Source organism: Rutilus rutilus (assembly GCF_951802725.1).
Source record: "Rutilus rutilus genome assembly, chromosome: 6".
Lineage (NCBI taxonomy): Eukaryota > Metazoa > Chordata > Actinopteri > Cypriniformes > Leuciscidae > Rutilus > Rutilus rutilus.
The window spans coordinates 11,048,965-11,193,143 of record NC_140214.1 but is presented as its reverse complement, the minus strand read 5'-3'; the positions used below and the strand labels follow the sequence as shown (position 1 = coordinate 11,193,143).

The 144,179-nt window shown below is 37.4% G+C and overlaps 5 protein-coding genes across 5 annotated transcripts in view; 1 reads left to right on the top strand and 4 right to left on the bottom strand.

The window, feature by feature from the left end:
• The window catches only part of efr3a (EFR3 homolog A), a 46,926-nt gene extending 8,977 nt beyond the window's left edge, over window positions 1–37,949 (top strand). Inside the window, exons 2-23 of the mRNA XM_084410692.1 lie at window positions 8,041–8,117; window positions 9,833–9,960; window positions 10,527–10,677; window positions 11,739–11,860; window positions 12,451–12,600; window positions 14,235–14,339; window positions 21,097–21,175; window positions 21,310–21,445; window positions 24,297–24,464; window positions 24,556–24,670; window positions 25,445–25,496; window positions 26,402–26,574; window positions 27,687–27,762; window positions 27,847–28,008; window positions 28,134–28,265; window positions 28,345–28,412; window positions 29,140–29,267; window positions 33,842–33,927; window positions 34,025–34,073; window positions 34,167–34,270; window positions 35,176–35,225; window positions 35,345–37,949. Of these exons, the coding sequence (XP_084266818.1) occupies window positions 8,041–8,117; window positions 9,833–9,960; window positions 10,527–10,677; window positions 11,739–11,860; window positions 12,451–12,600; window positions 14,235–14,339; window positions 21,097–21,175; window positions 21,310–21,445; window positions 24,297–24,464; window positions 24,556–24,670; window positions 25,445–25,496; window positions 26,402–26,574; window positions 27,687–27,762; window positions 27,847–28,008; window positions 28,134–28,265; window positions 28,345–28,412; window positions 29,140–29,267; window positions 33,842–33,927; window positions 34,025–34,073; window positions 34,167–34,270; window positions 35,176–35,225; window positions 35,345–35,450 (2,417 nt within the window). The 3' untranslated portion in view covers window positions 35,451–37,949. The remainder of the gene's footprint in view (window positions 1–8,040; window positions 8,118–9,832; window positions 9,961–10,526; window positions 10,678–11,738; window positions 11,861–12,450; window positions 12,601–14,234; window positions 14,340–21,096; window positions 21,176–21,309; window positions 21,446–24,296; window positions 24,465–24,555; window positions 24,671–25,444; window positions 25,497–26,401; window positions 26,575–27,686; window positions 27,763–27,846; window positions 28,009–28,133; window positions 28,266–28,344; window positions 28,413–29,139; window positions 29,268–33,841; window positions 33,928–34,024; window positions 34,074–34,166; window positions 34,271–35,175; window positions 35,226–35,344) is intronic.
• A 1,341-nt stretch (window positions 37,950–39,290) lies between these two features.
• oc90 (otoconin 90) lies at window positions 39,291–55,387 on the bottom strand (the record flags this gene model as incomplete). Its single annotated transcript, XM_084410520.1, has 16 exons — window positions 39,291–39,688; window positions 39,800–39,906; window positions 40,072–40,243; window positions 41,290–41,388; window positions 41,710–42,259; window positions 42,365–42,939; window positions 43,036–43,122; window positions 44,836–44,955; window positions 45,089–45,205; window positions 51,397–51,447; window positions 52,882–52,947; window positions 53,108–53,230; window positions 53,407–53,513; window positions 53,951–54,146; window positions 54,302–54,364; window positions 55,348–55,387. 16 exons carry the CDS (start codon window positions 55,385–55,387, stop codon window positions 39,291–39,293), a joined length of 2,871 nt encoding a protein of 956 aa, XP_084266646.1.
• Window positions 55,388–56,057: 670 nt separating this feature from the next.
• On the bottom strand, window positions 56,058–70,830 carry hhla1 (HHLA1 neighbor of OC90). Its single transcript, XM_084410737.1, has 15 exons — window positions 70,712–70,830; window positions 68,303–68,386; window positions 68,156–68,215; window positions 67,712–67,792; window positions 66,985–67,068; window positions 66,779–66,862; window positions 66,606–66,689; window positions 66,183–66,239; window positions 65,664–65,744; window positions 65,540–65,569; window positions 65,323–65,400; window positions 63,767–64,120; window positions 60,200–60,395; window positions 59,542–59,624; window positions 56,058–56,351 (listed from the first exon to the last, which is right to left on the bottom strand). The coding sequence occupies exons 2-15, from the start codon at window positions 68,382–68,384 to the stop codon at window positions 56,308–56,310; spliced, it is 1,398 nt and encodes a 465-aa protein (XP_084266863.1). The 5' UTR covers window positions 68,385–68,386; window positions 70,712–70,830; the 3' UTR covers window positions 56,058–56,307.
• A 7,145-nt stretch (window positions 70,831–77,975) lies between these two features.
• kcnq3 (potassium voltage-gated channel, KQT-like subfamily, member 3) lies at window positions 77,976–116,771 on the bottom strand (the record flags this gene model as incomplete). The annotated part of the gene is made up of 15 exons (XM_084410695.1): window positions 77,976–78,973; window positions 79,050–79,134; window positions 79,347–79,442; window positions 79,621–79,752; window positions 80,410–80,515; window positions 80,913–81,148; window positions 84,316–84,342; window positions 87,329–87,423; window positions 87,546–87,641; window positions 89,419–89,529; window positions 91,812–91,985; window positions 92,300–92,472; window positions 92,959–93,085; window positions 93,182–93,272; window positions 116,467–116,771. 15 exons carry the CDS (start codon window positions 116,769–116,771, stop codon window positions 78,431–78,433), a joined length of 2,397 nt encoding a protein of 798 aa, XP_084266821.1. The 3' UTR covers window positions 77,976–78,430.
• Window positions 116,772–127,671: 10,900 nt separating this feature from the next.
• Window positions 127,672–139,282, bottom strand: dnaaf11 (dynein axonemal assembly factor 11). Its single transcript, XM_084410738.1, has 12 exons — window positions 139,197–139,282; window positions 138,848–139,015; window positions 138,680–138,757; window positions 138,239–138,411; window positions 137,083–137,264; window positions 136,593–136,772; window positions 136,340–136,414; window positions 135,076–135,138; window positions 134,861–134,930; window positions 134,460–134,555; window positions 133,287–133,369; window positions 127,672–128,849 (listed from the first exon to the last, which is right to left on the bottom strand). The coding sequence occupies exons 1-12, from the start codon at window positions 139,204–139,206 to the stop codon at window positions 128,657–128,659; spliced, it is 1,371 nt and encodes a 456-aa protein (XP_084266864.1). The 5' UTR covers window positions 139,207–139,282; the 3' UTR covers window positions 127,672–128,656.
• Between the last annotated feature and the right edge of the window lie 4,897 nt (window positions 139,283–144,179).

The window sequence follows — 144,179 nt, the reverse complement described above, 5'->3', positions numbered from 1 at the left end:
TTATTACGTGTGTATGCTACACACTGAAAATACTTGGTTAGGATTAGGGGTGAGGAATGCGTGCGTATTACACGCCATAAAGAGCGTATCATATGCACGCAAAAACTATTTTTGGCCTATAAATGGCACGAGAAATAACATTCGTGGTATAGATACGCATTTTCATGTGATCGGGGCGGGCTCGCTGTCGCAACTCACAACTAGCGTCTTCTCTCTCTCCTGGCAGTCGCCGCAAACAGTCCCGCCGGCGCTTTCCCACACAAAGACCATGTGACTGACAAGCGCCGCTGCGCCGCCTCCCCACACAAAGACCATGCAACTGACAAGAGAGTTCACTCCTCATATACGCTAAAGAACCGAGAGTGGTCATCCAGTCTCTTTGGTAGAGACTGAGAGAGAGAGACGAGGAAAACAAACAAGCATGCAAATGGAATTATCGCGGCCGGAAAAATTATCGAGCTCATTTTTTTTTATCGTGCGATTAATTGACTTATCGACTATCGCGACAGGCCTAGTCATCAGCACGTTCCGGCTTTGGAGACGCTCTGAAGAGAGGGTGGGATTTTATGCTTTCAAAGCTAACTTGCTATTGCTAGCCTCTCTGAAATTGTCTACTCTACCTTTAAATTTCACTGTTTCGGTCAAATAAATTCAGGGTTGTTAAACTATTTTCAGCCGAAACTTAAAATTCTCTCTTTTTTTCAGTGTTTGTGGTATTATTAAGAATAACATGGTCAAAAAGCAGATGTTTTATCCCATCTACAGTATTTAGATTCAATTACAGGAATAGTTCTTCCAAAAATGAAAATTCTGTCAATATTTTTCTACTCATCCTCTTCTACTACTAGCATTTCATTTAGCATAGTCCTGAATTTTATTTTAATTTTTTTGTGGTAGCTTACTTATAAACTCACACATGCGAAGTTGATTACTGCAGCTAATTAATAATTAACACAAAGTAATTCCTTGTTTGCATAGAATACACCGGTATGATCATCTAAGGCTCCAGATGATCATACCTGTGTATTCTATCAGTTTTTTCTATTTCAAACCACCATGGGAAGTCAAATTTGACTTGTGTATATTCACATCTCCACATTTTCTTCTATAGAAAATGCTTATTTCCTATTCTTAACAGATGCTGTTTTCATTTCATCGGGTTTTTATGATGATAAAAATAATGATTTATGTAATCTTTTTGGATATCAGAAAGCCAGGTTTTTCCTAATATCCTTCATCATCAGAACAGAACACATTTTACACATACCTTGGTCTATATGAAGGTCCAGACTTTAAAGCTCTTGATTCTACTTTGTACTTGCCCTTATAAAAATGTACCATAGTTCTTGTAATTGTGGCATTTGTTAAAGCATAAATAAAGGTTAGACCATTGATGGCTCCTCATTATTTGGCTTATAGGCCAATATATATCCTTTTTTTTTAATAAAAAAACAATCTACATCTTTCTATGATAAATAGTTGCCTAGAAACTACTGTAAAGGAACTACAACATGTTACTACAATAAAATGTGATAAATTATTGTAAGGGTGGTAATGAGTAGTTTAAAAAGCCTTCTACTTTATGTTGGTGGTTGTCTCTCTTTCTCATCAGTCTTTTTTTTTATTTTTGATCAGATTTATTTTTTGGATGAACAATACAGCAGACTGTTTACGTTCATAAGCTTCAGCCATTGAAAAAGGAAAAAAAACATTGGTCGAACACTAATTAGAACCATGAAAAACATGGGAAAAAGAGAAAACAGGGATAATTAGTTTGAAACAGCATATTTTCATACTGCTTAAGTAAATGTCACGCTTCATGTTGTTTACATAACCAATACACAGTATGGCACGCATGATTTTGTTTGTAGTAAACTAAACTGTCGCTGCCTGCAGAGTTCCCAGATGTCAGTCATATTTTTAAAAGCTATAAGTTTAGAGACAGTTGCGTTGTGTTATGGGAAATAGTAACTGGGCTAATGATCTCATAAGTGCACTTCAAATGTGCAGATTACGCATGTAAATGGTTGAATTTCTCTTAAATGAGAAACCGGTCGGATTGTAGCAAGAAATAAGAGGTTTTCCGTTTCTCTCGCTCTCCTCTCTTCCTTTTTTCTCTCCGTATTGACTAGCTCGTGCATATTTTGTTATCTACCCTTCACTCCATCGACCCATGCCGGTAAATTCAGTACAGTGTGTGTATCGGTGAGTTTGGGAGAGTGTATTTGTATAGACACTACCTGTACTCTGTCGGATGTCAAAGGATTATGGGATTTTACATCATAGTCTTCAGCTTGAAATTAGAACAGAAAGCCAGGGTATACACACTAAAGCAAACACACACACATCTGTGGTCATCAAAATCTCAAGTGGAACCTTCTAAGGTAGAACATTCCCTGTGTGTTTCAAAAGAACAGTACGATGACAATTGTAATCTTAGACAGACAAGGTTTTACATTGGCTGTGCCTGAAACCAAACACATCTGCCTAATCTGTGATGGTTTTTTATGAAGGTTCCTCGTTCGAAAATTGACTTCCAAAGATAGAATAAATTCAAGTGAGCTTTACTCAAGCAAATATTTACAACTGCAATGCTTATTTTATGTCACGTGCACACAAAGGTCTTAAAGTTCTGCCTTCATTATTATACATCATGGTCTCTCTTTTAAGATAGATGGTAATTCTGTTATGGCAGCTTTCTCTCGGGCTCTGCTCTCGCTCTTCAAACTCTTAAGCTATTTCAGGTCCTCATAAGGTTAAGAGGATTTTCTCTGCAGGCGCTGAATCAATCTCTTCATTTCCCCAGACGATCTTGTTTTGGCAGTAATGGGGATTCAACAGACACCGGTTGGAAGCAGGATTTGCACCCAGCCCTGGGGTGGCACGCACAGGGTGAGCGCCCCCTGGTGGCAGTGGCTGCTATGAAATGGACCTTTCTTTGTGCTAATGTAGATTGAGAAAACAAAAACTCAATTATTATTATGTTTTCAGAATGAACTTGGCATTAGTATTATTTATTTATATTGTCTCTTACTTTGTATTTGATAGTTTTAGCCTTTGCTTGCTAAATTTTTTGGGGGTTTGTTTAAAACTTAAAAATGTGAAATCAAAATTGACCCCCATTTGGAATTGCTGTCCAGTTGGTGGAATTGTCACTTGCCCTTATTAGGCCCTTATGTTCTGCTGATCATGTTCATGTGCCATTTATGCCTTTCCTACTTAAATATATGGTTCTCTATGATGTATTGAACATGGCTCATAATCTAGCCAACTGACATTATGTAGAAATTGTGAATGTCTTTTGATATTTCATTTGGAAAGGGGTTGAGTATTATAAACAAATCAATAATGTTGTTGATGATATTACTTAATTTTCCAGAGTTGTGTTTATTAATTTATAGCTGTCATAGAGGGACATTTATAGTCATAATTTAAATAGCGCATTTATAGTATATATAGCATAATTCCCTGTTATAATTGCTCATTAAAAACCTAATATTCAAAATTTAATTATTTGTTATACTATTTTTGGTAAAGCAATCTTAACGTTAAATAGTCTAAATATTACAATCTGTAAAAAAAAAAATAATAATAATTTTAATCAAGATTTGTAGTGTGGTGTATTGTGATCATTGAAAATATCATCTGGGTCAGCAGAAAAATCCTTAAAGGGATACTCCACTTTTTTCGGAAATATGCTCATTTTACATCTCCCCCAGAGTTAAACAGTTGAGTTTTACCGTTTTAGAATCCATTCAGCCGAACTCCGGGTCTGACGGTACCACTTTTAGCATAGCTTAGCACAGATCATTGATGAGTCCAGTAGCATTTCTTTCAAAATGACCAAAGAGTTTCAATATTTTTCCTATTTAAAACTTGACTCTTCTGTAGTTAAACCGTGTACTAAGATCGACGGAAAATGAAAAGTTGCGATTTTCTAAGCCTATATGACTAGGAACTACTCTCATTCCGGCGTAATAATCAAGGAACTGTGCGGCTGTACCATGAGTGCAGCAGGCGTAATGATATGACGCAGCGCCTGAAAATAGGTCTAATAGGTTAGACAAACTTAGTCCCGGTCACGTTGGAAGAAGTTACCGAGCTGGGGACTATTTTCAGGCGCTGCGTCATATCATTACGCCTGCTGCACCCATGGTACAGCCACACAGTTCCTTGATTATTACGCTGGAATGAGAGTAGTTCCTAGCCATATAGGCTTAGAAAATCGCAACTTTTCATTTTCCGTCGATCTTAGTACACGGTTTAACTACAGAAGAGTCAAGTTTTAAATAGGAAAAATATTGAAACTCTTTGGTCATTTTGAAAGAAATGCTACTGGACTCATCAGAATCAATGATCTATGCTAAGCTATGCTAAAAGTGGTACCGTCAGACCCGGAGTTCGGCTGAATGGATTCTAAAACGGTAAAACTCAACTGTTTAACTCTGGGGGAGTTGTAAAATGAGCATATTTCCGAAAAAAGTGGAGTATCCCTTTAAGCGAATCATATTGTGCACATTTTAGTGTATGTTATTCTAAACAAAAATGTTTTATAATTTTTCCTCAAAATATGATAACTTTCTTCACTTCCTTTGGTCTGATAATTAAAAAAAGTTCATTTGGGCAGGGAAATATAATTAACAGTAATGTACCCCATTAAATAATGAGTCACTAAATCAAATTCTTCTTCCAAAACGTGTTTTTGTCTTACCCTGATTCATGGTAAGCCTATTACAAGTGTTTATATTTTAGACCTGATGGGATAGTTTTCACAGGAAATTGCATACATATGTCACCCGCCAATGTGTGTCTCATCATATCCATAAATGAAGAAAAGTTGCTGTGGCTACTTTGTGTGTGGTGTGGCAGTGGCATAGGTTAGTTGCCACAGCTCGTAATAAAACGAGAATCAACATTGGCTTGGCTTTTTGGATATGTAGCACTGTGCTGCAATTTATTTTCTATTAAAGGGTTAGTTCACCCCAAAATGAAAATTGTGTCAGTAATTACTCACCCTCATGTTGTTCCAACCCAGTAAGACTTTCGTTCATCTTCGGAACACAAATTAAGATATTTTTGATGAAATCTGAAAGCTCCTTCATAGGCTACAAGGTAATTGCATGTGCCAGCCCAGAAAAGTTAGTAAAGACATCGTTAAAATAGTCAGACTGACTACAGTGGCTCAACCTTAAGTTTATCAAAAATAATATAACAAAAACAACGACTTTATTTAACAAACTCTCGTCTCATCCCTGCCACTCTCTTACGCTATTCACTTTGTTGGGCTATTCACAAAGTACAGCTCTTCCGTGTTTTACAGCAGAACGCTGGTTCACCATTGGCTGAGCACGATCACATGACTACATGCATGCGTTATGGTGCTTACGTGAATCGCGTAGCAGACTGGCAGATAGATTGTTGAATTAAGTCGGTATTTTTGTTTGTTTTTGCGCACAAAAAGTATTCTCATTAACATTAAGGTTGAACCACTGGAGTTACATGGACTATTTTAACGATGTCTTTACTGCCTTTCTGGGGCTTGACTGTGGTAATTACGTTGCAGTCTGTGGATGGTTCAGGCTCTCGGATTTAATACAAAAAATCTTAATTCGTAATCCGAAGATGAACGAAGCTCTTATGGGTTTGGAACGACATGAGGGTGAGTAAGTAATGACAGAATTTTCATTTTTGGGTGAACTAACCCTTTAATAGGTGTAGCTACCGTAACATCTTCAGCTAGTCCGCTTGAGATCTTTTCCATCTAAACTGTTTACATCTTTGCCAAAGCACAACCAAAGCAATGTTCTTCTGCAAAATGCATGCAGTTTTGTTTTTTGATCGCTAGAGGGCCAAAAGTTATAAGGGCTCAATCAGCTCCCTAGCTCCCTATAGGTAATGAGTCAGTATATATGAACTCAGGCACTGTAAGGACCCTGGCTCACCACACATTGGGACACTGATTACTCTATTTCCTGCGACATAACAACATCTTCGTTGTACAACATCACTACTGGTATTTATGAACAACAGCAGAACTGATATATTGCTGACATTCTTTTTTCAATGTTATTTAAAGTGATAAATACTCTGCTTGTTACATATACATGCAACATTTCAGCCATAAATACATAATAAATTTTAGTTAGATTGTTCATTTCCTGTCTAGCGTTGTATGTTTATGCTGAAATATAATTAAATAATGGTTTGTATTCATGAAAAAAAAAAACATTGCTAGTCATGTAGTGAGTTGGCTCAAGTGATTTATGTTTCGTACTTCAGAACTTCCGTTAAGGGAACATAGTGAGCACCGATGCTCACTGGTTTTCACAGTGCATTGTGGGACTTTTTAGGGAGCGAACGTTTCAGTGCACTTGTAAGATTTTGCGATTGAGACAGCCCTTAAAATGGCCGACTCCTTGATCAGTGTCCTGACTATGGAATTAGGGAGCTAAATGAGACGTATCCATAGATGCACCCCACTTTTTCCAATCAACTCCAGTCTCACCTTTCATTATTCACTGCTGAATATTCTTTTTTTTGTTTTCTTGTAAATGCATGACATCTTCTGTTTTTTTTTTTTGTTTTTTTTTTTTTTGATTATTTAAAATAAAATAATCCTGTTTGTAAAAGTGCACAGTAAATGTCAGCTCACAGACAGACTACAGTAGACGTAACTTCCTGTAATCTGTAATTGGCTAGCTCAGCTGTCAGTCCCAGTAGAGGGCGAGTCCTCGTGCAGGTATTCCGTTCAGGTGTGTGTGAGTCTCAGACCAGGGTTGTGGCAGGAGCCAGAAAGGTCACTGTTTGGACCAGGTTTGGGGAGTCTAAAGGAGTCATCAAAGGACAGAGGTCATGATGAGGAGGTACAGACAGGTGCCGGTCTCGGAAGCTGACGGAACATTCCGATTTAGACACACCTGGGAGAGGAGATCTATCCTCAGCAGACTTGGTATCTATGTGTGTGTTTGTTCGTGTGAGATCCTGATGATTAATACAAGGGTGTTGCACATGCTTTGGTAATAAGAATGTTGATGCATTTGTCACTTTGCAGTAGAGCTCGCAAGCCCGCTCTCTTTCGCTTTATCCCCCCCCCCCCCCTCGCAGCATCTCTCTCTTTTTCCGTCTTTTAGAAGTTGGATCAGGTGTTTGAGCTGGTAATGGCGGCTCCTTTTCCACATCTCACTTTACAATCCCTGCACACACACACACACATTTGCTCACACAAACTCGTTCTGTTGGCATATACACATGCATGCACATGCAATCCAGATTTATTATCCGTGTTGAACTGGATGAATGAGCAATTTCAGCTCTAGCTGGTGAAGGACTGTCAGAGCAGCTTGTGTGTGTTGAATATGAGAAGTGTGTTTGTGTGTGTGTGCACTAGTTGCTCTGCTGCTCTCAGATTTCTTCTTTGACTTTTTTTAATAATTCATTAGTGCTTCAAACTGTGTGGCACCACACACATACACACTGCAGTTTGCATTGTGCCTTTCACCAGTGCACATACACATTTCATCCTGACAGCTCATTTTAATATCATGCGTTTGTAGATTCCGAAGTTATTATTGGCTCGAGTGGGTGAAGTCTGAATGTATGGTGTAGGACTGCTTATGTTGTATATCTGTCCTAGCTCATTAGGGCCATTCTTACGTTCAAAAACTGCCAGACACAGCGCAGCGGAATGGAACCGAAAGCTAGTGTCACAAGGCACGATTTTAAAAGCTGAACTTCTTTACCTGGACAAACTATCTAAACGTGGTGCAATGCCAGGAGATGCATAAAAAATGAGCTAGATGCAATCATGCAGCACAACATAGACATCAGTCTAGCACATATTAAAATAGAAAAATATTTAGAAAACAGTGCAGATGGATGCAAGAACGCCACCTTGGATCTATTTCATTCCATGCACAAACTCACTAGAATCATTTTTGTTTCTGCACTTTGAACAGAAAACATACAAAGTTGATTTTAAAAAGTCAAGATGTGTTTCTATTGTATGTGTAACACTTACTCTTTTTTTTGTTTTTTTTTCAGGTGTGTGTGGATGTTGTGGTCCTTTGCGACCACGCTACAAGCGACTAGTGGACAATATATTCCCAGAGGACCCCAAGGTAACATAGCACTGGAATAGATGTAAATTCAATTCTGGGATATTGGAATAAATTGAATATACCAGGTTGCCAGCTTGTCTGCTAGGCCTCCATTTTAAGTGCATTACTGTACACACAGGCTATTTTTAGTTTGTTAGACATCCTGATTCTGAAACTCTTGAATTGATTATATTTTCTTAAAAACAATTTTTGTAAGATTTATAATATAAAAATTATAACATATTGCTTGCAATATACAAATGTGTCATATGTATGTTTCTTACAAAAACCCATCACTTTGCTTCAGTTGGCCTTGATTAACCCCATCGAGTGGTATGGATTACTTATTATGATGGGTGGATGCATTTTTTTGAGGTTTCAAAATCTCTGCCCCCATTCACTACCTTTATAAAGCTTGGAAGAGCCAGGATATTTTTAAATATATCTCTGATTGTGTTCGTCTGAAAGAAGAAAGTCATATGCACCTAGGATGGCTTGAGGGTGATTTAAATCATGAGATTATTTTCAATTTTGGGTGAACTATCCCTTTTAAAGCATATTAAAAACACCACATAGACATACTGTATATACAACATTTAAAATCTTGATTTTCACCACAGGAGGTCTTAAAGGAGACACAGTTATATCAGAGGTCATGCACTGCGCTTCAGATGCATTCAGGTTCAAGTGCTGTGATCAAAATATATTCTCATTGGCTCTTCCTGTCCTCAGAGACCCGGTAAAGTAAATGCCACGGCATAATAAGAAAGAAGCTGCTTGGACTATCAATCTAAATTTAAAGCGCAGTTGACTGGCAGCTGTTGCTTGTTATTCATATTGTTGGAGAGAAATGTAATGGCACTGTTATTATGAAAATGTATTAATGCTTTAATTTTGACCTTTGACCTTCTCGACAGTTTGATATACAACAGCATACACACTGGGAAGCTTTTTAACCTTGCTGTTATATTCATCATTTACATTCAGCTCTGTTGATTAGAATGACACTCACACACACACACACACACACACACACACACACACACACACACACACACACACACACACACACACACAGAGACACAATTGTTTTCTCTGAAGCTAAGCATGAGTAATTTTCTCATGAGAGGGTGTGACTGTTGCCACTGACACACACACAGACAGATTCCCCACAGTCATGTTATGTACCGTATGTTAAAATCGTGTTAAGTTAATTAGCACTTTGAGAGCTTCAGGAGTTTATTTTGGTTAAAAGTGAGTTTCTATTTCTGACGCCTTTTGTTAGACTGTAAACACTTTTTCGAAAAAATATTCACTTCATAAATTCTACATAGTCAGTTTACTTAGACATCGCTAGGCACCACCTATATAGGGTGCGTTTCCTAAAAGCATTGTTAGCTAACTATGGTCGCAAGTTCCATTGTTACCAACACAGTAGTTCAACGATTCGATGTTTCCCAAAACCATAGTTCAAACGTACATTCGCAAACAGCATCACAAACTAACTAACGTGGTTACGTGGTCATTTCATTTAAATATATATACTTTTCAATCTATATATTTTAGTGTGTCAACAATTAGCAATGTTTTTGAAGAGTGCAAAAAGTGGCGGTTTGACTTTGATTTTATTCGTAAAATTCCAGTCAAGGTTTGTGTGTGTGTGTGTGTGTGTGTGTGTGTGTGTGTGTGTTAATTTTTTTTAACAAATGTTCATTGTTCTTTGTGTTGTTCCTCAGGATGGACTGGTGAAATCTGATATGGAGAAGTTGACATTTTATGCGGTGTCGGCACCAGAGAAGCTGGACCGCATCGGAGCATACCTGGCTGAACGTCTTAGCAGAGATGTGGTACGACATCGCTATGGGTAAGACACACACAAATACACACACAGTTATTTCCCACACCGCTTTTGTTTAGTAATATATATATCATACCTTACTCTCACGCCCAGATGCATTCTCAGGTACCGAAATTTTGCACAGATTGATTTAATGCTTGGTAGTACCGACGTAATTCGGTCAGTGCCCTCAAAAGAACCGAGTTCGTTACCCAACCCTACCCAAAAGGCAGTCCTACATCTAAAATTATATATATTATATATATATATTTATTAAGAACTGTTCATTGAAAGGTTCTTTGGGGAACCCAAAAGAACTTTGGCGGCACTGCGAAAAAAAACCTTTTGAAACCTTTATTTTTAAGAGTGTATATGCTTTGAATATCACATCAAAGATGCTCAGACTATCATTCTTAAAATTGTATTGTTTATTTTATTTCTTACAATTGTATTATTTATACTATTTTTGTTCTTACACTTTTAATTTTTACTTATATTTAGAGCTTTGAAAGTGTTCATTTTGGACCCTGTTTCTTCTTTTCTCTCTCTCTCTTTCTCTTTCTATCTCTGTGTGTGTGTGTGTGCACGCACAGGTACGTTGTGATAGCGATGGAGGCGTTGGATCAGTTGTTGATGGCCTGTCATTCCCAGAGTATCAAGCCATTTGTGGAGAGCTTCTTACACATGGTAGCCAAACTGCTGGAATCCAGAGAACCAGATTTACAAGTGCTGGGCACCAACTCGGTAAGTTTGTGTGTGTGACTGAAGGAGCCTGAGTGATGCAGTCCCAGATCTCAGCAGGAGACTTGAGAGATTCAGTTGGAAGATGAGAAATGGCTTTGACTGTTATTCTGCCATTTGTTATGGTGCTTTTTTCTTTTTTCTCTCTCTTTCAGTCTCTTGCTTTCCCTCTCGCTCTCTCTGCTCATTCAATTTTCTGCTGAATTATTCCTCATCTGGGTTTCTCATATCTGCTCGCAGAGGATCTGAAGCATTTCATTGCAAAGATTCTACTGCATTGGATTGTTTGTGTGTTTTGAACATTGCATCATCTGTTGAAGCCTGAAACTACATTTCTCAGTAACATGAGGTATTATTTAATGTCCTCGCAAAAGCAGGTCATTCAGAAAGAATTCACGGTATTGACTGTATGAGTGCATTAACATATGACGACTCGCATTATTTTATATAGGAAATTGGGAAAACAGAAGCCAGTCAATACAGAGGTTGTTTTATACTGAGAGTCAAGGAATGGGTGGGAAATGTTCATTTATTGCGGCTTTAGTGAACTTCTGTGAAATAAAATGCTATTGCTCGGTTTAACAGACAAGGCTTAAGCTAGTCCCAGACCAAAATGCATGTTTGAGCTGTTTTAACTGAAAGCAACTTGCAATGACGTATCTTAAAATGTCAGTGCCATTGTTTTGTCTCAAGATGCACACCTGTAATGTTTTTTCTAAGGCACGTTTATAAAAGCTACTTAAATGTCCTAATTGGACTAAGGCCTAATCCTGGCTTAATGTAAGCCTTGTCTATGAAACCAGCACTACAAATGTCAAATATGGACCCCCGGTTTATTTCAAACAGACAATGATTCACACACATGCACATGAACACACGTTAGTTCATCTAACGAGATGTCACACTTGTCTGGCTGATAGCAGTAACTTCCTCCGCACATCAAGGAAAGGAAATATCGCCGTTTGGGGGTGTTTTTGATTCTGTCATTGTGTGAGACTGCAAAAGATTGGGCGTGGTTGTGTGTGTTTCTGACAAATTCTGAGTGTGTGTCTGATTCCTTTTAGTTTGTGAAGTTCGCGAACATCGAGGAGGATACGCCCTCTTACCATCGTAGATACGACTTTTTCGTCTCGCAGTTCAGTGCCATGTGTCATTCCACACATGAGGACCCCGAAACTCGCAGCAGGTGTGTGCATTTGTGTCTGTCTACGGTTGTTTTATGTTGGGCTGTCAATAAATGAAATAATTTAAAGAAAAGAAAAGAAAAAACTATAATTTGACTCTATAATAATAAATTATAATCAAATATAATATACATAATATGCTGAACTGTCGTCAAAGAAACCTTTAAACATTGAAAATAATAAGAATTGTTTCTTTAAGCAGCAAATCAGAATATTAAGAAGAATGATTTCTAAAGAATGAAAATTCAGCTTTGCCAAAAATAAGCATCTAGCAATCTTACCAACCACAAACTGGTAACGCTGTCAAATCACTAGCCAATTTGGCGTGTTACTTATTACTCGCTTTGCTGGGGAAGTTTGTGTAAGCCAAATCTGCACAGATTTAGCGCAAATATGTAACAGTTTTCAACCACAAGCCCAAAATAGCCCATAGGTGACTTCTGAAGATAGTATTGAGAAAAGGTCTAGCATAATTTGTTTCCAGATGCCAATTGCTTTTTGATCTTGCGTTAACTAATGCAGTCAGATTCAAAAGTTGACTTTGGCAGTCGTGATCTAATGAGTGCGTTATTAACTGTGTTTAATGCTGTAGGATCCGTGTAGCAGGCATTAAGGGTCTTCAGGGTGTCGTCAGAAAGACTGTGAATGATGAACTCCAGGCAATTATTTGGGAACCTCAACACATGGATAAACTCATCCCCTCCATGCTGTTCAACATGCAAGATAATGACGACTCCGAGAGGTAGGCGCACACACACACACACACATACACACGCGTTTGGTTTCCATGTTTTATGGCGACTTTCCATAGACATAATAATTTTTATACTCTACAAACTGTATATTCTATCCCCTATCACTACCCTTAAAGACAAACCTCACAGAAAACTTTCTGCATTTTTGCATTTTCAAAAAACATAATTTAATGTGATTTAAAAGCCGTTTTACTGGGGACCAAAAAATTTCCCCACAAGATTTCTGGTATACCTGAAACACACACACACACACACACACACACACACACACACACACACTCACACACTCGAGCAGGGGAAATCATTTAATTTTTAATACTCAATATTTTTCATAAACAAATTGCTTTTCAATTTGTGCTTGATGTTTTTTGCTCTGTACCACACACTGAATAACACCACCAAACACAGAGAGGCAGGGAGGAAGAGAGATTTTCTTGATAAGAGATCTTTGGAGGTCCACATGTAGAGGGCAATCAAGGATATCTGATTCCTTTAAAGATGTGTGTGTGTGTGTGTGTGTGTGTGTGTGTGTGTGTGTGTGTGTGTGTGTGTGTGTGTGTTTTTGTGAGAATAAATGTGAGTTTGTCTCAGATAATGGCTCCTTTGTGCACAGAATATTTAAGTTTAATTGCCTGTTTGTGTTTATGCGTACGGAGACATCAATCGTTCCCCTCTACCCTATAATCAGGAGCTGAAATCCGATCTAGTGTATCGATCGGTGATAAAGGTTGCAAACACAAAACAGGGCTGTGTTTGATTGACGTGTGTAAGCTGGGCTGGAATGACACCTGACCTGTTGATGTCACAGAGGACTCTTCTCATCTGAAAGCTTATCTCTCAGAATAAATTAAAACCGCCTTAGAAATGTTTCATTCAATTCATTATTTACTGCAATTACTTTCTAGATGCATACAATTGTAAAGAGTATGTTCAGAAATGTCATAATCTGCTATACTATTCATACTACTTTTGCAGTAGTATGCATACTTTCTGTGTGAATAGGATAACCAGACCTACTACATTAGTTTGTAGGGCTGCACAATTTGGCCTAAAATTTTGACATTGACTATAAAATAATAATAATGATAATAATACCTTATACTAATGTAATATTTCACTGCAAAATAAAGAAAAGGTATTTAAGGAAAATAATATGATAATTTTATTTTATGCTATTTTACAAACTACTGACAAAAATAGCAGGAAATATACAGTATATACTGTGAAGTAAACAGTATACTAGCCACTGTTTGCTGTCGCAGTGCTTTAATATACGGCACTCTGATTAGGTTGAATATGTGACTATTATTGACTCCAGAAAACACAGACACAACTAAATGTGTGTGTGTCTGCAGAGTTATGTGGTTATTTCAGCTTTTCAAGGTCGTCAGATTCTGTTAATTGCTTTCCATGGGCTGTCGGTGAGCTGAAGGGACAAAGAATGCATGTGTTTGTGTGTGTGTGAGAGAAAGAGGTGGCTGGGGTTTTTTTCCTCACAGGTCTTTAATGCATCATTTAATACACTTGTGTATTTGACATCAGAATGCAGAGCGTAAAACCACATGCTGTAAATGACCGAGTTTAGTACATGTGCTCTTATATGTATGCGTCTCTTTTTCAGGGCTGGAGAGGAAAATCCGGCATCATTGGCGGAGAGTTGCTTTCGAGAGTTGCTGGGTCGAGCTGCTTACGGCAACATGAACAATGCAGTGCGCCCTGTACTGGTGTAAGTACCAATCCAATGGTTACACTGTGCTGTAGGTACCATTATCTAGTGCTATTTTTTGAATAGTCTCTCTGGCAGCAGTGGTTCACTCACTATTCACTCATTACAGTAAAATGAATAACTCAAGCCTTGACTTTAAGTTGAGGCTGTGGTTTTATTACTGGGCTTGTTGCTATGGTAACATCACATGACTATACCATGACTATAAAATTTGCCCTAATTTTTTAAAATGCACACATCTAGACCAGGAGCTATTTTGACATTGCTAGTGCAGTTGAAAGATCATTTTTATAACTTTCTTTTTTGTTTCTATGGGAATCCAATGTATCATGGGATTCACTTTAATAGACTTTGATTTTGTTTAGATTTTAGCGCTGCACCAAAACATTTTTTTTTTACTTATTATTACTTACTAAAATGTGTCATGTCTCATGTAATTACTCGATCAGTGTTTCAACCATGGAAAGACTTCAATAAAACAGCTTGTCACATAAAAATATATTTACCTCATGAAAGCCATCAGTGTTCATATCTTGTTAGTAAGCTAAAAACAAACTTTTAATATATATATTTATATAAGCACAATATTACATATTCAGTATAGTTTTACTTACTGTTGTCATGATTTAATGTATTTTTGAATACATCTGTCATGAAAACATTGAAACCTGAATAAGTTTTTATTACAGCCATCATTTAATTGTCTATATTTCAATGACAAATTGGAGTAGAAACATAATTACGTCATTAAAAAGCTGAAATAAAAACTGCCTTATGTGCAATTTACATGTTTATATACAACTCTTTGAGTGTTGCATATTAAATAAATGTAATAAACTTTATTTTTTGTTTTGGTTTTCAGCTTAATGAAAACTAATTCCGGTTTTGGTGTTTCAGTCAAAAAAAAAAAAAACACCAATTTTCAGTCACTAGTAAATTTAGTTTAATGCTTATTTTTGTGCTTTGGAAACATATTTAGGATCACGTCATCTCCTCCACAGTGGTGTCACGCACTGACCACCAAAGCTTTTACATGTCCTAACAAGCATTTATTGAAGATCTGATAACTGAAAATGAAATTCCATTATCAATGCTTTGAATTCTTTTTCTAAAATCATGCATTGATGCATTAGTCACCCAATACATGAAAGCTTTTATGCTTCACATTAATTCCCAAAATATTGGTATTGTACCATTTTTAAATCTGTAATAGTCCCTTTAACACACACACAAGCTCACAGGCTAAAATATGTGTGGCCGTTTCAGCTTTTCAAGCATGTCAGTTTCCATTAATCGTTTTTCAGGGCTGACCGTGAGCAGTGATCGCAAGAGAAAATTGAAAGCGTACAGTACAATAACATTTTCAAAATGATCAGGTGTTTTATGAGCCAAGCGAACCCTAGTCTCAAATATGCAGCGCATACCCGTATGCAAAGGGTGCCAGAGCACTTTAAGACACACAGACACGCAGATGTTTTCAGACAAGCACGCGGCGCGGCGTTAGCCTGCGAGCTCAGGTGTCCAGACGCTGATGCTGCTGTCAGCTGCTCGTCTGCTTCCTCTCACCCTGTGGGCATGATGGCATTCATTCATTCCAGTCTCAACACAAACAACATGCAGAAAATGCAAGCAGCGCCCAGGTGCCTCTGTTTTGTGTTAAAGGAACTGTTGTGATCTGAATCCAGCTGTTCTAAGCTTGATTTAGGTGTTAAATGGGTTACAGATGCAAATATGTGTCTCTGTTTGCACACTGACTCTGCAGCCTAGGGACTTTCTTGTCAGATCAACACTTGATATTGCCCTTCATATGGGCTTTCCCTGATTTCACATCCTCAAAATTAGTGTAACATTTTAAGTATTTTATAATTTCATTGAGACTGTTGAATCAGCAGTGTGACACAGCATCAACAATGGCGTTATTATTTATTCAATAATAGCTTTAATGCAAAAAATGTAATTAGCGAAACAAAACAACTAAATTAATTATAAAAAAAAAAAAAAAAAAAAAAAAGCTATTCACAAGCTTGTGATTCGATTCTGGTTTCAAATCAATTCGTTTTGATCTCGATTCATACATTTTCTCAAGGAAAAGAAAATTACTAATGCTGTAAACTATAGTTGTTACATTACTATAATCAGTTGATGCATATAATATTGAAGGTTAAAATTAACTGATTTGTCTACAAACACTTACACACAAGGAAGTTTTATAATAATAACGTTATAATTACAGAATTATGTTTTTTTTTTCTCAGATTTTTTTCATTGTTTTTTATTATCTTTTAAAATATAAACATTTAAATGGTTGGCTGTCATAACTTTTTTTCATGGAAGATTTATTCAAACATACATCAGATACTGAAGAACAGTAATGTGTAATATAGTGCATATATTTAGCTAAATGAGTTTGTTTTTCTAACTGACCTTAATTTCAAGATTCAATAAAAAGTTAAAAGGATTAAGCTTGATTTTGTATTCAATTACTTTATTATTTAGCTTTATTATATTTATTATTACTGCATAATGATGTTACATATTTTAATACATTTTTGGATTTGTATAAATAGGCAAATATTAGCTATTGATTTTTTTTTTTTTTTTTTGCCATACAAAAATAATTAAGGAAATAACCATATTTTAATCTAGCAGAGTACTAAATTAAATGAGCTACATGGACGGATGATGTTAGATTAAAAACCACGAATCGTTTCCCAGTGTCGGTCATTCGATCTAGATTTCTGTACATCCCCTTATGGCAGTGAAAATTGTTCATCTCATTGCGAAATGGATTAAGCAAACTTTCATTTTATAAATGTAAATTAATTGCATGCATGATAAAATGTGCAACAATTATATCTGCTCATTTTAATTAAATTGGACAAGCAACAAAAACCGTCTGTATTACATAAGTAGACAGTACACAATGAATGCAGGATTGATTATTCTAATGCAGCTAGAATTAGTTTAGCAGTATTAAATATTGAAGTACAACACAGTACTACATATAATAAATGAATAGATCTCGTTATCAAAAGAAACCTGCAGCTGAAATTTCTGTTAAATTCATTACTCGTTTTGTATCATGCTTAACACCTCTTAACTATAGTAATGTCTGTAGCTTGTCCTCTTGTGGCTTATTACTTGAATATCTCAAATACTGTTATCATATTCGAGCTGGGTTTTTTCCCTCCATTAGCACTAATTTTCCCCTGTTTCATGCAGCGCACATCCAGGCAAGTCTAGAGGAACATTGAAGTCATTTCCAGGTCATTTTATAAGCCAGGGAATGGTCTAATGATAACTATTACATTATGACGCAGAGCTTGATGCAATAAAACCACATACAAAAAGGTTTTATAATGCACTGAAATGTGATTTAAGTATTGAGATAAACTGTTTATATTTGAACCGTATAAAGTAATATTTAAACTGTTTTCTATTTTAACATATTTTCAAATTGAATTTATTTTTCTGATGGAGAAATTAATTTACTCCAGTCTTCAGTGTCACATGATCCTTCAGAAATCATTTTAATATGCTGATTTGCTGCTCAAGAAACATTTATTATTATTATCAGTGTTGAAAACGGTTGTGCTGCGTAATATTTTAACATTAAGCGTGATACCCTACCATTAAAAAGTTTGGGGTAAGTACGATTTCTAAAAAATGAAAATATATAAATTTTCTTAAGTGACATTTAAAAAAATATGTTTCAAATAAATGGTGAATGTATCATGGTTTCCACAAAAATGTTAAGCAGCAAAAACTATTTTCAACATTGCTAATAATAAGAACCATTATTAATATTTATTTATTACATGGCTTGGTTGAATTCTAATGTAGAATGCGGTCTGTTATTTCTTGAGCGCTGCTAAGGATAACACACCGTTGGCATGAAAAACAGAGCGTTGCTATGGACGCAGGATTCTAACCGTAGAGACGGAACGGACTATTTTCTTTAGCGGAAAGCAATACAATAGTTTTTAAATCAATAAACTCCTTTTTAAATCAATATTTTGTGTCGTATTATTGATTTATTTCCTCCGCTTCGCGTCGGGGTCCTGATCAGCCTGTCGGGGTTGTATTCGCTATAACAACCGCCTCGCTCTACATTATCCCTTACTTGAACACCAGTAAAAATTGATAATACTAGACCAGCAAATCAGCATATTTGAATGATTTCTGATGTATCATGTGACACTGAAGACTGGAGTAAGGATGCTGAATATTCAGCTTTGCATCACAGGAATAAATTACATTTTAAAATATTTTAAAAAAGAAAACAGTTCTTTTAAATTAAAGTAATATTTCACAACAATATTACTGTTTTTACAGCATTTTTGATCAAATAAATGGTGAGCATAGCTTCTTTCAAAAACATAATAAAAATCTTAAAATAAAAAAATGATTCCAATATTTTGAACAGTAGTGTACATTCTAAATTGATGATGAAATGGAAAAAAAAGCCACATTCCATTTTTTTTTGTTAAAGACTAAGTGCACTACTATAGGTCTGTAAACGTGTATGTCTGACGGAGGCTGAAGGTGAAACTTTAGATTCAGATCTGAAGATGAGCTGCTTTGACTTTGGCGTCGTGTGTAAATGAGCAGCTCTCGGTTTGACTGCCCTGACCTGGTCTCCATCTGTAGCTTATTAGCACACAATTCAGACACATGCAGCCGTATGCAGTGTGTGTGCAGACGCTCTCAGGGCTCATTAATGAGACCGTTTTGGCTCATCTCAGTCATTGGCCAATTAGCGCTGAGTGAAATGTCTGTAAAAAGAGAATATCAAAGCGCCGAGGGGCTCTCGAGCACGTCTCTTTCTCTATCACACTCCCTCACCTTCTCCATCATCTATCGTTTCTCTCTCGTTCTCTAACTCTCTCTCTCTTCTTATACTGTTCGCTGTGTGCTCTGTATTTATTAGACTTGTGTGAGGTTTTGAGGGAACTTTGAGCTCCAGGGTAGATATCTGTACCTCTGATAACACGTACGGCTGTTGTTCGCGGAGACAGACAGCGAGAGCTTTTTTTCTTTTTTTTTTGGGTGGAAGGGGATTTCAGGCGTTCCAAAAATAGCTCTCATCGGATGGGGGGTGAGATCAGATTGACGTTACCATGGCGACAGCAGGAAGGGAGAGGATGGTGGCATAGAGGTTTTAGAGTTAGATCAGACTGCGGAAAAGAGGAGAGATAAAGGTGTGGGAACATGATTTGTGTTGTGGCTCAGGAATGCTCAAGTTTTCCGCATCACAGCTTCCGTTGAGTGGAACCACCGTGCTCGATATGACAGACACCAGTGACAGAACCGACTCCAAATACCTGGATTACACACAGTTGTCTGTGGACTTGCACTTGAGCCTTTAAAGTTAGCATGAAACAGAAGTTGTGATAGCCATTTCTTCTCTATTGTGACATATATCTTAGGGAAACAGCTTCTCGAACAAGAAAAAATGTAGAGCAGGACTTGATTTTATCCATCGGTAATTGATTGGATCGTTGTGGTTTGCTAACCCTATATGTTGGCTCTATCCAAAATCACATACTTCCCTACTATATAGGTCACGTGATAATGACAACATGACGAATGTAGTGCGTCCGGATTACATTTCATACTATATAGAACATACTTTTTTAGTGCTTACAAAGTAAGTACTAGTTCAAAATGCGATTTCGGACGCAGACGTCATCAAAGAAGAGAATGAATTAAAACAAAAATGATTTGCACAGATGAAACAATTATAATAAACACTGCAATATTCCATAAAATATAGGAATTGTCCATTTTGATTTCAGGGTGATGACTATTTTCTTCGGCAAAATAAAAGATATATATTTTGAAGAATGCTGGTGACCAAACAGTTTAGGTGACCATTGATTTCCAATGTATGAAAAAAAAATATTTTTCATATATTGTGTTCCACAGGTGAAATAAAATCATACAGGTTTAGAATGACATGATAGTGAATAAATAATAACAGAATTGGGTGAACTATCCCTTTACTTAGAGTTGGAGTTGATGTTTTTTTTTTCTATTTTGTATTAAGAATTAAACTCAGGCAAGCTTTACAGAACATGCCCATAAGAATGAAATTGAGATTTTTGTAAACGTTGTGAAAAAGTGCTAAAAGTTGTTTCGACATTATTCTTAAACGGGCTGGAATAAATTGGGACATTGCAGAGCTTTTTATCTACTGCTTTTCTTTTCAAGAAATTGTCCAATTACACAGTAGCATGATTAAAAAACGGCGGAGACTGAATCTAAATTCAGGGGTGACAATGTTTAATCTAATTGCAGTAGAGGAAAAAAAATCTGTATTTTTGGTCCCCTTTTGGGAGATTCATTAAAAGTTTTGAAAAAGGAGGCAAAAATACCACTTGTTTTTATCTCTGAGTACCTTGTGTCACTATTATAAAAGACAACATTTTAACATTTCTTTGGATAATTCCCATATTGTCAATTAAAAAAAACATCACACAGATCCTCCATAGACTTACTTTATGAAAGAGCAAGAGCATCCTTTGTGTATTGCAACGGGTGCTAATTTAGGACCATTTTTAGCAAAGGCTCAATTCTGATGATTTAAATGTGGCAAATGTAACAGAACTGAGCCCACTTCACCAGTATTGTTAGCTGAAAGCGTTAAACACAGGGAAAGGGGATGCATGTCAAAGATTTGAATGAATGACTATTAAGGTAAATATGCTGTCTTATAAGAGGACATACTGTAATTCACAACATTGTTTTCCTACAGGCATTTAGACAACCATCGTCTGTGGGACCCGAACGATTTTGCTGTTTCCTGTTTCAGGATAATCATGTACTCAATACAGGTAAAGTGAACATAATTCTCACTCCCATCTCTTTGTGTTAATCCTGTGTGGCCGTTGAAGCGTTTAATGATAATGGAGAGTAAATGAAATTCATTTCTACAGCATGTTTTATGAAGTGTTTGCGTGTGTTTCAGGCCCAGCATTCTCACCACGTGATCCAGCAAGTCTTGTCTCACCTTGACACCCACAGTAAGAACACCCCACGTGTGAGGGCAGGTATCGTTCAGGTGCTGCTGGAGACGGTTGCCATAGCAGCCAAGGGCTCCATCGGTAAGACTGAGTACTGACCATCTAAGGGGCTGTTTACACAACACTGTTTTCAACTAACGTAAAACTTTTTATGCGTGTTGGCTGTTCATTTACCTGACAATGGCGTTTTGGGGGCCTGTTCAGTCTATAAGAGTGCATAGTGTTTCTTTACAAAGTGACATCGCCAACTACTGGCCTGACAGCATAACACAACATTTTTAGTCGTTTTCGTGGATCCGTGTGAATGGGGATCATTTTGACTATGTCGTCTGTACACGGAAAACACAAAGGTTTTTAGTACATCGTGTAAACGTACCCTAAGATGAGCATTTTTTTATTGTTATTGCTCGTACTTTGTGTGTGTGGTTTACAAACCATTAACCATAAGAATTCAGCTTTCCATCTTGCGTCGTTTGTGTTACGGACATTGATAGTAACCCAAATTGTGTGGCTTTTTGAGGAGAGATGAATTAGTATGAGCGATAAGACTTAAAAATACACAAACTGAGGACTTGCATATCATGGAGATTTGCATGTTTTGACTTAGTAAGTAATCATCCTAGCATCTTGGATCTTGTTGTTTTATTCCAAAAATGTAAAAATCTACTTTTACACTTGTTATATTTACTCTAATATTCAAAGGTTTAGTGTTGGTTACATTTTTAAAAGAAGTCTCTTCCGCTCACCAAGAAGGATGTTTATAAAAGAAGGATCTTATGCTCACCAAGGCTATCTTTATTTGATCAAAAATACCCTAAAACAGTAATATTGTAAAATATTATGGTATAACTAAACTATATTTTTAAAATGCAAGTTATTCATGTGATGCAAAGCTGAGTCTTTTCACATGATCCTTTAGAAATGAGTCTAATATGCTGATTTGTTGCTTAAAGGACAAGTTCGGTATTTTACACTTAAAGCCCTGCTTACAGATCGTTTCTGATGAAATAGAACGGTTAAGATTAAAATTTGGACACATGCTGCTGGCCCGAGAATTTTCGGTTTCTTTCGCCCCCCCCCACCCCCCCCCCCCCCCCCCCCCCACCTCCACAATGGTATACCAGCACCATTGGTATACCTCCAAACTCGGTGAGTTTCACGTCTTTGTAAACGAAAGTTGAATGCGTTTTAGGAAGGATTGTTCCAGTGCACCTATGCAGCCATTGTGGAGGTGGGGGGGGAAAGCGAAAGAAACCGAAAATTCTCGGGCCAGCAGCATGTGTCCAAATTTTAATCTTAACCGTTCTATTTCATCAGAAACGATCTGTAAACAGGGCTTTAAGTGTAAAATACCGAACTTGTCCTTTAAGAAATATATTTTATTATTCTCAATGTTAAAAAAAAAACCATGATACAATTTTCTCAATGAAATTTCATAAAAACAGCATTTTATTTGAAATGGAAATCTTTTTCAGTATTAAAAATGTCTTTGCTGAATAAATAGTATTCATTAAAAAAACGTACCAACGCCAAACTTTTCAATGTAAAACTCTACCTGTCGTTGATGTACTCTGATTATTATCATTATTCAGATGATTATTTTGTGATTCTGTTTGTTCTTTTTCTTATGTGTTAGTCACTACAAACAGATGCCAAAAAATACCAAACGACCACTCACATTTCCTCTTTTCCTCTCTTAATCTCTCCTGGTGTTCATTCCTCATTGTCTTTTGTCTATTCCATCTCTCCTTCCTGAAATCTGTTTTCTCTCACAGGTCATATTGCTCCTAATCAACACAATGCTTACACGTTTCTCAGTCCCGTCTCTTCACCATCCAATATGTGGTTGGGTATGTTAACAAGCACAGCTCTCACCCAATCAAAACCTTCAGGCAGTCACTAAATTGGGCGCGTAAATGGTGAACTAGTGAACTGTTTAGGGTCCCGTCATGTGGTATTGATGGTGAATTGATTATTTAAAGGGATAGTTCAAACCTGTAAGACTTTTGTTCATCTTCAGAACACAAATGAAGATCTTTGAAATAAAATCTGAGAGCTTTCCATTGACAGCTACGCAACTACCACTTTGAAGCTTCAAAAAGTGGATTGTAAAACTAATCCATATGAACTGAGCGGTTTAGTCCAAATTTTCTGAAGAGACTCAATCACTTTAAATGATGAACAGATTGAATTTTATTCGCATATAAACATTGATCAGCGAACATAAACAGAAGCTGCTTGATGCACAAGAACATAAACAGAAGCTGCTTGATGCACAAGAACAAACCTCTTGCAGAAACTCAAACGCGCTGTGTAACAAGAATGAACCTCATTGGTTCTCACACGTCAAGCGATCATGCTTGATCTTCCGTTTACCACAACTGATGTGTGCGTTGATGAATGTTTATATGTGAATAAAAGCCTATATTCAATCTGTTCATCATATAAAGCTATAGAGTCTGTTCAGAAAATTTTGACTAAACCGCTCAATTCATTTAGATTAGTTTTATGATCTCTTGAAGCATCAAAGTTTCAGCTGCGTAGCTGTCAATGGATTTCATCAAAAAGATCTTCATTTGTGTTCCAAAGATGAACGAAAGTCTTTCAGGTTTGGAACGCCATGCAGGTGAGTAATTATTGACAGAATTTTTATTTTGGGGTTTTCCCTTTAAGGATGTGTATTTCATGAGTGGCTGAAGGTTTTATGGGTTTGCTGTGTAGAGTAACTGCAGCTCCCCCTAGCAGTGCTCTGTAGTTTCTGTGTCTAGTTTGAGTCACATGCCGTGATGTTTTTTTGTTTTTTTATATCATGTAGTGCTTAAGTTGGCACAGACATCTGTGACATTTTGAGTGTGACATCCTCTGTGCTTGCTTTGAAGCAAAATCAGCATAATTCTGCATAATTACTTTTGTGCTGTGTGTGTATTCTCAGGTCCAACGGTCCTGGAGGTGTTTAACACCCTGCTGAAGCATCTGCGTATGAGTGTGGATTTTGAGCTGGGCGACGGTTCCCGCAGGAACTCCGCGAGCAGCCTTTCCTCCACCCGCACCAAAGAGAGCGAGGAGCGGATCGTCCAGAACGCCATCATCCAAACAATCGGTGACCGCTTAATGTGCTCACTAAGACCTGACCTTTTGTGATGCCAAAACACTAAACAAATTCAATAAAATGGATTCATGTGTGTGTCTAGGTTTCTTTGGAGGAAATCTTCCTGATTATCAGAGAGCAGAAGTGATGATGTTCATTATGGGGAAAGTGCCTGTTTACGGCACGCCGTGCCACACGCTGGACACCGTCAAGATCGGGTAGGACAGTGTGATTCTACGTTTGTCATTATCGGCAGTTGTAGTGTTTGGAGAAAGTGTCTTAAATCCATGATAATTGCTGATTGCTAAACTGACACATGCACATTTGCCATTTGCAACATGCAAAGTTTGTCCTCAATGTTCAATGGTGCTGTGGTCCTGAAATTGATATTGAGTTTCACCGAATTTAAATGTTATTGATGTTGCTACCAACCACTGAAATGTCAACATGGACAAAAGAAATGTTTCTTAAGCACCAGATCAGCATATTAGAATGATTTCTGAAGGATCATATTACATTGAAGACTGTAATAAATTTCAGCTTTACGTTTTACATTTTTAAAGTATATTACATTTTAATGATATTTCACAGTATTATTGTTTTTACCATATTTTTGATCAAATAAATGCAGCCTTGGTGAGCATAAGAGAGTTCTTCCAAAAACATCTTACCGACCCCAAAATTATGAGTTGTAGAATATGAAATAGGCAATTGTGGAAGTTTTTCAACATACTACATAACCAAATTTTATTTTGATACCATCTAAGAAAATTATTTCAAACCAATACTCTTGTATGCATGTCTTTTTTTATTTTTTATGAAGAACATGCACAGATGCTAATTTCAACATTCCACTGGATATAGCTCTCTATCCGGGCACTGGACACCTTTTTTCCAGTGTACTGTGATTTGAGACAGACTAATCCCAGTCTAGTATGGGAGGTGAAGTATTCATGTTGAAGATTTTGAATTCTCTCCTCTTCCTTTCTCAGGCATCAGGGCACTAAGAGAATCCAGATGATGCTGTTAAGTTCTCTCATTATGGTAAATCTCTGATCTTTTGTGTGTGTGTGTGTGTGGTCCTTGTAAATCCTACATTATGGGGACAAAATGTCTCCACAAGGATAGTAATACCAGAAATCTTTGACATTGTGGGAACATGTTTTGGTCCCCATGAGCTTGTAAATCATATTAAATTATGTTTCGAAAATGCAGGAAGTTTTCTGTGAGGGTTGTTTAGGGTTCGAGGATAGATTATACAGTTTGTACAATATAAAAATCATGGAAATCATGGAGTCTATGAAAAAGTCCCCATAAAACATGGAATCTCAACATGTGTGTACTGTAAGGCGGTAACGATATAGGGAAACTAAAATTGCAGTTGCTTTACCGTTGCTCTGTGAAATCCAGTCATTTTAATAAGAATCCATGCTATTATTTTAGCTGAGGATGAAAGATTTCCCAGAATATGTGTTTCGCTAATGTAAGCAAATCCTCATGCTTGTATCAGGCATGACATCAGAATGAAGATATCAGACTTACATTCTGTCTCTGAGTTTATTAGTAAAAACTATCCACACTCTCCTTAAGGGAGTTTCTGAAGGTTCCTAGACAGCAGACTGCACAGATCATAACATCAGATTACAGCTGCCTCTGGTGCTTTGTGTCCTTTTTCTTCTTTTTTTGTAATGTCCAATTTTGTCTTTAGTCTGGTTTATGGCTGGCTTTAGACAGGGCAACTTTTCAGGCACCGTTGCCCGGCAACAGGCAGTAAAATGGGCCGCAGGTTGAGGCATACCATTGTTATTTTGGATGTCAACAGCTTTTGCTCTCCATCTCCCACTGCTGGCCATTTCCAGAAGTGTGACAATTTGTTACTAGTTACTGGTGTGTATAGGTTCTAGTTCTGGTGGTGCTGGTGATATCTGATGGATTCTTTGTTTGTGTAGGTTACGTCGGGGTTTAAGTGTAAAACGATCTGTGCTGGCCTGCCTGCAGCATTTCTGGAGCCGTTGTGCTCCATCTCTCTGATGGAAGACAGCGAACTCCGGCAACTCGTCTTGGAGATTCTGCACAACATCATCGATCGCCATGACAACAGAGCCAAGCTCAGGGGGATCAGGTATGGATGCTCAACTAACACCTTTAAGTGAATGTGTGAAATCTAGGAGTGTCAAAAGTTAATGTGCTAACGCCTGTGATTAAATTAAATAATTTAACACCTTAATAATTTAAAGGTGCAGTAAGCGATTTCTGAGAAGCACTTGATATTTGAAATCAGCCCAAACAAACACACTCCTCCCTTCATTGCTCCGCCCCCCAAAATGCACGAACACGCAATACTTGAGTGGATGTCTCTCTATCATAGCTGTGACGAAGCAAAATAATGCTTTAGTGACACTCAAAACTGTACTGTTACTATAGCTAACATTACAACAACAGCATATCTTGGTCCTGTGAAACAGCAAACCAGTTTTACTCACGTATGGAGCAGAAACGCTGGAAAGCTTTTCTAATTAAAGCGGGTCTTAAAGCTCTTGCCTGATAATAATAACCCTTCTTTTTCCAGTGATATTCCTCTGAGCTTTTCTCTTTTGTAATGTCTCTCAGCCTTCTCTCTTTCTACAGTCTATCTTCAAATCTCCCTCTTGCTCGCTCTCCCCTCCCCCATCACGACTGGACACGCCCCTTACTGCTGATTGGCTATAAGTGTGTTGTGGCGCTCAGTCCGATCCACTTTCAACAGTGTTTCTCAAAAATCACTTACTGCACCTAAAATGCTTTAAATGCATTTGTTCAATTTGACATAACCGTTTCATTCTTTCAAGTGTGATTTGTAAAGACTGATTGAAACTGAGCAGAACTGCAGTGTATCTTTACTTACACAATTCTTAGCAACCCTTTAGGAGTATTTTTCAATCTAAATGGGTTATTTTATTTTAGAATAGATATGTTTTTACAGTTTATTATTGAATTATTGTAGATGTAAATAGATTTCAGTTGCAATTCTTGTGTTTTGGTGCATTTTGCAAAATCTAGAACCTGTTTGCTTGAATTTTTTTTTTTTTTTTTTTTTTTTTTTTTAGTAAGTATGGAAAGTTTTTTACATTTAAGGTTTTCGTCTAATATATATTTTTTTATTTCAATTAACGAAAACAATTTTGAATAGTTTTGGTTTAACAATAACAACACTGGTGCCAGAAGTTTATTTTGTGTGTTTGTGTGTGTACGCAGGATTATTCCTAATGTAGCTGCTCTGAAGTTCAAAAGAGAAAAAATCTCCAAACAGGATGTGGTTTTCATGAAAAAGGTACAAGATACAAACGCACGCAGACATCACAACCACACACATGTAGAACCTCAGCCCTTAAACGGTTGCTCTCTCTCCCTCCAGCATGGGCAGCAGTTATACAGACACATCTATCTGGGCTGTAAGGAGGAAGATAACGTTCAGAAGAACTTTGAGCTGCTCTTCACAGCTCTGGCTCTGATCACTATTGAACTGGCCAATGAAGAGGTGGCGATTGACCTCATCCGCCTGTCCATCGCACTACAGGTATTCTCATCTACGATTACATTTATTGATTTAGCAGATGCTTGAATCCGAAGCGATTTACCATAAGCAATTAATCTGAGATTTCAGATTTGTCATGCTAATCTCTGTATTTTGATTGACTGAAGGACATGGCCCTGGTCAATGAGGAGAATATGCCCATGTTTATTCGCTGTGGCATCATGGCGTTGGTCGCCGCATACCTCAATTTCCTCAGTCAGATGATTGCAATTCCCCTTTTTTGCCAAAACGTCAGCAAGGTAAATGCATATGCACTTATGGCACACACACACATACACCCTACATACAAATTCCTGTAACTCCTTTTCTTCCTGTCAGGTGATTGAGATGAGAAATCTGGATGCTCCGTACCTTCTGCCTGAACACGTTTTTAGAGAGAAGTGTGTGTGAGTATTTCTGTGTGAATGTGTTTTTCCTAAGAACTATATCAGTAATCTATGGAAGCTTGTTTCCGCCACAGAATAATTATAATTTTTTTTTAAGATAATTGCGACTTTTTTTCTCACAATTGCGAGGTCAGACTTTTTTTTTCTCAGAATTGTGATAAACGCAAGTTATAACGTCCAATTCTGAGGGAAAAAAGACTTTTTCTCAGAACTGCGAGTTTACAGCTCACGATTATTATTTTATAACTCTCAATTCTGACTTTATAACATGTAATTGCGAGTTTATATCATGCAATATTTGCGAGAAGCAAACTCAAAATTGCGAGGGGAAAAAAAGTCAGTTACCTTTTTATTCCGTGGCGGAAACAAGCTGCCATAGTACTCAGCCTATATGAGAGCTTTTTTTTAAATGTTGTATCAGTTGATATTGGATCATTAATTATGAAGCTCAATTCCTCTATTTTTTCCATATAAAATACCTTTTCCGTCATCTAATACTCTTAAGTTTATCTTTAAAAATACTAATAATTTAAGAACACCGTTAAATGTAATCTTTAGCTGATCTCAAAATAAATATCCATTTTTCGTGCTGTTCATTATAATGTTGTGATTCCTAAATTCACATATAGCCTTTAAAATGATTGATTTTAGTTGTTAATAATACTGGCATAACTGATTCCAGACGTCTTTGCTTGTGTGTATCTGTATGTTTGTGTGTGTGGATCAGGTTCCCAGACTCTTTGGAGCGGGACGACATTACTTTGTATTTTCAAACAGCTGATCTGGCGGAAGCTCTGACTCTACCTGGATATAACGTAGAGAGACTGGCTATACCGTACATACCCCAAGTTACAGGTAAACGCATACTATTCTGTACTATACAAAATGGAGACGTAATCTGATTTAATATCTAATAATAAATCTTAAGTGAGCTCCTCTTTATTTATATTGTGCTTTATACAATACCGATTGTTTCAAAGCAGCTTTACAGTGATAAACAGGAATATAATGATCAATTCTGCTGTAAAGCAGCTCTAAAAGAGACAATCGTGTATTTATTCAGTTGAAGTCAGTTCAGAGTTGATTCAGCTCAGTTCAATAACTGTGTTCATCAGTTGTAATATTATTATTATTAAGAAGCAAAATTAAATGCTAATTAACCCTATATTAACAAATGTTTTCTTTCATAATCGTTTATCAAGTTCTGTTCGGTTTATTTCTAAAGCACATTTAAAAACAGCCACAGGCCGACCAAAGTGCTGTACAATAAATGAGCATCATCAAATTAGAATCACCATAAGAACCAGATAGATCTACACATTAAAAGCCAAGGGAAAAGATGAGTTTTTAAGACAGGATTTGTACTCCGATAGAGTGGAAGCCGTTATAATGTGATTTGGTAAGTTATTCCAAAGAGAGGGACCCGGCACTAATATAGTATTTCCCTCAAATCAAGTCGCTGTGGGTAAAATTGTCTCGTCCTGTTTTTTTTGTGTGTTTTTTACACCGGAAATGTCACATCATGAAAATAAGATAGTTGTGAATCCAATTTCATACTAGTTGCGTCCCAAATTACACACTATCCACTATGCACTTAATACTCTATGTACTTATGCACTATGCAGTTACCTAAAGCTGGAATACACTACGTGACTTTTGCACAGATTTGCAGTTTTTTGGCTCGATGCTGAAAGTCAGAGCCAGTCTGCAGATAGAAAATCTGCAGTGTATTATGGGCACAGACTCCTCTTTTAGCTTCAGAGTTTCGCTGCATCCGAATATGCCTACCTCCATACTATATAGTAGGTTTAAAACCGATTCAATTTTTGAGCCAAGTAGTACTAGTATGTCCGAATTCATAAAACAGTAGGCAAAAGGTACCTGGATGACCTACTACTTCTGTCGAGATTCTTAAATGCGCATTTGATGGACGTTTTACTATCCCATGAGGCCACGGTAGAGGATTTTTTAATGGACGTGAAGCAGCCCATCATATGTCACATGACAATGATATCATGGTGGATGTAGCACTTCCAAATTTCATTCATACTACACACATTTATACGTGTTTAAGTTATGATAAGTGTTAAGATAAGTTTCAAACCTACTATACAGTATGCAATTTCAGACCCAGCACATGATTCTGTCCAGTCTGAGAATAATAAAACAGGTTTGATATTTTGATCCGATTTTAGAACACATATTGTTTTCATTTGTCACGTGTCTCTTAGAGGAAGAGGTGCGTTTCTGCATGAGTTTGTTGTGTTTGGAACGACCTGAAAGTTTGGTAGTGTGTGATCCTCAGTTGGTTAGTGTATGAAGCCCAGTTTTTCTCTGTTACCATTTACAAAGTGAGCAAGTATATGGTGCCTAGTGTTTTAAAATCTGTTCAGAAGTTGTGTAGTGTTTTACAGCCAGGAATCTGGTGCTAAAATCAATCACCAAGTCCCTTGCAACAGCAATGCTCACAATTAAACCTCTGAAATAATAGTTTTACTGCTAATACTAACTCCTGAAGATCTTTCCTTTTCACATGTGAATTCACCTGCTTCTTCCACTTCTGCCTTTTCTCTGCCTGTGTGTGTTTGCACTGCAGTCCTGTACACGGTAGGAAAGATTCTGCACAGATGCAAACAGGCATCCAGAGGTACTATCATTGAGTTAGAGAGGTCATCTGTCAGTGTGTGGATAGTAAGAATATGTAGTTAGTTTCTCCCCAGTACAACCGTAAGTTTACCACAGCTGCAGATGTAGACCTCCCGTCCTCCGTAGCATCCGGAACAGATTTCCAGTAGCTCCTGAATGTGGTGTTGAATAACTCAACAGTGGGGTGAAGTATAAGTGCGATGTGTCATGTGATAAATCAGTCCTGTTTAACTGATTTGGTGTTTTGTATGCTGCTGTCGTCTGGACTGTGTTACTGGTAGGTTAAAGAGAGACACACACCAGTTCGAGCTCACAGTTTAGAAGCTTGGGTCTCGGGGAGAGTGCTGATGAAGCATCATTTGACATTTTATTGACCTTTTTGGACCTTACTTTCTTCCAATCGCAGTAGACCTGCTGCACTCGAGAAACCCTTTCAGTTGAGGGTTTATTTTACCCATAAATATATGGTCAAAGATTCCTATTTTTTCCACATTTTAAGTGCTGATTTGTGGGGAAAAATAGACTAAAAGTATGTGCTAATAAATATTTAGTATTAATATTACAATTAATAAATTATTAATTTAAATTAAATACATTGTATTTAATATTTGTATAATATATAATAAAAAATAAATTATATATATGTATATATATAGACATATACACAGTGGGTATAGAAAAGAATCACCCCCCCTTTAAAATAATCACATTTTGTTGCTTTGCAGCCTGAAATGAAGACAGACACAGTTTTTGTTTCATTCAGCTGTATTTACTCAGTGCAACTTATAACATCCAAGTGAAAGATATAACACCAACATGTCAGAAAAAAATTAAAAAACATAATCACTGAGTTGGAAAAAGGATCACCCCCTTGTTTCAGTATTTTGTTGAACCACCTTTTGCTTTAATTACAGCCTTTAGTCTGTTGGGATATGTCTCTACTAACTTTGCACATCTAGACGTTGCAATATTTGACCACTCTTTTTTGCAGAAAAACTGCTCAAGTTCAGTTAAATTTGATGGTGACCGTTTGTGGACTGCTGTCTTCAAGTCATTCCACAGATTTTCAATGGGGTTTAAGTCTGGGCTCTGACTAGGCCATGCAAGGACATTCACCTTTTTCTCCTTCAACCACTGTGTTGTCAGTTTTGCTGTGTGCTTTGGGTCATTGTCATGCTGGAAGGTAAATCTTCTTCCCATTGACAGCTTTCTGGCAGAGAGCAGCAGATTTTCCTCAAGAATTTGACAGTATTTTGCCCCATCCATTTTTCCTTCTATCCTGACAAGTGCTCCAGTCCCTGCTGCAGATAAACAACCCCATAACATGATACTACCACCTCCATGCTTTACTGTAGGAATGGTGTTAGTTTGGTGGTGAGCTGTATTGGATTTTCGCCAGACATCTCGTTTGGCGTTGAGGCCAAATAATTCAATTTTAGTCTCATCTGACCATAACACCCTTTTCCACGTGGCCTTAGAATCTTCAAGGTGCGTTTTGGCAAAGCTCAATCGTGACTGCATGTGGCCTTTCTTGAAGAGTGGCTTTTTTTCTTGCAGCCCTCCCATACAAGCCACATTTGTGGAGAATTTGTGATATTGTTGTCACATGCACACAATGACCACTCTTTGTCATGAATTCCTGCAACTGCTTCAGAGTTGCTGTAGGCCTCTTGGTAGCCTCTCTGACCAGTTTCCTCCTGGCTCTTTCATCTAGTTTGAAGCGACGTCCTGACCCAGGGAGGGTCTGTGTTGTACCAAATACCTTCCACTTCTAAATAATAGACTTCACTGTGCTTCTAGGCACTGATAAAGCCTTTGAAATTTTTTTTTTTGTATCCATCTCCTGACTATCCCGGAGATTTTTTGACAATGCCTTGCCACCCATAGTTGATTGTTTTCTTCAGTTGCACTACCGAGGACTGAAATGCTTCAGGAAAAGCTTGTTTCATGCTGAGCTAATCAAAATGACCACAGCTGATCACAGTTGAAAGTCAATTGGCTTTGTGTGCTATCGAGAAGGTGATTAACTACACCTGGTTGGGTTTACAAGTCATTTTTAAGAGGGGGGTGATTCTTTATCCACCTCAGTGATTCTGTTTTTTAATTTGTAACTTTGTAACTGACAAGTTGGTATTATAGCTTTCACTTGGATGTTATAAGTTGTAAATACAGTACAGCTGAATAAAACAAAAATAGTTTTTGTCCGTTTTCATTTCAATCTGCAAAGCAACAAAATGTGATTATTATAAAGGGGGGTGATTATTTTCTATACCCACTGTATATATTATAAATAAAGTATATATGTTCGTCCTCATATGTTCATCCTTAATATAATGCAGTTATAATGAGGATTAAAAAAGAAACATGCAAGGAATGTGAGTGTATATAGTTTTCTGAAATGAGATTATGGAGAGTTAGTGTATTTCTGATGTGACAGCACTCTCGCCCTGAAACTCTTACTTTTACTCATAAATTATTCTTTTGAAACTTATGTTGCTGTGATTTCTGTCTTTGTTTAAGTGATTTGCATTTTCTTGTGTTTAATAATGCTTTCATGCTGCTTTGCCTGAACATTACATTCATTAAACATGAGCAGGCAGTGAGGAAAAAAGTGAGGGAAATTCACCTCCCCTTATGAATAAGAGGCTAATTAAACCCATACATCATGGATGCGGATACTGGGTTTAGTTTAGCACAAATCAAGGCCGAATCCGTGCATGATCAGAAATATCTGAGTCCTCAAAGCTTCGACTATTTATACATCACTGATTTCTGACCCACAGATGAAGACCGGCTGCCCCGTAGGAAGAGTTTTGTCGACACTATTTCTCTCCAAGTTGACATCATTTCCAACAGCTTACCTGATCAGGTACACTGGACAAAAACATAAATGAACACAATTTAAACACGCTTGAATCATTTTTAAGAATTAGACTAAAGAACATATTTTTGTGTTTATCCTATAGTCTCAGCTTGCAGAGGAAATCACGTTTGAGACCCTAAAGAAGGCCATCGGTACGTGTGAATCAGTATCTTCTCGGTGTTGGTGTGTGTGTGTGTGTGTGTTTATATGTGTGTTAGTGTCTGATGTCGTGCCATCTCTCTCAGATACCACTGGTCTGGAGGAACAAGAAAGGGAGAGGAGACGGCAGGTGATGGAAAAGTTCCAGAAAGCTCCGTTTGAGGAGATTGCAGCCCACTGCGAGTCCAAGGTACAGCTTGTGTGTGATCTACCGATCTGTCTGTCTAATTATTTATTGTTTGAGAGCAATAACAATATTTTTTGGACAGTAATAAATATATATAACCAAGTATAAATCTCATCAAGTTAGTGTTTTAAGCATTTTTACATGTATTCAAAATAATAACTAAAGGTAGTAACAACTTAAACAATATATTTTATTTGTAAACTGATGTTCAGCTGTTCTTTTTAAGTCAACTTATTTTCATTAGTCATCAAGCTCGGTAAACACTGTCTGTCACAGACATGTTTGCTCACTAAAAACCCCCACAGTCATCATGTGTTCAGACCATTTCCAGTTTGATTTTGACGTGGCATAAAGGGGTGATAGTGGCTGAGCTGTTTACTCTTTAATTAGTCTTCCCATTCATTTATCATTTTGTTCATTCAGACTGATTAACGAACGTGCAGCACGCATGAAAACAAGAGACTGGATTTATCACGTGAACCAATCATAATCATAGCGCAATAGAGGCACTGCCTTCTCTCCCATGCTTTAGGGGGTCTGTTAAAACTCAATGGGCTCAGGGGAGGCAAGAGAGACGTGATGTCCCGCTGTAACTTTACCTGCGGGTGTCGCTGTTGGACAGTGTTACGAGTGATTTATACACTTTTTTTTTTGTTTTTTGTTTTGTTATATTTTTGTAATATGGATTATTTTCTCATCCTATTTTTTTGAGGAGGCATTGTCTCCCTTGCCTCCTCTGAGGAAATGCCCCTGAAGCCATTTTGTTCATACATTACAAGTGGAATCGTGGCAACAGGCAAAAAATATGGGGCCATTTCTGTAAGATTGTGCCTAGAAACACACTCATTGTGTTGTGGTAATTAGGAACCCATGATGCAGTATTTGAACATTCCTCTGTGTGTTTTCAGGCCAACATGCTGCATGATCGCTTGGCTCAGATATTTGAACTCACCATTCGGTAAGTTGACTTTTGAGAGTTTTCATAGGTGGAAAATGAAAGTGTTAGTATGTTTATCAAATATTTTTCAGTGTGAACTGATATTTGATTGGTCGTTCTGTCTGTTCATCTCTAATCAGCCCTCCCCCGAGCCCCTCGGGCACCGTGACTGTGACATCAGGCCATGCCCAGTACCAGTCTGTGCCAGTCTATGAAATGAAGTTCCCTGACCTCTGCGTGTACTGAACCACGACTTCTCACCTTGTCTATATCACACAGACTCAACTTTGACATGTGACCACTGACCTTTATCACACTTTAAAAGGCCACATGCTTGGTCCTGTGACCTTTAACTCACCTGAGCCACTCATCCTTATTAGACACCTTTCACTATAAACATTTCATACATTAATGTCCAGCAGAGGGAATGGGTGCGAACTGGACAGGCACTTCACACCTCCATTTCTGCACCAATCAGCACGCAAAGCTTTACAACCAGCTGTCCAATCATACACCAGCTCTGTAGAATCGTATGTGTGTGATTTTCAGTTTGATTCTTGTACGAAAAGGCAGCTCCAAGAATCAAAACTAACTGAGTCTTTTAAACACTTGATTCGTCAGCTTCTTTATGTATTGATTCATATGAGTCATTTAGAAAATGACTCACTTTGGCCGCATTTAGGGAACTTAGCTGCTAGCATTAACTTAAGTGCTAGTTTATTTTCGTTAACTCATTTCTTTAGCACATTAATCCATCATCAGCAGAGAGATTTGAACATAATTGATTTCTGCTCACTCAAATCTCTCCTATATAAATGATTATAGTGTACAGTATCGCACAGGTATAGTATAGCCTATTTTTGACATATATACTTTTAGATGAAAGATTGCTGATAGTTGCAGAGTGTCATTTGTGTATTGTTTGCATGGCTTAGCCAACATTTCACTGCAAACGTCCGAGTTTAGGCCTTCATTAATCTACAATTAGCCTTTAACTTAAGTGTTGTGGATGTTAATAGGGCTTTTTGTTCACCCAGAGTTCTTAGTGATCACTACGCTCTCCATTTTGCCTTCACTGCATAGAGAAACCAAAACATTTGCTTTTCATCACCAAAGAGCTCCACCCACACCCTTCCTTTATGGCCACATACGGCCGCCGTTCGAATCTCTTTGAGGGTGGAAATACCGCAGTGTTCTTGAACTCAAACATAAAACAGCTTTTAAAAAAACTGGGAGTCGAAAAATGATGGATATCAGTGATAAAATGATCTGCATAAATCAACCAGCTGTTTTTATATCGAGCTACAAGGGCATTGAAATGCTTTTTTCTTTATTCATCTACCTTGGGTCGAAAAAAATGTGTCATGCTGAATTCTGACAATTTATCTGTGACTGTTAGATGCTGAAATACTTTGCTGGAAATGTTTTACATCATCTGAGCTTCCTGTGGTGAGAGCCGTGATCAATTTCATTTACGTTTAGCTGGTAGAAACCGTTTAGGAATTTTTTTTGGGGTGATTCTGAGGTGCTTTTCGTAGGTTCAAGAGATTTGTTGTCATACAACTGGCTTGTCTTGGTTTTGTGAACGTATTTATGTGGACGGAACGGCAAGTGAGCAGACAGGAGTGTATTCTGCATTTATATGCTGATTATAGATGATTTAATGATGAAGCTGTTGTCACTTTTTTGGCCCGTGAAACGTTTCTGTGGTCTGTCCGTTTATGACTAGAGACTTGCACTGCATTGTGGGATTTTAAGAAAGTCAAGAATGTCTTGAAGTATTTAAAGATCAAACTTCCGAGATGGCTTCCTCTAAATGCTCATTATGATCGATTTCTTGATTTCAAAGAGTTGATGAGAGCGAGACGAGAGCCTTGATCCTGATCTGTCTAAAGGAAGTTTGATGTGTTTAAGGAAGGATTTCAGTGACAAAATGTTGGTGGACTCTGGACAGGAAATAGTCAGTAGTTGACCTTTGGCCGTTGTGTATTTCTCTAAGTAACTTGCTGCATTCCAATAGAGGTTGCTTTGCGACAGTACGTGTAAAAACTATTTAATGCTGTGATGAAATCAGGCACATTATTTCTGTAAAAAAAGATGAAATCATAAAGAATTTCTAGATTAATGCAATACATATTTGGGGTAATATGAAATAGGTATGTGATGTTTTTCCGACACATCATCTGTAATGCACTTTTAGAGATGTGCGTGTGTGTCAAAGGGACACGATGAGTCTTTTTTTGCATTCTGTTCGGTTTTAAGGGAAATCAGTCTTACTGTAACTGCTAATTCACAATATATGATGTTTTATTTTCATCCTTGGTGGAACTTTTATGGTACCTTAGTGTTTATCACATGGTTTGTTTGAAATATTCTTTAGTTGTTTTATCTGTAACAACAATGTTTTAATTTTTTTCCTTTGTTTCGTTTGTATGGGAGAGAAGTAAAGAATAAGATGAGTTAGATGTGGGGTTGACGGTGATGCGTTGATACGGGGCTGTGAGGGTTTCGCAGGCTTCTGTGTGAGGATAGGTGAGTCTGCATGCATCATGCTAGATTTCAAATGTGTAATGGTACAAACCACTGCAGTGTTGCTACAGTAAACGATTATAAAAATTACAATGAAATCTCTCGGTGTTATTTAGCCATATCCAGGTTCGCTGTCTGACAGTGTCTGCCACTTTAATGTGCAATGGGATTTCATGTGCGAGATCTTAGTCTTAATAAAGATTTTATATTTAAATACTCACTGTTTCTGTTGTCTTTTTGTATATGGGTGAACTTGTGAATTTAACCCTTATGCTCTCCTCTCGTACCTGTAGCACTCCCTTCACTCGCCCTAAAATTATACTTATACATTTTTTGGTGTCCAGAAAGCTTATATATAATATCTGAGTGCATTCTGCATTGTGACTGATTGATTTTTTTATTTCAGAAAAAAAAACATTGCCCGTTACATGACCCCTCATTCATTTTAATGGGAATTCCTAGGTGTGTGTGGACGTGTGTGTATGCATGTGAGTGTGTTCTGCATTGGGGATGTTCTATAGTCTCATGCCTTCATTTGTGTTTGTGTTTGTTCTGGATTGTGCCAGATTTTTTATATTCTGATAGTTTTTAAGTATCCAGTCAAGAAAAAAATAATAAAAAATAAAATAAAATCAGTATAGATTAAATTCAATGCATTGTATACTTAAAATTATACTTAAATGCACTTTTAAATAAAAAAATATATAATTTATTTCACATTACAGTACTGAGATTATGTTTTGCATTGCATTACAGTAGGCTACTGAGAATTGGGGGAACATGCATAACATCTCAATGTTCCTACAAATAGGCTCCATTTTATTTTGCTTTATGCAGGTTTTTTTTTTTTTTTTTTTTTTTTTGTGAAATGACCCAGACATTTCTTGATAATTTTCATGAGATTCACCCAGACATTTTTTATTTGTTGGGGTTTGGCCTTCTTGACACTTTTTTTTACTGAAGAAAAATTTGAAATGTTGTCTTTGCAACGAACTAAAATAAGTTTTGAGTTGAAGTACTAAAAATTACTAACTGAAATAGAACTAAACCTAAATTAAAATATCTTTATAAAATCTATAATAGTATTTAAATAATAATAAAATAATACTGGAGCAGACAGATAACAAGGCAAAGGGATTGGAAAATTGGTTGGACTTGAACCCAGATCGCCTGCCACATCTCCAACATTTCTATAGAAATTCAGAAAGCCTTAGCTAAACGGTCTCCTGTAACCTCAACATATTTCATGTGGATTCAATTTTTTTTACATAAACAATAAATGCGTTTATTTTTAAGTAAACAATAATCAGTTACAATTGGGAAAAAAACAATACTGAGAAACTTACTGTAAAAATACAACTGCTGGCATTCACGATTCAGCAGCACAAAAACACAGTCTTTCAGCAGATCAAACACAAGCGGAGGAGAAGCAGCAGATCTTGGATGATCTTGTGTGGCCACTGGATACTGAGTGAGTTAAGATTACATATTTTCTTACTGATTCCTCTATCATTAAGAGCTCCCTGAAAATGTAAAACATTATAGAACCACCTCGTCCTACTGCTCCAATTCCTCTTCCTCCTCCTCTTCTTGTTCTTTTTCTTCCTCCTCCTCCTCTTCTTTTTCCATTCCTGGCTCCTCCTCCTCCTCTTTGATGCCCAGTTGTGGTTTGCTGTGTAGGGGGTTCTTGTCGAGTGTGGGCTTATGTGGCTGAACGTGCGCGTTTGATTGGTTTTGTGTGTTCAATTGAGGCCGTGATGGGGTCATTTCATTGCTCTCCTCACTGGTGTCCTGACTGGCTGATTGTGTTGAAGAATGAGGCTTTCGGAGGCACGGTGGGCGGGGCCCGGAACATGAGGAGACGGCTGATCGGTTGAAGTGTGAAGCCGCCATACACTCGGCAGTCGAGCGATCGCAGACGCACTGCAGCCGGTCACACACGCTCACACCTGAACCTGCCACACATACACAACACAATCATTAACATAAAACCGACCTCCGTGAAAAACTCTCTTAATTGTGAAGTATGAAGGTTTTTGCATGCTTTCGCGTGTGTAATGTCGTACATCGAGGCTTTCCTTTTTGGCAGCTGATTTGAGCGTTGAGTTTTCTGTTTTTTCTGCAGCCCAGCACACTAAGCTTCTCCAAACAGCACTGCTGCAGAAAACAGCACCTGACACAGAGACACGTCAAGGACAGTCAGGACACAACAGCTTCAGCACTGAATTTAACCGCACAATTACAGTAACGTTCTTTACATACACTGCCAGCCAGTGTGTGTGTGTGAGATTCCAGCGTTTTTGCCGGTGTAGAACTGTGTGTTTTTGTGTATTCTGACCGGTCCAGTTGGTCTACGGGGTTTCCTGTCCCCTGTTGTCCACAGTAGCAGCCATAGTGTTGATACTCATGAGGGCATCGTCCAGTCAGACAGCGCAGCATTTCTCCCAGAGCAGACATGTCCCTCAACACCTGTCCAGATGCACTGTACTGGAGGAAAGACGTGCTGCACTCTACAAACACACACACACACATTTATACTGTACATTAATGTGGCCACACTTTTTTGATGCTTGAATATTGTTATTTCCCGTACAAAAACTGTACCATTGTGATGATGCCATGCTACAGGGGTTATGTCAGTATCATGGTACTTTAATACATACTATGGTACTGAATTATGACCATATTAATGTAGCGTCTTATTTACGTGTTACTGCAAAGAACATTTAAGAATGGCATGGTAATGGATGTCCAAAAACATGACATCTGTTAGTCTCATTGTTTCTATGTATTTTTCACTTATCCACTTTAAAGCAGCACTAGGTAACTTTTCAACCTTCATAATATATTTCCAAGACTCTTGTGATGGTACATCGACTTACAATAGGTTGAATGACATGTCTGCCATAGCCTGACGGGGTCTGTATCGTTTTTAATCGTACTTTTAAACTTCGGGGTTCGGGTAGTAACCCCGCGCACACAAAAGAACTACAAAATTCGACTGCTTTACGGCATAGGCTACCTCACTTCCCCCAACACGTCCTCACATGCTGTTGGACTTGTAAGTATATTGCTTATATTGTATATCACTCGGACAAGCTTTCACTCGTTGGTGTGAGCTAAAAAGCACCTGGCGTTCTTGTTGATGGATTAGTAACTTAGACATCTTCGGAGGCTAGCTGTGCTTGTTCGATGTCCGACGATTTGTAACGCGTTGTGTTTATTCCCCAATCGAACTCGTGTAACCTTTCATTCGGACCGAATGCAATGATTGGACGAACATTTAGACCACTTAACTTAGTGATTTCTATCAGGATGTGAAGAGACTTTTAACCAATGTTTAGCAAATGACCTACCCTGCCTTTAATTCTTCAAATGTTCAATTACGCAATGTGTTATATTATATATATACTTGAACAGAGAGATGGACACTTTAGCTCGACTAACCAAAAACCTACTGTTGCTCGATTATAACTGCACATGCACACAGGCTTAATGTTTTGTTATCTGTCTGTATATGTACGTTTTGGTCTGTCTTTCTCTTTACATTTCTCACCTTCAGAGTCTTCTTGCTGCTGCAGGTCTGACAGTCCAGCGGCCTCCAGTAGAGACCAGGCAAAGAACGGCGCCGCCCGTCTCCGGACCCGGTGAGACTCTGGGAATCACACACAAACACACACACACACATTGATTTCTCTGGAGTACAGACGCATGTGCAGGAGTGTTTGGAGAATAGCTTAACATAATTTGCTCAAGCAGTGCATGTTCTTGGATGAACAACATTACCATACCGATTAACCAATTAGATTTCAGGAACAGGATTATCATCAACCAATAATTTTTATCTGATTTCATGAATATGTTATGAAGTTTGGGCCTGTTTGGTTGATATAAGGATGTTGATCCAGGAACACATCCTGCTTGGCTAAATCATATGGTTTGTACTGAAGTTGCAGATGTGGATTGTCACCATTACCGATTTTCTCTGATTCTTGTGAGCTGTCAGATGGCTCTTTTTCTTCCTCTTCCTCTTCCTCTTCCTCTTCCTCTTCCTCCTGCTCCTCTTCCTCAGCAGACTCTTGGTGAGCAGTAGTGGTCAATGATGGTAACTGATCCAGGGTGGGACGGGGGGGTTTCTGGGGATGAGGGATGGTTTCAACAGCAGCATGTCCTGATGTTGTGGTCCGTGTGCTGACAGGCTTGTGAACTGTAGGTGTGATCTTGTTGTTCCTAGTTGGTTTTGCAGCTGGGTAAACCGTTGGTCTTGGTGATGCATTGTGTATGGGAGGTTTAAGGAACTGTGCTGGGATTATCCACATGTATGGACTGACCTCGCTGACCCTGGATGGGATCGTGGTTGTTTGGGTATTGACTGATTCATCTTCCTCATCACTTTGTAGATCTTCCTTGCTTTCTATATTGTGCCTTTCATCCTCTTTAGATGGAGATGGCTTTGTGTTGGCTTGTGTTTGAATTGTCGGTTTGGTTGCACTTAAGTCGCCATTTTCTGCGCTGATTTCCCGACTCTTGTTTGGTGGGTTTACTATTAAATCACTCTCACTCTCTGTCTCTTTATCTTCTTCACTCTCTCTCTCCATCTCTTCACTTCCTCTCATAGATGGAAGTTGCACAGAAGTGGTTGCAGCCACTGTGTTTTTATTAGTAGCAGTGGGCGAGGTTGTTTTGTGAAGTGAGTTTTGATTGGTTGTTATTTTAGTGGGTGTGGTCAGAACTATAAAAGGGCTTTGATTGGTTTGTGTTGAATGTTTTTCTATTTCTTTGTCACTCTCTGTCATTTCCTGCTCCTCTTCTCTCTCCTCCATTGACTCATCACTTTTTTCCTCTGTTAGGATGTGTAAAGGTGGGCTGACATACGGTTTAACGATGTCATTTGAGTAATTAGTTGTAGTATGTGTACCGGATGTATGTGTAATGGGTTTTACAGTGTGTGTAGTATGTGCAGGTGTGTGTGCGACAGGTCTGCTAGCAGCTAAATGAAAGGTGACTTTATCACTCTCATCGTTGTCCTCCTCAGATGAATGATGGTCAGATTGTGTGTGAGTGGGTGTGTATGTTGTTGGTGTTGTGTGGGGTGTATAGTGAAGACTGTGTGTGTTTGAATGCGTGTTGTTGTATGTATCTGGTACGTCTGTGACAGTCTGTGATTCTGTTGTTGTGGTCAGCGCTATGCTAACAGTCAGCTCATCTGTCATAAAACCAAAATATTACAGTCAGAAAACATGCTGAATGTTTTAATGAGGTCTTTTGCGTATGTGTTTTCAGTATGATAAGACATGCTTACTGTTTGTGCTCCACTCCATTGCATTGTGGGTAGTTAGGATTTCCTCTTTGTCTCTGCCCTGATGTTCTGTCATCAGCACAGATGTAACTAAAATACAGAAAGTAGCAGCACAGGTCACAGGTTATGGTCTTAAAGGGTTAGTTCACCCCCAAAAAATGTACTCTGTCATTAATTACTTACCCTCATGTCATTCCAAACCCGTAAGACTTTCAACACATAAAAACACAAATGAAGATATTTCTAATCAAATCTGGGCAATTTCTGTGCTTCCGTTGACAGCTACGCAACTACCAATTTGACGTTTCTTAAAGTTCATAGATTGTAAAACTAATCCATACAAATTTAGTGGTTTAGTCCTAATTTTCTGAAGAGACACAATTGCTTTAGATGATGAACATATAAACATATCAACGCACACATCAGATCTGGTAAACGGAAGGTCAAGAATGTTGACATGAGAACCACTGAGGTTCATTTTCGTGTTACGCATTTACACATTTAGCTTCTACAAGAGGTTTGTCCTCGTGTGTCAAGCATACAGTTGAGCTTCTGTTTATGTTCGCTGATCAATGTTTATATGAGGATAAAAGCCTAAATTCAATCTGTTCATCATATAAAGCGATCGAGTCTCTTCAGAAAATTTGGACTAAACCGGTCAATTCATATAGATTAGTTTTACGATCTCTTTAGGAACTTTTTGAAGCGTCAAAGTGGTAGTTGCACTGTGAAGCAGAGGAGAGCAACTACCGTCAAAGTGGTAGTTGCATAGCTGTCATCTGAGAGACAGAAATCGCTCAGATTTTATGAAGAAGATCTTAATTTGTGTTCCAAAAATGAACGAGTCTTACGAGTTTGGAACAACATGAAGGCGAGTAACCATACAGCATGCGCATACACTGTCACACACACACACACACACACACACACACACACACACAGACACACACACACACACACACTCTCTCACTCTCTCTCTCTCTCTATTTGTGTTGAAAGGAATGGCTACTGTTCTCTGCTTTTCAACAAATCATTTGCAGACACATTTCTGTAATTTTTCTATCTGAAGCTATAGTTGCTTGCAACATTGAAAGCTCATGGTCTCTGTGTTTAGCGCGAAAGCTCACGTGATTGCCGCCGGCTCGGGATAAAATTTGTGCAGGACAGTCGTGCCGTGTACCAGCTGCTTTGACGCGATTATCAGGTTAACTGACTCGTAACGTGTGCAATATCTCACGACCTCCCGAGTATCCGAACTCGCACCGTGTACGCCCACCTTATTGACTTTAATTGTATAGACAAAAACAGTTGACACATCTCTTAAAAAAACACCAATCCGTATCAGCCCAAACAGGCCTATCCATCCATCACAGGCCTATTTGTTCATTTATATTGTTTTGAATAATTATTGTACCGAATTTGTTTTGTTGCAGATATTTGATGTTTACTTTTTACTTAATTTACATCTTTAGCCACTGTATATAGACTTAATTTTTTATCTTTCTTTCTTTCTTTTAAATTGCTTAACTAAGAACTAGAAGAAGCCAGCAAAAATGAATGCAATATAAATGCCTAGAGCCTCAGTTGAACTCAAACTGTGGGGTTTAAAGACTTGTCTTCATTTAGAATCATTTGATCACATTTGATCAAGTGTTTTTGAACAGTAAGCAGTGAGTGTGCTGGCATTTCAAAGAAGTCCTTGATTTACAAGCTGAGATGAATTTGTTTGTGAATGACTCAAAATGCACAAACTTACACAGTGCATCTTGGTGTTGGTGTTACTCGATTTAGCTTATCTCTTACCATTGGAGATCCCATCCTCATATTCTATTGGCACCTCTTCCTTTTTCTGAACTGTACTTCCCCTCTCTGAGTTTCTGTCCAACTTGCTCTCCTCTGCTTCATTCTCTTCTTCCTCTGGACCTAAAGATAAAGTTCAGCTTAGATCAGTGAATTCTTTAGGTGGCTGAGGCTTACTCGAGTTGCAATACAAGGGAGAAATCGTCCTCTGGGCTACAGAAAAAAGACTAAATATAAGTTCAGTGAAGCATGTTACCTGAATGATATATCCCAGGGTTCTTTGTGCTCTGGATATTGCTGCTCTGAGAGCTGTTGACCAGCACCAACTCATTGGTGAAGTTGCTCATAGTCTCATTCAGTGTGTCATTTACATCTGTAAAAGAGGGAGGTATTTGTAAATGAAAAAAAAAAAAAAATCCAGTTAGATTTTTACTTTGTACACGCATGTTCTTATTTTTCATAATAATATTTCTAAAGTAAGTCTTTACTTATTCCAGTACTACATATACAGTGTGTATGTATGTATATATATATATATATATATATATATATATATATATATATATATATATATATATACATACAGTGCAATGCATAAGTGAATACACCCATGCTAAAGTTGACTAAAAAGAGGAATAAAAAATCATATTTAGGGGTTCAAGCACGAAGTGCTGAAACCCTATTGTAATTGTACTGATTTTTATTATTATTATTATTATTATTATTTTCCCCTAAAACGCATTGTGCAGACCAAACCGTAAGAGCTGGAACCTTGAAACTTGGCCAAATGGTAGTCCTCAATTTGGGGAGAACCTATAAAAGTATGACCCCGATTGGCCCATAGGTGGCGCTATAGCGACCAAAAGCGCGAAAGTGATCATAACTCCTAGACGGTATGTCGTAGACACAAGTGTCTTATATCATTGGAAAGCTGGACGTCTGACGAACAAAACGTATATCTCCGATTTCATTTCCGTCATGATAGATTTTCCGCCATTTTGAATTTTGTCAAAAACCTACTTTTGCGAACTAGTCCCTGGTTTTTTGCTCGATCGGAACCAAACCAGTGCAGAATTGTTCTCTAGAGTCTGACTATCAAAAACTATCGAAAAAAAGTTGAAATTTCGATTCACGGACGCTAAGGGCCGCCAAAACGTACGTTGTGGGCTGGGCCTATTTTACTAAAATGGCTATAACTCCAGAAGTAAATGAGGTATCTTCACCAAACTTGGTACACATGTGTAAGAGGTCAATCTGAGGTCACAGTAAAAAAACCGCGGCGATTGGCCACATGGTGGCGCTATAACATGAAAAAAACATAAAACAGGCTATAACCACCTGACCGTTAGTCCGATTGACTTGAAAATTGGTATGCAGTGTCTTGGTCCAAGGTGCCATGTATGTGTATGAGGACATTGGCGTATCTCAAAAAACATGGCCGCCATCGGCCAACGAAGTTTGAGCACCTATTAGACAAGGTTAACGGAGGCCGATCGGAACGAAACTCGATGGGCATGTTCGACTCAAGGCCCTAGAGGTCTGTAAGAATTTTGAAAGAAATCGGCCACTAGTTGGCGCTAACGAGTTTTAAGGCTCTGTAATCACGTGGTGTTACAAATATCCACACAATATGCATATCATTTGATAGATCTCCTCATCCTGAACAACTTTGCCTCAAGAACCATTGCTGTCAATCAAACCGTTCATTAAATATTCGCAAACATGTTAAAAACCTACTTTTGCGAACTAGTCCTAGGTTTTTCGCCCGATCGGAACCAGACCAGTCTAGGACAATTCTCTGGACTCTCTAGATCAAAAACTATCAAAAAAAAGTTGAAATTTTGCATTTGGATGGCTCTAATAGGGTCATTTATAAAATGGGCGTGGCAAAATACATTAAAAATCCTATAAATCCTAAATGAAAACTCAGAACTTCACAAAAATCGGTGAGCATATGTGACATAACATCATTAACAAGCATGCCAAATTTTATGGAGATCGGACAATAGGTGGCGCTATAACTGTTAAAAAGCTTTAAAACCATATATTTCCTATGGTACATTGCCTGTATTGGCTGTAAATGGTATCTTCTATCTATTATCGTATAATGTTCATATCATAATGTTCAAAACCAGTGCAGCACAATTCTCTGAACTCTCTAGATCAATAATTATCAGAAAAAAAAGTTTAACTTCTTCAAAAGGTGATTTTATATGAATATAATGACATATTAAGCCAATAAGTGGTATTTTACTGCCACCTGCTGTCATTTCATCATACTACTCCCTAATATTGTTATAAAATTCATATTTAGACTTTATAAAATCATTATTTTAACATTTACAATCACATTTTGTCAAAACTCATCTATTGAGTATTACTATTGACAATTGTGTTACACTGAGATATGGAAATGGACGAAAGTAAATGAATGAAATGAAACGAAAGTATAACGGCATTTAAGCCACGCCCCCGAATACAAATTCATTCATAACTCGAAAACGGAAAGTCGTTGCGCGCTCAAATTTTGATGGTGAGGACCTCTCCGGGCTCTTGATCGAAACGTGTCGTCGCGGGCCTCGGGAGCGCGCCCCCCGCGCATCGCCAGCCCGCGGGACCCCCGATTTTGAACGGCCATTACTCCCGACCCAGACCACCCCGAACATTGTGTGAGAGCTCGTTGGAAAGGGCACGTCCTTGGCTAGCTTCGATTCAAATGTGGTGTTATCTGCCCTGGGCATTCCAGAGATAATAGCCCGAACAGATATGCCTTATAACAGTCATAACTCCCAGCCCCAATCGCCCAAAAACACATTCAACTCATTCAACAGGGCTCCTCAAGCACTATCTATGCTCTGAGTTTCAGAATTTTTCGCCTTTTTGTTCCTGAGATATAAGTAAAAAAACAAATTCCCATTCATTCATTCAAACACTTCAACTGTAAAATGTAAGCTATAATACCACTGTTGTCCACTAGAGGGAGCAGCAGGATTACGCATGATCTTTTAATTCGTTTTCAGTATTGGGAAATAAACAAATGCTTTAAGAAGCAATCTTTTTTATTATGATGTTTTTTTATTTATTATGATATTTGTATATATTTTATTTTTTATTATGATTATGAACGGTTTGATTGACATTAGTGATTCTTGAGGCAAAGTTGTTCAAGATGAGGAGATGAAGATATTTTCACAATATCACATCCTAAAAACATTGAAAACATATTTGTCTTTGTGTGTGTGTGTGTGGATGTGTTTGTGTTTGTGTGTGTGTCTGTGTGTGTAAGCATGCTTAATGGAAAGAACATGGAGAAACTGCTTTGTTTTACTGGTGGATAAAAAAAGTCTTTCAAATGAAAGTGAGTCAATTAGTGGTCTTCTACTGCCCTCTGCAGGACATTCTACTTAATAAAATATTTTCATCTGTGCTTTTGCATTAGTTTTTGGACTATATAAAATTACTTGCATGAAAATCACCTATTATAACACAGTCATGTTTTGTCAAAGTTTATCACTTCATTTTTACTGAGCTCTCAGTTTGAACAATTCTGCCTCTCAGTGATTAATTTGAAATCTGAAAATGGTGTTATACAGAGGAGATTTGCAATTATCATTTTGTTACCTATCTTTTATTTTAAATATCTACATCTACAAAAAAATGTGTGTGCATGTGTGTGTTCAAGCATGGTTAGTGTATTAAGTATTATTGTTTAAGTATTATTGTTTTCATTTACATTTTAACCACCAGAAGAAGAACACTCATTGGTTCATTCTGCTCACTAAAATATTATTTTTCATTTTTTTTCCATTTGAAATATTGTTTAAACTTAATAAAATCATTAAAATAACATTTCAAATCATATTTTGTCTGTTTATAAATCCCACAGACTCACATTGGCTGCAATACTAATGTTTTTGTAAAACACAGACCTGATAATCTGTGTGTATTGTGCATATATTATTGATATTATTACTATTGCAAATCATGTTATTGTAACTCATATCTTAATAGAATATTATTTGTAATTTTAATTCTTTATTTCTTAATTGTTTTTTTATGATTACTACAGATATTATCACCAAAGATATCAACTACACCTTCACTTTTAGTATTGACACGCTGCACACACAGCACAATCACACACTCACTAATGCATTCAAATAAATGTAATCTTACTGTGCTACTTTATTTGTACATGATTAGAATGAACAGAAATCTAAGAATATTTTTCTTCTTTTGTTAAAGCCATTTCAGACTCCAAGTAAGCATTATATTACTAATCATCTATTTTAAAGGTGCCATACAATTGAAAACTGTATTTATCTTGGCATAGTTGAATGATAAGAGTTCTGGACATGGAACTGACATACCGTGAGCCTCAAACACCATTGTTTCCTCCTTCATGTGTAAATCTCCTGTTTGCAAAAGACCGCTGAAAAATGAGTGAATCCCACCATAACACCGACTGTGACGTTGGAGTCAGGATCATTAATATTTATACCCCCCAAATTTGCATTTTCCAGTCCATGTTCTAGGCCAGGCAGTGTTAATGTGGACCTGCACAGCCGAATCATCAGAAGATCTGCAGGTATTGTGAAGAAGCAAGCAAGGACAATAGTGAAAATGGCAGATCATGGATATAAATGTTATGTCTGAGGCTGTGCTGCGGATTTGAGAACTTTTCATTCCCTTCCCACAAAAGAGAACTGTCAACAGTTCAAATTCAAAGTTTAATTCAAAGCTGTTAGTTTGCTCTTAACGGAGGCCGATCAGAACGAAACTCGGTGGGCATGTTCGACTCGTGGCCCTAGAGGTCTGTAAGAATTTTGAAAAATCAGCCACTAGTTGACGCTAACAGGTTTTACGGCTATGTAATCACGTGATGCATATCATTTGGTAGATCTCCTCATACTGAACAACTTTGCCTCAAGAACTACTGCTGTCAATCAATTTGTTCATTAAATACTTGCGATTATGTTAAAAAACCTACTTTTGCGAACTAGTCCTAGGTTTTTCGCCCGATCGGAAATATACCAGTGCAGTACAATTCTCTGGAAGCTCTAGATTATTAATTATATAAAAAAACTTTAACTTTACCCATTGGGTAGCCATAACAGGATCATTTAGAAAATGGGTATGGCAAAAAACACTCAAAAGCCTGTAAATCCTAAACAAAAACTCAGACAACTCACTAAACTGCCTTATGTGCTTAAAGACCCTAAATGCTTGAACCCCGATAAATGCTGCTTGCAGCTTTAATTTGGAAATTGAACTTAATGCCTTAATTAAAAAAATTAGGAAAAATCCAACCTTTAAGGACACCAATTTTCTTTGTGAATGAATAATGTATCGTAAATAAATAAATGTTCTTCCTTAAAATACATGGTGCATAAGTGAGTACACCCCTATGTTAAATTCCCATAGAGGCAGGCAGATTTTTATTTTTAAGTTTTTTTTTTTTTTTTTTTTTTTAGGATACTATGCATCCTGATAAAGTTCCCTTGGCCTTTGGAATTAAAATAGCCCCACATCATCACAAAGCCTTCACCATACCTAGAGATTGGCATGATTTTATTTCAGTTAGCCTAAAAGCTAGTTTGATTTGCATTGAGAGATGATCTTATGGAAAGTACTCCATTCCAATCTCTGGGTATGGTGAAGGCTATGTGATGATGTGGGGCTATTTTAATTCCAAAGGCCAAGGGAACTTTATCAGGATGCATAGTATCCTAAAAAAAAAAAAAAAAATACTTAAAAATAAAAATCTGCCTGCCTCTATGGGAATTTAACATAGGGGTGTACTCACTTATGCACCATGTATTTTAAGGAAGAACATTTATTTATTTACGATACATTATTCATTCACAAAGAAAATTGGTGTCCTTAAAGGTTGGATTTTTCCTAATTTTTTAAATTAAGGCATTAAGTTCAATTTCCAAAATATGATTTTTTTATTCCTCTTTTTAGTCAACTTTAGCATGGGTGTATTCACTTATGCATTGCACTATATATATATATATATATATATATATATATATATATATATATATATATATATATATATATATATATATATATATATGTATATATATATATATATATATGAATATATATATATGAATATTCCTGAATTTTCAGCATCATTACTCCAGTCTTCAGTGTCACATGATCCTACAGAAATCATTCTAATATACTGATTTGCTGCTCAAGAAACATTTCTTCCTTATTATCAGTGTTGAAAACAGTTGTGCTGCTTGATATCGTTGTGGAAACCATGATTATTTTGTACAGGATTCTTTGATAAAAAAAAAAAGCATTTATTTGAATTAAAATCTTTTATAACATTATAAATGTATTTACTGTTACTTTTGATTAATTAATCCATGCTAAATAAGTATTCATTTCTTTTTTTAAATCCCAAACTTTTCAGTGGTAGTTTATATATTACAAAATGTTTAATTTATTTATATAATTACTTTTATATTTATTTAAAAATTATTATATTTATTTATTTATATCAATATGTTTGTTTATATGAACAAATCCTGTATTTCAGTGCATTACCATAGAACATGATCTCCATGTCGATGTCTGATGTAGTAAGCTCCACCCTGTCTGAGACACAAACCACACTGTTAGTCGATCAGCAAGATATCTAAATCTCTCTCTGTCTCTCTTGCTCTCTCAGCAAGTAGGCTGGTCTCTTCATTGTTACACAAATGTGAAGTCAAGTCATTTATAAAGTATAAATCTATTACATTTTGGTAAGACTGAGGTATTACTTATTGGACCAAAAACCTGTACACAGAATCTCTTAGAATACAATTTGTATCTAGAATAATGTACTGTTACTTCATCCTCAACAAGACCTGGGTGTTACATTAGACAGCAACTTGTCTTTTGAAAACTATATTTCATATGTTACAAAAACAGCATTTTTCCACCTCAGAAACATGGCTAAGCTACGGAATATGTTATCTATTTCCGATGCAAAAAAACCTGTTCATGCATTCATGACCTGGAGACTGGATTACTGTAATGCACTATTGGTGGTTGTCCTGCATCCTCATTAAACAAGCTAGTCCAAAATGCAGCTGCTAGAGTTCTTACCAGGTCAAGAAAATAATGATCCATTGACTCTACACTGGTTACTTATTAAGTTCCGTATCAATTACAAAATATTGCTACCGACTTATAAAAGCCTAAATGGTTTAGCTCCTGTGTATTTAACCGATCTTCTGTCGCCCCACATTCCATCACGCTCTTTAAAATCACAAAAGTCTGGACTTTTGATAGTACCTATAGCAAGTGGCAGCATGTATATTGAAAATAGCAGAGGGCCTAAAACAGACCCTTGCAGCACTCCATAATTTACTGACGTTAACTTGGATAATACCCCCATTTAAATAAACAAAATGCCAACGGTCAGATAGGTACAAAAGGAGGTAGAGCGTTTTCGCATTTGGCTCCTAACTGTGGAATAGCCTTCCCTATAACGTTCAGGGATCAGACATATTCTCCCAGTCTGAATCTAGATTAAAGACACATCTCCTTAGCCAGTCATTCACGTAATGCATCTCAAAACTATAGCGTATGCCAGCACCAGTTTGGATCCAGCCTCCTACAAAGATTTCAGATGACTCAACACCTGTGAAGAGATGACACCAACCCCTGCAAGGACTTCAGATGACGCCAACTCTGAGTCAGCATACATAACTGCCAAATTTTCTATTGTAATCATTATGATCACCACTTGAAATAATTGCTTTAACGAGCTCATTGTTTCTGCCTAAGTGAATAAATGATGTTAGCTAACTGCATGACTTCTATTATCTTAGAATTGTACATTTCTGACATGTGGACATTACTTAGACACAGTCACCTCTGATAACAGATTACTCTAAATTGTAACGTAGAAACATCCATTTTCTGTAACGCTGATGCGAAACAATATGTGAATATTGTGAAAAGCACTATACAAATAAATGTGAATTGAATTGAACAAATAAAGATAAAACAATGAGCTAATGTGGGTCTCAACAGCCTCACCTGTTCCATTGAGCACATCACTGGTGTAGGTGTCATTATCAGGTAGATCAGTCACAAAGGGAGGGACTGAATGAAACAAAAGAGATGAAACTTTATGATACGTTTTATGCTATAATGTAATATATATCAGCACTGATATGTCTGTTTGTTGTTAGGACTGGGAACATCTAGTGACATTTCATCTTTGAAAGGTAAAGGTGCTTGTGCTCTGATTTAATACTGTTACCTGTCTGTGATGTGATTGGTTGGTTATCTCCATCCTGTTTTGTGACAGCATGGTTGGAGCTGATGCAGTCTATAACTGTCCAATCACAATGGCAGAATCCTTCCTCACAGAAATCCAATGAATCTGCAGAAGTTGGACGCAACTGAGGTCAGCTAACTCTTTTCTCCACATAACAGTGTAATAATCATACCATATAAATGCTAGTGATCAAAATTTTAGCTCCTTGATGGAAATACCTTTCTTTAAGGCTCTTTGAAAAGTAAAAATCTGCAATGAAAATGTTTTAAGACTAAGTGTACCACAGCTGGAGTTGTAGCTGCAGGTGTAGTTGTTGTACATTGGTGTCCTGCGACTGCAGTTTCTGTCCTTTAGCTCTTGAGAACATCTCCAGTGGTTAAGACAACAGCTACAAACACAATCACATTCATTTCAATTTTCTATGTATTTAGCATTATACATTTTAGCAGCTTTACAGAAAATAGATCAATAGGGCAAAAGAATAATAAAAGGAAATGAAAAACATTCCGTTCCTTGCCCAGGTGCGAGTATATGTTGGCATTTATATTAATTTATGTTTAAATGTGTGCGTTTATATGAATATATCATGCACATTAATATAAAGTGCATGTTTGTTTTTTTACACACTTCACTGCTCTGCATGTTTTCATTTTTAATCTCTTTTCCCCAACTGCATAGAGAATCAGCTAACAGGCAGAAAGAGGGGTCAGAGCCTGCAATAAGTGAGTGTGGACTCCACTGTGAATTTTAAAATCTCTACACCCCCTCCTGAGTCTAATTCTATCCGTTTCTCATTTATCTGTCTCCCACTGCGTGTGCTCTCACCGGTCGAGTGTGTCGGCAGGCGGAATGTGTGTGTGTGCGGTGCCCCTTGTGTTTGCGTTGCTGCAGTAATGTCCGTGGTTCTGAATGTCCGCGGGACAGAGTCCAGTCTCACACCGCAGATTGACCGCAAACTCCAGCACTGACCGCAGGTCATCAAACACAGAGTACAGCCAGCTGAACCGCACACCCAGACAACCTGTGCGACACACATATATTTTAAAGATAAAGGATTGTGTATGTAGTTAAATACAGACTATTATGTTATTAGCACATTATTTATTTAAAATTGTATAAATAATTTTCTGTCTAATTTCTCCTGTGCATTTGTTTGTTTATGTTGAATGCACTCACCAATCAGAAGCTCATCAGAACTGAGGTCACTTGTTTCTGGGCAGAAAACTGCAGTGCCATGAACTGCACAGAGAAAGTACAAATGTTCCACATTTCTTTGTCGTAAATTAATGTTGTATTCCCATATGTTATCCCCATAACATTCTAAACTGTTTATTTTACAGTACGCGCACTTACGTGTAGCCTACTTACCACTGATCTATATAGAATCATTATATAGATAGAAAGAGTAGGTAATATGAAGTAACTACAGTAGCCTACATGGGCTAAAGTTAGGTTTAGGGGTAGGTTCAGGGTTAGTACCTAGTCGTTATTACCCAGTTATTGTAATAAACATAATAAGTACATCATATGTAGCCTACATGGGAACAGGACTGTAAGTGAACAATCGTAATGCAGTGTTAAGCCTATATCTGTCAGCAGAAACGTAAGAATGATTGCCCAAATAAGATAAGAAATCAAACTATCACACTATTTTTTGTATTATTGTTTGTTTTGCTTTTTTGCTTTTGTTTATTATTGGGGCCCTCTTCACTCTTTAGTGTAAAAAAAAAAAAATGTTTAACAGAATTTTAAATTTAACGATTTTAAAAGATATTGTAAATTAGAAAAATCAGCAAAATGATACATGCACTCAATTTCACTACAAATCAACGTAAATATTTTGTCAAGCTATAGTACAAACCCCAAAAAAACCCTCCAAATACAAATTTTCAAAATATTTTACAATTGAGATCTATTTTATGCAACAAAAGTTAATAAAAAACGCTTTTATAACATGTATTTGAGTTAATGGATAAGAAAAATGCAGGACATAAGAATCATGCACATTTTGAAAATGCAAAATTGTAGACTAAATTGTTGCTAGTTTCATATTGAAAGTGTAAAAGTACTTTTGTCCTTAAATATTACATTAAATGTTTTAAAATGTAATTTATCCCTTTGTTGGCAAAGCTGAATTTTCAGCAGCCATTAATCCAGTCTTCAGTGTCACATGGTCCTTCAGAAATCATTATCATAATCATTAATCATTAGCATTTTCTCACCTTTCTGCAGGGTGAAGAGAAGAAAATACAGCAGCCTCATCTTTTTCCTGATACAAAAGAATCAGTTGTACGTACCATCCAGTATTCATAGGTTCAGTGGCCAGTCAAAGCCAAACCAAGAGTTTAAGCAACGAGACACAGATATCCAAACTCTTCACTTCAGAATCTCTTCTAATGCAGGTGTGTGTGGAAGAGACGAGAAAACAATCCCAAAAAAATGAACAAAGCCCTATTTAGAAAACTCTAAAAGGTTAAAGGGCAAAAGGCAGGGTGGTCGTCATGGTAACAGGGCTGCAGGAAGTACACATTCTTTATGTTTGTTTCAGGTCACACATGAAGAGATGAAGTTGGATCTCTCACACACACCTATGCCTCTCTTTTATGCAGGGTAAAGGTCCTGACCCCAACTGAAAACTGGGGTCCTCATACAACTAGCCATTGTGTTTGTGTGTGTGACAGGAACTCAGGTGAGGATCAAGCAGAAACTGGGGGTTGTAAATGATTCTTTGTATTCTCTGTGTTTCTAGTTTGAAATAAGCATTATGCTAAAGATGCAGTACTCAGCACACAGCACACACAAATATCATGTAATCTGTTTGTAATGACACTGTATTCAACCAATTTTACATTTTTCTCATCTTTTGTCCATTATTATTTTTTCTTTCAGATGCTTCCAGGTTTGATTTTAGTGTGTTTGTTGTAGTTAGACATCACAAATTAGACATGGGTAAATATGTTTGGTTTTATTCGCGTTCAGGAGAGACAAAGTACAATGTCGACACTATAGATTCGCACACTACTATTCAGATTCAGTGATGCTTTAATGTAGTTAATTGTTTAACAGAACACCGTTTCTCTCTCTTACACACACACACACACACACACACACACACACACTCTCTCTCTTGATTTAACATGGTTCAGATGTCCGTCACCTGCAAATGCTTCTCAGTTCTTGTCCTATATCTTCACACACATTCTTGCCAGACATTTCTGCTTCAGATCTGAGAGAGAAAGAGATTGTGATTGTATTAGTAAAGAAATTACTTCAACATGAACTCAAAATTGACTTGGTTGTACAGTGCAAGATTCATCACAGCATGATATTCCAGTAAAAAAAAAATTGTTTTTGTACTCTTTCATCAAGTAGAAAGACAGCTTTCTTGACGTCACCAAGGAATGGCTTCTTTTAATATCCAATAAATTCCTGTTCAAGTCCAATCCTACTTTTTTTTTTTCTCATTGAATAACTTTACATTATGGAAGTAAAATAGGGGTTTGAATGCTGCTTAATGCAGACTTTACAAAAGAACTTTTAACAACCTACAAAATTACAAATACAATAAAAATTTACTTTTCTCTGATGATATATACCGGACTTCTACAATAATTATGTGCGTCTGCTTCCATCAAATCAACAACCGGTGGATTGAACCAAGAACCCTTCTAACATTTTTTCTTTTCCGATAATTGATTTCACTTGGATGTATGTCATAATATACAAGAATGATCTATCACTACTTCCGTTACACTGTGACTTTAAACAAAAACAAATCAAATGAGACCATGCTGGATATACTGAAATTTAATGGTAACAGTTTAATAGTAATTTAATTTAATTGTAACATGTATAGGACTCCTTTTGGAATTTCTATCATGATTAAGAACCAATCATAGTGTATTTTTGTTGAACAAGGTACTGTACACTCAAAGGCCACTTTATTATGTACACCTTGCTTTTGCCCTCAGATTTTCCTTAAGTCTTTGTAGCATAGATTCCACAAGGTGCTGGAAACATTGCTCAGAGATTTTGGTCCATATTGACATGATAGCATCACATAGTTGCTGCAGATTTGTCGGCTGCACATCCCTGTTGAGAATCTCCCGTTCAACCACATCCAAAAGCTGCTCTATTGAATTGAGATCTGGTGACTGTGGAGGCCATTTGAGTATAGTGAACTCATTGTCATCTTCAAGAAGCTAGTTTGAGATGATTTGACATTTCGCGTTATCCAGCTGGAAGTAGCCACCAGAAGATGGGTACACTGTCTTAAAGGAATGGACATGGTCAGCAACAATACTGAGGTAGGCTGTGGCGTTTAAACAATGCTCTACTAAGGGGGTAGTAAGGGGTAGTATGCTTGGTACTAAGGGGACCACAGTGTGCTAAGAAAATATCACCCACACCATTACACCAGCACCAGCCTGAACCATTGGTACAAGGCAGGATGGATCCAGGCTTTCGTGTTGTTTACACCAAACTCTGACCCTAACATCTGAATGTTGCAGCAGAAATTGAGACTCATCAGACCAGGCAAAGCTTTTCCAATTTTCTACTGACATGTTGTTCGTTCAGAGATGCTTTTTTGCAGACCTCGATTGTAACGAGTTACTGTTGCCTTTCTAGCAATTTGAACCAATCTGTCCATTCTCCTCTGACCTCTGACAAGACAATTTTCAACCACAGAACTGCTACTTTCTCTTTTTCTGGCCATTCTTTGTAAACCCTAGAGAAGCCTATGAAGCAGTGTGAGAAAATCCCAGTAGATCAGCAGTTTCTGAAATACTCCGACCAGCCCGTCTGGGACCAACAACCATACCACATTCAAAGTCATTAAATCACCTTCCCCATTCTGATGCTCAGTTTCGTCTTCAGCAGATCGTCTTGACCATGGCTGCATCCAAAAACTGAAAAATGCTTTCAATCTGTGTGTAAATGTATGATTTTGACCAACGTTACCTACTTCTGATGTCATTTCTAGTGAGAAATTACTATCATAGTAATTAAATATTCACTTAGTTATCACCAAATCTCGCTCTGTTTTGCTGTAGATCATTAAACCGTTACGCTGCCTCAGAAGTCTGTCCGAAATCAGTTTCGTGAGGTGCCTTCGTGTGCAAACACTGCCTGCAAAGTCATTGCCTGATAGGGACGCAAGGTAACAAGTCAGTTGCCTAAGTTTTCAGATGCAGGCCATGTCTACATGTCTAAATGCATTGATTAGATATTTGCATTAAAGAGCAGTTGAACAGGTGTACCTAATAAAGTGGCCGGTGAGTGTAGTTTCCAATAGGATTATTGAGATTCTCAGTGGAATAGAACGTCCTGTATGATTTTAAAATTAACATAATTTACTATATAAAGAAACACTTCCTGTGTAAGCCACTTTAACTGTCTAGTAAAAAAACGTTATTTCAATACAATACAAGATATGATACTCAATATCTAATATGGAATAAAATCCAGTTCATCCAGTAGGACACTTTATTCTTATTTGATCCAATTAGGATCTTTCAGGATTGATTCCAAACTCTGTATATATTCCTGTAGGATTTGCCCTTAGGTGACTGGTGTAGTATCTGTGCATTTCTGCTTTATCAGCTCATCACTGACATCAGAAAATTATATTTGAGAATGGTTGTATTGTAGGTAAACAAGGAGCTGCATGTGTCCTCAAATGCCATGAGATTCTTCAGTGACTAAGCAGTTTCATCGCTGGAGACACACTACAATCAAGTCTGCCTGCAGCCTATTTCATCTTATTCTATCTTTGTCCTGCAAAATACTCTTCACCATCAAGACTGACCTTAGACATCATTAGTCCTGTAGGAAGAGTGTGTTTTATTGGATCACACACACACACATGCACACACACACACTTTAATGAGTTCAGATCCACATGCAGGTATCATCTACAGATTCTTTAATGAGGTCGCCAGTGACCTGTGTGTGTGTATGTGTGTGTGTGTGTGTGTGTGTGTGTGTGTGTGTGTGTGTGTGTGTGTGTGTGTGTGTGTGTGTGTGTGTGTGTGTGTGTGGAGGGTCAATAGTCACTCATCAAGGAAAACAGACAGTGTCTCACACACTGATTTAACCACAGAAAGCCATAGCTTTAAATAATTCAATTAATTGAAACACAAATAAAGATATGATAATAGTGACGACCCTTTTACGGGATATAAAAACTTCAACTGCACAAAGAACAAGAATAAAACTTGGTTAAACTAATTGTAGAAGAAGGAATAATGCAGGGTTTTCAATAATCTCGAATTTCTTTCTGCTGCTGCTGATTTTAATGGACTTTCAGTGACGTTTTTTTTTTAATGATAATATAAAATATTTATATATTTTTTATTAAATGAGTTGTGATTTGATCTCTGTTACGATAGATTTGTTGACGTTGTGTAACTCACTTTTGGAAAAAGTGACTCTCCTCATCCGACTGCAAACCTCTGCTGTATGTCTCTCGTACCAGCGATGGCTGTCCACACAGTATCTGTAGAGCACAAAAATATTGACCATCTTGTTTATACAATTAATAATATTGAGGATATATGCTAAATTACTGTCTTACTCCCTGATACTATTGATTTTATAACCAAAACTGTGACATAGGTTCCAAAAGTCTGAGATCACTAATGCTGTCAGTACTTTCACTTCTGTTTTGCAGTTTTCTAAAATATAATATAAACATTTGAGAAGATTAACTGAAAAATTAACATAAATTTCAGAATGTCTTAATATCTGGTTTATCCTTTTTGTCTTAATGACAGCAGCGCTCAGGCTTGATGAAAGCAAGGAAATATGACCTTGTGTACAATGGAGGTCACATGGTAAGTGTCACAAATTTGCATATTTAATTGACTTAGAAATAACGTAGAATCAAAAAAAATTCAAATCTTAAATCTTTGTTTATTTACGCACTTTGATTCCCAGACTGTCAATATGACTTCAGATTTTTGGACCCCATTGAATATGTAACTCGCAAGTGTTCTGTAACATGCATCTCTGTTTTTTTATGCCCGTTTTAGGACTAGTTGTGAATAGTTGAGTTGTTGTGCAGAGCTGTACCTCTGTAACTCTACTGCTCTGTGACTGAATCCTCTGCACACACACTGAGAGTAAAACTTGCACAGCTCAAACACACATGGCTGCAGCTTCACTGAGCTGATAGTCGCCCTGCCCCAGATCGGCTCCTCTTCAAGGGTCTCTTTCAGGTCCTCTTTCTCACTTCCTTGATGAAGTAGCTCCATTCTCCATGGGCATCCTGTCAAAGAAAAAAAAATTCATGACAAAAAGAATAATGGACAAGAATAATGTGTCTGCTATCCAAACATTTTTAGCATTGAGACGCAGCAACTTTAGCTCAACCAATGGCATGAGTTTGGGGGCGGTCTGTTTTATCGACAAATGGAAGGGGTAACTACTCTCATTGACTTTGTTGTCTTTCATCTTGTTTTTTTTTTTTTGTGTGTGTGTGATACATGTATCCCCTGTGCTCTTTGTTCAATAAAAGAAAAAAAAAACTTTGTTGTCTTTCATCCAATTCATGTAGTGTAGGCCTGTTCACACCAAGGACGATAGGCTGCATCTGAAAACTGAAAAATGCTGCCTTCGGAGGATGCATTACAAGGTAGGAAGGCACCAAGACACATCCGATCCTTAAACAGTTATGTTGCTGCCACAAAAAGTCTATCCAAAATCATTTTCATTCATTACATTCGTACGCAAACGCTGCCTACAAAGTCATTGCCTGATTTTCGGTAGGTTTCGGATGCAGCCCATAACGATAACTACAAAGTTTTAATGATCATTCTAATTCTGTGAGAAAAGCAAGTCCACACAACAGCTATAACGATAAAGAGTAACGACTCAGAGGAACGATATCTTGTAATTACTTTCAGAACGATTTTTTTCCAGCTGATGAACGATAAAAACATTGACAGCCAATCAGAATCCACCTGACTTTAAAGAGCTCGGAAGACAAAATCGCAGCGCGTGCTTATGATAAACAGAACATCGTCCCTTGGTGTGGAAGCAAATTTATAGTTAGAGTTATATTTATCGTTATCGTTCTTGGTGTGAGCCATAAGCCTTAACAAAATCTCACAAAGCCTTCATGATCACTCATAGGGAGAAAAAAATAAATATATATTCACATACATCTCACTGGTCAGATGAATTAAACGAATTAGGAAATGTTTATACCTCTGTGGTGAACAAAGTAAACAAATTATGTATTTAAGTTAAAGTAAAGATATGAAGAAATATTACTCAGGTAAATATAATAGTCAGCCAGCCAGGTATACTTGTTTTTACTTGGTGACACTATAGTGCAGAAATGACAGCCATGCCACACGTCCTGATTTTGCTGAGTAAAGGCCCATTCACACCAAGAATAATAACTAAAGATAACTATATTAGCAGCAGATTGTTCTGTTTATTCTAATAAGCGCATGCTTGTCTGTCACTTTAAGTGCTCGAGCTCCTTACAGCAGGATGGATTCTGATTGGCTGTCAATGTTTTTTATCGTTCCTCAGCTAGATACCAACGATAATCCAACAATATCGTTTCTCAATGCTGTTATCGTAATAGCTGTGGTGTGAACTCTGATATTCTTTAATATTGAGAACGATTTTAGAACTATATCTATATGGTTATCTTTATAGTTATCGTCCTTGGTTTGAACGGGTCTTTAGACGCGTTCCTGGGTCAACATACAGTGGGTACAGAAAGTATTCAGACCCCCTTAAATTTTTCACTCTTTGTTATATTGCAGCCATTTGCTAAAATCATTTAAGTTCATTTTTTTCCTCATTATTGTACACACAGCACCTCACATTGACAGAAAAACACAGAATTGTTGACATTTTTGCACATTTATTAAAAAAGAAAAACTGAAATATCACATGGTCCTAAGTATTCAGAACCTTTGCTGTGACACTCATATATTTAACTCAGGTGCTGTCCATTTCTTCTGATCATCCTTGAGATGGTTCTACACCTTCATTTGAGTCCAGCTGTGTTTGATTATACTGATTGGACTTGATTAGGAAAGCCACACACCTGTCTATATAAGACCTTACAGCTCACAGTGCATGTCAGAGCAAATGAGAATCATGAGGTCAAAGGAACTGCCTGAAGAGCTCAGAGACAGAATTGTGGCAAGGCACAGATCTGGCCAAGGTTACAAAAAAATTCTGCTGCACTTAAGGTTCCTAAGAGCACAGTGGCCTCCATAATCCTTAAATGGAAGACGTTTGGGACGACCAGAACCCTTCCTAGAGCTGGCCGTCCGGCCAAACTGAGCTATCAGGGGAGAAGAGCCTTGGTGAGAGAGGTAAAGAAGAACCCAAAGATCACTGTGGCTGAGCTCCAGAGATGCAGTCGGGAGATGAGAGAAAGTTGTAGTAAGTCAACCATCACTGCAGCCATCCACCAGTCGGGGCTTTATGGCAGAGTGGCCCGACGGAAGCCTCTCCTCAGTGCAAGACACATGAAAGCACACCTGAAGGACTCCAAGATGGTGATAAATAAGATTCTCTGGTCTGATGAGACCAAGATAGAACTTTTTGGCCTTAATTCTAAGCGGTATGTGTGGAGAAAACCAGATGATAGAAAACCAACCATGTGATATTTCAGTTTTTCTTTTTTAATAAATGTGCAAAAATGTCAACAATTCTGTGTTTTTCTGTCAATATGGGGTGCTGTGTGTACAATAATGAGGGGAAAAAAATTTACTTAAATGATTTTAGCAAATGGCTGCAATATAACAAAGAGTGAAAAATTTAAGGGGGTCTGAATACTTTCCGTACCCACTGTATTTCATCCTGGAACAACATTCCTGTCCGAAAACGTAATGCTAACCATATTATCCCTACCCCTAAACCTAACCCTACACATAACTTATCCCTAATCAGTGGGAAATGATAGGTGAATAACACTGATATAGATGCACCTAATCCTGGTTGTAAGCCAACTTGACATAAACTGTCTAATTGGTTGACTGGAATGTTGATCCAGGAACACATTGCACTTGGTGAAATCAGACTGCTAAAATGCCACAGTACTCTCTACAAAGCTGCACAATACATTAGCTTCTGGTGCCATCTAGTGGTCATATCCATTTTAATTTGCTGGAATAAATGTCCACTCAATGGTCAATGAGGGCTCCTTCTCTCTCTCTATGTCTCCCACTCTAAATGAGGACACCTGTTGACATGGACACAACAGGTAAGCAGTTCAGCTGTCTATGATTCATCTCTCTCTCTCTCGCATATGCTGTGGCCGCTGTGTGTTGACTGGATGAGACAGACTTAAGTGTGCATATTGATTTTTAATGTGCTTTTAACCTTTCCTGACCCAGCCAAATCAAAACAATCTCCAGGGAAAATAATGGACCGTTGCTATGGATACTATCAATGACTCCGGTCTGACTCCATTCAAATCAAATCATTGTCATGGCAACAATAAAATTAACCCTGCCAGCCTGTGCCAAGGCTCCACTGTGTCGCCGTTGCCGCTTTAACAGAATAAAAGGTCAAACATGTCAGATTCCATTGTGTGTGTGTGTGTGTGTGTGTGTGTGTGTGTGTGTGTGTGTGTGTGTGTATGTGTGTGGTGATGAAGGGTCTTGCCTGGTTTTTCTGTATGCGATACTTTAGTAAGCTGCTGGATGCTTGTCATGGTTGTTTGTCTCTGAGTTGGTAGTGAAATTGTTGTGGTCACCATGGTAGCGATGGTCTGTGAGGTTACCGTGGTAACAGTTGCGTGTGGGGATTTTGTTGGCTGTGTTGTCATCGTATCAGCTTTTGGCTGGGTTATCACAGCAGTTGTGAGATGGCTAGTGGATGTGTTTGTCATAGAAACAGTAGCAGTGGTTGTCACAGTGACAGTAGTGGGAGGGGCTACTGACGAGCTAATAAGGGGTGATGATGTCATTGTAGCGCTAGTGGTTGGCAAGACTGTTTTGGATTCGTCGCTGGTTGATACTGTGGAAACAGTGGAAGAACCAAGCAGTTAATTAACAGTTTTAACAGTTTAAACTAACAGTTTATTATTTCTGGGAACAATATTTTATGGTTGCAAAATAATAACCTAAAAACAACCATTAGGGAATGTTCTCTATAAGTTATTTTAGATTATTTTAAAATAACCTCCCTGCAACATTCTGGGAACGTTATTTTATGGTTGCAAAAAATAAAACCTAAAAAGAACATTTCTAAAATGTAATTTTTTAGTTCCCAAAAAAATAACCAAACGAGAACCAAATACTAACTTTAGGGGAACATTCTGTGTCCCCTAAAGTTATACATATACAAAGTTATACAAATACATAAAAAAAATGTCCCACTCACACGCATCCATATAATGGGAGTGAATAGTGACATGCATCAAGCTTTTTAACAAAGACGCAAAAGTATCTCAGAATGATCCCATGCCGTATATTCCAAGTGGGGGTATACGATAGGGTTTAGTGAAAAACAAACCGAAATTGAATGTGCTATTTAACAAAATTATTTACCTTGGCTGCATAGCAACGCAGTTCACTCCGTGTTGCTCAGAAAAAGCACACAAGTTATGAGAATTGAAGATTAACAAAAACGCAACATAAAATACAACGCCTAGAATAAAATATTACCGGACTGGAACTCCGTTTGTCTGATGACAGTCAGAATGACAATTGACAGATGTGAAGGCGATAACTTCTTGTTACGACGAAAACAACGGATATATTCGCCACGGAGAAGAAGGTACATGGATTGTCGATGTCGGGTTTTTGTTGATCTTGATTTCTCATAACTTGTGTGCTTTTTCTGAGCGAGTAAACAGCAACTCTAACAGAATCTGATGAACGCACACGTCATGCAGCCGTGCAGAGAAGACCAACGGACATATGGTCAAGAACTTAGTTAAACAATATATTACATTGTTGTTTGTTTTTCGCCAAACCCTATTTTACACTCCCAGGACATTTGGAATATATGTTTTTGCTATTCACTGCCATTATACAGTATAACATTTGTTTTCAAATTCTCCTTTTGTGGCCCATAAATGAAAGAAAGGCATACAGCATTAGAACAACACCAGGGTGAGTAAATTATGACTTAATTGTCATTTTAGTGGGAAGTTCTGGGAACTATCCCTTTAACCCTTTAAATCTGCAGATTAAACTCCTAAATAGTCAAGATACCTCTGCTCCTGTAGGAATCTGTGCTGGCTTTAGGCCACAGCACTAGGTCACTGTTGTTTGGAAGGTCATGCCACACTACTGTAAGGGTAAGACAGGTTCTGACTGGTCAGTATATATTCGCATTCTCATTATATGTTCATATATCATTTCAAAAAGAAAATTATAATACAGCATATAGCATCATAGCTGACAACAGACACTCTCAGAACTCACTTACCAAAGGGCAGCAGTGGAAATGTCATATTACCTACAGGGAGAAAAAAAATCATAGTATTTGACCAGCTCGTTTCCAATTTATTAAAGTGTTGAAGTGATAAATATAAGTGTGTGTGTGTATGTACCTCTGGGTATTTCCTCTGTGATGGTCTGATTAAACAGAGGTGTGACTGAGCCCATATCCCACAGCTGAGACAAATCACTGTCTGTACACATGCCCTTACTTTAGTTTCAGGTTTTTTTTAAAACATAAACATAGTAACTTACATATTTTGAGAAAAAAAAGTATCTTACAAATGAAAGGTAGCTGAGAGCAGGAATACATGTCAGTAATAAATGTATGCAGAGTGCACTCATTTAAAAGTATGTGAGTTAATTAAGAATGAGCAATTGTTGGTTTAAGAAAAAAAAGAAAAAAAAGACAATCAAATAATATCATGCATTATTTTAAAGAATCAATTCTTCTTCTTTTGGATTGATCTTGTCTGTACGCTTTTGTGAGAGAAAGTCATGGTTTTGAAAGGACATGAGGGTAATAAATGCTAACAGAATTGTCATTTTTTGGGTGAACTATCACTTTAAGAAAATAGACGCATGTGACATTTAGAATAAATTCTTACAAATCACTTCATGCTGGAACTCACCTGTCTTTCCAGCCATGACACAGATATAGATGCAATCAGAGCTGTTCTTCTGACTTACTGGAATAATGATAATAGCACACACACACACACATGCACGTTGGGTTTACATGTTTATTGGGGACTTTCCATTGACATAATGATTTTTATATCCTAAACCTAAACCCTAAACCTACCCATCACAGAAAACTTCTGCATATTTATGATTTATAAGCTTTATAATGATATATAAGGTTGCATTTTGTCCCCACAACGGGTTTACCAAGACCACACAGACACACATAAAGACAAAATGACAGTATGATGACATATTATGTGAGAAGGACCAGTGCTACAACATTATAGTGCATTAATACTGAGGCAAACAGAGGTTCCATAATGATATTATATCCAGGAATGTGTAGGTGATTATAGTTGGTGCTTTACCTGAAAGTATAGAGTTGGACTTAAATAGTTCTTGCAGGTAACTGGTGGAATTTCCCATCACATCCAATAGAATAGCTGTGAAATCTGGAAAACACAAAAGTGATTTATAAATATATTTCATTACTATTATTATAAGATTAGCAATCAAGGTCGATTGAATGAGGTTTTTCCACCTGTGAGGTCATTGGTCCTGTTTGTCAGACAGTAACAGTATCTCAAGGAAAATAAACTGCTCTCAATGTCCTGAAAGTTTGAGACTACACACACCCACACATGTGTACATGATGCACAGATACATGCTTGCAAACACGCAGAATTACATCATATTTGTGTCATATTGGTGCTGTAGTTACAGTGTTATTTGGATAAGGGTAGTTACTATTGTAGACCAGCAGCGTGAGCTTGTGGAGAGAGAGGGAACTGTGTGACGTCACACTGAGTAAAGAGAAAAGATGCTGTGAACCTGAAAACACACATACATAAAAACAACATTTTGAGATGTGTGCGTGCATTTGCATCTATACATCATGTGTGTTTTAACAATAAGCACTCTTAAAACAGTAGTTTATTTGTCTACTAACAGTGTTCAACAATATACATGCATGCATCACAGGAATTCTGTCATTTTTATCATTTTGTTTTTCTGAAAAATCATGACATTTTAACCACTTCTCAGATGTTGTATTGCGTTTAATTATATTCCGTGCTGTAAAACGTTTTTGGAATAAAATGACTAAATACAAAACTCAATGAAATAATACTATAACATAATTAAAAATAATATATAAAATAATTAAATTATATATAAAACTATAAATAATTTCCCAAAAAATAAATATTGAAATGTTATATCATTCTTTGTTTAGATAAGCATAGTTTCTAACATGAAATAATATTTTCATAATTGATTTTCATAATTTAAAATAAAATGTCTGGTTCTGAGACAAAGGTAAAACAATAAAAACTATAAATTAATGATGAAGGCGTGAATCGTGATGTAAAGTTTTCAAATGGTTTTAATGTGCCCTTCATATATAACATACCCCTGGGACATATGGTGCCCATCGCCAAAGAAACACCATATGTGTGTGTGTATATTGTCATACCTGGTTGAGAAGAATTGATGAGTGTGTTGACGAGTCCAGTAAGATCTATAGAGGCAGGGTCAATGTTCTCTGCTGGGATCTCTGGGTAAATGAAGATTATACTTATTGATACCACGCGAAACATTCCAGCTATCGATCTGCAAAACCATTATTTAATGCTCTGTAAATTACTCCTAAATCACACACACAGAAGCTGACCCAGTACACATGAACCTCATTACCAGGTTTCACCACCACATTTATCATTTCACATTGACCTAATCATAGGACTAAATGCCTGAGAAAGTAAAAGCATTTTAAATATTCAATATATGTAATGATTCATAAACACTTAAAAGCCTTCTGTATGGCTTTTAAAATGTGTATCTGTATGTTAAGAGCTCTGTTCATGTGATTGTCTCTGATAGGTGCTTGTTCTCCATGAAAAAGTCTCTGAGTGGTTACCTGTGGACACCAGGAGCTCTCGTTTTTCTGTTTGCATCAACTGGCTTTGTCTTGAAAAAACTGAAAAAGACATAATTGTTTACCTCTTGACTAGCTGAAAAATTAATGCAAAGTTTGTATTTTTATTTGTATTCTTCATTTACCGACCATGTGCATAAATAAGGAACAGAGCTACTATGACAGCGCAGATTCTGACGCTGATCCAATGTTTTAGTATGAGATTAGCCATCTCTGCAAAGCAAACACATTTATTAAAAACACTAAAACAATGAACAACAACATTCCAAGGATTTCATACTATATATGCACCTGTTTGTACCTTAAGAAATTACATATAGCTAATCAACAAAAGTGTTTACATAGTAATGAGAACAGACATTTTATGCAGTGAGCTTTCAACAGCAGAGTTGAGTCTGTGCTGCCATCAACAACATGCGAGTAATGCTAACTGCATAGCATAACTGCTGGTTTGTTAAAAAGAAACAAATTAAAAATAAAAAAAAAATGAAAGAAAAATCCAAATCAAGCCAGGGTTATTAACTGATTGTTAACTATTAACTGTTGACATTGTTAGTTGAAATAAAATAAAATATAAATATTAGCTGAAAAGCATAAGGTAGGCTACACTTTTTGTTAAAAATAAACTAAATTTAAATGAGTCAATACATCATCAAAACTTATTCCAAAACGTATTTTTGTTTTACCCTGATTTATATTTTAGATCTGGCTGACAGGATGGTTTTCGCGGGAAATTGCATACATACGTCACTCGCCCGTGTTGTGTCTCGTCATATCCGACATGGAGCACCTAAATGTCAAACCTCCGGGGAATTATCACCAGTTAAAAACTAAAACAGAACAGAGGACAGTCTGCTGGCAAAAAGAGAACGCGACAGAGCTTGTAAAAAAGAGAAACAACACTGGCTTGGCTTTAAGGCGCAGAAATTGTGATTTTATTACTCAACAGGTGAGTAAGGTACTTTATTGAAACGATAGATATAGCTCTCTAACAGAGTTCATTGTAAAGCATTAGCCTATCTATTGTAAAGGGTCATTTTCATCCGCACAGTCACGCAGAGCCGAAGCACAACCAAAATAATGACCTTCCGCAAAATGCATGCAGTTTTGTTTTTTAACCACTAGAGGGCTAAAAGTTACAAAGTTATTGGTGTAAGTTGAAGCAATACAATGATTTACTGGAAATAAGTAAAAATGAAAACTAACTAAAAATGAAACCTATATAGCAATATATATGACAAAAGCACATAACAGAATTATTAAAAATTAAACTAAAATAAAGATGTATAAGAATAAAAAGAAAATATAATATTTAAAGAAAATATAAGAATTAAAGCTAATTCAAAATATTAACAAAACTATAATAAAAATAGAATTTCATGGCTTTTTTTTTTTTACCTTTAAGCGGGCATATATTTTTTGTAATAATATGAAATAATAAAACATCAAACATTCAACACCAAGTACGAAATAGCTATAAATTATGCAGAAGATATGCTAAGACAAAAACGACTGCTACAATATATTTTAAAAATAGTTTTCAGAAATTAATGAAAGTGGAATGAAATGATCAGAAAAAACTACCAGGGAAAATTTTCCTTTTTTTTTTGTTTTGTTGCTTCTTCAATTTTTGCCCTGAGTCCTGGTTGATTTCTGACTCTGGTGTGGACATGCATGTGGATTTGTGGAATAAAGCTCAAGGCTCTTTGTTTGCCAAGTGTGACAAGATTTGACAATTCTAATTAATTTCCACAGAGAGTAGATCAGTCACTGCAAACTCAATTAGCCTCTATCAGCGGCTCTTCTCTAGCTCTCTACGCAGATCATGATGTTCACAAGTTAAAATGAGCAAATAACATTAAAGATGAAAGACCTCATTAGTAACGGCACAACAGCACCAGCTCAATCCTCTAGAGAAATTTAGCTACAAAAATCCTTTTAACGCTAGTGTGGAAAAGTTACAGTCAAATTGTTTAATCTTTCAGTAAGTCCATCAGATTTGGTCTTTTTAATGACGCCTGCTGTAATTACAACACAAACTGAGAGAGAGAGAGAGAGAGAGAGAGAGAGAGAGAGAGAGAAGGGAGAGAGTAATTTTTTTTCTTATATAAGACGTTTCTTATAAACATGATTATTTTTCTGTGTAAAGTTGGTCTGAACGCAGATTCAACAAATTTGTGAAATCATTTTCCCTTAACCTTTCCTTAACTCTTAATATAAAATAAAAAAGTTGAAAATAAATGAATAAATACATGTAAAATGTAGTAGGACTACACTAATTCAGTGCAATAAAAAAAAAATACAAAGATAAATTACCAGCATTTATCTAATCTGAAAATTTCCACAAAGACATAATTATTCATCCAAACTAAAATTTCACTATTCATAAAAAATACAAATATAGAAATAATAATACAAATACATAATAAAAAAAAAGCAGGTGTACAACATTAGCAATAGCTAAATATTCAAAGTGCATGAGCTGAAATGCCGAGTGTGTGAGGAAGAGTGTGAACTAAATAAAAACCCCACACTCACCCGCAGAAGAGAGACGCAGACGCTGCAGGACACAGACAGCCGTCTGCTCGCTGTCCGCTGTCTCTCACACACTCACACACAGAACCAGCAGGGCATCATGGTCCCCGGAGAGGGCAGCAGGCTGTAATAGCCCTCCAGTGTGTCACCTGAGCTCAGCTGGCAAACACAGAGGACCTGCTCTCAAACCAGCACACACACACACACACACACACACACACACACACACACACAGATACTCTCACAGATATAGAATCGTTCTCTCTTTCTCTCACACACACAAAGAAACTCTCACAGATATAGATTCTCTCCCTCCTGCTAAATGTAACACACACACACACACATGCATACTGGTACATACATTTCATAGATGCAGTTGTTATAATACAAATGTGATTTCCAATCATTTCAAACATCCTAAAGAGCCAGTGTTTGGCGTTTCACTATAGTTGTGTAGACATTTGACCAAATTATAGCATAGCCTGTTTTGCACTTACAGATGTAGCTTGCCTCTCTACCTGAATTTGACACTTGCGCACACTTTTGGCCTCTCTTTAAATATGAAAATCACATGTCCTGTATATGCTAACCCGCTCTTCTCATGCACTCTGTCCTGTTTGGCAGCGTATGGTGTCTGGGACAGAGCAAGGCCTGGGAAACTCTGTTGTCCTGGAGACCAAGAACCAGGCAGCGGGCCATTCCCACAACAACCCCTCTACTTGTGTTCAGCACAATATTTCCACCTATATTCTGCTATCGTAACTCTACTGCACTCTGAATTCAGGCTCTTTGGTGTTCATGATCAATAATACTGGGTGTAACATGTACTGTAACAAGTAAGGCATGTTACTTAATCCCATTACTGTTTTCAATTTTAATTTACTTTCACTTAATTTAGTTACTTTTTATGTATAATATATATATTGGCTGCACTACAGTATAGGATCACGCAATCATTCTGCTTTTCAAGCATGATAAGATGCAAAAAAAGTACTGTATTTGCATACTGTCTGTGTATCTCCTGTCTGTGTGACAGGCACACACAGGACTCATGCGCACAGAAAGCCACTTCATATGTCGGCCGCATTACATTGAGTTTTCTTTCGCGCTTAAACGGACAAAAACACACAAAAGTATGTCAGAATGCCAGCTTTGTCGAGTATCCTCGTAAAGCACAGTCTTAAATGAGTTAAATAAATTCTAAAATGACCGTAAAGAGTTGTGAGAACATCGGATATGAGTCAGAGAAAATCACTCGCTGCTCTTGACTGGATAACTTTTGTAGCTTTAATGAGGATTAGTCTTTATTAAAATGATAATTTATGCAGTGAAAACTGTTAAGTGTTTTGATCATTTATTCAATTTCTGTATAGGCCTATTTCCTACCTGTTAGATCAAATATTTAAAATATGCTGTCTTATGTTGTTTCTACATTAATTTGGAAATTATCTGTGTAATTATTACAATATAAAAATATTAAAAAATTTAATGTTTAACTTAAATGTTAGGTGCGATTATTCGCGATTAATTACAGAAAAATGTGTAATCAATTAGTTCATTTTTTTAATTGATTGATAGTACTATATATATATATATATTAGTGCTATCAATCGATTAAAAAAACTAATTAGGAGATAATGCATAATGTTACAAAAAAATTATATTTCAAATAAACGTTCTTTTTAACTTTCTATTCATCAAAGAATCTTGAAAAAATATATCACTTTGTATATAAAAAAAAAATTAAGCAGCAAAAACCATTTTTAATGTTGATAAATCAGCATTTCTGAAGGATCATGTGACACTTAAGACTGGATTAATGATGCTGAAAATTCACCTTTACCATCCCAGGAATAAATGACATTTTAAAATATATTCAAATAGAAAACAGTTATTTCAAATTGTAATAAAATCCTTCACATGGTCATTGTTTAGAGACATAAACTACTTCTAATTAAACAAGAACAAACGACAACATTTATTTTAATATACTTTATTACTAACTGGTGCAATTTGAAGATTTAACATAAAAAATCAAGTTCATCATAACATTTGCATATTATCTCATCAAATTAAACTATTAAAACTGGCCTTGACCAGAATGTAAATAAAGATTATTATTCAAAACTGGAATGAATATAAGAGCTTAGAAGGCCACTAGTGTGAAATAATTTCATCTGAAACCAAAAAGAAGAGAGAACTAAAACATCTTTTGTCAGGTCTTTAAAAGGAAAATACACAACCGAATAGGTCCTAGTAAAATGAACAGATGCATTACTGATACCACTGAGAGCAAAACGATTATGGATGGCCTAAAAAGCAAAATGATGGCAGGTTTGATTCATGATGGAGAGAACGAAATGAGCGGCAGAGAGGGACTGGTGCTCTAAAAGGCCAAGGCACAAACAATAAACAGCAGTGTCTCTGTGTACATCAGAATAGATAGCAGTCAATAGTCAGACAGGAAAAGAGATAGCAGTCATTGCAGTTAGGTAATAATAATAATAATAATAATGGGCAGCCGTATTTGTTCCGAGATAATAATTGACCGTTTTTAGTCTGAGATTAAATGAACAGATAAAAATGGGCAGTTTATTAGACTGATAAGTGACTGAGAGGTTTAGTTCGTGATGCTAATGGGCAACAGTGTGTTTTAACAGTGGACACCTGTGTTTAGAGACTAGTTTCAGTGTTTAGTTTGAGATCGCGAACATATGAGTTTAGGTGCGTGCACAAAATGTCGGAATTACGTGATTCTGACTCGTAAAAAGCATTCGCGTCCTTGTAGAACTCGCAAAGTACAACTTGTAAACTCAGAATTTCTGAGAGCTCGACTTGTACCACATGACCTCTGCAGATACATTTTTGGCATTAATAGTGTTGTCCAAGTCCAGAGTCCAAGTACGTGAACATCTCTGAGTAGAACGTCGCAGGTGCAGAACTTGATTTCGCCAAGTACATCATGTTCAACAAAGAAGTTGATCCTGGAACAACATTCCAATCAACCAATCAGATTTGAGGGTTTATGTCAAGTTTAGGCTTACAACCAGGGTTTGGTGCTTCTACATCAGTGTCATTCCCCTGTCATTTCACTCTGATTTTAGGGATAAGTTATGGGTAGGGATTTTCAGATAGTAATGTTGTTCCAAGATCAACAAAATATGTTGACTCAGGAACGCGTCTAACTTGGCAAAATAAGGATGTGCGTCACAGTTCGTCATCTAACTATGGTAATTACGACATGACATGAACGATTTAAATATTGATGCCAGTGTTTAGTCTGAGATGATAATGAGCGGCAGGGTTAAGTCACATGATCGCAGGTTTACAGGACATTTAAAGGGATAGTTCACCAAATATGAAAATTCTGTCATCATTTAAATCATGTCACATTACAATTTGTATGACATCCTTTCTTCCGCAGAGCACGAAAAAAAAAAGATTTTGAAAAATGTCTGTTTTGTACAGAGCCCTGCACATGACATGCAGACAAAAATATATATCGTGGCCACGAATTAAGAAATCGTTCACTCGTTTTAGTTCAGTCGTGGCCACAAATTAAGAATTTGTTCCTACGACTTATTAATTTGGTCCCTCGTTTTGATTAAACTAAAACAAGGGAACGAATTATTACAACGTGGCCACGTTTTAGTAAAAGAAGGGATCAAATTATTATATTGTGTGTATGATTTACTTAAAATTAGGGAATGAATTAGTAAAAAGTGCTGACGTATTTGTAAGTCAGGGGAAAGAATGGTTAAAGGGTTAGTTCAAAATGAAAATTCTGTCAGTAATTACTCACCCTCATGTTGTTCCAACCCCGTAAGACTTTCGTTCATCTTCAGAACACAAATTAAGATATTTTTCATGAAATCTGAGAGCTGGATCACTCCTTCATAGGCTGCTAGGTAATTGATATCCGCCATCCCAGAAAAGTTTGTAAAGACATTGTTAAAATAGTCCAAGTGACTACAGTGGCTCAACCTTAAGTTTATCAAGTGACGAGAATACTTTTTGTGCACAAAAAACAAACAAAAATAACGACTTTATTCAACTATTAATTTTCTTCTGTGTGGGCCTTTGAGTTGAGTTCACGTAGTGTAACAGCGCAGCGCTTCTGGGTTCCAGCATCACACACATGACCAGCGCCGGCCAATAGTGAGCCTACGTTCTGACGTACAACCCAGAAGCGCAGCGCTGTTACACTACGTCAACAGCTTAGGAGAATGACATGGAAGAGAAGAGATGGTTGAATAAAGTCGTTATTTTTGTTGTTTTTTGCGCACAAAAAGTATTCTAGTCGCTTGATAAACTTAAGGTTGAGCCACTGTAGTCACTCGGACTATTTTAACGATGTCTTAACTAACTTTTCTGGGATGGCAGATATCAATTACCTAGCAGCCTATGGAGGAGTGAGACTGCTCTCAGATTTCATCAAAAATATCTTAATTTGTCGAAAGTCTTACTGGGCTGGAACAACGTGAGGGTGAGTGATTACTGACAGAATTTTCATTTTTGGGTGAACTAACCCTTTAATTCATGGCCACAATACGTGTCTCCCGCATGGCTCCATAGTTTTCGATTTACATGTTACATTTGGTATGAATGTATGAATACAAAATATAAAAACACTCTTGTTTTGGACAAAATATCTTAGAACTATCTCTTTAAACATCAAACATCATACTAAATCTCATATTACTGCCTTGACCTCATCATAACCCCAGGCTTTTAGCAGGCAAAAAAACAGAGAAGGAAAGAACAGAAAAGACAATGTACAAAGAGAAAAGCCCATAAACGGCAGATGAACAAATGTAAATGCATTAAGAATTGTTGTTAATTTCCATATTACGACTTTTGTTCTCTGAATTCATAGTCTTGATTGTTACAGATTTACAGCTGCTACTGTATTTATGTACTAATTTTCCCTCAAACCCTAAATGAATGTGTTGCATTATTTCACATTTGTGCAATTTAAGGAAATTTACAGAGCATCAAGTCCCTTGAGTCAGAACTACTTGTTCAGGTGAATGAGATGGTGAATAAAACTATTTCAAACGATGCAGATGGAAATTATGACAACACTGACTGGAACAACACATCCAGCTGTTCGACTCTGTCTTGACAAATGACCTGAACCTCAGATTAATCCACTTTTAACTGATCTAAATCTAGACATACTCGGTTGATTGGAGACAAAAAAAACAGTGATTTTAATTTATACACTGTCAATTGTAAAATAAATCAATTAAAAATAATTTGATATTAAAGGGAAGTAGATATGCATAACCCATAATCTTGGGGCAGGGTTGTTATAGTTAAATAAAACTTAAAAAACATAACAAAAAAACATTTTTGTTGCTTGAAATAAAATAAGCATTATCAAAATAAAATATATAAAAACTTATTTTATTTCAGCTAGTTGCAAAGGCAACATTTCTCATTTTCATTTACTTAATATATGAAAACAACTAAAACTGAAATAAAAACTTAAATAAAAGTAGAAAAATAAAAACAATTTAAAAATATTAATAAAAACTATAATAGTATCTCAGTGATACTAAATAACACTTGACCTGGGGAAGAACTGACATTGATTAAATCGATTAAATGTAAAATTACATTTGAACAGTGGATTTACGCAGGATACCTAAGTATTTGTTTGGGAGTAAACTTACATTCAGTAAGTTTGACTATTAATTACTGTAATTTGAAAGATAAGCTGGTCAGAGTTAAAAAATAATTTTGCTGTCTAAGGGTAAAGTTTGCTAAGGTCCCACAGTCCTGAAGTCCTGTCTTTCCCTGGAATGATTTGTGTGATGGATGTAGGTTTACCCTAAGAAAGCTGTGGTTACAATGGGAAAGTTGGTCCTACGTTACAGTGTCAATATTCTTCGAGCTGGCAGTTTGATGTGCCGCTCACAGATGGGATGTGCTCATTGGTTGGATTAAGGCCAGACACTTGAGGAATTAATAACTGAGGCTTTGCTTTTGGTCCTTAAAGAGCTAGTGGCGACGTTCATTCTGCGGAAAATATGCAATATCCCAGAGTGCAGTTCATGCTGACCAGAGTAAAAAGATTTGTACAATCTGCAAAGGGAACTAAAAACAAGCTCAAGGTGTGCAGAGAAAGAAGCTAGCGCGATCTCTCCTCAAACCGTAGTTTTCAAAATGAAAGCAAGTGCAAACCGGAGGAGACGTCGATACATTTAGCTGCTCCGTGGATGAATCATGCAGTCCATGCATATGAAAAGATATGTAAATAGAAAAATAAATGTTTACAAAAATGGCATAGCATCTGTTGTGTTCTCCTCCCTTAAAGTTCCCAGTCAAATACAACCACACAGTCTCGATCTGCCAAGTGCAGTGTCTACCACTAGAGATAAAACGCATGCATTCCATGCAGTGCTCTTTGCTTTGCAGTAGGGCCGCACGATATTGGAGAAAACTGACATTGCGATATTTGCTTTTTCTGCTATATGTTGCAATGTGAAAGAATATGGAACATAGGAATGTTCACCAAATAACTTTAATAGCTATATTTGGAAAGAATGATTAATTCTAGAATGAGTAGGGTGATATTGTTGGGGAGTGCAAAATCAAAATAATTTTAAAAGCTGGAAAATGATTCCTTTTAGGTGCTGAACGATTTAGGATTTCTTTTTAAATGTGAGTGGTTTACTCTGTACAATAACACAAACAGCTTTCAGTAAGTAAGTTTAAAAATATATCTTTCCACTTGTGTTTGCATAGGGCACATTCCCACTGTTTTGACCAGTATAATTCAGTATAAAATAATAATAATAATTGTGTTTTTTGCTGTGATTATTATTAAATAATATATTAAACAAGTATATTGTAACTGTTGTACTGTAAAATAAGAAATCGACCATCTAATAAAAATATATATTTTTTGTAACTGTAAAATTAAAGTCGCCATGAAATAGAAGTTGCGCAATACTTTTCTTCCCTGTTGTGATATATATCCGAGTGAAATAAATCCTAAAAAAAGTAGGGCTGGACTTGATGGTTTGTTTTGCTGTGATGTCATGTGAGTGACAGGTTATTGTCCCGCCCTCATGCCAGTAAACACATCATCAGAGAAGCGATGTCCCTGCAAGAGGGAGGAGGAGTTATTTTGATTAAAGATTATGAGTCACTTGAAAAATAATGATGTGCACAGATAAATCATTTATAATAAATACTGCAATATTCCATAAAAAATAAGATTTGTCAATTTTGATTTCATGGCGACTTTAAAAAAAAATTCTTTGTCGCTGTAAAATTACAATACTAATATTTTGGTCTTTATTTCTTTGTTTTTAAATGTAAACCATCAAGTTTTTATTTTTGACAGGTTGCTGGCAAGTAGATGTATGCCCTGCCGGTTTCAGAGTGAAACTGCAGTTTTCACGCAGGCAGCTCGTGGTCCAGTGAAGCACTGTATCATGGGCTGCACGCGTGTAGATGAGCAGTGCCACTCTTGCGCCGGTAGCATGTGTATTGATTTATTAATTAAATCGATGTGTGTGTGATTTGAAAATCGCACTAAACCATATTGCGATATCAATTTTATTTCAATATATCGCGCAGCCCGACTTTGCAGGGGTAAAGCGTGAAGTGGATACATATTTAGATATGACGAGTATTATGTCTGTCTTTATGTGTCATTTTGTGCTGTACAAAGTCTGTAGTCTTTATAAAGAGTGTGTGTGTGTGTCTTTAGGGTGGTGTTCCCCACGCTCCATCGGATTGGAACCCGTCTCCGGTGGACGAGGGTGCAATGGGTCCGCTGGGGGTAAAGGGATCAGAGTCCGTATCCGTCTCGCCCTCCGCTAAATATCGGCGGTCGCGACCCCAGCTCGACCCCGTCGTTAACCCCGAGGCCTTGCCCGTGACCTCCTCTTTCTCAGCAGAGATGCTGAATCCGCTGGGCGAACGTTCCAGCTCCTCGTGAGTGACCGACAACAGTGACAGCGGCGTGCCCACCCTGTGGCCTCCTGATTGGTTGACGTTGGAGGACGGGGAGTGGCTTGGCAGTGGGCTGATGGGCAGGACGGTTGGTCTCAGTGGGTGCGTGTTGGATTGCGTGTAATACGGTGTATTGTGCAGCGGCGGGCCGTAGCTGCAGAACACGCGGTCGCCTGCGACGCTGACGGTCAACGTGGGGTCGCAGCGCTCCATGGTCATGTGGCCGGGGCCCGTGACGTCATGTTGCATATGCATATCCACCAGGAAATCCAGTTTCTTCTCCATGTCTTCCACCTGTGAGGGTGGTGCGACAAAGTTTAGCCAAACAATTCATTAGGCCACACAACGAGCTGTCAGAGTGAGTGAGTACCTGTCTCTCAACTCGCACAAATCTACCCATCATGCTTTGGTCTTCAGGATCTGGCAGGCTTGCCTTGGCAAGATATGACTCATGTCTGAGAGGAAAAGACACAGCGGTTATGAGAGCGGTTATATCTACTTCATTTGATTTTGACTAAATATAAAAAAAAATTAAATCTGAAATTCAGCATCAATATAGGCCATAATGCATAACATGGATTTATAGCATGTTTAACAACATGTGGCTGGAGGATTTGCACGTCAGGGATTGATAAATCTCTAAATATATTTTTAGGTGTGTTTTTACCTAGGTGACTGCTGGGAGGGGTACGGAAAAGGTGGTTTCTGGGGTTTCTTGTGTTTTGGAGTGAGAGGCGGTCCAGGTGTCAGAATCAGATCTATTCTGAAGATGAAACAAAAACAAATATTAGATTGTTTTTTTTACACAAAATAAAAATAAGAATATATATTTCAGTTTAAATGACGCAAGTGAACAATTTGAAATGAAAAAAACAACAACAACATAATTTTATAGAATATTTCTTTAAAAATATGAGTATGTTTTAATGTGTGTGTGTTACCGTGTCTGTAGATATTTGATTCTGGTAAGCATGTCCAGATGTCCTGCAGAATACTGCTCAATCACGTCCTTTACATCATACGGCCTCAGAGTCTCCTTAAAACGCTTCTTACTCAACAGGAACATTATAATCCTTCAACACAAACACAAATGAGAACTTTTTTTTTTTATTCTAAAATCTTGAGTTTAGCAAGAGTAGTTGAAATATCTGTTAAAATATACAAGTGATAGTGTTTGCATGTACACTGCTGTTCAAAAGTTTGTGTTGTGACATATTATTACAATTTAAAATAACTGTTTTCTATTTGGTCAGCAGTAATATTGTTATAGGGTGCTATATAAATAAAAGTGACCTTGACTTGACCTTGACCTATTTGAATATATTTTAACCTGTAATGTAAAAGCTGAATTTTCTGAAAGTCTTCAGTGTCACATGATACAGTACATCATCCGAATATGATGATTTGGTGCTCAAGAAAAAATTCTTATTATTATCAATATTTTTGTAAAAAAAGTGATCGTTTTGTTTCAGGATTCTTGATGAATAGAAAGTTCAAAAGAACAATACAGTATTTATTTGAAATAGAAATCTTTTGTAACATTATTAATGTCTTTACTGTCATTTTAGAATATAAGTATAGTGATCCCAAAACAAAATCAATTTAATGCATTCTGGCTGAGTAAAAATACAAAATTCTTTAAATGAAAAATCTTACTGGCCCTAAACTTTTGAACGGTAGTGTACACTTGGACTGTTTAGCAGTAGAAAAATAAATTGATATTTGTGTACCGCAGTGCTCTTATTACTAATTTGAGAGTTGGTATCATCTCCTCCAACAGTATGTCAGGTGGGAAGCCCTTCTCCTCAGGGGTGGGGTCAGGAAGACCACCTGTATCTACAATCAAACACCAAAACCAGGTCAGATTCATTCCTACTATACTTACTGTATGTATTTAATCTATTATTATAGTGTACATATTTCTAAGATTGTATGTATATATATATATATATATATATGTACTCTATATATATGTGTGTGTGTGTGTGTATTGTGTATACATATTAACTGTACAAGTGTGTGTGTGTGTGTGTGTGTGTGTGTGTGTGTGTGTGTTTACATGTCCATTGATACTGTTTTTTCTAGAAGTTTAATACTTTAAAGAAGTTCAGCTTTTAAAGATGCATCTTGAGTATTTTAAATCAGGAACATGTCATTTGTGTGTGTGTGTGTGTGTGTGTGTGTGTGTGTGTGTGTGTGTGTGTGTGTGTGTGTGTGTGTGTGTGTGTCATACCCTCTGAGCTCTGTCTCAGGGAGTAGGCCTTCATTCTGAAAGCCGTTCTGAATCGCTCTCTGTTACTGAACCCTGCTGGTTTGCCCTCTTTTGATGGACTCTCCTCAATCGCCTCCGCCGGCCCGCAGTTCCCCGACACGCTTTCAGGATTCGCAGCGGGCATCATCACACGGGCTCTTACTGTTGATGGTCTCGGTGTCGACAGCCGCACGCGTTCCAACAAACTCAATTTCTGACTGATGAAAAGACAGAATAACAGATGATAAATGACCTTATCATTTTATAATTCTAATTGAGTGATCTCAAAAGACAAAAGTCTCTTTCTCTGTTTGAAGTCAAAAATGGGAGAGGAATGGATGATGATGATGATAGCGTCGTAATAAAGTACAGGTCTAGTTAAAAATTACAAAATAAAAAATATTTCTATTGACATACAGTTTAAATTTTTCAAAAAGTACTTTTATTTGGCAAGGCTGCATTAAATTGATTAATAGTGAATGTGTTTATAATTTCACATAACATTTTTCATTTTCAAGCTTTCTTTTCATCAAAGAATCCTGAAAAAATGTTGCACAAAAATATTAAGCAGCACAACTGTTTTCAACATTGATAGAAATGAGACATAAGAGAAAACATAAGAAATGTTTCTGAGCAGCAAATTATCATACTAGAATGATTTCTGAAGGATCATGTGACACTGAAGACTGGAGCAATGATGCTGAAAATTCAGCTTTGTCATCACAGGAATAAAATGCATTTAAAAATATATCAAAATAGGAAACCGTTTTTTTTAATTGTAATACTATTATTATAAGATTATTACTGTTTTACTGTATTTTTGATCAAATAAATGCAGCCTTGGTGAGCATTACATCCTTCTTTCAAAAACATTAACAAATCTTACAGACCCCAAACTTTTGAACATTAGTGTATAAAGTCACCTGTGATGGTTATTAGATCTTTAAATTAAGTGGGCCGTTGAGGCTGTTGAGCAAACATCAAAGTTTATCTTGACAAACTTTAATTTTTTAGTTTAATATAAGTGTGTATGTAAGCAGTAGGTCTATGCATAGGTGTGCAGGACCCTATAAGAGCATCTGTCTTAATGCGGCAATCCTGCACACACACACACACACACACACACACACACACACACACACACACACACAAACTCTACCTGCAGGAGAAACTAAACCCTTCCAAAGAAACAACGCAGGGCATTCTACTATGAAAGGTCCCCAAGGATGGACACACACACACACACACACAAACATATACAGACTTTGCACTGCAGCACACACAGTATCTCTTGAGTACAGTGAAAAGAAGAAGATTGAAGTGGTGAGAGGGACTGAAAAATCTTAAAATGCTCCACAATTACAGCTGATTACCAACCAGTTACTGATACAACACTTTCCCACACACACACACAAAACACAATCTGTCTACACTCGATTCAAACTGTCTGAGAGGGATTTAATGATTGAAAAATGACTCTGTGTGTTTACAGTATGTGTGTGTGTGTTGTTGTTGTAGACAGGAGCTTATCAGACATACAGAAAAGCAGTGAAAGCTTGAGAACAGACAGGAAGAGAATCAACGCATAGATTTCACATGAACGAATGAATGGAGCAAAATATCAAGAGCTACTTAACAGTGCGTGTATGATCCAGTTTCTCCATTTCGGACTTGTTTTAGTAGGTCATTGATAATGTCAGGCAGCAGGTTTCCCAGCTATTTGCACTTGTGTGTGTGTGTGTGTGTGTGTGTGTGTTTGCATTTGTACCAGAAGGTCAGGCTTTGCTTACATTTTGGGGACAAAATGTTCGCTAAAGGATGTTAAGATCTGAAATCTTCTACACACTAAATCAGCTTTTAATGAAAATGCAAACCTGCAGAAAGGTTTGCGTGAAGGTTCAGGTTAACGGATATATAAAAAAGGGAATCATACGCAATTCTGATTCCACTTAAAAAATCTATTATTGATTCTTTTACTGAACGCTTTTCAAAAAAGAGGTGATCTCAATCAATAATTAGTCTCAACTAATCATAAATGCTAAACAATACAATACTTTGGTACAGAGCCCCTAAAGGAACATTGTGATGGAAAAAATGAGATGGGAGGAAAATGTTACATTTCAATGATTTTACATTTTATGCAACTTTGTTCTTTTGCAAAACTTTCCTTCAAAACTTTTCTGTTTTTAGATTTTTTTAACAAAAGTACCATTTATTAGAATGTGTGTTTAACTACATGTTGTCAAATAAACAACCACTCAATAAGTACACTTATTTAAATCTGATCTGTGAATCATTTTGACAGATTCACTGATAAGAATCAGTTCATAAGAGTCGTTTGTTCCCGAATTAGACTAGACTGCACTATGTGGACAATGCAATAGAAAAATGTGCTGTATGTTTATTGTCTTTGTATTGTATCAAAAGACTCAAGAACAGTTACCAAACCAAACATCAAGAAAAGGAGAAACCAGTTCTGAAGAAAAACCTGTTCTTGATTCACAACCTTACAGTAGGTAGATAAAATAGTACAAAAAAATAATAGAACTGAATGAAAAGTCCTTGTCATGATAGAAAAGCAAATGTGTGGGTGGTCTGGTTTCTCCATTTGGACTTTTTTGGTAGGCCACTGACAGTGATAATGTCAGGCTACAAGCTTCCCAGCCAACTAGTCTTGCGTATGTGAATGTTTGCGTAGGTGAGTGTTTTGCACTTGTGTATTAGCAGTATTAATGTGTAATCTGATCTCTGATCTGGACTGAACATGGATTACAGGTCTCGGGTCAGGCGACACAAACAAGCACAGCACTCCAATCCAACTCTCCCTCTGTTTCTATCAGTAAATCTCCCTTCTTTTAATAAACGGACTGTCAGGCCAGTATCCAGGTCAAGGACAACTGATGCTCATGATTATTATATACGCAGTCCATCTTTGTCACGGCTCGTCACGCTTAGACCGCTAATAACACTTCCCATCATCTTCCTTAGTGACACAGACGTCACAGATCCAGCCGTCGATTAAATTCTCCCACACACACTCGCAATCCCTCTCCCTCGCTCTGCTCTGACACCATCATTTATCAGTGATCCATAATTCACTCTTTTCTAATGGACTCTGTAATATCACATATAGCACTACTGGCCACATGTCCCCGAACTAAGAAACGCACACACACACACACACACGCAGAGAAACGCACTGCTGGTCATTACGCCTTTGGCACTGAATTAATGGAGGTGGTGGTTATTAGGAGTTATTTAAGGAAACACATTTCACAGATTCATTAATCTCACACTTCACAGAGATGCTGTAAATCGTTAAAACAGTGAGCGAGAGACACAGGGAATGAGAGAGAGAGAGAGAGAGAGAGAGAGAGAGACTTACCTAGCCATAACCTCAAGAGGGTCCTTCCTGCAGACAACAGAAACAAGACAAACATTTAGTTTGACCAGGTAACTCTTATGGCAACAGCAACAAAACTCATAGTTCACAACTAAACCAAATAACCACTATACTCCATCTCCATATATGTGTATATATATATATATATATATATATATATATATATATATATATATATACATAACTGTGGTAATATTTGAGAATAATAATGAAATGAATTTCATGTACCAAAAAGAATAACAAATATATATCAATAGAATAGTGCAAGATATAACTTGTTTATATGTTGCTAGTTTTAAGTTACTGAAATAAAATCACAATGGCAAGTGTCAATAAGGGAGCAGTTTAAATAATGCTAAAGTAAAAGTTTTAATTTATTTATTTTTTTAAGATGAAGTGTGTAATTTTAGCATCACTGAATGGAATTGTAAAAAGTAATTACTTTTGGCAACCAGAAACAATTTTGTTGGCCGAAACAGAAATTTTCAGTTTTGGCCGAAATGATTTTGATTTGAATCAATGCAGAAAAAGATTCTTAAATCTCAGGAACGATCTTTTAGTCTCTGCTGTTTTCTGTTGATGCTTGAACAAAAGTTCACTAAACATTATTTGTAGCACACCTGCCATCCAATAATCATAATGAGCTTAGTGCTTAATGTAAAAGCACAAATTCTGTCAACTTTATCATTAAATTGTAACAATAAGTGTCATTTTGGTGTTCTTTAATGTGGTGTGACAGATCGCTGTAGCCGCCTCGGTTCAAACGACACGTGAAATGTTCACCTCTTCCTTTTTACTATTTGTTATAGCACGAAATAAATATGACTGAACATCAGAAGGTATATGTTGAAAGAAACGGTACAACTTACTGAAATGTATCATGTCTCATGTAATCGCACAATCAGTGTTTCAACCGGGGAAAGACGTCAAGAAAACAGCTTGTAAACAATATCACTTAATGGTATATTTACCTCAGGAAAGCCATTCAATGTGCATAGCTCATTAGATAGCTGAAAAAAAATATTTTGCTAAATATATGCACTGTATTACATATATTTATATTTGTACTTAACCTATTTAATGTGTGAATAAATCTGCCATGAATTTTTTTTATTATTATTACAGCCACATTTACATGTTTATATAACAACAAATTGGAGTAGACAATAAAATCTGTTATTGAAAAACTGCCTTATTTGCAATTTAAATGTATTTATTTGAGTGTTTATTATTAAATAAATTTCATGATTTGACTGATTACTAAATTCACTTTATTTTCGGTTTTGGTTTTTGGCTAAATTAAAACATTAATATCTGTTTCAGGTAAAAATGTATTTCAGAGCATCACTAGTAATTATATAAAAATAATAACTTTAATTGGGCGGACAAACAGATATTCTTGCCAGTGTTATTTTAATATGTTTAAACTATTATATCTTTTTATTCATATTTTGAATCATCTTTCATTTTAATATTTTAATTTAAAATTTAGTTTAATTTTTAGTAATTGTGTTATTATTGTTTTAATAATTGTTTTTGTGTCATTTTATTCATGTTTTTTTTTTTTTGGCTTCATTTTTGTATATTTTTTTTGTTCAGTTTTAGTTTTTCATTATATCCACTTAGTAACTTTAGTGCTTCAAATTCAAATTAAGTTTTTCATCTAACATTTAGATTTTATTCCAGCTTTATTTCAGTTAACAGAAATGTTTTTAATAGTTTTAGATTCAGTTAACAGTAATAACCCTGAGTCCTGCCACCAAACTCATGCCGGTAGTTGAGCCAATGTTGCCAGTCAAGGGATCAAGATTTGACAGGTTATCATGACCCCTTTAGCCCCTGCTGGTAGATATCGTAACTACGCCACCTGGCTGCAAAAAGCATCTTTCCCCATTGATGGCCATTCATAAATATTCTGTCTGAATACTTTTTTTTGTATTCTGACAGATTTTTTTTTTTTCAAGCAATTTATAAATTACAAATATTTTAATTATAGCAGATATTTTACTAGCATCCTCTTAAAAGAGTGAAATAGACACATATTTGTCCCTGTATGGCTCAGGATAGTCATTAGTGAATGATTTGAGACAATGTGCCAGATTTACTAACAGCCTGCACCGGCACAAATCCTCTTTTGGCATTAAAAAACTACTGTCAGGATTTACTAAAGACACAGTGAAAAATTAGCACTGAAAAGGTGTGGACAGTTATTTTTGTGGCTGACCTTATTGCAAATGCATTTGTAGGAGTTTCCCTTTCAGATACAAAATTTATGAGAGGAGAGTATTTCGTGATTTATCACACAACGTGATTTACTAATGTTTGCAATAGTCAATTTACTGGTATTTTCACCATTATTTAACACCCAAAAAAGCATGTCTTAAACCAAACGCTAATTTGCTCTGCTCTAATAGATTGCGTTGGTCATTATGGAAATTTAATGTGCGCATTGTCAGTAAATCACCTGCAGAACTTTCCACTCTCATTGACGCTGTTATGGGATTGCGCTCTCACTCTAATTTACCCTGTTTAAAATTGGAATTTTAAATATCAAAAAAGCACCAGTTTTCACTGATTTAGTTTTTTTTACTGAAATTTTATGAGATTTGAATGAGATTTGAGATTTGAATATGCTTGAATAGGGCTAATTTATTACAAATGTATTTTTTTTGGTTTTTTATCCCATCTGCTGTTTTTTTCTTCTTCATTTTTTCATTATAATGGAATAGTAAATTGTCCACAGACCTCTAGATGATGTTGTCTCTGCATGCAGACAAACACACATATGGACATAAACATAATAAATGAACATTACAGAAATGGCAGAAATCATAAGAATAACACAAGTGAAATCATGAGTATCACTGAAATCATAAAAACGCAGAAATCATGTTAATGACAAACATAGAGGTCAGATAATACATAAAATAATACATAAATACTAAGATATTCAAATGAACTTTTATGTGAGAGATGTAGTGTATGTGTATGATACCTGAAGCATGGCAGAGAGATCACAGTCTCATAGAATCTCCATGTGGCGATGAGATCGTCTCTGACGGGGTTCGTGGAGTAGTATCTCCATGCAGCCTGAAACCAATAATAAACATTGAACGTTAAGCAAATGTGCTGTTGAGGAATGAGCTTAAAAGCGGTGAACTTACTGCTAATGTTAGTTTATAGTCAAGGGTTGTTGGCATGTTTCTGGTTACCTGTATTAGTGAAGCTGCAGGATGTCTGCGTTTCTCAAAGTGTTTCTGCCTGTGCTGTTCCTGAACTTTCAGAGCCAGTCCAGAACCAAGAATACCCTACAAACATAACCAGATATACTTAGGCTCTTTTTTTTTTTAAACACAAACCAAATGATTTTTTTGGTTCCTACAGCGCAAAACATACAGTGAGAGCAGTGTAGTCCATTTTATTCCAAAACAAATTACCTTTATGAGTCGGTTCCCTTTAGTGAATTAAACACATACAGCTTACAACTTAAAGTACTTGTACCTAAATGTACCTTTTCCATGTTAATCAGAGTTTTTGTCTAAAAACCTAGCCTGGAAATCCAGACCCAAATCTGAAAGATTAATGGTCTGGCATCGAGTAATGAAAATCGCCCAGCTCGAGGGGCGGCACCAAGCATGCATTTGAAAATCTCACTGCACGCAATTGGATAACACTACGACCAATCACAACAATACACGGGGTAACGTATCCAGAGCCCCATACGCTTATCAACCAGCGGAGCTAACTGGTAGATTAGACTCTCTTGCCGTATCCGGTCGGCAAAACAGCAAAAACGCCCTTCTTGCAAAGGAACGATTCGAGCGCCGTCTTATGTTCCTCTTTTAGATAAAAAGCCAAGTCTAACTCGTTCATTGTAGCCGTTTCAAACAACTGGTGTTCATCCATAGTCATCTTGCAATGTTTACTAATGACTTTGATGTCGCAGCGCTGTCGTCATCTGTTTAGCTCGCCTCTGGCCCGCCTATATCAGATAACCCGATGTGATTGATGCAGCTCAGCTACAAGGGCATAGTTAATGAGCATCATTACTCAAGTAACTCGCTTAGCAAATTCAACTTCTGCTCTCGAGAGAACTCTGGATTTACAGGGTAGTGAAGATGAATCAGAACCAAAAAGTATTATAGTCTAAAGATGCGGTCACATTTACCGTTACTCTGCAAAAATTTGCGGGCAAAATCCAGTCATTCCAATAGGAATCCGGAGTTTTGTGTTTCCCATGTTGGATTTGGCTCATGTTGAAGTTGACAGAAAGCTGCTTGGTTTAAAAGTGAATTCTGTGTGAGCAGCGCTTCATACATCTCTAAGCTATTGCACGTGAAATTTCGAGATGAGATGCACCTTAACAGTTATATTGTGACTTGTATTAGCCCCTGTTCACACATGGTATTAAGATGCGTTTTGGTTGATCGGATCACAAGTGGACGGCACTAAATGCAGGTGTAAACGGGGTCTAAAACATTTTGAGATTGTTAACTTGTGTGACCACTTCCAGAGGTGTTTGAAAACGCATTCAACCGGATTGCTTTCGTAGTGTAAACGTGGTCGAATGAGTGCAAACTGCCGCAAAGACCGCCTGCTCTCCATCTACTGACCTAATGCGTAAACATTATGGGAAGTGCGCAAGCCAGACAGGATTTAAACTTTGTCGGCTGAAGACCCAAGTTTGGTTTGAAGAGGAAAAATGTACCAAGCACAATGTTCTCTCGCCGTTCCTGATTTCTAACACGCACTCACAGCGTTCGGCTGGTCTTACAGCAGTCAGAGCAGAAACGACAGCAGCTCCGGATGTTTTTCAATCGTCTCCGGATGTGTTCGTATTTAAATTGCAAGTACTTATTTTGTCCATTAGATCTGATCTGAAAAAACATACATTTACCCGCCCATAGACCCTCCACTCGAAGAAATCAGGACAGATGTGGTTCGAAATTGGACAAAAGAGACGGTTTAAACACTATGTGTAAACGGGAATGTGTCTCCCTCGTCTCCTTGTGATTTGATCGACCAAAACGCATCTTAATACCAGGTGTAAACAGGGCCATGGTGTAAATGTTGAGCTGTACTCACGGCTGGAAGAGCAAAGAACGACACACCGATAAGAGCGAAGGTCCCGGCCAAAAGACGTCCTGCCCACGTCTTTGGGGTCTTGTCACCGTAACCAATGGTTGTCAAGGTGATCTGACACAGGAGTGAAATCATATATCATCAGTGTGATTAAGGCTAGCACGGCTAAGAGGCTATCAAGGTACTTGAGTTGTAAAACCATTAAAAAGGTAGTATTAATGGAGCTGCTGTTAAAGTCAGGAGAGGAGCTGCTAAAACCGTCACAATCAGTAGTACTAATGGAACTGAAGTAAAACCCTCACGAATGATAGTGTTAATGGAGATGCTGTAAAAGGAATTGCCTTACATTTAACACAAAAAAAAATCACTTTTGACCTTGTAACCCACGATGGTTCTGTTTCTAATAAATCGCCTTTTGCTTCTCAACATGGAGGAAAGCTTTTACACATGTTTACCATAGCAGATAAAATCACTGAATAGGTGCATAAAAATGTCAAGAGTAAGCATGTTTTTTGATACAAATTTATTTTTGAGTTTTCATACATTCACTCTTCAAAAAAAGTAATGCAGGTTTCGTACAAACTTTAAAGTGGCCATCATTGGCATTGTATGACTTTTTTTAAGGGTTGTGTTACAAGAATTTCTTTTGATTTCAATTCATATTCATTTTTACTTCCTTCCACAGGGCATGGTACAAAAGTAGTCTGAATTACACTCACCTAAAGGATTATTAGGAACACCTGTTCAATTTCTCATTAATGCAATTATCTAATCAACCAATCACATGGCAGTTGCTTCGTTGCATTTAGGGGTGTGGTCCTGGTCAAGACAATCTCCTGAACTCCAAACTGAATGTCAGAATGGGAAAGAAAGGTGATTTAAGCAATTTTGAGCGTGGCATGGTTGTTGGTGCCAGACGGGCCAGTCTGAGTATTTCACAATCTGCTCAGTTACTGGGATTTTCACGCACAACCATTTCTAGGGTTTACAAAGAATGGTGTGAAAAGGGAAAAACATCGAAAATGCCTTGTTGATGTTAGAGGTCAGAGGAGAATGGGCCGACTGATTCAACTTTGACAGAAATAACCTTTCGTTACAACCGAGGTATGCAGCAAAGCATTTGTGAAGCCACAACACGCACAACCTTGAGGCGGATGGGCTACAACAGCAGAAGACCCCACCGGGTACCACTCATCTCCACTACAAATAGGAAAAAGAGGCTACAATTTGCACGAGCTCACCAAAATTGGACAGTTGAAGACTGGAAAAATGTTGCCTGGTCTGATGAGTCTCGATTTCTGTTGAGACATTCAGATGGTATGTCAGAATTTGGCGTAAACAGAATGAGAACATGGATCCATCATGCCTTGTTACCACTGTGCAGGCTGGTGGTGGTAGTGTAAAGGTGTGGGGGATGTTTTCTTGGCACACTTTAGGCCCCTTAGTGCCAATTGGGCATCGTTTAAATGCCACGGCCTACCTGAGCATTGTTCCTGACCATGTCCATCCCTTTATGACCACCATGTACCCATCCTCTGATGGCTACTTCCAGCAGGATAATGCACCATGTCACAAAGCTCGAATCATTTCAAATTGGTTTCTTGAACATGACAATGAGTTCACTGTACTAAAATGGCCCCCACAGTCACCAGATCTCAACCCAATAGAGCATCTTTGGGATGTGGTGGAACGGGAGCTTCGTGCCCTGGATGTGCATCCCACAAATCTCCATCAACTGCAAGATGCTATCCTATCAATATGGGCCAACATTTCTAAAGAATGCTTTCAGCACCTTGTTGAATCAATGCCACGTAGAATTAAGGCAGTTCTGAAGGCGAAAGGGGGTCAAACACAGTATTAGTATGGTGTTCCTAATAATCCTTTAGATGAGTGTATATTACCTTAAATATATAATGTATAATGTAATGTATTATGTTACTGACTACAATTATTGTCATCTAATTTGGAATCAGGTACCAACTACAATTTGTAAGTTGTCCACCCAGCACTGTTTAGGAGTAAGTGTGCAAATAAAAAGTAGGTCTCCAATCTTTTTTTATTATTTATTTATAAAAATCTCAAATATCATAAATGCTATAAAAATAAGTCTTAATTATCAGTTAAATCTTAAATTATTTAGCATGTAAAATGACTTCTTGTATCACTTTATTAAGGAAAAACAAATTATTTGATACATTTTCATTGTGCCCCTTCATTTCTTTATGCGCTCCTAAATGTTTCAAATTAGGAACACATGTGCTCCTTTAGAAGAACTGTTACAATTCATATTCTGCATTCTGTTTGCTATCAGAAATTGAAATTAATTTGAGAGGCATTCCCAATTCCTAATTCTCAAAAAGTTATGAATGCATGTGAGTGCCGTGTGTAATTCTCACCAGTCCCCACCAGAGGGCATCTGCATAGGTGTCAAAGTCCTGCGTGGCTGGTGTCGGGGAGGGGCCATCAATGTCTGTTAGCTCGGCGGTGACGTCATCCTTCTCAACCAGGTACACCAGGAAGGAAGCCAGGATCAATGACAGGAAGCCGATGTACCACGCTGTGATCAGCTCCTGACCACACACACCAGCCGGGAAACACACACAGTTGCATTGTCTGCGGTACTGAGATCAAACTTCACAAGACACTGATATGTGATTGTTTGTGCTTACGTATATACTTTGTATGTGTGTGTGTGTGTGTGTGTGTATTGCAGACCATAGCAGTTTGGAGAGATGAGTGTGTGTGCTTTGCATTGTGTGTATATTGCCGACTCCATCAGTTTATATGAGCGCGCTTGACATGATTTAAACAAGCAGGACATGCTCTTAGATGTTGATAAAGGGGTACGTCCTGTTTGTGCACATCACGTCAAACATGCGGATACCTTGCTGTGTGTGTATATTGCAGATCCCAGCAGTTTCCAGGTGCCTCCACGACGGTCCATTCGGAGCATCCGAAGGATCTGCAGGAAGCGCAGACTGCGCAGCGACGTGGCCAACACATTTCCCTGGTTACGTACGGCAACCACCGGCACCGAAGCGATCAGAACAAAGATATCTGAGAACATAGAGAGTACCCATAGTGCACAGGGGGATATACAAGTCTCTTAAGGCTGCATTTATTTGATCAAAAATACAGTAAAATCAGTAATACTGTGAAATATTATTAGAGTTTAAAATAAATGCTTTCTATTTTAATATATTTCAAAATTGAATTTACTCCTGTGATGGAAAAGTAATTCATTCGGCATGATTACTCCAGCCTTCAGTGTCACGTGATCGTTCAGAAATCATTCGAATATGCCGATTTGCTGAAAAAAGTTGTGCTGCCTAATATTTTTGTGGAAACTGTGATACTTTCTTTCAGGATTCTTTGATTAATAGAAAGCATTTATTTGAAACAGAAATCTTTTCAATTTAAAACATTTGAATGTGTCTGAATGAATGCTGAATGAAAGTATTAATTTATTTAAAAACGTTTGTATGTACGTTCCTACATTTGTGTGTGTTTCAATGTTAATTTGGGTCAGTGTGTTTAACTCACCCAGGACACACAGCGGTTTGCGGGCGAATTTGAGCCGTCCTCTCCAGCCCTTATATCGACAGCAGCAGCCGGCGGCCCATATCCTCAATGCAAACTCACCCCCAAAAATAAAGATTGTAAATGTCTCCTACAAGTGAGAGAAACATTCAGTCATTTTTCTCTCAACCATTCAGTCTCACACACTCAAGCTGGACTGACCATGACCAAAAAAACACACACTCACCAGAATCACAAGCCAGTGAGCCGAATCTTCCTCATGCTCTTTGAACGTTGTTAAAATAGACAGAATCAGACATCCCAAAACAATCAGAAACCTAGAGATTAAGAAAACAGAGAGTGAGCGTGAAAATTCATGTCACTTCCTCTCACACACACGCTTTATTTACTGTCTGTCACTATCAATAAAATGGTTAAAAAGCACAAATATATATATATATATTTATGTATTTGAAAAAAACTCGGATGAGGATCTTTTTTAGTTGCTATGGATACCTAAGCTGAGTCATGATATAATCATTTTTTTCCGGGAAAGACCAGCAACCTTTAGATATAAACGATCATGATATTGTTTTACCAGCAGAGGGGGCTGGTGAATGTAATGCACTGCATTAGGAGCAATGCTCTTTGAGGGGGGGCTGGGGGGGATCCGGGACCCCCCATAAGGTATTAGGGACCCTCCATAAGAAATAAAAAATATATCTGAGGGACCCCCCTAAGACTTTTTATTTCAGTAAAAATAATAATGACAAATCTGATTAAATGCATGCAATGGATATGGTACATTTCATGAATTAATTATTTACAATCATTTATATTTGTTTGATTATAGGCTAGTTGCCATGTCTGTTTAAAATGTAAACGCCCGACCCACATCTAAAGAGCGCTGTGAAAAAAATTTGCTTTAAAGGGATACTCCACTTTTTTCGGAAATATGCTCATTTTACAACTCCCCCAGAGTTAAACAGTTGAGTTTTACCGTTTTAGAATCCATTCAGCCGAACTCCGGGTCTGACGGTACCACTTTTAGCATAGCTTAGCATAGATCATTGATTCAGACGAGTCCAGTAGCATTTCTTTCAAAATGACCAAAGAGTTTCAATATTTTTACTATTTAAAACTTGACTCTTCTGTAGTTAAACCGTGTACTAAGATCGACGGAAAATGAAAAGTTGCGATTTTCTAAGCCTATATGGCTAGGAACTACTCTCATTCCGGCGTAATAATCAAGGAACTGTGCGGCTGTACCATGAGTGCAGCAGGCGTAGTGATATGACGCAGCGCCTGAAAACTTAGTCCCGGTCACGTTGGAAGAAGTTACCGAGCTGGGGACTATTTTCAGGCGCTGCGTCATATCACTACGCCTGCTGCACCCATGGTACGGCCGCACAGTTCCTTGATTATTACGCCGGAATGAGAGTAGTTCCTAGCCATATAGGCTTAGAAAATCGCAACTTTTCATTTTCCGTCGATCTTAGTACACGGTTTAACTACAGAAGAGTCAAGTTTTAAATAGTAAAAATATTGAAACTCTTTGGTCATTTTGAAAGAAATGCTACTGGACTCGTCTGAATCAATGATCTATGCTAAGCTATATGCTAAAAGTGGTACCGTCAGACCCGGAGTTCGGCTGAATGGATTCTAAAACGGTAAAACTCAACTGTTTAACTCTGGGGGAGTTGTAAAATGAGCATATTTCCGAAAAAAGTGGAGTATCCCTTTAAAAGAAAGCTTTAAAAAAATGAAGAATAATAAACCTCCACTCGCAGTCGGGAAGAGAAAGCTTCTTACTGACTTTTTTGAGGGGTAATTTAATCTCTATATATATCTTTCTACTATATCTATATCCACTCCATGTCGGGGCTTTTGTATTCCTTGCATAAATTGGAAATATTTAGGCTTAAGTAACAAATTTTTCAACATAATAGTCCTTGTTCTACGGGAGTGCTAGAGATTTCTAGCCTTTTTTGTCACAATTTATATGTTTAATATCTAATAAACTAGTTTCATGCATTTAATCAAGTCTTTTGGAACAAACATTATTATCACAGTGTCACATCAATCATCCAGTTGTTCTTAGGGTAAATACTACATTGGTAAATAAAGCTTGAATCATTCTGTTGAATGTACACTACTGTTCAAAAGTATCTTCTGCTCACCAAGCCTGCATTGATTTGATCCAAAATACAGTAAAAACAGTAATATTATGAAATATTATTACAATTTAAAATAATAATACAATAAAATATAATTTATTTCTGTGATTAAAGCTGAATTTTCAGCATCATTACTGCAGTCTTCATCACATGATCCTTCAGAAATCATTCTAATATGATGATTTGATGCTCAGCAAACATTTATGATTATTATCAATGTTGAAAGCAGTTGTGTACAATTATTATTATTATTTTATATTTTTATTTTACTTTGACTTTGATGAATAGAAAGTTCAAACTAACTAAATTTATCTGAAATAGAAACTTTTGTAGCATTATACACTACCATTCAAAAGCTAAAAAAAATGTTGGGAAAGAAAATAATACTTTTATTCAGTAAGGTTACATTAAATTGATCAAAAGTGACAGTAAAGACATTTGTAATGTAACAAAAGATTCTATTTCAAATAAATGTTGTTCTTTTGAACTTTCTATTCATCAAAGAATCCTGAAAAATAAAATGTATGACGGTTTCCACACAAATATGAACTGTTCCAACATTGATAATAATCATACATGTTCGTTGATCATCAAATCAGCATATTAGAATGATTTCTGAAGGATCATGTGACACTGAAGACTGGAGTAATGATGCTGAAAATTCAGCTTTGACCACAGGTATAAATTACATTTTACTATATATTCACATATTTTTTTTTTTTTTTTTTTTTTATCAAATCAATGCAGCTTTGAGCAGAAGAGACTTCTTTTAAAAACATTTTCAAAATCTTATCAATCTCAACTTCTGAACGGTAGTGTATATTTCATTTTATTATGTATATTTATTTAAAAAAAATATTGAAACCAAAACATTGCATTGTCTAGTGTGCAGGTAAAGAGGACCTCCACATGCTTTTACGAGTCTTCAAGTGCCTTACATGCAGTGCCCTGGTATATTTGCCATAGTTGCCCTTTTTGGTCTGCTGCTTTGTCACAAGTAATTTAAAAGAAGAATAGTAGTTTATCTCTCTTTGTTATATAAAATTGGACTGAAAATGTATGTATGTATATATATATATATATATATATATATATAGAGAGAGAGAGAGAGAGAGAGAGAGAGAGAGAGAGAGAGAGAGAGAGAGAGAGAGAGAGAGAGAGATGTATTGGATATGTCCCACCACACACACTTGCACAACAATCCTATTACCAGATGCTGAGCTGGTAAGATTTACAAGCTTAATTTTTTACGACAGGTAATCAGAAACCTGGTGCTACTGTATACTGTATAGGATTCTCATTCAATTTCCTTCCTGAATTTCAAGCCATGCAATGACACATGCTTTGCTTGTTTACCTGGGTATTTAATTACGAGTCTTAGGCCCAAATGTGAGTATTTAAATAGAAATCTTAAAATTCTGTCATCATTTACTCACCATCATGTCTTTAGAAACCTATATGTTGTTTAATGCTCCAAAAAGGACAAAAATGGTGCATCATAATAAATATGGCATATAGTTAGAGTGAAGGGGACCATTTTCAGCAAATAACATCTTAAAGTCAGCATGAAACAAAAATCCATCCTTACTGTAAAATGATTCATCCTAGCATGTCTTCTGGTGTCAACTATAGTTTTTAGAACTATATATTTACTGTTATCATTATAGTTATCGTCATTGGTGTGAACAGGCATTAAAGGGATAGTTCACCCAAAAATGAATATTTGTCATCTTTTACTCACTCTCTTGTTGTTCCAAACCTGTATGAGTTTCTTTCTTCTGTTGAACACAAAAGAAGATATTTTGAAGAATGTTGGTAACCAGACAGTTGATGGACACCACTGACTTCCATAGTTGAAAAGAAAATACAATGGAAGTCAATGGGGTCATTCAACTGTCGGGTTCTCAACATCCTTCAAAATATCTTCTTTTGTGTTCAAACACAGAAACACAACCATTGCCATTATTTATTTAATATATATGTGTGTATTTATTTGTGTATGCAAGTGACTGAGGAGTTATGTGTGTGATTAAGTCCTCAGATTCCTTTTTATGCAGTCTTGTGCTGATACGTGTATTGTTACGTGTACAGTTGACCTGTTGGCAGTTACTATGGTTTCGAATTTGTAGGTTATATCATTTCTGAACCGTGCTGTTTCCATGGTTACACATGTTCGTCTCACACACACACACACACACACACACACACACACACATACACGGCCTTACACACTGGTACATGCTCAGCATCTGGTCTCCAGTGAAAGCTTTTAGCATCATCACACTAATAACCTCTAATGGTCATACCTCTCTCTGTCTCAGTCGAAGTATGTAGGATTTTTTTTACACAAAACTATGGAATGCCATTATTCTCAGGGCCCATTCTGGACAATTAATGGTTTGTGACTTATTTCATAATCTATCAGATGACTGCATTCTAGCAACAAGTGTCTGATCCTGTGATAGGCATCATTGGTGTTCAACGGTTGGCAGTCGTGCGTTGATGCACTCATTTGTCTGACGTCAGGAAAGCTGTGGACATTTATAACGAGTTGTTTTTGCTGCTTAGTTTCAATAAAAGCTCATTTTGGATTGATGAGGACGTTTTGAGCAAAAGTTACTGTATGTTTCCACAGTATATCAAACACTTTTATCTAATAGAATCAAGGAAAATCGGATTGTTCATAAAATGACCCCAGTCATCGCTGTTCACAAAGAACTACAGAATTGTTAGATGTTTGTTGAATATATAGGATGGTGAGGGAGAGCAATCCACACCAATCAATAGTGATTCAGTTGGTAAGAGGAAACCGAAAAATCTGGGATCATTTCAGTCCGCTAAATGGAGACAGCTGTGCAGATTTTAACTTAACACCATATAAGACCATCGCATGGAGAGGCAAGGATATTAAGTATATGAGTATGCATATTGTATGTGGTAAACATGATCAGTGTTACTACTACTACTTTTAAGTAGCCTTCTATTGTTTAAAGTGCCCCTATTATGGATTTTTGAAAATGATCTTTCATGTAGTGTGCAACATAGCTCTAAGTGAATGAAAACATTCTGCAAAGTTTTAAATCTGAAAGTGCACCGTATATAAAGTTATTGTCTTTCAAAAGTAAGATTCGACTCTGAGTCAATGAATTGAATAATTTTTCAAACGAATCATAAGCCGTTTCGTTGTGACGTCAAGACGAAACATTAGCATATTGCCCGCCCACTTATTGCGCGCGCAGACACCAGGGAAACCTTGAACCTCAAACCAGCAGCTGATTCCTGTGGATACTGGATAGCATCATGTCGAGAAGATGCTGTGCTCTATAATGTGAAGGTAAAGCCAGTTTTTTTTTTCACTGCCCAAGGACGAGCATGTGAAGAATCAGTGGTTAAAATTCATCTTTACCACGATATCACAGCAGTATAATCCTAAACTTTTGCTGTGTTCCCTTTATTTTACTGAAGACTGCTCCTCAAATCTCGGAGTTCAATGCAGGATTCGCAAACCGCTTTGCTCCTGAAAGATGGTGTTCAAAATACTTAGTTTTGAGCTTTATATTGTGTAGGTCTCCTGCTAACTGGTTATCGTTCTCACTACTTTGAGTAAAGATTAAGCATGGAGCAAGATTTGTTTTACCAATGTTTATGTTACATCATTCATTCACGCTAGAGCTCGGCTAATGTATGCACTGTTATTGATACAGTTTCCACATGTTCACCGCAATAAATTAGAAAAATACTCGGTAAATAAATAAGTACAAGTAATATAATCGGTTTGTTGATGGACATACACTTGTTCATGCTGATGGTGAGGAATTACAGCTGCAACATCTCATAATGTACCTCAAACTGAATAGTGTATCACTGAGAAACGTCCTGCTCTAGTCGTCCTTGCGATGGAGGTTCGGGTTCAATAACTAGTTCTTCCAGTGTTTCATCATCGGACTCGCGGTCGGATTGATATGGTAAAATCAACGTCATTATTCGTTACTGTGTTTAGTTTACAGTGTAGGAAGCCCCAGGACACGCAGACCCGACGTTGTTTTGGCAATGGGCGTTTTTGTTTTCGACATACGTGCTGCACGCGGTAAACCAATCACAACAGACTGAGCTGTCTGGCCAATCAGAGCAGAGCAGCTCACGGAAAGGTGGGATTTGGAGAGATTGATTCATCTGACAAGTCGTTTGAGAATCATTGAAAATGTGGTGATGTGCAAATGTATATATTATGAGAAAATGAACGTTTTTTTTTACCTTTGATGCAGGTAAACCTGTTGTAGGAGACTCCACAACAACATTAGTGAACTTTAAAATAGCATAATAGGGGCACTTTAACTTTACTTTGCTTGTACAGGCATTTAAAATAAAAAAATTATTTACTGCACAACACTAGTGCATATACACTATTCTACAGTGAGCAATTCTATAGGAAATCTCATTTCAGTCTCTATATAGCGGTTTCGAATTTTGCGACATCAGCACTAATATTGAACTGAAGTGAATAACGACGCTATTGTCTTCTGTAGCTGCTTTTAGCTGAATTGAACTAATTTCAGGATTGATGAAGTTTACACAGTTATTGAACTGAACTGAATCAACACTGAACCGACTTCAGCTGAGTAACGACAGTATAGAGCTGCTTTATAGCAGAATTTGAATTCGTCTTATATTTGACGAAGTTTGCATTGTTTGTTATTTTCCTGTTTATCACTGTGAAGCTGCTTTGAAACAATCTGTATTGTATAAAGTGCTATATAACTAAAGGTGACAGAAAGTGCAAGAGAACAGAGAAAATGCAGAAACACACTGTACAAAACCAGTAATACTGTGTGTCTCTGAAAGAGAGCCTGTCATGGAAGTCTCCCTATGCCTGTGTTCTGTCTTGGTAATGCTGGCAGAGTAATGTGTGTGTGTGTGTTGATCAGGTAAACCCTACGTTATGGGGACAAAAATATGGCAATATCCAAAATCCTTGTCCTTGTGGGGACTTTTTTTTTTTTGGTCTCCATGAGGAAAGCAGCTTATAAATCATTTTAAGTGATGTTTTTTGAAAATATAAAAGTGCCGAAAGAGTTCTGTGATGGGTAGCAGTATAAAAATCATTACGGCTATGGAATGTCCCTATAAAACATGAAAACCCAGTGTGTGTGTGTGTGTGTGTGCGCGTGCATGTGTGTGCATGCGCGTGTGTGTAACTTGGCTGTTTGATCGATGTTGAGGGCATATTGGCTGTAATGGGAGCATCAATTTTTGAGGTGAGTCATAACAGGACTCATCAACCTTTATAATATAGCACACACATACACGCACATCCTTGCAGCTCTGCCCCAAAGCATGCTGGGTGGGTACTACAGTGAACTATTCTGTAGGACCTGTGAGGAAAAGAAAAGGAGCCGGAGAGAGAGAGAGAGACATGTAGCCCCATTAGAGGTTATTAGTGAGGTGGATGTTAAAAGCTCAGTATTTCTCTGCTGATTTCAGGGAACAGCAGATTACAGCTCTCACTGGAGACCAGAGCATAAAGAAGGAAGCATGTGCATGAAGGTGGTTCACAACTCAAAAACAGATTGGTTGTTCCGTAAAAAAGCAGGAAAATGCTAATAAATAAATAAAATCAGCACCAAACCAAGGCTTTAAACGATCAATAAACATTAGATTTTTCCTAAAATGACCCCTTTAAGTAACCATAAAATCAAAATCGACAATTCTTTTATGGAATATTGCAGTATTTATTATAAATTATGTATTCGTTCACATAATTTTTTTTATCCATGTGCCCTCATAATAACTTCCCCTAACTCTTGCAGCAACATCTCTTCTCTGATGACATGTGTCCTGGCGTGAGGGCGGGACAAACTGTCACTCACATGACATGCAGCAATAGCAAACCATATTGAACCGTCCAATCAATTACTGATCGACAAAATCAAATCCCGTCCTACATTTTTTTCTTGTTTGAGCAGCCATTTCACTTGGAGATACGTCACAATAGGGAAGAAAAGACTACTGCAAGTCTTGTTTCAACTTTCATTTTATCCCGACTTTAAATAAAAAGTATAGTCAAGTCAAATCAGCTTTATTTATATAGCGCTTTTTACAATACAAATTGTTTCAAAGCAGCTCTACAGAGATCACAGGAAAATAATGCAACAAAATTTATTTCCAGAGAAAATAGATACCTATTGTAATCACTGACACCGTCTACAATGGATACTGTATGAGTACAGGTGCACATTCAGGTTCTTCTGACATACTCCACGCTCTTGAGTCTGTCGCCAGGACAAATGGATGAGTGACAGAACGTTTGCTTTGACACCTCCAGTTTAAACAGCTCGTTTGGATCTCTGTACAGACTTCAGAAGGATCCCGGCGTCAGAAACGAGTGGATGGTTTATTTTAATGCCGTCCCAGATCAAGTTGAAGGATTATATTTGTTTGTGTTTTTTTATGTTTGTTCGGAGCATTTTGTTTTGTCAGCGAGGCACAGTGTAATGGAGAGTTCGCAAAGAAACTTGTTGAAAGATGAAGCAACCAACTTGGATCTGACAGCAGCTGCATCAGAAAACCGTATGTAAATGATTTCATAATCCTTTGTCTGTAAATGCTGGTTTTATTTGGACAATGTTTTCAAAACACTTATGTGCAATAGCAAGTGGCTGTTGATACTGTTTCCTATGCAATAAGGTTAGCCAATCAGAACAGTGAATGTTTACTCTAATAATAACTAAATGCAGAACCACAGCCATAAGTCACAGCAGTCTGAGGACAGCAGCACCAGGCCAGCAGTCTCAGACCTGTGTTGGGGTGGAGCTTATAGCATCATTAAAAACGGATCATTTCAGACAGAGGGTCAGAATAAAGATAGAAAATAATTGTTTTTCCGCATATTTATTTCTTGTTTTTTTGGGGGGCAAAAAAAAACGTTAAGTGAACCTCAAGAAACATATTAAAATAATACAAAAAATCCATGTCATGACTCCTTTAAAATACTACAAACATTAAGCAGTATTTATGCTTTAGGGTTACTAGTCGTATTTAGACTAACTTAATTGAAAATGTGTATTTTGACTCAGAGACGATTCATCAAACACATTCACATACAGTTGTGGAATAAATGGTTGTAGTTTTTAATACAAAATGTAATGTTCTACACAATGTATTTTAATGATTATTTAGTTCTTTGAAAAGTGAAAATAGTTGACATATATTCAGATCACCCTTGTGAAAAAGTAAATGCCATAATATTAAATTATGGACAACACTTTGCTGCAATAACCTAACTAAACACCACCTTTGTTAGTTTCAGTTGAAGAATCTCAGCTCATTCTTCTTTGAAGAACTCTCTCTTTTAACCCTGACAAACTAGGTCTTCGAGGATGAACTGCTCTTTTCACATCCTGACACATCCTCTCTCTATAGTATTCAACTCAGAACTTTAACTAGGCCACTCTAAAACTTTCATTTAGTTTCTTTTCATCCATTTAGATGATGATTTGAGTCCTGAACACTGAACTAAGCTAATGCATAAGATGCATTCAGTTGTGCTGGGATCTTTTGAGACTTCCCGGATGAGGTGTTCTTGTACTCTCTAAGAAATTTTGTCCGGTCAACCACTTCTGGGAATATTCACCAGTACTCTGTTTAAAAGTAATGGCACTGTGGTTCAATGACTTTGTAACCCTTTCCAAACTGATATATCTCAACTTTTCTTCAGCTGCTTTGGAAGTTTCTTTAACTGTGCTGTTGTGAACATGTAAAAGCTTTGGAGTGAATAGTTGTCTATAAAAAAATATATGTATGTCTATTTAAATTCAACAGGACTGGTTGCAGTAAAGTATGGAAGCTTGTTTCTGCCACAGAATAAAAAATAAAAAAGGTAATTGCGATTTTTTATCTCACAATTCTCAATCATTTTTTATTTCAATCATTTATTTATAGAGCACGTTTAAGACACAACCGGAGTTGACCAAAGTGCTTTACAAGGAATAAAAGAAACACAAAAATGTGTAGTATGTGAAGTATCTCACAATTCTGACTTTTTTTCTCGCAATTCTGACTTTAGAACTCGCAATTGCAAGTATATATCACGCAATTCTGAGAAAAAACATTGTTAGAATTGTGAGAAAAAGGTCAGAATTGTGAGATAAAAAGTCGCAATTACATTTAAAAAAAGAAATAGAGATATAAACTTGCAATTGCGAGTTATAAAGTCATTTTCCCCTCAGAATTGGACTTTATAACTCGCAATAACGAGTTTATATCTCACAATTCTGAGAAATTAAGTCGAGATATAAACTCGCAATTGCTAGAAAAAAGTCAGAATTGTGAGCTAGCTTATATGGGTATATTCAGTTAATTTTTCTAGTAAACAAAATAATTATGTAAAAACTGTCTACTGTTCAAAACTTTAGGCTTAGTATGTAAAAAAAAGAAAAGAAATGAATAATTTTATTCAGGAAGAACACATTCAATTGATAAAACTTGAAGGTAAAGACACTTGCAATTTTACAAAAGATTTCTACTTCAAATAAGTCTGTTCTTTTGAACTCTATTAATCAAAGAATCCTGAAAAAACTGTAACAAGTTTCCATTGTGCTATATAAATTAAATATTTAAAATATAAAGTATTAATTTTATTCATTAGCAAGTATGTTCAAATAGTATTGTCACAAAAGGTACTTGTTCCCTTTAAGGCATGTTATAACTTGCCTAAGGCACCAGAATCACTAAAGCACATACCAAACCTATAGAGTTACACATTTACTTGTACATGAGGTGTCATGTAAGTCCAAGCCACACGCTTCCTGGGTTTTCCTGGGTAGTCATAATCTGTTTGTTCACATTTAGCTGTGGCTCTAATTTGGGACAGTTGCTGAGCAACAGAAGCTGTGGAGCACATCCCTGTGTCATGCATAGAAAATAAAACACATGCGCTCACAACACACCATCACACACATACACAAACATGCACACTCACACGCACTTTGACACTTACTCTCTTATTTTTGTTAGCTGTTGGTTGCACAGCAACTGCTTAAATTAGAAGTGCATGTAAGAGTGTCTGTGTGGCGAGGGGAGCAAGTGGTGTAAATATGCTGGAAGTATGAACGTTCATCGGCGGACAGTTGAGCAACCCTCCTCCGCGGCACAAGGAGTTGTTACCGTGGTAACATGTCACATGACTATGTGCTTGAGGAGGCAGTAAAGCGGCCATAGCAAATGGAGAGAGAGGAAAAAGACAGAGATAGGCTACACTGAAAGATCCTCTTTTTACATCAAAATATATACATTTTCTACTCTATAAAACACATGTGAGTGTTTCTGTTTGATTTGGGAAAATGCATTAACAGCTGTTTTTAAAAGTGGACAGATTGGTCAATGTTCTTCAAGACAAACTCTTCAGTGAACACTTGATCAGCCTTGAAAACTAAGAACATAAAGGTAAAAAAAATAAAATAATAATTCACTTATAGGCACGATAAACATGGTTTGAGCTGTGAATTATTGCTAGCCAACTAAGAGCATAAAACCTATTGTCAATTTCCTATTCAGCCAATGTTGTGTTAATAATCTTGAAAATTGTGGGGCCTATGCATTTTATTAAAGTGCGTCTATTGTATATTACATTTATTGTAGTATGTAATATAGCTGTTTGTGAATCAACAAGTCTGCAATGTTTCTAAGATCAAATTGCACAATCAATGGACTTGTCTCCCAAAAGAAATCGATTCTGAACTGCCTGAAACGAATTGTCAGCAATTCCTGTCTTACTTCCTGCACAAACGTTGGTTTGTAACAAATTTGCATAAAGCTTGCCTACGGTCTTCATTGGCTGCCCGCGAACAACATCTACTTTGAGCCGCCCGCAAACACTGTAGTTGTGTCTGAGGCCTGGAAGAGTTTGGTTCGTGCTGTCAACCTGTCGTAGATGCTGTTTTCTGTGCTGCGAAAGCAAATCAACTTTGCACGGACTTCCAAAGCATGAGGATTCTGGTTTGAGTTGAAACGATAAAACAATGGGCGTTTCATTTCCGACATGCGCTGTAATCTGTAGACCAATCACAACAGACCGGGCTGTCTGACCAATCAGAGCAGGATCTCAGAAACAAGGGGTTTTATGGAGACCAAATCCTTTATCAAACTGTTTCAGACACTCTGACAAAAAAGGTACAATGTATATTCTGCGAAAATTAAAGTGTTTTTGACCGTGGATGCATGTCAACCTGTTGTAGGAGATTTCCCTAACAAAATTAGAAGCATTTAAAATAGCATAATAGGGGCATTTTAAAGCTACAATATGTATTTTTACATTGATAATAGGAAAATAAAGTAACAGAGATTGTTTTGGCTTTATAGCAGCTCTAGAATAAAGTTATTGACCAGCTAAAGTTAGTTTTGATTGATTCACTTCCGTCGCAACGATCATTAGTTATTAACTTAGGGGCTGATAACAATTTTTGTGCGACACATACTTAATTTCACTGCCATAGACTTGGTCACCGAAAACGTACATATTGTACCTTTAAAGGGATAGTTAACCCTAAAATAAAAATTAAATCATCATTTACAAAAAATTGTGGACTCGTCCATATAATAACAGTAACTAGCGACCAGCATATAATCCACTTAAAAATGTCTACTTTTGTGGTCTGAAAAAAAAAGAAAGAAAGAAAGAATGCAATACAGCTTTAGAAATGATTACTTAAATAAATGATGATGACTTAATTTTCATTTAAAGGTGGGGTAAGCCGTTTTTGAAATATGCTTCATTCCTCCGCCTCCAAAACTCACACTCACATCCTAACAGCCCTCCTCCGAGTCGGTCTCGAACCCAGATCCCCCTGCAAGCGAGTCGAGAGCACAAACAATGGCGCTAAACACCGCATTTATGAGCAATCCCCAAGGCGACTCTGACTAACTGGCCTCCGTTACGCACGCAATCCAAGAGTGGATGTCGGTTTATCATAGCAGAAGCGCAACAAAATAATGCTTCACAAAAATTAAAGCGTAGATGATGAACGAGTGACAAGGAAGCGCGAAAAATGAACGTACAGTACACAATAGTAATTACAAACAAGAGTTGGTTGTTAGTTGCCAACAGCACAGCAGCTCCAATCACACACTGACACTCACGTGTGGAGCCGAATCAAAGCAGCCTCCGTGTCTGTTTTCAGGCCTTCCCGCTTAGCTCTCTCCAGCGCTGGAAAGCTTTTTTAATATTAACACGGGTCCTAAAGCTCTTGCCCAGACATAACCCTTAATTTTCCATTGATTTCTTCTGAACTTTTCTCTTTTGTATTGTCTCATCTCTCAATTTCTGCAGTCTTTCTTCAGTTCAAATCTCCCTCTTGATCGTTCTCTCTCCTCCACCGTCACAATGCTGATTTGCTACACGTTTGTTGTTGCGTCGGTCCGACAAACTTCCAAACAGAATATTTCAAAAACGACGTACCCCACCTTTAAGGGTGAACTATCCCTTTAATAAATAATATTTAGAAACTTAATGAACTAATGTTTGATTTAAAGGACATTTTTGCACTTATTGCCATTGATGTCCAATGTAGAATCTGTGTCCTGAAGCAAAACCAGGATAAGATTAGAATGTGCATTTAGAATATGAGGCAGTGCTTTTAGCTTAAATATGTGGAAGCAAGGAACAGATCTAATACAGAACAGATCTAATAAAGAGCTCCTAACAGGAAGAAAGCCCTTGATGGCCTTACATCAAGCCGCTCACTTTTGACCATATTCACTAGTACATAACCAGTACTTTACAGCAACAGAACTTCTCTAGAAAGGTGATGCCACATAAAACTTAGAGCCAGAGGAGGAATGACTCATGGCCGATCACCGCTGTGCTTCTGAGCAAGGCACCAGGGAGATTGTCCCTGTAGTAGCCTAAGTGTACTGTAAGCTGCTTTGGATAAAAAGGTCTGCTGAATGACCACTTCTTTCCCATGACAAGCAGCATATTAGACTTACTGCAAGTCATTCTGACAGAGTAGGCAAAGAGCAAAGATTCTGAGACATGAGGGAATCGGACCTGGTTGCTTGTCCAGTACATTTGGGGACTCTTTTACCCAGACAAACCTGACTCAGGCAGATGTGTGTCTGTGTGTGTGTGTGTGTTGACGGCAGAGCTGGCGCTCATGGCCTCATTAAACTCAGCAAGATCAATCAGTGGTAGATCATTTTATGCTTCCTTTCAAATTCTGTATTCAGCAGGTTACATTCACCTGTACAGTGAGCTCTATTGATGTGTCTTTAGGAGTTTGCTTTCCGCATTAATTAAATGTTAACGGACACCAGCGTTGGGCAAACTTCAACATTTAAAGTCCCCCTGCAGTCAATAATTGTATTGATTAAAAGTTAAAATGTATTTTTTTTCTGTGAAAATAATTTCTTGATGCCTTAAAATAGCTTAAATGTAACTCTACACCCTTGCTTCATTTAGCATAGGGTCCAATATGCAAATTAATATGCACCATCTCAGAGTCAGACAGCTGCCTTCTAAAACTCAGCATCCTTAGAAACACTTTAGAAAGCCAACAGAGAAAAGCCCCGCCCCACACATTGACGGGATTGGTTGCATGTTTGTGTCTTTGCTACACTGCAGTTTTAAGGAGAAAATACTCAGAAATAGTGTTGACTGATGAATTTGTGCATGGTTTGTCTTAAAGCATATTAAAAACACCACATAGACATAAACAACATTAAAAACTTGATTTTCACCACAGGGGGTCTTTAAAAGGACCCCACGCATACTGAATTGGAATGACTGGAAGACAAATTTACTGAATTGCAATTCAAAGAAATTCAAGTCAACACAGTCACACAACAGAGGAATTTCATTAGTTTGACACAACAACAAAATTATTAATAACATAACAATAATAACTTCATAGAAGTTCTGTTTAAGGTTTCCAACATTTACTAATATTTGAATTAATCAAATAAAATTTAGGGATACACCGAAAGTTTGGTCGCCGAAAATTATCGGCAGAAAATGGCATTTTTGGTTTTTGGCTGCAACGCTGGTAAAATGACGCTACCCTCTCGTTCACTGATCCGCTCCAAGCTACGCTCTGCTCGCACGCTCTGATAATAACAACTCTGTAGGACTATACATTATTTGTACAATTGGTCAAAAAATAAATCTGTTAAATCTGATAATGTTGCACTGAACCGAATAAAGATATTTAATATTAATAAATAATCTGTCCAATTTAAGTGTTACTTTCAATAAAAGTGTGGTTATTTTATTTTATTGACTTGTATCTTTTAAATTCAGTATCAATAAAATTGTTGAATTTCATTAAAAAGTCTAATATTAATACAATTCTGCGCCAAAAAAAAAAAAAGAATTTAAAATGCGCTTTTGGTTTCGGTTTTCGGCCAAGTGCATCCAGAATTTTTGGTTTCGGCCCAGAATTTTCATTTCGGTGAATCCCTAATTAATGACATCAAATTCCATCACATTTCAGAGACTCGTAATTAATATAGGCCTATTTATAATATACGTTTCTGAAAATACCCCATATGTTATATACATATGTGTGTATGATAAAATATTAAAAGGCACAAATATTAAAGGCATAGTTCACAAAAAAAAAAAAAAAGTACTCACCCTTATGTATTCAAACTTGTACCTTTCTTTTGTGTGACACAAAGACGATATTTTGAAAAATGTGTTTTTCCAAAAAAAATACAAATCAATAGGTTCCAATCAATAGGTTCCAATGTTGTTTTGACACAACTGACTTTTAAAATATCTTCTTTTATGTTTCACAGAAGAAAGGATTTCATGCAGGTTTGGGATAACATGTTAGTGAGTAAATTATATCCTTTAATGTACAATTAATATTGAAAAATATGATTTTCATTTCATTTTAATTGTACTTCTAATTCATCTAATTCTAATTCATCTGCACTATAAATGCTATCTAACCATTTTGGAATAAAAAATAATAATGCACGCACCATATTTGGCTAAAGATTTTTTTTGCCATACAATATTTGGCCTCGTCTTTTGCAAAAAATGCTGCTCGATTCAGGCAACCTTTACTCCACACCACTGACGCACTACGGTGAGGATCTGTCTTGCTTCTCCATTATAAACCAAATTACATGAAGCCAAAATTCAATTTTACAACTGGAGTCTTTGCAAAGAATGATGGTTATATGTGCCTTTTTGCTGCATTCTTGTCACTTTTATTTATAGGTACAGAAGAGAAAAAAAAATCATTAAATGATGAGAAGAAATGCAGGTAAAGTGCTCGTACGGGCATCATGGGTCATGTGGCGCCAACCTGCTCCAGCATCTCTAATTCAGTTGATCAAGCAAGTTTGCTAAGCAAAAATAACGAACATTATTTTGTTGGCACATATCCGCATAACACACACACACACATACAGAGGGATTTCCCACTCTGACAGCACGCCATTTCCATTCTCACCCAGTAACAACAACCTGCCGTGATAAAATGATCTGTGAATTACAGAACCGCAGAGAGTGCACACACACAAACATATTTACACCTCCACATTGCGAGTGTGTGTGTTAGTGAAGGAGATTGAGTACATTGGCCTAGAGCTGTACATACATGACATAAATGGATTTTCTCTTACTCTGAAAAAAACAAACAAGTCCTTTAACCTTTAATCTGACTGGGAAGGTCACACTCACACCCACACACACACACACACACACTTGCAGAGAAGGCCAATTAGAGGTGAGGAATCACCATGTGGCCGTAGAATGCTGGGTAATGCAGTTTAGGGAGGAGGAGACTTTGCACCTACTGCAAATGTGTGAGGTGATACTGCGTTTGCTGTTAATGCTTCCAGGTTTAACCCACTGCAAAACTGCTGCTTAGACAAAAGGAGATTTAAGTCACTCACTCACCAGTTGCAAATATAAGGCAAAAAAAACAATTATTTGAATTGAGTTCATGATGCTTAGCTGATCTGAAGCCAGAACACCCTATCAACCAGCTGGAATAGCCTAGAAATGTCTAATAACCAGCCAAAAGACCCCAGCAATGTCCAGCAACTTCCTGGCTACAACATAGCAAACATCTAGAATACCCTAGAAATGTCTAGTAATCAGCCAAGAGACCTTAGCAGCAACAGTGTTGGGGAAAGTTACTATGGCATTACTCCCTACAAAAAGTAACTAATTGTGTTAGTTACTTTTTATGGGAAGTAATGCGTTGCCTTACTTTTTATCATCTGGGCTGGGCTTGCTTGTTTGTTAATAACAAAAAAAATCTTCCCTTTCACACCAAAAGTTAAATGAATAAGCCTCAGGCTGAAGGAAATGCAAATTCACGCTTGAACAGTAGAGGCTGTAGCTCATACTAATCTTTCAGCTGTGATCCATTCTGGTTCGCAGAAGAACAGGACACAGGAGAAGTTCGACATTCTTACTTCAGCAATAAAAAAGAGAGAGAAAGAAACACAAATGTGGTTTCACTAAAGTCATTTTTGCTTATTAGTACGGTTGAATAGGATCGTTGAAGGTCAGTGCCACGGGTGGCTGCTGGCAGACAGATGAGGAAGACGTATACGATTCAATTCAGAAGGTTTATTCTCTAAAGATCCAACAGGAAGGCAGACGGATAACAACACAAACTGAACACACAATACCGGACACTGGACTGAGAAAGAACTGAACATATATACAGGTGTTAATGATGATAAAAATAATAATACCTTTTATTTAGTATTTACCCTTTAAGGCACTTAAGGACACCATACAACATAAAAGTAAATCAGTAAAATACAAAGCTATGCAAAAAAACAGACAAACAGATCAAACATACAATCAACAAATCAAACAATCAAATCACTAAAAAAAGCTATTGTAAACAGATACGTTTTAATCTGAGCTTTAAAAACTAGTATGATGGTGACTGATAAGTGCACAGCTGAACGCGATTAGTGTCCGTGACAACAAATGAGTGATGTTGGCTGAGATGACAAAACATAACGTGAATGTGACAGTCAACAGCAGAGATATGTTTAATAAATGAGATTAATACATAAAGCACATTTGTGTTATATGACATTTCATTATTGCAGGTTTGCGTAATATTCTGAGTTTGCATTTCACTGTTTTTATTCATTTAGAGCAGGGGTGTCCAAACTCAGTCCTGGAGGGCCACTGTCCTGCAGAGTTTAGCTCCAACCCCAATTAAACACACCTGAACCAGATAATCAAGGTCTGATTATCTGGTTCAGGTGTGTTTAATTGGGGTTGGAGCTAAACTCTGCAGGACAGTGGCCCTCCAGGACTGAGTTTGGACACCCCTGATTTAGAGGAATGCTGAATCTGTTTTTGTGCATGTAAGATGAGTGCTCACATTTAGTCTACAGCTACAATAAATGTCATGTTTACGCAGCGCACACGTCTCTGCACTTACTCCTGATTTCTCTCAACAAAGTCAATACATGGGAAAACAAAGTAACTTGCATTACTTATTTGAAAAAGTAACAGATATTTTCATGTAAATTTAAATGTAATGTGTTACTTTATAGTTGAAAAAGTAATCTGATTACGTAACTTAATGCGTTTTCCCCAACACTGCTTGACAATTTATCTATTATAAATAAAAGTACGTAATTTGATATTTACATACTTTATATGTATGTAAATATCTGCTAACGGATAACGACTGGATCAATGGAGAGAATGGATAAGGTGGGATCACCTTCGTGAGGAATAGGGGTGGACGGTTATGTTTGCTGTTGAAAGCTATGAATCAACATTAATCAGCAGTGAAACTGGAAAGACAGTGAGCTCCTCTCAGAACCAGTCCCAACCTCCCCCACATGCTCTCTCTCTCTCTCTCTCTCTCTCTGTGGGTTGAAGGTCACAAGTCATCCCCACCAGGTGAGTGCAAACCCTGGAAATCGTCCTAGATGTCCACCTGACCTTCAGTTATCGTTGCATTGCGACAACCACCCGCTCTTGCAGCCTTACTTGAAGATTAGCTTCTGCTAGACTGGTTTACTGCAACTCACTCCTCACAGGCCCTCTTGAATCCATCCAACATGCTATTTTATTAGTCATTCAGCTGACACTTTCTTAGCCAAAGCAACTTCCAGCATATTTATGACAGGAGAGGCCCACCCAGAGCAACCTGCGGTTAAGTGCTTTGCTCAAGGGCGAAACTGTGATGGAGGATCCCAGTAGCTCTCCACTTCATGAATCACAGCATCAACCTTCAGATTACTAGCTCAGATCTTTAACCATTGAGCTGCTGCCCCCACCCCATTCGAAAATGCTGCTGCTTGTTATATTATTCATCATCCATAAATTCTCACATTATGTATTTCCTGAGCTCCCTGTGTAAGTGTGATTTAGCTGCCAGTATCAAATTCCACTTAGAGATTCTAGCCAAGAGTGCAGCCAGAAGCCTTGGCCCCTGTTACCCACAAGCTATGACCCGACCGTACAACACACTCCAGCTGCAGCAGCACAAGTTTCTGATATCAAATATTCAAGGTAACATAAGAGCGTGGTATAATTTAATCATCACTGCCCTGACCTAAGTCTGCTTGAGCCATTATTCATACATGACCTGACACCTTTCCAAAACTCATTTAATGAAGCACATGGCAAGTTTAATTAAGCAAGCGACTCTTCATAACACTCTCTTAACTGTTGGGAGTAAATCAGCTTCAACCTGACACCTTAAACAAGATAAATCTAATTGTTCAAGAAAAGTAGGACATTCTCTTCTGAGATATAGATCAAAGAATTCCTGCGTTCTGAGAAATGCTTTGCAATTCCCTGTTGTACACGGTGGTCACAAATCGATAGCCAAAGGCAAAGTGAGAACTCGATGCTGAAAATCACATCCTGTCAAATTTTAAAGAGCAGGTGGATGCATGAAGCCCAAAAGCTCTCCTTTTTTACTGAGCTAAGCAGCACCGCTGATCCCATACCACCATTGCATCTGTTCTATACGTTATTCTACTCGATTCTATTCTATTCTCTACACAACTCCACCAACAACCCCCACCCCGCTCACCCAATCTTTAATTTCCTATTTAAGTTTAAATCCAGTTTGTCTTGTCAGAAACAACATGTCTATGAAATTTTCTCATTAGGGTATGTTTACACAATAATGGTATTCTAAAAACTGAAAAGTTTTTCCTGTGCGTTTTTTGCGTACAGACAATAACGAAATGATCCCGTTCACACGGATCAACGAAAACTACTAAAAACGCTGTATTATACATGCCAGGCCAGTAGGTGGCGATGTCACTTTCTAAAGAAACACTACGCACCTATACACTTAACACTTAATACGTCACCATTTCCACGAATTTGCGTTTGTGTAGTTTACACAGAGACGATAACGGTATTGTTTTCAATAACTTGCACTTTGAAAGCTGTTTTCAAACCTTTGCATTTTCAGGCCCCTAAAATGCTGTTGTTGTGTAAATGAACGGCCATAACGCATAAAAAGGTGTCGTTTAAACAGCCCCCTACTCATGAGACACAGGGAAGTAAAAAGTGTGCTGGTCTGATATATTTTTCTATATATTTTAACACTTTTTTTTTTTTTACAGTGTCCTAGTGTTACCATAGTAATAACAGTTAAATATGCATAATTACATGCAACTAACCCTCAACCAAGCCCTAATCATACCCTAACCCTGTAGTAATACATGTTGTTAATTAATATTACTCAGTACTTAAATATATAATTACACTGTAAGCCTTGTTACCATTACCCTTCAAATTGCGCAAATTGAAATTGTGAATTAAAAATACGCCCAATGGAAACACCTCAATTTCGCAAAAACTCCCATATATCGCAAAAAAATTATTACACTCACATGAGGTGATTTTTCAGGCAATTCGAAAAAGGAATATTTCGCAAAACTGCAATGGAAACAGATTTTTCGCATTTACAGGTCAGCAGGCGTACTTAAAAGTTGATCATTCTTTAAAGATGACTCGGTATGTTTAGACAGAAGACGAGACAGAGTTCTTCATTAAACTCATAAAAGACAAACGTATCATGGGAATACTGGATTCTAAACAACAAAGAAATGGCACAATTTATCAAGACCTTGAAGTAGATTGGAGGGGAAAACACCTCATATGTGGCCGCTCCCCAGTATAAGGGGCTTTCCTTGCCATTAATGCTTGGATAACATGCCTATGAATTCTTCCATTAAAAATAATAGCTGTGGTGGCTGGGATATACGTAAAAATTAAGTTTTAGTCCCATAACATCGGTTAATGGAAATTTCGCAATATCTTTTTATCGACATTTAGAAAATATCGCTAAAGTTTTGCGCAAATCTGTAATTGAAACGCAGATACTGACAGCTTCAAATAAAGTGTAACCTTTTTCTCATTTCAGCCTATTGTCCATAAGCACCCCATTGCTATGGGAACAACTAAGGCAATTAACTGCAGGAAGTTACCAATAGTTGGCTCACCCATCCTGCAATAAAGCTAATTACGTCTCTAGAGGTGCAGCCTGAGAATCAAATGTTTAATGACCTAAAACATCAATTCATATATAAAAATTAACTATATACTATAAATATATGCTGTATAAATACTATACTATACTACACTAAATAAATACTATACAATTATATATATACTGTAGGCCTTTATAAGTGTGTGTGTGTGTGTGTGTGTGTGTGTGTGTGTGTGTGTGTGTGTGTGTGTGTGTGTGTGTGTGTGTAAAGGTATAGTACATAAGTATACTATATAGTATAATTCATTTTTAATCTTTAAAAGAGTAAACCCTATTTTACACTACTTTTGTTTTTACATTGCTCTGCAGAGAACAGCAATGCTGAGATAAAAAAAAGCATAAGTTGAACAACAGAAAAAAAGGACGGCCCCACCCAATGTTTAACAACTTAATTTAATCCCTTCCTCTACATACACTGGTCTGGCAGGGTAGGGGCAAGTTGAATTATTAACAACAAAATGTTCCAAAATACACACACCACACTCACCACACAACATCTTTTCAGCAAATAAAGCATTTTTTAATCAATTATTCACACTAATATGGTGTGGAAAATACCTCATATGAGGGCCTGGTTAAAAGCCCTGATTCAGTCTGAGAAACCGCAGACACACTGGAGAAAACATGTGCAGCTGAATTGCAGATACTGTATGATCCATATCCTGATAAGGCATTAAGAGCACTGGACAGAAAATGGGCCATGAATAATGTGTGTTTGTGTGTGAGTAGGCAACAGAGGTTTAGTGTCAAGCTTGGGGATTCAAAGGAAGTTGTTCATCTGCACTCTAATGCCTTACAAAGAACAATTTCCACTTAACCAATATTAACATTCTTGCTTCTCTAAGACAAGTATCACTTATGCATTGTCTATGCAGTTACTTCTGTATAACCGCTCAACCGATACAGATATACGGACCACGGAGAGCTACACAGACCAGGGGCACTTTGTCAAGCTCTTTACTTCAGTGTCACAGCAGCACACAGTGTCCTTATCTCAGAGCCACGATGATAACAGGCAGTATCTCTGGCTCTACGGTGAGCGTATGGTGCTGTTATACTACCACAAACGGCAGCTAGAAAGCTTAAGTGATTTGATTTCTGGTCACTCAACTCCGGCGGTAGCAGTTGGAGTTCGTGCTCTGCCTCAGCACCATGGAGAGCTCCAGCACAAATGGGCACACATTACACACTACAAAGTGCATACTGCAAAAGCACAAAACTCAAAGTGTGATCAAAACACTGCTTACCTGCTTATTAAAAGGCAAGCTATCACTCTCTACACAGTCACCTTTATTTCTACAGCACTTTATACGATACAGATTCTTTTAAAGCAGCTTTGCAGTGATAAACAGGAAAATAACATTCAATGATGATCAAAAGACAAAAGTAAACATTTATTATTCAGTTGAAATCCGAGGACACCATCATAAACATTAAAGAGAACCTCAATATTCAGATTAGTGTTGAATCAGTATGGGTTTTTCAATGACTGACTCTTAAACTTTTAAATTTGCTCCTCAAATCTTGAGTAATTTGTTACATCTTTGTGTACATCAATTCCAGCCAAGATTCAGTAAAGGCATAAATGGGAATTTTTTTTTTACAAATTTGATTAGCATTCAATTTCCTCTCTTTATTAGGGTCATTTATCAGTTATTATAAATCGTATTATAGGCTGTCTTTGCTTTTAAGGGGCTGCATTCTCTGTAACGCTGCTGCTGGAACAATGAAAAGGGCTGTACAAATAAATTGGATTAAACTGAATCGTTGTAATGTATAATTAACTGGGCTGTTCCCTCTGTGTGTGGGCGCTTCAGGGTGTGAAGTGCATCGGGTCCACTTACACAAACGCATGGTAAAGCAGCGCCCATCCTCGTGGTCTCTCGAGCGCGTCGTAGATGAGGGTTTGGATCCGTCGCGTCCTGATATTATTCCTCTTCACAGGACGCGTGTAGCCCAGGGGCGTCTTGGCGAGCAGACCGATGTTCTGTGAGCCCCGTTTGAAGTCCGATTCCCTGACCGAACCGACGAGAAGCAGCGCGCCGTCCCGTTCCTGCCCCGCGCACTGCTCCAGGTCTCCGGCCAGCGCGCTCTTCCGCTCGCGTGAGTCCTCGGCGCCGTTAGTGGCATTTCTGGACCTGATCCCCATGTTCACTGCTCTCGAGCCTCGGCGCCGCGCGTGTGGAAGTCCGGGATGGGGCGCATGCCATGATCCGGACAGGGAAAGCGCGAGCTCCTTAGTCGCCGTGGGTCATTTAAGGACCTCGTTCAGGGAGGGAGGCGCGAGGATGGGCTGTGGATTGAAAAAAACATTCAAGTCTCTCAAACGCACACACGCTCTCATACATGGCCTTAGGTTGCCTGAACAGTTCTCGAATGTGAATTCTTCTCACAATGTGAACGGAACAGTACTAACATGCACTGACAGTGTTTCCCGCACTATCACAAACGCAACACCACGACTGAACATACGAGTGTTCTCCGACTCCCGAACCGTTTCTTCTAAGTGGATCAAAAACACACAGCTCGACCAGTGTGATCCGATTCCCGAAGGAATGACTCTTAGAGAATAAAAGATCCTTAAATAAAGATAAAGATAAATAAGAGCGGATGCAGAAATCATCCGATTCACATTCTGAACACGTTATTGCATCTGTCATATGAAACTGGAGATGAAACAAGAGCCGTCACTGCTGTAGTATATATATGGCTACTTAGGGGCATGACAGCATGTAGTTAGAGGTACACAATATGAGGTAGGCCTATGTAATCGATGGTAGGCTACTTCATTAAAAAATAATTAAGTAATGAATTAATAACATTTTTGTTTAGTATTTTATGTAGGCTACCAGCATAACGCTAAAGGACGACAAGTCAGTGAAAATTCATTAAAAAGTAGGTGAATAGCCTACTTTAAATGTATTTGGGAATTGTTATAATTAGCCTATGTTCTGTTAAAATCTAAAATGATTTCATCAGTTGAAACTGCTGAAGGCAGCATGCAATAAGATATCACTTTTTTCCAAATAGGCTATATTTTCCGCGAGAATACTAAAAGAATAGATAATGGAGCCGTAAAGGAATCGGAACTGGAATCCTTTGATTCATTACGACTCCCATCTGATCACAAATACCTGGTTAAATGGAAAATCTGCGGTATTAGCTAAATGCCGACTGGCTCAACAGCGCTGACAAAGAGCATCTGGTTCATCCGCAACAATTGTATCTCCTCAGCTCGTGCCTTCAGCCGACGCCGGGATGAGCAACACACAACGATGTCTGAAAGCATAAATAACGGCGGTTCTGCTGTCCGCTGTACACACACACAGCTGCCTTACCGTATTCTCCGCGCGGCCGCATGATTGCTGATCCGAATTGATCCAGTGTTCTGCCGTTGCTGGTTGAGATGAGGGAGGAGGCTCAGACGGTGGCGCGAGACAGAGAGCTTGTGGGCACGTGACACACTACTGACATAGCATCTCTGCGCCCCGGCAATGCTGTGGATGCCATCGCAACCCAAAACCACGAAGAGGCTGCTCGAGATGCTTTCACATGAATCACATGATGTTTTATAAACAAAGTTCGGGAGGAGCACGTTCAAATAAGCAATCCAATCTACTCGTCATCAAACAATTATGTCTACCCTAATCAGCATGACTAGAAGTATATATATATCCACACTGTCAACTCACCTAATATTCCTTGACAGTTTTTCAGCATCCCTCCACCACCCCGACTCCTCACTCTTGGCTTAATCTTTACAGCCAGGAATACGGGGGGAGTACTCTGGGTTCGGGCCGAATACCGAGCCCGGAGCCCTCTCCTCGGACAGCACGCCAAATACGCATTTATTCTATCTAACTTATTTGTAAGTGTGAACTAGTGAAACAGCAGAAGATTGCATTCCCCCTTCCTCTCGTGTGGACTGGTAATCTTAACCTAAACAGTGTCACAAAGTGCACGTTAAATAATCAGACTTTAGTTTATACAGCAATGGTTAGGCTACTTGAAGAACATTTAACATCAATGGAACCATTGCACAAACGGGTCTTTATGGTGGGAAAAAAGGTTTGTTAGAATATTAAAATGTTCTTCATTCTAATAAAAAAAAAAATTGAAAGATCACTGAAAGATTCTTTGGGGAACCCAAATGGATCTTCTATGGCATCACTGTAAAAAATAAATAAAATAAAAAAATCTACAAAAGATTAGTAATTACTTTCATGTACCTGATTAGATGTAGGCTACTATAGGGGTCTAACTGTTCTCAGTAAAAAAAAAAAGTGCATTATGTCTTAAAGTGACAGCAGCCTAATATTCCTGCAGTTTATGTTTATATTCACTTCCTGCTTTTGACTGAAAACCTTTTGTAACTTCAATAATGATTCACCTTTATTTAATTTATACATTGAAGATTATATTTGATGTTGTTTTACATTTGATTACTTTATTCAATTTCTGTACCTGAAAACTTTAGATACCTAAATAACCTTAAAAGCGCTGTTTATTTTATTTGTATCTTTGCTCTATTGTATTTATTGGTGCTGTTGCTTGTAGTTTGATTATTTCTTATTTTCTTTATTTTTATTTGACAGAAGTCCTTTTCCCCCCTGAACATAGCGCCTATAAAACCGTGATAAAAACCAAACCGTGAGTAATTTGAACCGTTACACCGTTACAGACTGTAGCTGTCATCCAATCAGAAAGCTAGTCTATATGGAAGAAAATGAAACATCAGTATAGGTATTTTTAGTTTAAAAATGATAAAAACTAAGAGCTAAAACCTCAGTGCAAGAACTGCACCTAAGTCTACTCAGCATTAGACGGTTGCAGTGACATGTATCTCCCCCTCCCTTGTTTTATACTCTCTTTGCTTTGCTGTGTAAATTCCTCCTTTCACCGCATCTCATGTCCCAGAAGCCCCTCTCTAATTTCTGCTCAATTCTAACACTGACAGACCTGAATCTGCAGACGCCTTGTATTTGTGCGTGTAAAGAATTAGAGGGTAAAGGCACCACAAATTTGCTAAACATAACTCAAGGTTTCTTTTTATCTCATACCTTAAACCTTATACTGTATGGGGTTGTGGAGGTACAAAAGACAAAAAAAGGTTGGGAAACACTGCAATAAAGCACTCTAATCTGAAACTGAATCCGAGAATCCCACAGTGAAGCATTTCTCAGGATTTCATTTATCATTAATGAGATTTACACTCTTTCTGAGAATAAAGTTTCTTAGGTTTCAAATCTCACACATCAGAGCAGATGAGAATAGTCAACACACACAGGAGTTTTACAGTATGCGTGCTGTCTTATTTAAAGTTGACTGTTTTCCATGAGGATGCTTTTTTTAACCTCTTTGTTGGGTGTTGTTTAGACTCTACTGCGGTGGGAGTATCTAACCGCTCTCTGCTGAATTCAGATGCATTATACAGGGCTAGTCAAGATGGCTGCTGAACTACCTCTCTTTTTCACATACACACACACACACACGCACACAAACTCTCTATAGACGTAATGGTTTTTATACTGTACAAATTGTATATTCTATCCCCTTAACCCTACCCCTAAACCTAACCATAACAGAAAACTTTCTGCCTTTTTACATTTTCAAAAAAACTCATTCTGTATGATTTATAAGCTTGTTTCCTCATTGGGACCTCAATTTAGATCCCCACAGTGACACGAGTCCCCATGAGTCTGTGTGCATTCAGGTTGAAGTCCCCACCGGAATAGAAACACACACACACACACACACACACACACACACACTCACACACAAATATGTGGGGTTTCCATGTTTGTCCCCATTACCAGGACCACACAAACAAGCACACACACACATTGTGTTTTCATGTTTTATGGGGACATTCGATAGACATAATGATTTTATACTGTAACTGTATATTCTATCCCCTAACCCTAAACCAAATCACAGAAAACTTTCTGCATTTTTACATTTTCAAAAAACATCACTTATGATTTATAAACTGTTTTCCTCATGGACAAGAATTTTGGATATTGCCATCTTTGTGGGGACATTTTGTCCCCATAACGTAGGGTTTACCAGGACACATACACACACACACACACACACACACACACACACATCCACAAAGGTGTAAATTCACATTGTTAAACTCAAAAACTGAAAGGTGCTGCTTAAATACACAGCTTTATGGGACACTCTAAGGTGACCCCAGTGCATCATGGGAACATACTTGTAAATCAAAGCACAATCATGAATCTCTTTATCTTTGGCCTTCTCTACTCTGCTTATCCAGTGCAGTCATCCATATCAAAATCAAATTCAGTCCCAGTTCTCTTTTGGGATGAAGCAGTTGAAGTAGATGCAGGCTTTCTTAATTCCTCTTTCTATGAACACAACCAGATTACAGCCATAAATTTGTATGATTTATAAGCCATAAATTTAAGTGCTCATGATGTCAAGCAGCTAGGAGAGATGCCGTTAACCTTAGAGCTTCACAGAACGGCCATAGTTCAGCTCAGAGAGCCTGTGACACCACGCTCTGACATACACATCCCTCGGGAGAGTAGGATCCTACGGCTACAGAAAGAAATGGAGGAGAGAGAGAGAGGACGAGAAAAGCTGGGATGAAAAAGACAAACCGATCAATAAAAGTGAAGTAACATCAAAAATGAACTAACTTTAAAGTTAGGCTCTTGGAAAGTCAAGAGCAGGCGGCATCTTCTCCTTGTCAGAGATTGGAGGAACAGCAGAGCCAGGGGAGCTGAAGAGACGGGAGGAGAGAAAGAAAAGAGCATCTTTGTCAGGTTGACAGGGGGTGAATAATTCAGTCTATGTCCAGCTGCTGGGTTAAATCATAATGTTTTATTCATTCGCAACATTTTCAAAACCCTAAAATTCCCATTGGATACATTAGGACAATAAGTAACACATCTGGAACATAATTAACCTTTGTGAAAAGCATATGCAGTACACATTTCAAACAATTTACTGAACATTTTTATAGTGCTTTTTACTAAAGGGTTAGTTAAGAAATTGTCTGACAAACACTCAAGACACACAATATTTAGCAAATATTTAGCGTAATACAAAAATTCTAAATCTAAAAAAAAAGAGAATTAAAAGTCTAAACAAAGAAGAAAACACAGAAACGTTATGATAAAGTTTGGGTTCACCAACGCTGCATTTCTGTTATACAAAAATAGAGTAAAAACTGGAAAATGCTGTTGCGGTCACAATTATGTCCAGTTTTTTTTTGTTCATGGATTTTTTGTTTGGTTTCGCTTTGTTTGATTTTCCCACCACTCCTTTGTTACCATGGTCACCGTAATTATGAGTTTGTTTGTTTCAGCTGTGTCTAGTTTATCACCTGATTTGTTATAGTATTCTTGTGTCTTGAGTTCTTTGTCCGGTCACCTCTGCATTAACATATTTGTTCCGGCCTGTTTGCGGTGTATTATTATTATCTACCTCTTCAGTCTGTCACAATTATGAAATATTATTACAATTTACAATAAATGTTTTCTGTTTAAATATATCTTAAAATGTCATTTATCCCTGTGATGGCAAATCTTGAATTTTCAGCATCATTACTTTAGTCTTCAGTGTCACATGATACATGATACAGCATAAACTCCTGTACAATTTGCAGATTTTTAAACTCTCAAGATAGACGTCACATCCCGAAAACCCTCGTTTTTCGCTTGATATTTGCATAAAGTCGAAAAAAGTCGATAAAAACTGCCCAACCTTTTGACGCTCTCGGTCGCCCTCAACGCTTCCTCCGGTCCGCTGTCAATCCCAAAATGCACTGCGCGAGCGGAATGAATTGAAAACGATCGTTCCGCTCGCACCGTGCCAGTGGGCACGCGCACGCACCGTCAGTATTGATGCGTCAACGCTATTGCATTTCATTAATGTTGCTTATCACTCTTGCACCCTCAGTTAATGGTGAAGAAATGTTAAGTTTTCAATCAAAAATCAAAGGTAATGGTATTGATTCAACATTACAAAGTGATATTTTATCAACATCACTTTTGCACCCTCAGTTGATGTTGAAACTATGTTGAACAAAAAATCAATGGTAATGCTATTGAATCAACATTACACTTTGATTGATTCTACATCACGGATGCTGAATCAATTGAAATTAACAAAAATAATAAATGGTAATATTGTTGAATCCACCAGGGACGCGGGAAGTGGGGGTGCTGGGGGTGCTGCAGCACCCCCTGTTTTCACAGAATTGTAAATGCAATGCATATGTTAGTTCATTAAAATGTATTCATTTTTAGCATTTAGTCATTTATTTGTAATAAACACCTTAAGTGGGCTATTTAAAAATTGTTATATATGTTAAATTATGTTTTTAAAACATAAGCGCAGAGTGTAGGCCTATTGTGTGTGTGTGTCGAAAGAATTTGTCCGCAGCTGCAAAAATAAATAAATAAATAAAAAACACAGTCAAAAACCCCACTGTTAGTGTCTTGTAAGGAACAGGCAAATATATAAAATATAGCAGGAGACATTTTAATTGTTTAATAATAAAACAGTTATTTTTTTATGTCAGTGTGGGCTATAGCAGAGACAATTTGGCTATAGCCATGAAGTTGACGAATCGCGATCTTCGCAGCGCCAGAGAGAAATGCACATTTCATACGAATTAGGCGTACATAAGCAGCGCAGTCTGTTTTCTTTCGTTTTGAATTGTTCTGCTTAAAAGTAGACATTTCAAGCTATCTATATGTCTCAGCCAGGTCTCTGAGGCAATAGGCTACCTTATAGGCCTACGCTGAGTTTCGGTTCATTATGAGACGAGCTCCAGGTTCGCCAGCGCCTCCGTGTCCTGATTATCTATTTTCTAATAGCCTTCTTATTTATTAAAACCAGACAATTTTTTGATGAAACATCGATTAAAATTAAGATACAATTAATACAAAACGAAATTAAATTTAAAGACAGGATTTGTGCTTTCAGATTGAGGTCTCTGTGAAAGTTTTAAAACATTCGTTTAGTGCCGCTTTAGAGCGCTCACGTCCGTAACAGAGAACTGTCTGTAACATGTTTTGTTTCTTTTTTTTGTGAAATAAATTTCTAAAAAAATGCGACTCAGTCCAGTGCGACTTAAGCTAGGCCTATATGTTTTTTCTTCCTCGTGACGCATTTTTTGACTGATATGCGACTCTGGAGCGACTTTTTATAAAATAGGCTACGGTAAGTTATTTATTATTTTTGTGCAAATGTCCCATAAAGTCCCATCCTTTAAGGATTAATGTATGTCCCGTTGACCGGTCCATTGCGTTACGAATAAAAGCAGAATCAATAAAGTCAAAAATGTGATGTGCAGTCAGGTTTAAGTGTGTGCTATTTGAACAAGTGTTCTCACTGATAAGTTTGTTGTGATTCGCGGAGATTTGACGAGTTTTATAGTCTTGATATTGTTTCTTATTCAAAAGTGGTGACGCCCCCCCCCCCCCCCCCAAAAAAAATCAGCACCCCCAACCTAAAACCTCTTCCCGCGCCCCTGATCCACGTTACACTATGATGTTGAATCTACATCACTGCTGTTGAATTAACACTGAAATTAACAAAAATAATCTTTGATCAGTCAAATCTTTGATTGATGGTTTGATCAATGTTACAATGTGAAGTTGATTCTAAATACGTTTTGATGAGACACTGAAAATACAACTGAAAAGGAATGTCAAACAATGTTGCCATCTGATGTACCAAGTTAATGTTGAAACAACATTAATATTTCAACTACACTTCAACGAAGTGGTGCGTCAACGAATTCCTGCCCATTTCAAAATTTGGCGAAAACCTGGCACCTTTCCAGCATTTGAGTCAATTTATTTTATTCAATCAATCAATTACAAAAATATATTAAAATATCATTCTTTAAAAAAGAAAGGGGAAGAAATAGGACAAAAGCATTGTCATAACTACAGGTGGTCCAATGTTTCAGGTTTAAAAAAATCTGTCTTACATCAGACTACTGCCTCTTTTCCTTTGGGTTCTCTGAAATCTGAAAAAGAAAGCATGATCAAGAACAAGTCGATTCAGTTGTCATACATACAGTAATTCAAAACCTGTATGAGTTTCTTTCTTCTGTTGAACACAAAATAAGATATTGTAAAGAATTTTGGTAACCAGAAAGTTGACGGTGGCCATTGATTTCCATAGAAGGAAATAAATACCATGGATCATCAACTTACCAACATTCTTCACTCTGTCTTCTTTTTGTGTGCAGCAGAAGAAAGAAATTCATACAGGTTTGGAACAACTTGAGGGTGAATAGATGATTACATAATTTTCATTTCGGGCTGAACAATCCCTTTGAAGCTGCAGATTCACCTTATGTAGACCTTAATCTCTTTAAATATCACAAAATAGCCATGTCAGTCACTTTCATTAACACAATATGTTTTTTGTTATTGTGTTTCAGTGGAAACAAGCTAAACTGAACGGAAATCAGTTGCATTTCTCAAATTTAATACAGATTCAGGAATATGAATGATTACCTGACTAAGCAGTGATAAGGCACAGGATATCATCAAGTCCCAGGTCAGGTGATTATGCTGTCGACAACAACTCAGTGTATAATCAATGTCAGCATTATCAGGAGGGTGCTTCTCTTTTTTTTTCTTCTTCTTTTTTTAATTGTCCATCTTCATCTGCCTTCACTCCTACTAAAGGAGCAATGTGCTCTACATGCAAGCATTGATGAATGCAAGACATGGGCTATGTTTGCAGTGTAACATTCTTGCTCATGTTCATGTCTCTGCACTTCAAGAAATCTGTCAAATGACATTAGAACTTTATTCAGGAAATTCCTAACAAACTTTACTAAAGCAAGGTGCATTTTTTAAGAATGTAGAAAAATAGATGCTTTATTCAAACACTTTAATAACTAATCTAATTTGCTAAAATCATGAAGGCCCACCCCTAAACCAAGCCCGCAGTGGATTAGAGCAAATCGGGTAAAGCGGTTGAAAATGCACATTGTGGTATGAAAACGCCCCACTGATTGAGAAACACCCACTAGTGTTCTGCAGAGATACATGCCTGAATGATCTTGTGCTCATCAACTACAAATCACTGTTAGTTCAATGTCACTGTCTCCACCCATGCGCTGTTGGCTTTCATCAAAATTTCAATGCTGATCCAACACACTTTAAACATTGAAATGTCAATCTCAACCAAAATGATGGTTTGGATCAAAACTCAACATTGTAACATGTCACCATGCTATAATACTGTTACTTGCTATTACTAAAAGTTGCAGGGCAGTGTTGATACGTTTCTGTGCTCCTATTTCTGTTACTCCACTCTCTCCATTTGCGAGTATGTGCACCTGTGCATTAAACGGTTTTATTGCACACCTTTTCAGGCAGACCATGGTATAAAACCGTTTAATGCACAGGTTATTCCAAATCAGTTTTATCACCATTCTATATTAATGCGCTGTTTTCATTGAAGCGCACATACACATACGTCACTCGCACACAGCATTATCTAACTGCTAGATCTAACAAACTCTGGGAGTACTGTGGGTTCGGACCAAATACCGAGCCCGGAGCCCTCTCCTCGGGGACGGCACGGCAAATACGCACACCATTTATTCTTATCGGACTTATTTGTAAGTGTGAACTCGTGAAAATCGTTTCATTCACAGTTAGCTGTGGATTATCCCTTACTTAGTGTCAATGTTGAAAACAGTTTTGCTGCTGAATATGTTTGTGTAAGCTATGACAAATAGAAAGTGTAAAAGAACAAAAAAAAAATTTAACACTATAAAACTCTTTAATGTCAGGAGAGACATAATGGACTGAAGAGGGCGGGTTTCTATGGAAGGCCTGAAACCGGATCCCACGGTTGCGTTGTTGTGTCTACTTCATACGTGAGTAACTTTGTAATAGCTGTTTCACAGAACCAAGATATGCTGTTGTTGTAATGTAAGCTATAGTAACAGGACAGTTTTGGGTGTCATTGTTTGTCTGAAGCTGCTGGCAACAAACAACTCTTGCTTGTATATACACTTGTATGTTTATTTTTTGTACTTTCTTGATGTTCGTTTGTCATTTTTGCTTTATTTTTCATAAAGTGTTATTTTGCTTTGCTTCAAGCTATGATAAAGAGACATCCAGTCTTGCATTGCGCAAAATCTTGTGCATTTTGGGGGCGGAGCAATGAAGGGAGGGGTGTGTATGTTTGGCTTGATTTCAAATATCAAGTGTTTCTCAGAAATCACTTACTGCACCTTAAGGCATGAGACATTCGTGCTAAATTTCCAATTAAACTTTTCACTTAAATGGTTGTGTGCTGATAATATAATTTGTAAAGAAAATGTTGGTCGTTGTTACATTAGAAAATCAAAATACAAGCTAAGACATTTGGCCCCCACTGTATTTTTATAGAATCTGGTTAGCCTGAAAGGAATGAATTAAAATAATCTCTAAATACTGCTCTTTGAAGTGTAATCTGTTTACTCCATTGAAGCGAAGCGTCTCTGAAATGGCTTTTATAAGATTTAGTCCAGAACAGCACAGGGCTGTTTAAATGTCAGCAGTACGGTAAATTACTCATCTGCTGACAGGAGTTTTTAATAAAGGTGGAAATGAAACTAGCACAGCCCATCTGCACATATCGATAATTCACTTTTACACTCATAAAGCAGCAGTGGAAAAGACCCAGGCATAATCCTGGAGAATAACACTTAAACACTGAGGAAAGGTACATACCTGCTGCTGACCCAGAGTGTGAGCTATAAAGAAAGCCTGTGTACTGTGATGTGTGTTTGACCTTGTGTGTGTGTGTGTGAGCTGTAAGGAGTGTGAACTATAGGGTGAGTATATCTTCTTGCTTTCCTGAAAATAGAAATACTGCAGAGAAATGAGCTCATCTGTTGGCAGTTACACATCTGACCTCTTCAGCACACAAACACACACACACAAAACAGTATTTACCTTCAAAGACTTTTGATGAATAGAAACAGCATTCATTTGGAAAAAAAATTTGTAACAATGTAAAAAGTCTTCACTCTCACTATTAACTGTTTAATTGAATGCATTATTGCTGAAAAGAAGTAGTCATTTCTTTAAAGTGTGCAGCTCTGAAACTGTGTCACCTCATAATGCTTATTAACCACAGACTAATTGGCTTTGGCAGTTTATTTTCAAATGGAAACTCATTGACATAGACCTTATTCAGAGCAGCGATATGACAGGAATGAAAGCGAGGCTGAGAGGGGTAGACTTAGGCCTACTATATTTTCAATGGAATCCACTGTAAAAAAAAAAAAAAAAAAAAAGGGATGTAGGCTATAAAGCTCCTAGATCGTGTATCATTTTCCACAACTCATATTGTCTGGGTTTTTTTGTTTACGGAAATCTCTTTGAAAGTTATTTTTGGCAGCGTTTCGTCAGCAGAACAATCCAAAAACACATCAATTACCAGTATAACCCACTGAAGAGATCACAGCCTCGCTTTCATTCCCTTTGAAATTCCCCCCACAGCGCTGCTGTGAATAACAAGGTCAATTAAAAGTTCACTTTGCATGGCCTATTTTAGAAAAGTTAAATCATTTTAATTGTAATGATGCTATGACTACTAATAGCTAGAAACAAATGACAATTTAAATTAGTAGGCCAGAGGCCAGAAACAGCGCAAGTAATACATTTTCACACATCCTGAAAAACACACCAAAACAGGCATTTTTTATAGACATGGCATAAGAGACATCTCCTCCTTTATATCAGACAGACATGACTGTAAGTCAATAAATGAGTATCTGAGTGAGTGTGTTTGATCGAGAGAGTGAGAACACATTGATAGTGAAGGATCTGTAGCAGTGAAATATTCAGCGAGCTTTAATGAGACTGACAATTACTCATCTGCTTAACTATACGTCTAATGAAGAGTGCTAAATATATCTCACATTATTTCATCACACGCACGGTTCCACAAGCTCAGCAGAGAGGGAGATTACGCTTATGCTCACTTGCTGTGTCATTTCATATCATTTTCTCTCTCTCTCTCTCTCGTTCACATAAGTGGAGGCACTTCTGGATCATCTAAAAAGTCCTTTGACACTGGCCTCTCCTCGACGCCACAATGCTGGTGAGGCTGTGAGAGTTGCAGGGGCTTGTGGGAAGACTCCTTTCCTTGGGGAACAATGTTGGCCAGAATCCCAGCCAGACCGGGATCCACCTCCAATAATTCACGCCCTGGCGCTGCCCTGCAGAGAGACAGGTCTGTCTGAGATTGCCGTTTTGTTGTATTTTAAGAATTTATTAGTCTATAACTCTAGCCTAACTGTTCAGTCAGCACAATCCCTGCAAAATTGGTCAGTTTCCCCACCTGCTCTTTGCTAAATCCCATCCAACACAAAGACACACCCTATATGACAAATTTGACCCTGTTTACTTCATGAATAAATGTCCTAGTTCTTATTGTGATTCATCAGTGCTCTAGACTGGGTAAAACCTGTACATTCTTCTATCCTGCTTCCGTTACAAATTTGCGGGGACCAATCACAAACTGGCTTATCCACCTTGCGCGCTATTGGCGGGTTTAATCCAATCCAATTCCTTTAACCCCTCGACTATGCTCAATGGCTTCTTTAGTTTAGCAAACAAATCGCTCGAGTGGGTGTAAAATAAGTTTTTTTGCACAACCTGCAAAAATCGCTCTATGCCATTGCTGCTTATGCAAAACACTGATCAATGCTCCAAACCAACATGTTTCTTGACACGTTTCCTGCCTGGAGTTTTCGCTGCAAAGTATGTCACCTGGATCATTGGTCTGATTGGTTGAAGGACTATCCAATTGCGTACAGAGTCATTTGAACTATGCCCATTGATCACGCCTCTTGTGCAGTAGAAAATACAGAGCAGACTCCCCAGACTAATGTTCAATCTTAAAAGATTGAGCTTGGTCTGGTGATAGCCAGACTATCAGTGCACCATATTCTAAAGAAAAAAAAAGTTACGTAAGAGACTGCATAATCTTAATCTATAAAACTCTCAAATGACTTTTCAGACAAAACAGGCTGTATGGGTGAATGGTAAATGTTAGAAGGTCTAGCCGAGGTGCATGAGTTTTGAATGCCCAGAATAAACCGCAGATATGAGCTTTAAACAAACATACATTTCGTGACACAATGGCAGTAGAATTTTTTTTAAATATGCAGGTTTTCTCCTCCGCCATTGACGCTTGCTGTTTGGTGCGAGATGCATTTTGGGATATCTGGCTGTCTCAAGTTTGCACAAGTTACCTCCTGATGCATCCTCGATAAAAGAGGTAGAGCAAGAACACATCCAGGGATTTTAACTGTACTTGGCTAGCTGTGAACTTTGAATTGGAACAGCACTTGGGCAGCGAATGATGAAGTTTCACAAGTCCGCAAGTACAGACAAGAACGCATAATGAGAAAGGGCTCGTTTAGTCACTGCTTGAAAAGTAGTAAGCAGTGAGGTAAGCTGATAAATGCCCATTAATACACTACTGCTGTCCACCATGACAACATCATCACGTTTTACTTGCATAGAAACACAAATCCCAGTATGATGCCCGCCCATCAAAATGACCATCGAAATCAGCCCTGATATGCTGTGGACTCAAACTGAAAGACTTGTGTCTTCAGCGCACAGTAGGGCTATATTTAAACTGTTTGCTAGTACGATCCAGGACAATTTCTGCTTAATTATTTGACTACACAATAACACTAATACAGTATGTTATTTATAGTACAGTATTAGAGTCCCTCTTTTTATCTCTACTTGCACCTCTTTCATGGTTTAAGAATGAATCACTGAAAATTTAATTAGTGCGGCAACTGAAACCTGATTGGACTCTGAATTACAGATAGTGTGCAATTACATTGTAGTTTCAGAGCCAATCAGTGCCTCGGCGGGTACATTATCACACACACAGATGATTTACAGAAAGTGCAATGATTTCCTCAGGGGCAGGAACACAAGCACAGGTGTGTTAGTGTGTGTATGACCTGAGGGTCTCAGTAAATAATAACACGAGCGTTTGTGTGTATGTGAGAGCAAGAGCATCTGACCTCGCACAGTGTGTCAGGAGGTCAGGAGTAATAATCAGGTTCGGATAATGTCATCCATCAGGATGAAGTCAGAGCGGAAGAGTAAGTGTTTGTGAGGGGAATGACAGTAACTGGCTTATTTGCATCTTCTTTGCATTTTTATTAGGTCTTTAATGTTATACCCTGGTGTTCACTTACTGCGCTGATAAAGCGACTGAAGGACACACACAGACACATGATCGCACAATGGAATGAAACCTTAAAGTCATCGAACTAATTCCACAGCCACACGGGTTAATGCAAACAGGCATTAAGACCCATTAGGCGTGCGTGCACACACACACAAGGGATATTGTTCTGTGTGAAAGTGAACCCCACAAGCCCTGCTGCTGTGAACTGCAGAGATAAAACTAGAGGACGAGAGGGAGGTCTATAAAGAGAGATCAATTATAAGACAGATAAGCGTGTATGTGTGTATATATTGCAATTTAGTCTTTTAGCAAACTTAGCTCTAAAGCCACATTCCTAATGAGAAGCTCAGTGTCCCTGGAGTGACCTGCAGTTGAGTGTTTTGCTCAAGGACACAACTTCGATTCTTGTCATCTTAAATGGATCGTTCAACCAGAAATGAAAACACTGCCACCATCTCACTCACCCTCATGTCATATGAATGCCAGATTTTTATTTTTTAGTGGAATACATAAGTTATTTTGCAGAATTCTGTTTTAAAGGGTCATGAAACCCTAAACCAAATTGTCTGAGATTTTAACAGAGGTATGTGTGTTGAACACCATTGAAGACAATGTTAGCATCTGTTAGATTTAATAGTAGGGGGAAAATGGTTAAATTTTAGTTTTTTCCCGCTATTTTCATCTTCCGGGTTTAAAATCTTCATCGTCACAGGCTATGACGTGGCAGAGCACTTATCCAGAATTTTCTTATCCAATGAGAAGACACTTGCTCTTAATTATTCATGACACCACGTGGAACTTTCCAATGACAGACATATCAAACTGTGATATCGCGTAGTAGATGAGAGAGCAATGATGGGACGCGCGTTTGGTTTCGTGGTGCAAAAGTTCCAGTGCATCTTTCCCCGCGATGCTGCCCGGGCTAGACTCTGGCTGCGGGCGGTTGGTTGGCCATCAACCACGGACACATCTAAACTCTGTGTGTGTAGCAACCATTCAACGGGAGAATGGTGGACTTCGGCCTTGTACACTGTGGCAGAAATTTAATATGTTCTATATGTTTGCATTTTCTTATATTCATAGAATCTTAGAAATATGATGATAATCAGATGAATGTAGTGTTACTACATATTCTTATTAATATATGTATGTGTATGTCCTTGTATATGACCGGACAAAAGTTAATGTGACAATGTATGACCGAGACAGAGAGTCTCCATTCAAGGGTGTAATATGATTAAGTATAATAGACAAATCTAAACAATATGTTAGTTATGGCTAAGATGTATCTTGATGTAGCCTCGGGAAAACAACCTTGGGGGAGGAACAACTATAAAGAATGAAGGATACCCCCCACTCGTTGTCACACTCTGCAGGCACTTTGTAATGACTGTATGACTGTTGACCTTTCCTTGCAAGGGAATAAATTATTGTTAAAGACAATTGATACCTGTTTGTCTCTTATTCAGTGATGTAAAATTGTTTGCCACTACAATTTGGCGTAGTCGGCAGGATTCCTTGGATGTGTCTCTTGGACCCGAGAGCGGACGGTGTTTGGCCACCTGGACTGAGTAGTTCCAGCCCTACCTCGCAAACTTGAGAGAGAGGGGCCGACCGCAGGGGCCCAAGAGAGACACCACTGGAATCATCAAAAGAACTGAAGTGGCGTAAGCTGAGACTGGTAAGAGACAAAGTCTAAATTGTTGAAAAGGGATGAACTCATGATGGTCAATGGAGGTTGCGTCTAGTGATGCGGTCCCGAGGACTTTTCTATTGCTTCAGAGGTGTGTGTGTGTCTGTGTGTGTGTCTAAAATGTAACCCTGACCGTTTTACTTGCCTTTTGTTAAATAATCACTCGTTAAAATTTAGATATTTCGATAATACCTCAATTGTATGGAACGTATGCTTCATTTGTGAAAATTTCTGTCACTGTCCATCTTTATTATGTGGGTTTAGGGGGCGCGTAGATCTAGGCTATGTACGGAACTTTTTTTTTTTTTTTTTTCGGAAAATTTATTATTTTCAAATATATGCATCTATAGTGTGTATAGAAACAATTTATATGTTTTAAATACAATTATGATTACTGTAGGCTAATATATGTAGCAGTTACTTTTGAAAGGACAAAAATAAGGTGTCCGTGTATTTCATTAGACTTTAACTTTTCCAGCTATTAAAAAAATCTAGCATTTCCTCACGTGTTACCACTGATTTTTAGTGACAGTCGATATGCATGGGCCACTGGCGATGACAGTTCCCCCCTCTCCCCTCTCCCCCTCTCCCCTAAAAACTAACCCGATACTGACCAAGGTTACATTTATTTGGTCTGGAGTGGTATAAAGATCAAGATCATAATATTAAGACATGAATACAGATGTGTGTATGTGACACACACATTCACATAGACAGGCAGCTGAACTGCAACTGAATTACCTGGGCTCTTTCTTTGTTTTCTGGTTACTGGTAACACTGGTCGGCCTTACTGTGGGTTTCTTTGGTTTTATCTGTCCATGTGCCTAGAAAATAAACACAAATATATCAGATATATTTTAAGGCACAGGCTAGTTTTACACAGTCTAGATATGTATAAAAAAACGTATCTACTAAAAAAAAAAACACTAGTAAATGAACTGATCATTTAACCAGACTTTCAGAAAGCTGTTAGCAGGCACCTTTATACAACCGTTTTTTTAGGTTCCCATTCCAGTTTCACTGCACTTCAAGTGGGTAGTTGACATGAACCATATTTTTTTTTGGATGTTAGGTTAAACATTACACTACCATTCAAAAGTTTGGGGTCAGTAAGATATATATATATTTTTTTTTTTAATGTTACAAAAGATTTCTATTTCAAATAAATGCTGTTCTTTTGAACTTTCTATTTATCAAAGAATCCTGGAAAAAATTTATCAGTTTCCACAAAATTATTAAGCAACACCACAGTTTTTAACAGTGATAATAAGTTTCTTGAGCGGCAAATCATCATATTAGAATAATTTCTGAAGGATCATGTGACACTGAAGACTGGAGTAATGGCTGCTAAATATTCAGCATTGCATCACCGGAATAAATTTCATATATCAAACCTAAAAACAGGTATTTTAAATTGTCATAATATTTCACAATATTACTGTTTTCACTGTAAGTAAATGCAGTCATGGTGAGCTAGTGTACATAAATATATAAGAAAAGGTTTGTAGTGCTGTGAATGGTCACCGTTTTTTGCATCTTGCAACATTTTTAAGTATATTTTTGCATTCAATAATTAATTTTAAATGTACAGCACGTCACACCACTGGACATGTCAGCTTTCTCAGCTAACTATATTATGGCATAGTTCTGGGATTATGTTTAAAGGGATCATTTTAACAGATATTATGATTTTATGAGATTTCTCTTGCTGAAGTTCATGCTGCACATACTGACAATCAGTTGTTTTATTTGTCGAATATAAGCTTAATGAGATTTTTAGATCATCAGGTTTCATTGAACTTATTACACATGGTCACTGAGGGAATAAACCCCCTATATATATGAAAACTGGAATGGAAATGATGTTCAAAGACATCAGGTGTTTGAGGAGTGTTTCAGGTGTACCAGCCGTACCAGAGGCAGGGTGAGGAGCAGGTGGCCGGTGGTTTGGGATCTCTGTGCTGTGCTGTTGTCAGGTGCCACTTCTGCAGGCAAAACCAGCTGGAACACCTGCACACACACATACACTTTAATTAATGTGGGGTTTCAAGCACTTGCCACTGTAAAAGTGAACTACAGTATAAACTAGTCATAAACTCATTTCCATCAATACTGAGAGTCACACACACATGTACATCTGGGGTGTGGTGAAGCGAGAGCCGTTACTTTGTGCTGGTCTGCGGCAGATTTGTGAGGAAATGAGGCAGAATAAAGAGTGTAGATTTAATGCTGGCTAATCAGCTTTAAAGGTCAAACTCATCAGATGAGAGTGAGAGAGAGATGGAAAGAGAGAGAAAGAGTGATGGATAATCTACCTTTCCTTTGACGGTCACTCTCACATATGTTGGCTGAACATCCACATCCAGCAGGGAGGTGTCCATGTGCCTACAGCACAGAAGAGAGCAACATGAGTGTGTGCCGTTAGGAGAAAAGTTACTAAATGACGACCAAATACACTCAGAAGTTCACTCAGAGAGAAGTAATACTGCTAAATCATGACTTGGTTATGTTGTGGCGAGTGTATCTGTACCTGTAAACATGTAAATCCAGAACCATGCAATTGTTCTCGTCCTCAGTAAGACTGAAGTCCAACCTTGCAGACAGAGATCAGATTGAATAATTATATCCAAACTCAAACCGCTACTGTAGGGTTTGAGTATGTGTGTGACCTCATTCATGTCGCTGCTTGGAGTGGAGCTCTGTTGATATAGATTTATGATATAGGCTATATCTTTCCTGTGTCCTAGTTCAGCCATCTTACATGTTGTTGATTCTCACTATAAATAGAATTGTGTTTTCAGTTGGGCTTTTACGGCTTCCATGCCCTAGTCTCATTTAGCCAAAATTCAATCATTGCACAAAATTCAAATGTATCATTCCCATTTTTAATATTTTTTTTCTGTTTGCATACCCTCACTGAGCTATGACCTCATGCACAACTCTGTTTGGACATTTGCATTTTGTATTTTCTCCATGGGTTTTTGGGATTTTGTTTTGAATGTTGGCTTGTTTCTTTTAACCTGTTAACTGTCACCCCTTTTTAAGCATAGACTTGAAAATGCACTGAGCTTAAATGGTGGTAATTAATGAACAATTTGCAAAACAGACCTACGGTTGGCTTCTTTTTACAGAAGACACTCTACAGATGACACTCTGCAAGTGAAAGCATTTTTATACAAAATATATATTTTACAAAATATTTTGGGACTTGCTTTGGAATTGCAACAAAATTAAAGCCATATGTCTAACCAAGTTGTGTTCCAAATTTGAAGTTGATATCACAAAAATAGCCACCAGTGACACCCATACTCCACTGAAATGATTTTGATGCATTCCCCAGAGACAAATTAATACATTTCTGTCACAGTATCACTTCTATCACAAAACAGTGGCCAAATATACAACAGTGTTTTGTCAAGATTTGAAAAAGATTTGATTTAAAATCCTTGGGAGCCCCAAGGTTTTTTAAAGGTTTATCAGCACCATTTCCATGGTAACGCAATGTCCAATTTCAAAATGATGAATTTTAATTTTTAATGTTTAAATAAACTTACATGAGTCCTGACCCTTTCAGATCAGAAATTCAAAATGATTGCTACACCATTTCTGACAGTATGGGTAAAAAGGTTTTATCTGTCCACTAGGACACAAAGTCAAGGTAGGTGTGTGTGTGTGTGTGTGTGTGTGTGTGTGTGTGTGTGTGTGTGTGTGTGTGTGTGTGTGTGTGTGTGTGTGTGTGTGTGTGTGTGTGTGTGTGTGTGTGTGTGTGTGTGTGTGTGTGTGTGTGTGTGTACTTTGGCTCGTTGACGTTCAGCACTCGTCCGTTTGCGGTGATCAGAGTTCTGGGGGTTTTCGTTTTAGGCTTCTCCCTGTAGAAAGAATCGACTGCTATAAGTGAAGGCGTTTACAGCAAAAACATTCAAAAGCTTAATGTCTTTCTCTCTTTGTATCTCATAAAAATGTAAAGATTGTGAAATGGCATCACAGTGATAATTAGATATAGAGACCATTACAGTGATTTAAACCCCTTCTTAGTTAGCAAAGTACCTCTCTTTCTCATTGGCCCTCCTCTTGTCCTCCAGATGGCGATGGGTCTCTAGTCTGGATTCTGGTGTGAATGCGCATGGCTTTTCCCAGAATTCCCTCTCCTTATCCTCTGCGTCTGTGTGAGCCTTCGAGCTTGATTCTGGATTTTGATGGGTCCCATTTTGGTTCTCAGAGAGCGATCTGTGAGAAATCATTGCAGTTAAGTCTAATTAAAGAGAAAAACTCACAGGACAGGCACAAAGCAGATAACACTCACTGTTTTACCCAAAACTCCATAGTACGTTCACATTCTCAATGTCAGGTGCTTCATTCTTAAAGAAGCTTTACTAAGGGGATTTTTGGGGTGAATTAGTATAAAATTTGTGTGTACCTTCCACTGTGTGAATTATACCCTGATTGCTGAGAAAAAAATATTGCTTAAATTAATTTCTAAAAGGTAATTTTCAGGGTACAAACTTTTCCAAACTTCAGCTCTCTTAAAGACACTCACTGGTTTATTTGAGGATGCTCCTGCTCTTCCATGGTTGAGGTCTCTTTCAAACCACTCCTCTTCTGCTTCTCTCTCGTCTCTAAATACTCTGCCTCCTGCTCTAAAACGCGTCTCCTGACTGCATCCAGTACCTGCAGGGCCTGGATACGCTCAGCTCGACCAATTTCTTTCCCGTCCAACCACTGCAAAGCACAGAAGAAATCATTAATTCCAGGGGCGTTTCCTCCGAGGAGGCAAGGGAGGCAGTGCCTCCTCAAAATAAGTGTATAAATCACTTGTTTTTCTAAAGCAACACTGTCCAACAGGAACACCAGCAGGTAAAGTAACAGCAAGAGTCCGCGTCTCTCGTGCCTCCCCTGAGCCCATTGACGTTTAACAGACCCCCTAAACCGTGCAGTGGTTTTGGTGGGGGGTAACTGAGAATGAATGGGGAAAGTCACGTGAGAGAAGGCAATGCCTCCATCGCGCTATGATTGGTTATGGTTGGATGTGATTGGTTTGTGCGATAAATCCCACCTCTTGTTTTCATGCGTGTTCGCGAATCGGTCTGAATGAACAAAATGATGCCGTTTAGGAAGACTAATTAAAAAGTAAATAAACATTTCAGCCATTTAGATATCACTGCTTTATCTCAAACTTGAAATGTACTGAAACCATAATGACTGTGGGTTTTTTTTAGTGAGCAATCTGCTTGGTGAAATTAAATGTAGGTAACATCTTCGTCTATGATTTACCGAGCTTGATAAATGATGAAAATAAGTTGACTATTAAAAAGAACAGCTGAACATCTAAAATACAAATAAAATATAGTTTAAATTGTGCCTTTTAGTTACTATTTAGAACTTTTAGAATCTTGATGAGATTTATGTTTGGTTTTAATGAATAGAACATTAATTACATTAAATACTAAATAGAATTTGATTTGGATTCTTTTTTTTATGTAGGTTAATGTTTATTTAACCAGGAAGAAAACAATGTGAAAACATTAAGTGTAACTGGGACCTGAATTTACATTTGATTTATATAAATAAAACATTAAGTAGCCTATATATATATAAAACATTAAAAAAACGAAGGACTTTGCCTTATTTCAGAACACCACTGCACGCCACTGATTCATTCATTGGACGAGGCTAAAAATGTCTCTCTACTGTACCTGTAGTTGAGGCAGAACTGCCACCACATACTGTCTGTATCCGTTAAAATCAGCACAGGGGTTTCCCACCAGGTAGAGCTCTCTGAGATGAAGGTTCTGCTTCAGAGACTCCACACTGCTCAGCTTTCCCACGAAATTCACTGTCAGGTCTAGTTTCTGTAAGCTCTCGCAGCCTACAAACAAATAAACACAAATATATTACTATGCGCATATAGAGTACATGAACTGGAGTGAAACAAAAACCACATACAGTATCTTCTGGTTAGAGTATATTTGCAACAAAACACACCATGCTTTCAAACAAAACCATTCAAAAAGAGTTACATTTTAAAATGATAAATCTATGTAGATATACTGCTAAAATTAAGTAAATTAAGTATAATATATAAACTGTTGGCAATAGGTTAAAATGAAAAGAAAATCAATGAAACATTCTGTCACCTTCTAAATTCTCAATGACTTCGATGTTGTTCAGTGCCAGATTTAAATATTCCAGCTTCTTTAGTCTGCCAACATTTTCTGCAGAAACAAAGTTACACTATATTAACAGCCTTTTATTTAACGCTAGTTGCTGTGTTCCCACTGATATGTACAGGAATGTCAGATTACCTATTTTAGGGATGAGGTTGTTTTGTAAGTAGAGGATTTTGAGTTCTCTGCACCATTTGTGGATGTGCTCGATCCTCTCGATGTCCTGCTGATGGAGGGAAACCTCCTCCAGGGAGAAGATCTCACCATTATTGTGTTCTGCTCTGCGGCGGATCAGATCCTCACTGACTGAACAGAAGAGAGACAGTAACGTTAGTTAGTTTACCAGCTAAACCGCAAACACAAAAAAATCCCATTAGAGTTTGTGTGGGAAGAAATATTATTTATTTAAAGATGTATATAATATACAACTGATTACTTAAAATAATTTATAAAAATATAGTCGTCACATAAAGAATAAAGCACTTACTGCGGACCATGGCTTGCTCGCGGTAGTGTTAAGGCGTTGCTATAGAAACGAACACGCTGCAGAATATGCAGGAACTGGTGCTTGTGTTTTCAGGCCTTTCCGTTGAAACATTCCAGCAGAGCAACACCAGAACCGGACAATCATTCAATATTCATTTCGACAAGAACAGCTCTAACACGATGTAATCCTTGCACATGTTTTAAACTATGTTTGTAGCTTTTTATCAAAGAAGCAGAGGCAAATTTGCGCTCTCGTTCCTCCGTTTATATTCAAGTAAGTTAGCAATTCTGTCATCTAGCGGTCAGGGTGAACAATAACACTCGACAAGACAGACGATGGATGTAGATTTTGGAGATGCTGAGTTGGAACCATAGGGTTGGAAGGAACCTGTTTAAACTTTGCGCGACCGACAGGTTTGAAAAACGCTTGTGTAAATTACAATAGGTTACTAACTGAGCTAAGGTAACTTACCTGTCAACACTCCCGTTTCCCCCAGGGAGTCTCCCGTATTTCACACCCATTTCCCGCCCCCCTCCCGTTTTGTTATTTCTCCCGTGAAACTCCCGTAATTTGTATCGCACAAACGTCGTTATGAATAATCACTCTTCAACGATCACAGATGGAGAACTGCAGAGATTAGTTGAGTCTTGGGGTCAGAAGCCATAGCTACCACAAAAAAAAAAAAAAAAAAAAAACCCTAGCAGCTACATCCCACATGTTGTTTGGGAGGGTTTCAAGAAAAATCCTCCTCGCTCATCCAAAAACAAACTCTAGCAAATTCAGTTGTCAGACACGACTGGAACTTCAAACGGCACAGGGTTCTGTGGTCAGATGAAACTAAAAAAAAGGAGCTTTTTTTTGCAGCAAACACACTAGATGGGTTTGGTGCACACAAGGATAAAAAGTACCCCATGTGTACAATTTAATATACCGATGGATCTTTAATGTTGTGACCATATTTTTCTGCTGGAAGTCCTGGACGTCTTGTTCAAATACATGGCATCGTGGATTCTATCAAATATCACCAGATAAAAAATAAAAACCTGACAGCTTCTGCTAGAAATCTTATGATGGGCCATGGTTGTATCCTCCATCAGGACAATGAGCCAAAACAAACTCAAAATCAACAAAAATGTGTCAGTGACACAAAATGAAGCTTCTGCCATGGCTGTCCCAGTTCCCTGACCTGAACCCTAAATGAGTGGGTTGAACTGAGGAGAAGCACCAACATGGATCTGGGAATCTGCAGGATCTGGAGAGATTCTGTATGGAGAAATGGTCTCTGATCTCTTGTAAGTTGTTCTCCAAACTCATTAGGCATTATAGGAGAAAAGTCAGGACTGTTATCTTGGTAAAATGAGATTGCAAAAAGTATTAAATAAAAAGGTTGCCCATATTTGTGGCCAACGTGTTTTGGAGAAAAACATTTATTTCATCATGTCATTCCCCCGCACTTTCAATTATTTTACTTCAATGAAAGGTTAAATTTTTGCACATTTTTTGAATGAAAGATCAAAAGGATAAACAATGCAGATTTATTTTTACAGCCATTTCTGATCATATTTACCAGGGGTGCCATTCATTCTTACCACAACTGTATTTAGTCAAGAACGAAAGACTTGAGAGAATATTCTATGTGCAGCAGTTTTTAATAACTAAATCAAAAATAACAATAATACTCAGGCATCCACACTCAGGGATGGTACCCTTTAAAAGTGTTCTAATATACTTTTGCTACCAATATGTACCTTTGAGGTACTAATACGCACTTTTTAGGTACAAAGGTGCAGGCCTGCCTTTTTTCTGAGAGTGTAGGCAATCTCAAGTCAAGTCAAGTCACATTTATTTATATGGTGCTTTATACAAAACAGATTGTTTCAAAGCAGTTTTACAGAGATAACAGGAAAATAATGCAAAAAAGTTTGTATCCAGAAGAAAATAGTGTCACAGTTCAGCTTAAGTAAGTTCAGTGATGTTTAATTTTTGTTTTAAATAAGTTATTAATTTAGTTCATTAATAAATATATATATATATATATATATATATATATATATAGCCGCTCTGGAGTAAACCGTGATGTCATCGTCCAGCTCAGTTCAGTTCTTGTATAATAGTGTCATTGCAGGCAGATCAATATTATTGTTGAATATTAAATTAAATGTTAAATTTAATGTCCCCAACTAAGCAAGCCAAGCCAATGGCAACAAAGGTGGAAAATGGCGAAAGTGGCAAGGAACCAAAACTCCATCAAGTGGCAGAATGGAGAAAAAAAAACTTGGGAGAACCCAGGCTCAGTCGGAATATTCAGAATATTATCCAGTTCCATCTGTTTGAAGATCGGAGTCACGCCGGTATGGAGACGGGTTTGTTGAGGATCAACATTGGCAAGTTTTATCTGCCTGGAAGAGGATGTGTGTCTTTTTAAACTCCAACTAGAATTGGCAAGTTTCGTCGGGGTGCGAAGAGATATAGAGCTGAGTATCATCGGCATAACAGTGAAAACTAATCCCATGCTTCCTAATGATATATCTCCCAAGGGTAGCATGTACAGAGTGAACAGCAACGGTCCTAGTACTGAGCCTTGTGGTACTCCATACTGAACTTGTGATCAATAAGACATTTCTTCATTTACTGCTACAAACTGATAATGGCCAGATAAGTATGATTTAAACCATGCTAATGCAATTCCACTAATGCCAACATAATTTTCGACTCTATTTAAAATAATGTTGTGGTCAATGGTATCAAATGCAGCACTAAGATCAAGTAACACTAATAGAGAGATACAACCACGATTGGATGATAAGAGCAAATCATTTGTATCTCAGTACTATGGCACAGTCTAAATCCTAACTGGAAATCCTCACATATACCATTTCTTTCTAAAAAGGAACATAGTTGTGAGGATACTGCTTTTTTTTTTTTGTATTTTTGCCAAAAAGGGTAGATTTGAGATCGGCCTGTAATTGACTAATTCTCTAGGATCAAGTTGCGTTTTTTTTAATAAGAGGTTTAATAATAGCCAGCTTAAAAGTTTTTGGTACATATCCTAGTGACAAAGATGAATTATTGATAATAAGAAGAGGATCTATGACCTCTGGAAGCATCTCTTTCAGTAGCTTAGTCAGTATAGGGTCTAACATAATTATGTTGTTGATTTAGATGATTTAATGAGTTTAACGAATTCTTCCTCTCCTATTGCAACAAATTAATGGAATTTTTCCTCAGGGACACTATAATGCACTGCCTGATGCGATATGTAGTAGATGGTTGCTAGTTATAATTTTCTCTCTAATATTATCAATCTTGTAAGTAAAGAAGTTCATAAAGTCATTACTGCTATGCTCTTTGGAAACTTCAGAAGAAGAAGCTTTATTTCTTGTTAATTTAAGTCAAGTCAAGTCAAGTACATTTGTATAGCGCTTTTCACAATACAGATTGTATCAAAACAGCTTCATAGTATTAAATTAAAATAATACAACAAGGTTTGTTTCTAGTGGAATTTATTGATTGATAAAATGAAATTAAATATCCCCAAAATATCCCCAACTGAGCAAGCCAAAGGCAACAGTGGCAAGGAACTGAAAAACTCCATCAAGTGACCTAATGGTGTCCTAAAACTCCATCAGGTGACCTAATGGAGAAAAAAAACAAAAAAAAAACCTTGGGAGAACCCAGGCTCAGTCGGGGGCCAGTTCTCCTCTGGCGTTTATGAACTAGAGGCCGGATTGTAGTTTGAACTGTAAGATTAAAAATATTATATGAATGCCTGGCTGAAGAGATGCGACTTTAATCTAGTTTTAAACTGGGAGAGCGAGTCTGAGCAACGAACACTATCAGGAAGACTTTTCCAGAGTTTTGGAGCTAAATGTGAAAATGCTCTCCCTCCTTTGGTGGTTCTGGATATCCTAGGTATTACCAAAAGCCTTGAATTTAGTGATCTTAAAGAGCGCTATGGATTATAGGGCGATAGAAGATCCGTTAAATAGAAATGGAGCTAAGCCGTTTAGGGCTTTATAAGTCAGTAGCAATACCTTGTAATTAATACGGAACTTTATAGGTAACCAATGCAGTGATGATAAAATCGGTGTTATATGATCATATTTTCTTGATCTAGTAAGAACTCTAGCGGCGGCATTTTGGACTAACTGTAGCTTGTTTATTGAGGATGTAGGACAACCAGCTAATAAAGCATTACAGTAATCTAGTCTCGAGGTCATGAATGCATGAACTAACTTTTCTGCATCAGAAACTGATAGCATGTTACGTAGCTTAGCAATGTTTCTAAGGTGGAAAAAGGCTGTTTTTGTAACATATGAAATATGATTTTCAAAAGACAGGTTGCAGTCTAGTATAACACCCAGGTCTTTTACTGTAGAGGATAAAGTAACAGGACATCCTACGATGTTAAAGTTGTATTGTGAGAGGTTTTGTGGGCGGTTTTTTGAACCGATGTTCAAAAAAGTGTCTGTTGCAATATCAAGTTCTTCTAAGCTATCTGGGATGCTGAGGAGATGAAACTGATCAGGAAGATTATTAATAAAGCAATCTTTAGTGGCAGAAGTGATAGTTCTAACATATTTGTAACACAGAGTCGGCTTTGCAACCTAGGCTAAATGGAGTATACACGAGACTAGATAATGATCTGAGATGTCATTGCACTGCTGCAGAATTTCAACGGCATTAACATTGATTCCATGTGACAATATTAGATCTAAAGTATGATTATGACAATGAGTGGGTCCTGACACGTGTTGTCTAACTCCAATAGAGTTCAGAATGTCTCTAAATGCTAATCACAATGCGTCTTTTTTGTTATCTATGTATATTAAAATCACCAACAATTAGGACTTTATCTGCAGCCAGTACTAACTCCGATAAAAAAAATCTGCAAATTCTTTGATAAAGTCTGTGTGGTGCCCTGGTGGCCTGTATACAGTAGCTAAAGCACAAATGTCAAGCGCAATTTATGATTTACACTAG

Bases quoted from the DNA above. Each gene is read 5' to 3' on its own strand.
- hhla1 (XM_084410737.1), bottom strand. From the start codon at position 68,384: ATGGCTAATCTCATACTAAAACATTGGATCAGCGTCAGAATCTGCGCT. The intron at 66,863-66,984 runs GTAACTACCCTT...GGGTGTGTGTAG, and splicing joins CACGCTGCTGGTCTACAATA to TCTCAAACTTTCAGGACATT. The intron at 60,396-63,766 runs GCAAGACCCTTC...TTTCTTTGACAG, and splicing joins ATCGCATACAGAAAAACCAG to GATGCCCATGGAGAATGGAG.
- dnaaf11 (XM_084410738.1), bottom strand. The intron at 138,758-138,847 runs GTAATCTGACAT...TTGTTTCTGCAG, and splicing joins CAACCTCATCCCTAAAATAG to AAAATGTTGGCAGACTAAAG. The intron at 134,556-134,860 runs GTAGATTATCCA...GTGTGTGTGCAG, and splicing joins GAGTGACCGTCAAAGGAAAG to GTGTTCCAGCTGGTTTTGCC.